Raw genomic sequence first — 144179 nt, forward strand, 5'->3', positions numbered from 1 at the left:
TTAAAGGATAGTTAATTCCCGTCAGTAAAATAGTTTTTCATTGGAAATATAGTCTTTTGTCAATGACATTTAGGCTTGTTAACTTTAGCAGAAACTGTTAGGTTTAATTAAGAGCTTTCAGGTTGATGTGGCAGATCTTGGATTCAAGAAATAAATTCTCTAGTCCTGACTGTGCCACGGATTGTGTGACTTCAGATATGGGTTTAGTTTCCTCTCAAGTCAAATGGGAAGCGTCAGAAGCACTAACATAAAGCCAGAACTAATTCGTTGACTACAACCTGAGACTGCAGGCACGGACGTTCATCCGGCCTCACTTTCACCTCTGGCCCACGCCACACCCTAGGAAGCCCCTTGGCACTAACGCCTGGCTTCAGCCCTCGCGTGAAGCCGTTGGACGTTAACGCCTCCCGCCTCAGTGGGCGGGGGGAAGGCAGCTGCTTCCGGCGGCGAATGGTGAGGCGGCGCTTGGCGCGCCTCACCCACCTCTGCACAGTCCTGACCATGCGCCAGCCACCTGCGCGCTTCGGCCCCTCTCCATCGCCGTTGAGGAGCGACCTAGCCCCAGCGGTGCATGCTGGGAAGCTCCGAAGAGCCTCTGTGGTGCCATGGACTGTTCGAAGTGGGGGAGGGGGTGAGAAACCGAATCATTTATGCTAATCAGTGAGCTCATCCTTTACGGACATTGGCTAGGTTTTTACTCTAGAAGCCAATCACTTCACAATAGGGTGGGCCAGTGGAGATCTCTCACACTTATTGGGTGAGAGCTTGGAGCGGATAGAAGAGTTTAAACTATCCGGGATGATTTCCTCCCCGCCGTGCTGTGCGTGTCCCGGAAGTGACGCACCGCCGTGGCCGGGCGGCCGCCCTACCCCCGCTTCCTTTCACGCTGTCGCCGCCCGTAGGTGGTAGTGGCCACTGTGCCCCGAGAGAGGTGGCGGCGGCCAGTAATGCCGGGGAAACTCCTCTGGGGGGATATTATGGAGCTGGAAGCACCCTTGGAAGAGTCCGAGAGCCAGAGGAAGGAAAAGCAAAAGGTGCGCTGAGGGTGGGCCGCGCCTCCTTATGGGCTGCGCCGGTTTGGGTGGGGAGGGGAATTGTCCCTGATCATGGCCTGTCAGGACCCAGTCCCAGCATCCGAGGGCCTCCCCTCAATCCGCGTAGGCCTTCTGAGATCGCTTGGGGATCATTCCCAGGTCACATTCCGTACCTGGAGGAGGACGGCCCTGGGCTTTGGCCCGGCCTCCACTGGCTCTTCAGCTCTTCCCACTGGCGTCTGAATTCTCCCAAGAGATGGGCAGACTCAAGGTCCCGTCACTGCAGAATTTGTTATTTCTCTTTTCTTCCTAAAGCAGGGAAGCCTGTCATTTGGTGCTTCTGGACTGTCTTAGAAGATGATTAAGAAAAAATGATTGTCTTGAATATGTTCTGCCTCTTTGTCACCCTGTTCTGTTGTGCAAGAATTTTGGGGAAAGTGATCTTAGGTTTAACTAGTTTATAGAGGATTTGAAAAATATTGTAACATCCAGAGTTTCTAGGATTGGGCTGTGGTGGAGATCGTGTTGGTTTTATTATTAATAACCCTTACTATCAGTATTTTCATTCAATCCACAGGTATCTATTGAGCCTAATTTGTACCAGACTCTGCTGAGTACCATGGAGTTTAAACTAATTAAGTATGAGAAATGGTTTCTCCCCTTGGGTTATAAGAGACTTCCCCCCTCCCATCCAAAAAAGAAAACTCTTGAAACAATAGAGAATTGCAAGGTGCTGAAAAATGCACAGGTACTGGAGACGTTTAACCTGGAGAATCCAAAGCTGAGGAGGATAAGGTAGCAGTTTTCAAAGTCTGACGTTGGATGAAGTAAGGTTTATTCCATATAGTTCAGGAAAGCAGAAATACCTCTCCAACTTGTCCTTAAGGTAAACTTGCCATTCCAAGCAACCAGTTTTTCTTTTATTCTGGGTAAATATACAAAACTGAAAATTTACATTTTAGCCATTTTTCAGTGTAGTTCTAGTGGCATTAAATACACTTATATTGTTTTGCAGCCATCATCACCATCCATCTCCACAACTTTTTTCATCTTCAAACTGAAGCTCTGTCCTTTAAACACTAACTCCTCATTCTTTTCTCTTCCCAGCTCTAGCAACCATTATTCTACTTTCTGTGTCTATGAATTGATTGCTATAGGTACCTAGAATCCACTAAAATGGAATCCCCAGTTATTTTAATTTTGGCTCCTGTTGAAACTTCTTTTCCCTTTTGCATCCAGATGCTTGTTGAAGTTTAATTTATATCTTTTCTAACCACCCCAGTAATTTCATTTCCTTTTGAAGTCTTGTTCCAATATTGTCTTTATCTTGCAAGAGGCATTTATTGTACACTTCCTTGTGAAATTCATTTTTCCTCTCTGTATCTTTTCTAAATATTTCCCAAAGATTCTTGAGGAAAATAGCCATATTTTTGTCTAATATTTCATTATATTCTTGTATGTTGGTGACTTTCACATTGTAAGTTCTCCAGAAATACTTGTTGATTGCACTTTATGAAGATAAACTAGAGATTTGAAAATGAATTGGAATACCAACTAATAGAGCATTAGGCTAGTTTTGGTGTTGAGATGAAGATAACCTTGCTTTGGATTACATTGAGATATGAAGATGAGTTATAGGTTCTTAAAACTGGAATGCAGGCAAAGAAGAGTAAGGAAGTGTGTGTTGAAAGTCATGAAAATGGCATAGAAGTGTACATCGACAACAGAGATTTAAGGTGTAGCCACAGAAGTGGGAGAGGAACCAGAAGATGTGACAAAAGTAAGAGAATAAGAAGGGCATACATCATGTCAACTCACAAGGGTGAGGCAGGAGGATCACAAGTTCAAAACCAGCCTCAACAACTTAGGCTGGGGATGTGGCTCAGTGATTAAGTGTCCCTGGGTTCAATCCCAGGTATCCCCCCCCCAAAAAAAAAAAAAAAATCCCTATAGAATATAATGGAAACCAAGGGAATCAAAATTATTATAGAGTTTTGGTCCAATATGAAATAATGTATTCACCTTGGGATGTTGCTGGGTTTAGACTTAGAGGTCTCACTTTGCCTTGTTCCATCATCTCCCTGCAATGAAGGGTCCAAGAGCAATTCAAACTCCAGAGCTGACTCTATAAATAATTTTGTTTTTCAGTAGAACTTAATGGTATGGTGAGATGTGAGTTACTGCAATTAACCAAAGAGCAAGTGACGTAACTGCAAAGCATTTTCACATTTTTATGGATAAGAAAAATTGTATGGTAAAGCACTCTAAAAATTGTATAAGTTTTTCGTGCTGGTGTTTTTGTTATCACTCATCTCTACCATCTAATTTATTTTGAATATCTGACCAAGTAATTCTGGAGAAGTCCTAAATTTCTAAATCATTTCTTATGGTCTGCAAATATTAAAACACTTGCCACCAGTTTGACTTTTTGAAAAAAAAAATTTTTAGTTGTTGATGGACCTTTGTTTTATTTATTTATTTATATGAGGTGCTAAGAATCAAACCCATTGCCTTAACATGCTAGGCGAGCACTCTACCACTGATCTGAAACCCCATCCGCACCAGTTTTAAAACTGAAGGTGCAAGCTGGGCATGGTGGCACATGCCTATCATTCTAGTGGCTCTGCAGGCTGAGGCAGGAGGATTGCAAGTTCAGTCAGCAATTTACCAAGACTCTGTCTCAAAAAAATTAAAAGGACTGGGGATGTCGCTAACTGTTGAGCTTCCCTGGATTCAATTCCTGGTACATAAAAACATACAAACAAAAAATTGAAGGTGCAGAATTGTGCCTTTTTGTTTTGTTCTTTTTTTACATTCTGTTATCTAGATTTTTTTTTTAAACTTCCTGAGTTATTGTTCTTCCATGGAAATATAACAATTGGAATTTTATATCAACATGTTTCTTTGTTTTTCTTTGACCTGTTAATTATTAAAGTTAGGAAGGAAGCATGATGTGAAAAGAGCATAGATTTTCCAAGTCAGGGCTAGATTCAATTTCTAGCACTTCCACCTACAAGAAATCCCACATGTGGATCTTTGGCAAGTACTTAACCTCTAAGACTTCTGTTTCCTCATCTTAAAATGACAAAGGTAATACAGGTTCACTATCCCTTATCCTAAATCCCTGGAACTAGATGTGTTTTAGAATTCAGAATTCTAGGGATCTATAGAAGGAGAACACCCCAGCAGGGTGTGGGGCCTGTAGCATGTAATCAGACACCTTAATATTAAATATGAATAATTGCAAATGATGGGATAAATAAAAACTATAAATAGCCTCACATTAGTTCTATTCAAATATTGCCATCAAATGAGTTCAGAGCAGGTAAGGTTTTGACTCCAAATAAGTTACAAAAACACTTTCGGTTTTCAGAGCTTTATGGATATCGGAATTTCGGATAAGGGATTATGGATCTGTACTTCCCTCATAGGGTTGTTATGAAGATTTAAACAAGATAAGCCGAAAACACATTACACAGTGCTGGGTAGGTACTCAATAAATATTAATTTTTTTGCTCTTGGAGATGTTAGAAGTTTTTATTTGTATTTTAATTTATAATTTTGAGATTGTCATTTGGTTCTGAAGGAGCTATTTTAATTTTGCTAAAATTTTATGTTGTGATTAGAGATGGAATAGAGGCTGAATTCTTGAGAATGCAGGAGTTGGAATGACAATTATAGTTATAGGTAAGGCTTAGAGCTTGAATTACTAAAAACAGTCTGGATTTCTATCATGTAGGTTTTCAATATAACTATTGGCTGAACTTAAGTGGTTGGGAAGTCATGCTGTAACTTCTCTAGAATCCTAAAAGGACACCTGTGACCTTTTTGTCATTGTGTCTTGGTCTACAGAGTGATAGGAGGAAGTCCAGGCACCATCATGACTCAGATGAGAAAACAGAAACAAGAGAAAATGGTGTCACAGATAACCTGGATGATGCTCCCAAGCCCAAAAAAGCTAAAATGAAAGAGAAGTTAAATGGAGACACTGAAGAAGGATTTAATAGACTTTCAGATGAATTTTCTACATCTCATAAGTCAAGGAAGAAAGATCTACCAAATGGAGATATTGGTGAATATGAAAAAAAATCAAAGCGAGTATCATCCTTAGAAAGTTCTACTCATAAATCAAGTGATAATAAACTAGAGGAGGTATGGATACTTTTAATTTTACATTTGACATTATCCTTGAAATACAGACAAATTTGATGTTTTAAATTAAGAAGAATTGATTATATGTTTTTTGCTTAGTACAGACTCTAATCCAAATGAGAGATCTATACAGCTGAAATCTGAACCTTTTTTCCTTTGGCCCTTGTTTCTTTTATTGTATTGTCATTTTTATTGGGTGGAAGTAGAGGAATGCTCAAACTTACACTTTTTCTGTACATTTGGGTTCCTAAACAGTTTTTCCAAATTATTGATAGTCACCTACTTATTTCTTATGGTTCTTTCAGTCCCTGCCAGTACTGGGGCATTGACTTTTGACTTCCTGAAACAAGGTACAGAAGGCCCTTTGACTTTGTGTATTTTGCCTTCTTTTTTCTGCTTTTGAAGCAGTAGCAACTTTAGATGATCTTTATGTCTTACTGTAACTTTCTGTTAAAGTCATTTGCATTTTTAAAACTAGAATTAAACATGAAAATGATCTGAAGAAATCTGTTCTTCTGGCTATTACATTTTGAAGAAGTGTAATAAACATGCTTAAGTATAGAATTTGCATTCTTGAACCTCCTGCTCTTATCAGTACCTGTTAAAGCAGTTATTTTCTTGGGCAGAATTTGTTAAAAAGTGTCTCACAGTTTTCCACTAGGAGTTCAAAAGCTGATCTAGGTGTTATAAATTGTCGAGAAATTATTTAGGTCTTCAGAAAGAAACAATGTTGATATTCTTGCTTTTTAATAATAATTTTTAAATTTGATAATAGCCGGTAATTTAATTTAAATAATAATTTTTTTAAAATCCCTGTTGTGGAGATCAAATGCAGGGGTATGCACTGAGCTTAACTTAACCTAGAGTCCTCAGATATTTTGGGAAAAAGATGTTGACTCCTTGTTTTTACTATATGGTGGGTTTTTTTTTTTATTTATTTTTTATTTACTTATTTTTATGTGGTGCTGAAGATCGAACCCAGGGCCTCATACATGCGAGGCAAGCTCTCTGCCGCTGAGCCCCAGCCCCAGCCCCTATATGGTGTTTTAATTTGAGTATTTGCTATTTGTCCAGAAGCATGTATGTTAATTTAGTAAGGCTCCATAAATCTATATTGGTAGTAGTGGAATGAACAGATTGCTTTTTGTTGTATTGGGGGGTTTTGTTTCTTTGTTTGTTTTAGTTGCAGATGGTCACATTACCTTTATTTCATTTATTTTTATATAGTGCTGAGGATCAAACCCAGTGCCTCACAGTGCTAGGCAAGCACTCTACTATTGAGCTACAACCATAGCCCTTTTTTTTTTTTTTTGGTATGGGGCATTGAACCCAGGAGCGCTTAATCACTGAGCCACATCCCCAGCCCTTTGTATTTTTTATTTTGAGGCAGAGTATTGCTATGTTGCATAGATCCCTGCTAAATTGGTGAGGGTGGCTTTGAACTTGCAATCTTCATGCCTTAGCCTCCTGAGTTGCTGGAATTACAGGTGTGCACCACTGCTTCTGGCTCTATTGTGGTTTTGCTTGAAATCATTTTCTGTATTATAATAGGCTTAACTGTCTATTGTTTCTGTTTTAGATCATAGATTTCAGGAGTTCTGCTTTTAGGAATTTATCCTAAGGAGGTAATTATGAGGTGTCCATAGCTGTTTGAATAAGTACTCTTATCACCGGGATATTATAGATATTGGGGAAAGTTTTAAATATTCTAAATGTCTAGTAGTGTCTGGTAGTAGGCAATTGGTTTAATAAAATATGCTATGTTTACAGAATAGAATGCAGCTATCCCAAAGGGATAGAAAGATAGAAAGTTAGAAAGATAGTTCTTTATCTGGTTCTTAATTTGAAAACTGCTATTGTGAGTGGTTCTGTAACTACTTTCTTTAAACATAAAAATAATTAAGTTTACTGGGTCTTTGTTCTGTATACACATTGGTACACAGAGTTTTTGATAGATGTTAAATGATAATGTTTTGCTCATCTATATTCATGTTAAAGATATTCTTAAGCTTATAGAACTTTTCCCTGAATTAATGACCTAGGGGGAAAAAGTCCTTTTTTTTTTTTTTTTTTTTTTTTAAGTTGTAGTTGGACACAATATCTTTATTTTATTTATTTATTTTTATGTGGTGCTGAGGATTGAACCCAGAGCCACAACCCCAGCTCGGAAAAAGTACTTTTTAAAGCCATAGAACAAATTAACTATTTTTGGAAAAAGTTTTAATTTCTCATTGTGTAATTTCTTCTTTTATCTTAGTATATAGACTTGTATTAATTTTCATAGTTAATATTATCTATAAGTATGATTTAGATTATTAAGTAACTTGTAATATGTTATCAAATGGAAAAATATTTTGATTTATGTAGTAGACATTTCTAAAGGGAACTTTATGGGTTGAATTAAACATTTTAAGATGTTTTACTAGGAAAATGGATTAAGTAAGTTTGCCATCTAAAGGGATACTTTTGAAATGAAAAGAATCTCCTATTTTTTTTTTTTTAATGACTTTATTTATTTTATGTGGTGCTGAGGATTGAACCAAGTGCCTCACAACATGCTAGGCAAACACTTTACCACTGAGCTACAGCCACAGCCTCCCCTCCTATTTTTTAAGTTAATCTGTATAGGTTTTTGCAAGTACTAACTGAAGTTGATTAGGTAGCTTGTTTAGTAAAATGGTAAATAAGTAAAAGTTGAACAAAACTATATTATTTTAAAAAAACTATATTATTTAGAACTTTTATTTCCTTTTGACAGACGCTAACACGAGAACAAAAAGAAGGAGCCTTCTCCAATTTCTCTATTTCTGAAGAAACTATAAAGCTTCTGAAAGGTACTATGAATTTTAATGGATATGCAGCTGGAATCTATGACTGTATTTTATAAAACTCTTGTGCCTTTTTTAACCAAATAGAGAATATAAAAAAGAAATAGCTCTTTTTAAATTGTAGTTTACTTTATCCTTTTCAGTATTGATATGGTTTTTTTTTTTTGATCAGTATCTTTTTAACTTGTTCTTTTTATGACAGTAGAGTATATTTTGATCTATTTATAGAAACATGGAGTATATAGTATTCTAATTGTCATCCCAGTCTTGTAGTTGTTGTGATCTGTTTTTATTCTTAATTGTTATATGTATTTGTCAGAAGTTCAGACTAATTTTGTTATAATTTCTGTTTAGGGTAGGAATAACTGTAAATGGTACTTGGTTGTGTATCTTTAGGCAGACACGGAGAAAGCAGGATTGTTTTTTTCAAATGAATATATTTTTTTCCTAATACTAGTCTTAAAGAAATATTTTGGAAATCTCATTTTACAGGTCGAGGGGTAACATATCTCTTTCCTATTCAAGTTAAGACCTTTGGCCCTGTATATGAAGGAAAAGATTTAATTGCACAAGCTCGGACAGGAACAGGAAAGACATTCTCTTTTGCCATACCCTTGATTGAAAGGCTCCAAAGAAATCAAGAAACAATTAAAAAAAGCCGCTCACCAAAGGTAATGGTTGTAAGAGAGGAAAAGCTCTAAACATTACTTATTGAAAATGGACAGAGAGATTATAGTTGTCTTTTTTTTTTTTTTTTGCTCCTGGTATTAGAGATTTAACCCCAGCCCTCGTGCGTGCTAAGCTCACACTCTTCTGCTGAGCTACACCCCCAGTCCTGAAAGAGCATATTAGTCTTAAATACAAGTACCTTTCAGAGAAAAGAGCCCTGTGGCAAAAGTAGAAATTTGGGTTTTAAAGCAAAAACTTGTTCATTTTCAAATAAAGAAAATTCAAGCAAAGCTAAAATGAAATCATTATTGCATGTGAATGTAATGTATATGGATTCATAGATGTCTTTGATAACTTTGTGTATTATGGAGCTTAAAATCTTACTTTAAGAGTACTTATACATAGTGTATTTAGTGACCTGTTTATCTGTTTTTTCAGTCCTGACTTTTTGCTTTCAAACAATGAATTTTCTAAGAGGTATTCCATTTATTTGGTCATCCAATAACTATTCAATATCATTTATTTTACTGGTTGACTTTTTGTGAAGACTATTATAGGAATGGAACTGCTAGTCCATGTGGTGGCACTTGCCTGTAATCTCAGCTCTTGGGAAGCTGAGGCAAGAGAATCTCAAGTTTGAGGCCACAACTTATCAAGACCCCATCTCAAAATTATAAAAGGATCAGGGATATAATTCAGTGATAGAGTGCTTGGCTAGCATGTGTGGGACCTTGAGTTCAATCCCATTCCAGAAAGGCAAAAAAGTTTCTTTATTATGCGGGTGCTAAAGATCTGTCTTAATTTATGAATAGTAAAATCAACTAATAAAATTTTAGCTTGCCGTTTGACCTTTTAAGAACCTGTGTGTAGGGCTGGGGTTGTGGCTTAATGGCAGAATGCTTGCCTAGCATGTGTGGGTCACTAGGTTCAATTCTCAGCACCACATAAAAACAAATAAATAAAAATAAAACAACTAAAAAAACAGAACCTGTGTTTTTAAGGTTCATGAAAGTGGAGAAGAAAAAAATCAGCATTATAGTTTGAATATGTATGTAACTAAAAGTGGTCACTATAAAGGAATAATGTGATTACAATCACTAAGTAAAGCATAAGTGCCTTAGGTGGTGTAAGTGGTAAAAAGAGGGCCAAGATTATATATAAGAGGCTTAAGAACATCTCTGACAAAGTGACTTTTGAGGAGACTTGACAAAGTAGAGTATAATAAATTGTGATTGGTCTTATGCTATTTGTGTCATCTTTTTTTTTTTTTTTTTAAGGCTAGTGCTAGGGACTGGAACTCAAGGCCTCATGTATGCTAGGTACTCTGTCTTTAATATACTAAAGACTTTAATGTTGAGATTCCTACTTTTAAAAGGGTGGGGTCTTCTAGGTTGCATTTACATGTCTTTACAAAAGTATCTTTTGTTTTTTAAATCTCTCACCCAGGTACTTGTTTTGGCTCCAACAAGGGAACTGGCAAATCAAGTAGCCAAAGACTTTAAAGATATAACTAGGAAACTCAGTGTGGCATGTTTTTATGGTGGAACATCATATCAAAGCCAAAGTGAGTACCTGTACATGATAATTGTGCAAAGATGCATTTGCTAAATGTAAAGGAATAATGTGAAGGCATATATTTGATTTTTACATATTACTGGCATTTTTCTCCTCTCACAGTTAATCATATTCGAAATGGTATTGACATCTTGGTTGGAACTCCTGGTCGTATCAAAGACCATTTGCAGAGCGGCCGTTTGGATCTTTCTAAACTGCGCCATGTTGTGCTTGATGAAGTGGATCAAATGTTAGATTTAGGTTTTGCTGAACAAGTTGAAGATATTATCCACGAATCCTACAAAACTGGTATATCCTAATTCAAAATAACCACGTTAACAATTATTCTTTGATCTTAAAAGCTTATGAATTTTTAATTTTTTAATATATTGTCCCCTGGTATTCTAACAAAACTAAAGTTACTCAGTATCTATTCTCTTCCTGGAAAAAAAAAAAGAACAATAGCATACTTTATTTTCTTAGCTTTCTGTGTCTTCTTTCATGTATTATTTTTTATAGTCATTAGTTAGATTTACTAACTCATTTTACTGATTTCTTTGTTCATTGTTTTTCCTTAAATTCTCACTTTTCTTCTGAGTTGAATTTTCTTGCTATTGTCCCCAGTTTTAAAAGGTGAAAGTTTCAATAGTTGCAATGCAGTCTATATGTTAAAAACTTTCCCTGAGTTTTGAATTTTTCATTATTTCTTTGAAGCCTGTGGTGATTTTTAAAAGTTGGCTACATCATGGGATATTAAGAAAACATTTGAATTCTTTTTGTTTATTTAAGATTCTGAAGACAATCCTCAGACTTTACTTTTTTCTGCAACTTGCCCACAGTGGGTATACAAAGTTGCAAAAAAATACATGAAATCCAGATATGAACAGGTTGACCTTGTTGGAAAAATGACTCAAAAGGCTGCAACTACTGTGGAAGTAAGTGGCTTTCCAGCATGATAGATTTTAGCTTTTAGTTGGTATTTATTTTTGAAAGTTTGTTAAAGCTAAATTCAAATTTTGGGGACCTGTTCAGGCCTAAGCTCTCTTTTCTGCCTTTAGTTAATAAGATACATGAGTATTTTAATAGTCTGAAACTGAGAAGCAGAATAGAATAAATAAGGGAAAAAAGCTTGTGAATAAGAAGTTCTAACAGAAGATCTACAAGCAGCCATAGAGAGTGTATTTAGAATTCATATGACAGAGAATACGATTCATAGAAAGGAATAGTGCTGAGGGATGGTGTTGTGGCTCAGTGGTAGAGCGTTTGCCTCACCTGTGTGGGGCACTGCGTTCAATACTCAGCACCATATAAATAAATAAAGGTATTGTGTCCCTCTACAACTAAAGAAAATAAAATAAAACGAAGAATAGTGCTGAGATAGTTTGTTGAAGATTAGCTGAAGAAAGTTAGATCTTTACCTCATACCCAAAACCCCCCCCAAAAAAAAAATTTAAAAATTGAGCTGTGGTAGAACTTTTTTTTTTCCCTTTTTTCCCCCAATATTGGGGATTTTGTTTTGAGATAGGGTCTTGCTAAGTTGTGCAGGCTGGCCTTGAATTTGCAGTCCTCCTCAGCCTCCCAAGTAGCTGGTATTACAGGCATGTGCCACCACACCCAGCTATATTTCTAAAGGATAAGTAAGGGTATTAAACAAAACAAAAAAAAAAAAAAAAAAAAAGCTAAAAACCTATAGTAATTTTCATACTAAGAAAACAAAAAAAAGGATTATTTTCTTCTTTCTTTCTTGAGCTGGATATTGAACCCAGAGCTTCATGCTCATAAGCATGCTCTCTACTATTGCAACTACACCATATAACTCTAACTCCCTTCTTATTTTTGATTCATTTCAAATTGCAGAAATCAGTATACTTGCCCATAAGTATTTTAGCATGCATATCTTTAACTAGAGCATAATAGTTTCAGTTTTATAAAACTAAGGTAAAATTTACATAACTAAAACTATAAACTTTTTGGGTAAGGATGGGGATACAGTCCTTGGCTTTGTTGCTCAGGCTTGTCTCAAACTTTTAATCCTCTTGCCTTGGCCTCCCAAATAGCTAGGATTATATGCATGTGCCATTGTACTCAATTTAAAACTATAAATATTTAAATGTATAATTCATTGTCATCTAGTACATTTATGATGTACAACTATCACTTCTATGTAGTTCCAAAATATTTTCCTCACACCAAAGGTAACCCCATAACCATTAAATAGTAATTCCGCATTGTTTTCTTTTCCAGTTCCTGGCAACCACCAGTCTTCTTTCTGTCTCTATGGATATGCCTGTTCTGAATATTTTATATAAATGTAATTATACATTATGTGACTTTTTATATTTTGCTTCTTTCCCTTAGCATGTTTTTGAGCTTCCTCCATATAATATTTATAGTTTTTCAGATAAGATTTATGTGTAATGAAATGAGTGTACACTTTGCTTAGTTTTGACAAATTCATACATAAGTAATACAAACCTATTTTTTTTTTTTTTGAGTTTGTGTATGTAAACCAAACATTTATCAAGAAATATTGCCAGGTGCAGTGGTACATGCCAGTAATCTCAGCAATTTGGCAGGCTGAGGTAGGAGATTTGCAAGTTCAAGACCAGCCTCTACAATTTAGCAAGACCCTGTCTCAAGAATAAAAAGGACAGAGGGATGTGGCTCAGTAGTATAGTACCCCAAGGTCCAATCCCTAGTATCAAAACAAAAGGTGTTTTTATCATCTCAAAAATTTCCCTCGTACTCCTTCCTAGTTCCCCCCAATCCAGAGACAATCACTTCTGATTTTTTTTTCTACCATCGATTAGTTTTACCTATTCTAAAACTTCATATAAATGGAATCATACTGCATATACTCTTTCTCTATAGGACTTCATTCACTCAGCATATTATTTAAGATTCATCTATATTTTTGTGTTATTAATAGTTGGTTCCTTTTAATTGCTATATAGTATTTTATTTGAATATACTAAATTTGTGTATCCTTTCACTTATTGATGGCCACTTGTTTGTTTTTAAATGGGGTTGAGGAGAGTCTCTGTCTTAACAGTCTCCCAGGAAGGCCAGTTCTTGACCAGGTAGAAAAAAATATACAAGATAATTTTTTTCCAACAATTTTGTCAAAATAGATATTTCACCTTTTCTTTCCTCAAAGCATTTGGCTATTCAGTGTCATTGGTCTCAGAGGCCAGCAGTTATTGGAGATGTCCTTCAAGTCTATAGTGGTTCAGAAGGGAGGGCTATTATCTTCTGTGAGACCAAGAAGAATGTAACTGAAATGGCAATGAATCCACATATAAAACAGGTAAGTTTTTTAAAACACTTTTTCTAATTGAGCTGATGAGATGAATAACTGAGGAAAAATATTGTCAGTTGGATAGTGGCACATGCCTGTAATCCCAGCAATTTGGGAGGCTGAGATAGGAGGATTTAAAGTTCAAGGCCAGTCTCAGCACTTAGCAAGACCTTCAGCAACTTACTGAGACCTTGTCTTAAAATAAGAATGGCTGGATATGTAACTCAATCTCAAAGTGCCCCTGGGGGGTTCAACCCCCCAGTACCCAAAACAAATATAAATATATTTTGTCCTCTGGACCAAAATTGATAAGTCATTCTCAGAATTGTGACTAATTTAGAAAAAAGTTATATCCAGCCTCTTATAACTTGTTAAGTCTGGACAAAATTTTTTAAAATATTTTTTTAGTTGTCAATGGACCTTAAAATTTATTTATATGTGGTTTTGGGAATCAAACCCAATGCCTCACACATGACAGGTGAGCTCTTTACCACTGAGCCACAACCTCAGCCCCTAGGACAAAAATTTTTTAAGAAATAAATTTTATTGTGTATATTTAAACTTTAACAATATGATGTTAGGAGAGAATTGTGTCAGTTGTTATTAGGAGTATTTTTTAAGGCTTTGTAAATGTGACCTAGAAAATATAAAGGTTGAAACAAAATTAATTTCTGTTGGTAAGAATGGATAACGTTTTAGAGTTGTGTTATAAGAACAAATTACAAATATTTATTGAATGAGTACATTAATATAAATTGTATGTGTTTATCATCCAGCTTTATTATCTTATTTTATCTGAATGCTTGCTCACTTATTTCCTTCTCCAAAATTGTTTTGATGTAAGCTCTAGATATTATTACATTCATAAATATTTGGGTAAATATCTCTTAAAGAAAAGGATTAGCACAGTGAATTGGAAGGATGGCAAGTTCAAGATCCTGTCTCAAAAAATAAATAAATAAAAGGGATGGGGATGTATTTCAGTGGCAAAGCCCACCCTGGTTTCAATCTCCAGTACTGGGTGGGGGGGAAAAAAGTTTAAAAGTCAAATCAAACCAAGCCAAAAAAAAGGCTTGGGGTATAGTTCAGTGGTAGAGCACCTGCCTAGCATGTGGGAGGCCTTGGGTTCATGCACACATACACAAAAACTACCACAACAAAAACAAGCCCCACAATGCTGTTATCATTAACAAAATTAACAGTAATTAATACTTTCAAATGCAAATTGGGTTCAAATTTTCAACTGCCCTGTGAATGCTTCTTTTATTGTTTTCTTGACTCTGGATCCAAATAAGATTCTTACATTATGTGATTTTATTATATCATGTTTAGTATGTCAGTTTCTCCTGTATCTATTCTTCCTTGTAGTTTTTGCTGTTTATGAAACCAAGTTTCTACAAGTCTGGAATACTGCTTCCTTGTGATGTTATTTAACTTGTTTCTCTGTTTTTTATACTTTCTGAAACCTGATTTTTAAATTAGAGCAAAAAATACTTCATAGGTTGTTTACTTCTAGCAGAAGGTGTATGATTTCTAGTTCCTTTTATCTTTGTGATGCTAATATTCATCAATGTGACATTCCTTATATCAGTGTCTCTCTAGTCATTTTTGTTAAGTAGATTCCTGAGAAAGGTCTTATGAAAATGATATTACTTGTTGATAATAGCTTGTTTGTGACTTTATACTTGAGAGTTATTTTGGCTAGTCATAAAATTCTTGGTTAAAATTTTCTTTTCTTGGGGCTAGGGTTGTGGCTCAGCGATAGAGTGCTCGCCTAGCACAGGTGAGGCCCTGGGTTCGATCCTCAGCACCACATAAAATTAATTAAAAATTAATTAAGGATATTGTATCCAACAGCAACTAAAAATAAATATCTTTAAAAGTTTTTTTTTTCTTTAGTATCTTAAATTTCATTGTTTTTGGAATAATACATTGCTATAAAAAGTCAGTTGCCAATCTGACTTTTTAAAAAGTGATTTTCCTTAAAAAATCAGCACTTTCCCTGGGCATAGTGGCACAGGATATAATCCCAGGGGCTCTAGAGGCTGAGGCAGCAGGAGGATCAAAAGTGCAGAGCCAGCCTGAGCAATTTAGTGAGGCCCCAAGGAACTTGATGAGACCTGTTTCAAAAATAAAAAAAATAAAATGGGCTAGGGATATAGCTTATTGGTAAAGTGCCCCTGAGTTTGATTCCCAGTAAACCCTCCCTTTCTCAACTCCCACCCCACCTCACCCCACCCACAAAAAAAATCAGTAGTTTTGCTTGCTCCGTTAGCCAGTTCTTGTGGTTTCAGCCAGCTACTCAGGAGGCTGATGCTGAAGAATTGCTTGACCAGGAATTTGAAGTCAGCCTGAGCAACAACATAGTCATACTGCATCTCAAAAAAGAAAATCAGTTGGCGCTGTGGCATATGCCCATAATCCCAGGGTCTGGGGAGCCCGAGGCAGGAGGATTCCAGTATAAAGCCAGCTTTAGCAAATTAGCGAAGCCCTGAGCAACTTAGTGAGACCCTGTCTCAAAAAATAAAAAGGGCTCAGTTGTTAAGTGCCCCTGGGTTCAGTCACACACACAAACACACACACACACACACCAAAAAAACCCAAAAAATGTAGTTTTAATATATATATTATAACTTTTATCTTTGTGATGCTAACATTCATCAATGTGACATTCCTTTTATATATATATATATTTTTTGTTTTGTTTTGTTTTGTTTTTTAAGGTTTAAGACAGGGTGTAGCTAAGTTGCCAAGCTGGATGTTGCAATCCTCCTGTGGGAATATTATTCTGCTTCCCCTATCTCCATCCCTAATTACTTTCTTCTTTTTTTTTTTTTTTTAGTTGTAGATGGGCACAATGCCTTTATTTATTTATCTTTATGTGGTGTTGAGGATCAAACCCAGGGCTTCACACATGCTAGGCAAGTGCTCTGCCACTGAGCCCCAGCCCCAGCCCCATCCATCCCTAATTAATTTCTATGGGATTTGATTAGGACCTTTACTGTTCATTTTTAGATGAAATATATCTTTCTGAACTTTAAATGGGAAAGCATGGGTTAGAATAGTTTTCTAGATTTGCAGGTTTAGAATTTTTGTTGTTTTTGGTAGTGTTTAAAAATATGGACAAATATCTCAATAAAGTTGTTTAAAAAGAAAAGATCTCTTACTAGGTGTCGTGCACATGCCTATAATCCCAGCAGCTCAGGAGGCTGAGGCAGGAGGATTGCAAATTCAAAGCCAGCCTCAGAAACATTGAGATGTTAAGCAACTCAGACCTTGTCTTTAAATAAGGCTGGGGATGTAGCTGAGTTCAATCGCTAGTTAAGGCGCCCACCCCCAAAAAAAGAGAAAAAGTCTTTCATTATCTGAGCTCCAACTATGTTTTTCCTCAGTTTTATCTGGATCTTTTCTTTGCTCTTGTTATTCTTGTCTTCCTGGGTTTGGATTTTAGGTCCAATACTTTCTCCTTGGTGTGGGACTTCGTTCTGGAAAGGGAGCATTGATTATAGTGTTTGTATATGACTGAACACCAGAGCTGCTGTAGCTCCTACAGACCTTACCGTTGGTGCCTTGGCACTTTCCCATTGTCACCTGCTACGTGTAACAATTTGCTTGAGAATATGCTTTCCAGAGAATGCTGCTTCTTAGGTCACAGAAATCCCCTGCCCCACCCCATACATACAGGTTTTGCCCTATTTTGAAAAATTACTAGAATGTGTTTTCATTTAGTTTTTTGTTTTTGTTATTTTGGTACTGGGGATTGAACTCAGGGGCACTCGACCACTGAGCCACATCCCCAGCCCTCTTTTGTATTTTATTAGAGACAGGTCTCACTGAATTGCTTAGTGCCTCACTTTTGTTGAGCCTGGCTTTGAACTCGTGGTCTTCCTGTCTCAGTCTCCTGAGCTGCTGGGATTACAGACGTGTGTCATTGTGCCTGGAACTAGTTTTGTCATAGATGTTCTCTGTGGATTTTTAATTTTCTTATTCTAGTTGCTTTTTTTTTTTTTTTTTTTTTTGAGCAGGGTGATACTGGGATTTGAACTCAGGGCCACTCAAACACTGAGCCACATCCCCAGCCCTGTTTTGTATTTTATTTAGAGACAGGATTTCACTGAGTTGTTAGCATCTTGCTTTTGCTGAGGCTGGCTTTGAACTTGCCTCAGCCTCCTGCACCACTGGGATTATAGGCATGTACCACTGTGCCTCACCTGCTATTTGTTTTTATTATTATTATTATTATATATGTGTCGTGCTGGGACCTTGAACTCAGGGCATTGTGTATACAAGACAAGCACTCTACCAACTGAGCTATATCCCCAGCCCACTATTTGTTTTTATGTGAGAACTGATGAAATACTATGCTGTTACCATCTTCTACAGTGTTATTTTTACTAATTATATAGCATTGGTTGTCATGTTTAAAACATCTGATATAAACAGATGGATGCTTAATAATGAAAATGTTGAGGTGGTTGATGATATTCCCTGTTATTGCTTTAGGACCTTCAATAGTAACTGTCCTAGAAATCAATGCTTCTGAAGGAGGAATTGCCTTGCTACAAAGACCAGTTCAATACCCCCTCAGTGACAATAATCAATTTCTGTGGTTGGAATATGGAATTTTTCTTCTTCATGATGACTGCTGTTTAGGCAGAAAGTAGTAGCAGCATCTCATTATGAGGAATATTGAGTTTTATGGACAAACTAGAGAGTCTAAATGGTTTATTTTTATTATGTATTACTTATTTTGGGGTATTAAGACTTGAACCCAGGGGCCTGGCATATGCTAGACATGCATGAGCTACCCCTAGCACCTAGTTTCTCTGTTTTTAAATTATAACCTCACTTAATTTTTTTCTATAGGTCAAGTTTTACTTGGTTTTCTCAATAAAATGCCTTGTAAATTCTCAACAAATTCTTTCTCTCTTTTACATACATACAGTCTTTTGGGAAACAGTTTATTTAAAGTTTGGAAACCTGCCGGTGTGGTAGTGCACACCTGTAAACCCAGCTTCTTAGAAGACTAAAGCAAGAGGATCACAAATTTGAGGCTGGCCTGGGCAATTTAGACCCTGTCTCAAAATAAAAATTAGTGCTCACTTTGGTAGCACATATACTAAAATTGGAATGATACAGAGAAGATTAACATGACCCCCTGCACAAGGATGACATGCGAATTCATGAAGTGTGCCACATTTGAAAATGAAAAATAAAGAGTCTGGGGATGTATCTCAGTGGTAGAGTGCCCGGGGGTTCAATCCCCACTGCTACAAAAAGAAAGGAAAAAAAAAAGTTGGAGATCTGAAAATCATCACTGATACCAAGAATGTAATATGTCCTTTTTAGGGCTGATTATCAAGTTAAAAAAAAACCTGTGTTGAGTTTTTTAAAAAGTGAATCTGAAAAATGGACTATGAAAACCTGTCCAACTCATTTAAAGTATGGTAGCTTATATATATAGCTGTTTTCTTTTTTGAAACCGTTTTCTTAATTGATTCCATGATAATGAGTTTTCCTCTTCTGGCTATCTTTCTGTGTTTTTCTGAGATCTTTTTCTGTTCTTGCCCATACCATACCTTCCCCCCCCTCCCCCCGCTTCTTTTCTGTGTTGGGCATAGAACGCAGGGCCTCATATATGCTAGACCAAGTGTTCTACCACTGGGCAGCACTCCCAGTCCTTGTCTTTCAATACTGGCGTTCCTCTCAGTTGTGTAGGGAGTGACAAGGAACAGGTGAAATAGCCCTTATCCAAAATATTTGGGAGGTCATCTTGGTGCTTAAAATTTTTTAGATTTCATAGGGCTGGCAGTTTAGCTTAGAGGTACAGCTGTTGCCTCTCATGCACAAGGCCCCCAGCACCATGAAAAAGAAAGAAGGTGGGGGATGTTTCAGCTAGGTGTGCTGATGTATCTCTCTAACCCCAGCTATTCAGGGAACTAAGGCAGGAGGATGACAAGTTTGAGGACTGCCTTGGCAGCTCTGTAAGACCCTATCTCAAAACTGAAAAACTGAAAAGGACTGGAATGTAACCTAGTAATAAAGTGCTTGCACAGCATGTTGAAACCCTGGGTTCAATCCCTAGTACTACAAAAACAAACAAACTCAGTTTAGATTTCAGAGTATTTTGGATTTCAGATTTCTTTTCCTTTTGTGTGGTATTGGGGATTGAACCCAAGTATTTTACCTCTGAGATACATTGCTAGCCATAATTTTTTTTTAGTTGTATATGGATACAATATCTTTATTTTGTTTATTTATTTTTATGTGGTGCTAAGGATCAAATCCAGTGCCTCACAAGTAGAGCAAGTGCTCTACTGCTGAGCCCCAATCCCATTCCTAGCCCTTTTGAAAACTATTTTGAAACAGAGTCTCCCGTCTCCATAAGTTTCCAAGGCTGCCCTTGAACTTGTGATCTTCTGCCTCAGCCTCCCAAGTTGCTGGGATCACAGGCATGAGCTACTGCCCCCAGGTGTACTTCCGATTTTTTAATTAAGGATATTCAACCTGATAGCATAGACTTCGGAGTCAGATCAAGTTTTAAATCCCAGTGTACTACCTTCTAGTTAGGCAGCTTGAGCAAAGTTACTTCGTATTTCTGTGCCTGTGCTTCCTTTTTTAAAGAAGTGGTATTAAAAATCACTTTTGTTTTGTTTTGTTTTACAGTTTCAACATTTCAATGAAACCATTTATTTGAGAAGTTTAGCACAATAGTTTTGTAGCAAGCAGTCCATAAATGTAGAAATATAGAAGTATAGGTATGTATGCATAGATACATATATCTAATCACTTCTATGACTTCAGTCATTGTGTGTTTGCTTATAATCCCAAATCTTTCTTCAGTTAGATATGGCTCTCCGATACTAGGCCTATATTTATTCTATTGGCCACATAATCCCCAACTCGTTATGACCTAAAACAAATTCATTCTTTTTTACACTCCAATAGCCCCTCAACTGGCTCCATTGTCCCCTATCTTTGAATGATATATCTACCTATAGCCCAAGAGAAACTTATATATTACCCCCTGACTTTTCTTCCTCACCATTTGCAATTCAGTTATCGATGAGTATTTTTGCATACTGTTTCCTATGGTTTATTAGTTTATTTTCTATCCCATTGCAGAAACTCAAAACCTGGGAATCATGAATGTCTTTTTTTCTTTGTACTTCATTTCTATTCTCTATACCAAATCCTCCCAATTTTGTCAAGTAATAGTTTTCAAATTCAGTTACCCTATTTACCTTTCTAGCCTCATCTTATTATCACATTTGCTCCCCATTTTTTGCACTCTCTTCATACATGTTATGCTTCATGTCACCACAGGGCTCTTGAACTTGCAGTCCACCTCACTTAGCAAGTTCCTCTTGTCTTTCACATCTCAGTCCAAATCATCACTTTTCAGGAAATCCTTCCGTGCCCCAAACTAGGTCAGGTTTGGATAAGTGCTTCTTGATTCTTAGACTGATGCTTCATTCTTTACACTTGCTGGATAAATTTATTTCTGTGTCTAATTATTTGTTTCATGTCCTTCTCCCCTACTGGAGTATGAAGACCATAAAGACAGGCAGTCTTACCATGTTCACCGTTTTTTTTGTTGTTTTTTTTTAAAGTGGTGCTGGCGATTGAACTCAGGGCCTCACACATTCGAATACACATACTGGACACTTTACCACTAAGCCATATCCTCAGTCCCCTTGCGTGTTCACCTTTTAAATCCTGATGCCTGATATGTAGTATGTCTCTAAATATTTGTTGAAATTGTTTCACCTTGTCCTTAAGATAAAGTTCATATTCCTTTCCCAGTCTCATCTCTTATCACTTACCCCTTCTTAATCTGTTTCAGTAGTAGTGTACTACAACATTTGTAGTTCCCAGACATACTATTTATGTATGATATTTCTAACCTGAAACTTCCTAGCTTTCTGTTCTTTCATTTACATGACCCCTAGTTCTTTTTTTTTAAAAAATATTATTTAGTTGTTGATGGACTTTTATTTTATTTACTTATTTACATGTGGTGCTGAGAATTAAACCCTGCCTCACACATGCTAGGCAAGTGCTCTACCGCTGAGCTACAACTCCAGCCCCAACTCCTAGTTCTTTATTTATCATTCAGGTCTCAGTTTCAGACCTGTTTCCCACTTAGCAAGTATGAGGCCCTGGGTTCAATCCCCAGTACCTCCAAAATAATAATAGTCAGATTTCCCCTTAGATATTTCTGTAGCATGATGTAAATATATACCTGTCACGGCACATATCATACTGTTAGGTGTTTTTGTTTGTTTGTTTGTTTTGTTTTGTTTTTTTGTTACTGGGGATTGAACTCCAGCACTCAACCACTGAGCCACATCCCCAGCCCTATTTTGTATTTTATTTAGAGATAGGATCTCACTGAGTTGTCCAGTGCCTCGCTTTTGTTGAGGCTGACTTTGAACTTATGATCCTCTTGCCTTGGCCTCCTGAGTCACTGTGATTACAAGCATGCACCACAGTGCCCAGCTATTGTACTGTTTTGAAGATATCTATCAAATTGTGTGTTCTAAACTATTTCTTTATGAATGTTCCAGAAACTAATACAATCTCAGGCACATAGCAGGTACACAGTGAATTCACTCATTATGCAGTAAGTTTAGATACTAAGGCATGTACTGTTGGGGTTAAATCATTATTATGAACTTTTTAATAGTGGCAAGGAATACAAGGTAATTTATTCATAGTACTAGGAAAATTATTTGGAGCACAAATGGAAGATCAACCTAGTTTAAATAGGTTCAACTTTGTTAAAAAATAACAGAAGTGCAATAGTGGTGCACACCTGTAATCCCAGTGACTAGGGAGGCTAAGATGGGAGGATCTCAAGTTCAAAATCAGCATCAGCAACTTTGTGAAGACCTAAGCAACTTGATAAGACTCTGTCTCAAAAAATAAAAAGGGCTGGGGATGTGGCTTAGTGGTTAAACATCTCTGGTTCAATCCCCAGGATGCCATTAAAATAATAATTAATTAATTAATTACAAAAGTACAAATTAAAACAGCATTGGGGATTCCCCCCCCCACCCCCGCAGTACTGGTATTGAAGGAAGCTAGGCAGAGTACTTACTCTAGCTCACCCTTTTGTAAATTTTGAGAAAAGGACTCACTAATTGCCCATGCTGCTCTAGAGCCCAAGATTCTCTTGTTTCAGCCTCTTTAGTAACTGGGATTACAAGTGTGTTCCACCATTAGCTGGCAGAAAGTTATTTTTGCCTATTAGATTAACAAAGGTTATCATTTATAATATATAAGGCAGGTAGGGTACGATGAAATAAACTCTTGCAGTATATAAAAAGTTAATGGGGCACAATTTCTTTTTATAAAAATTAGTAGTTAGTAAGCTGTTCAATGTTCTTCTTCCTCTTATTTTTTTTTTTTAAGAGAGAGAGAGAGAGAAGGAGAGATAGAGAATTTTTTTAATATTTATTTTTTTTAGTTTTCGGCGGACACAACATCTTTGTTTGTATGTGGTGCTGAGGATTGAACCCGGGCTGCACGCATGCCAGGCGAGCGCGCTACCACTTGAGCCACATCCCCAGCCCCTCTTATTATATTTTTATTTACTTTTTTTATGGGTGGTTACTGGGAATTGAATCCAGGTCCTTGGGCATGTGAGGCAAGAACTCTACCAACTCTGAGCTATATCTCTAGACCCTCAATGTTCTTTTTTATTTTTTTATGGTTCTGGGGATTGAACCCAGATGTGCATGCTAGGCATCTGCTTTACCACTGAGCTACATTTCTAGCCCCAAATGTTCATTAATTTTGAACCAGAAATTCAACTTCTAGACATATAATCTTTTGAAATACACATATACAGAGGTATCCAGAAATATAAGTACAAGTTTGTTCACTACAGTGTCATTTCTAAAGGTGAAAATTTGGATAAAACTCAAATGTTCATCAGTGGGATATTGTTAAAGTAAATGCCACTCACTACATCCATATGTAAAAACTGTATTTAAAAAATAGTTTTTAATAATTAAGTAAAGTTGCCTCTATGGATCTGAAAAAAGGTTTATATTATAGTATTAAAATTTTTAAGTAGGTTGCAAAACAGTATATATAAAATATGATTCCTTTTTATACAGAAACACTGTGCCCGTGGTTTAGGCACAGTGGTATATGCCTGTAAATCCCAAGAACTCAGGAGGCTGAAGCAGGAGGACCCCAAGTTTGAGCCTAGCCTGGGCAACTTAGCAAGACTCTATCTCAGATTTTAAAAAGAGAAATTCGTTATTTAAAAGTCTGGGTATGAAGCTCAGTGGTAGAGTACCCCTAGGTTCAATCTCTAGTACTTAAAAAAAAAACCCTAATACCGAAAAATATAAAACTATGTTATCTGTTAGTGTATGTAGATAATATGGGATAATATGTATATGTATTTAAAAAAAAAAAATCTGCTGGCTGCGGATGTAGCTCAGTGGTATAGTGTTTGACTGGCATGAATGAGGACCTGAGTTTAGTCCCCAGCACTGTAAGAAAATAAACAAAAAAACAATGACAGAATGTTAGGAATGAATTATTTCCTTTTTTTTTTTTTTTTGGTACCAGAGATTGAACCCAGTGACATTCAACCACTGAGCCACATCCCCAGCCCTTTATTAAAAATTTGAGACAGAGTTTTGCTAAGTTGCTTAGGGTCTTGCAAAGTTTCTGAGGCTGGTTTTGAACTTGAGATCCTCCTGCTTAGCCTCTTGAGCTGCTGGAATTACAGGCATGTAGCAGTAAATTATTTCTAAGAGGGTGATCTTAGGGACACTTTTATGTTTTAGTTAAATATTTTTATGTTTGATTTTTCAAAAAAAAAAAAACAGCATGCATTGTTACAGTCATTGAGAAAAGGAAATTAAAAGATAAAAAGAGCACTGAGTGAATGATGTTAGGGTGCTATCAGTTGCAAGTATGAACTGTATATGTAATTGTGATTCTTTTTTCAATAGAATGCTCAGTGTTTGCATGGGGACATTGCACAGTCACAAAGAGAAATTACACTAAAAGGCTTCAGAGAAGGTAGTTTCAAAGTTTTGGTGGCAACCAATGTGGCTGCCCGTGGTTTGGACATTCCTGAAGTTGACCTGGTGATTCAAAGTTCTCCTCCACAGGTAGGAAATAGGATTTGGTCTGGGGAAAACAAGAGCAGTTTTATAAATTGCTATCTTATTTACAAGTGTTGCTTGAAATATGAAAAATATGTCCATCATTCTTGCTTTCAGGTGTTTTTTTGTTACTATGGTGTTAAATTGATCCGAATCTGATGGCCTTTTCAGTGATTAACTTCACCTTTTGAATTTGAAATTTGGATCAACAAAATCATATAAAGGAATTATACATATGAGATATATATATATATATATATATATATATATATATATATATATAAAAATTATATGAAGTTTATGTTAAGAACTCTGGAAGAGATGGTTAGAAAGCTTAAAGCCATCTCCTGTATCCCAAAATTCTAGCATATAAATTATTTGGCATGTTGAAAAGCACAACAGGATTGAAATAAAAATTTAATTATTGTTATTTTGATTATTTCATTATTTGGATGTTGGGATGACTGTGGAACTTGTCATAATTTTAAAAAGTGTTTTCCTTTTTTAATTTTCAGGATGTTGAGTCCTATATCCATCGTTCTGGACGCACAGGTAGAGCTGGTCGGACCGGAATTTGCATATGTTTTTATCAACCAAGAGAAAGAGGTCAACTAAGATATGTGGAACAAAAAGCAGTAAGTAAAGTTGAATTATTTCAGGCTTATTATCTAAATGGTGCCTTAGAAAAGGGCTCTTTTTATATTTGTTCTCACAAATAGATCTTTTTAACATTTCTCAGTTTAAGCTGCATTTGGATGTGAAGCATGTGGAGAGCTAAATTTATATCAGCTGCAAGACTGTTTTAATACATAGCTTTTGTTGTGAAGATAGAAGAGCTGCCTTTCACATTTTTCTCTTGAATTTCTCCCTTGTTATTGAAATAAGTGTGTTGCGATTTCATACACCATTACTGAATTATAAATGGGTGACTGTGACATTGTTTTGGTATAATAATTTAAAATTAAAATTATATTTGCCATAATATAATTATGTAATAGCCAGTGTCTATAAAAATTGTACAATTTCTGTATTCCAGATTTTTTTGTAGTATTTCACATTTTCTCCTATTTTATAATATTTTTATATACTATCTCATAAACTTTGTAAAGTGAGATGGGAGTAATAAGGAAAAAAGTTGATTGATTTAAATAATGTTCTTTTTTTTTTCTTTTAATCAGCTTTGTTTTGCAAGTCAAATTCCATAATTGTAACTAAGGGTCAATTCAAAAAATTTTTTTTGAATTGAAAAATTTATAATAGATAATTTATTAGAAAAAGCAGATATTTTTATCCACTAAGACTTGGAAATCTTCCAAGAAATGGAAATTCAACAAACTATATTAGTTTAGGAATTAATTGTAACAAATTCCATTTTTCTTTAATGTAATTCTTTCATTTTCAGGGAATTACTTTTAAACGTGTAGGTGTTCCTTCTACAATGGATTTAGTTAAATCTAAAAGCATGGATGCCATCAGGTATGCTTTCTGACCTTGCTGAATAATTTTTGCTTTTGTATTAGGCTATTCATCTTTAAGCTCTTCTAGTTCAAATATCAGAAAATTTTAATCACCAGTTTTACCAGCAGACATTTAGTTATATTAATATATGAAAACGTTACTCTTTCTTTTCCCATTCATTCTCTCATCTTTTTTTCCCTGTCATGACCAAGAAAATTTACTATTTTTAAACCGTAGGTCTCTGGCTTCTGTTTCTTTTGCTGCTGTTGATTTTTTCCGACCATCAGCTCAGAGACTGATAGAAGAGAAAGGGGCAGTGGATGCATTGGCTGCAGCATTAGCCCACATTTCTGGTGCATCAAGCTTTGAACCACGGTCTTTGATCACCTCTGATAAGGTAGAAGTCTGTGAAATAATTGTATTTGGTTGGGAAAAGGGTAAAATTGAGCTATAGCAGTAATTGCATAATCAATGAGTGTTGCATTTACTCCCTTCAATAAATTGCACTTTCTGTACAGAGAAAACTGTTTTGCTCTATTAGAAATTGACCTCCTATTTTCCTCCACTCCTAAATTTTTTGGGGGGTGTGATGGAGGCAGTATCTGGGATTGAACTCAGGGGCACCCGACCAATGAGCCTCCATCCCCAGTCCTATTTTGTATTTTACTTAGAGACGAGGTCTCAATGAATTGCTTAGTGCCTCGCTTTTGCTGAGGCTGGCTTTGAACTTGTGATCCTCCTTTCTCAGCCTCCCAACCACTGGGATTAAAGGCTTGCACTACCACACTCTGCTAAATTTTTTTTTGACAGCCATCTTCCAGATTTTCAAGCCTACAGAAAAAAAAAATTGAAAGAATATTGCAATAAATAATGACCTAGATTCAATAACTGTCAATATTGTGTTACATTTGCTTTGTTTTTGAATATACATTTTTTTTTTTTTTTTGCTAAACCATTTGGAAGTAAGTTGAAACATTATGACATTATTCCTAAGTATTTCAACTTGCTTCTTCTAATGATAAAGATTCTTGTCTACATGATCACAATATCATAGTCTCACCTACAAAAATGAACTAGGGAATATAGCTCAGTTGGGTAGAGTGCTTGCCTTGCATGCACAAGGCCCTGGGTTCAATCCCCAGCACCACCAAAAAAAAAAAAAGTAATAGTTCTATATTAATCATCTTATATCTAATAAATATGCAGATTTGTTTATTTCAAAAATGTGTATGTGGAGTAAAATATAGGAAATCCTTACTTTGCACAGCACTGTGCAAACTGAAACTTGCATAACAGAATCTATACTTCATTTTGTTGCCATGAAATCATGCAAAATGAGAAACAGATTCTGTGCAGGTGACATCATAACATAGTAGAATACGAAGTAGGGATTCTATGTGGAAGGGTCTGTGTGTATAACACTGACTGACATGGCCCACTGCCAGGTTGGTGTCAGATATCAAAACATATCACATCAATAATCCCAATGGTTTGGGCTGGGGAAGCTGAGAATTGCGAGTTCAAAGCCAGCCTCAGCAACTGCAAGGCACTAAGCAACTCAGTGAGATCCTATCTCTAAATAAAATACAAAATAGGGCTGAGGATGTGGCTCCGTGGTCGAGTGTCCCTGAGTTTCAGTACCTGGTACCAAAACAAACAAACACATAAGAGCCATTGGTAGCTTTAGTGGTTTAAAGATTTATTACTTATCTGGGTATAAGTAAGCAGAATCCCAGTATGCAGAGACTCATCAGTAAAATCTCTCTGATATAAAGACAGAGTGCACATGAATTTGGTCCTGGAACCTTTATAAGACAATAATAGCCTGTTGACAGGATATTAGAATGATAGGGCAGAGTAATTCTGGGCAGCCATCCCTGTGCCAGGAGGAGGGAGAAATGGGGCAGGGCAGATAAATTTGCTTGTGACATTTGGTGTAGCACAAATGAGTGCAGATGGAGCATCTGATGGTTTTCTTGTGGCAGATATTAATAGTTGTGCCAAATGTAATTTTGTTGGAAGTTAACCATATGTCCAATTGTTTCTCCATTTGTGTGTGTGTGTGTGTGTGTGTGAAAAATCAGAATTCTAGTTAAGGTTCTTATGTTATATTTTGGTTGTTGTGTCTTTTTAGTATCTTTTAGTCTAGAACAATTTTCCATCTTTTTTATTTTTCATGACTTTGAATTTGTAAAGAGTTAGGTCAGTTGTCTGTTAGAAGATCTCACTTTCTGGATTTGTCCAAAATTTTTCTTGCATAATTTATTTTTGCCTTTTTCCAGAGTCACATTGCATATGTCAAAGCTTGATTTTATATTCAGGCTAAATGTTTTTTGGCAAGATTATGTTATATGTAATACTGTATACTTCATAGTGAATCATATCAAGAAACATATGTCATATTGCTTTAGTAGTATACTTAGTTTGATTGCTTGTTTGTTGGCAACTGCCATATATTTCCATTTTCAAAGAATGTTTTACTCTCTTAATTAGTAATCTGTGGAGTGATACTTTTAGCTTCAAGCAGATATTTTATCCCAATAACTCACCGAATACTTAAATGTATAATATCTTAAAACAATATTTAAACCATATTGGTTTTGTTTGTAGTACTATGGAGTGAACTCAGGTGTGCTCTAGTTCTGGGCTGCATCCCCATACTGCACTCGACCCTGAGCCACATCCTCAGCCCTATTTTGTATTTTTATTTAGAGACAGGGTCTCAGTTGCTTTGCTGGGGCTGGCTTTGAATTCATGATCCTCCTGTCTCAGCCTCCAGAGTTCCTGGAATTACAGGCATGTGCCACCATACCCAATCCTTTTTATTTTGAGACAATGTCTTACTAACTTGCTGAATCCAACTCAAACTTGACATCTTCCTGTCTCTCAGCCTCCTGAATCTTTGGGATTACAGATGTGTACTACTTCACCTGGCTAACCTATTTAATTTTACTCAAAACATTAACCTACCTCTTCATAATGGCTTCCTCCTTGACTTCATTCATTATCATATCAGAGATTTTTTTTTTTTTTTTTGTGGTGCTAGTGTTTGAACCCAGGGCTTCTACCATTGTGCCATATCCCCAGTCAGAGAGGTCTTTCCCAATCACCCTGATGCATTCTATAATAGCTTGTTCTCCTTTTACATTTCTTTATCTTCTTCATGATGGTCCTTTTGCTGTTCAGTGAAGGTTTACAAAACAAGTAATTTTTGGTTATTTAATTAGTAGTATACTTAATTAGTATAGTACTTCAAAAGTTCAGAGAGATTTTTTTCCTTTTTTTTTATGTTCTTCCACTCCAAGGTAACTTTTTAAAAACTCTTTCAGTGTTTCCTTTAGTTTTCACTACCTTATCATTCTCTGATGCTGTTTTGTTTAATTCTCTTATAAAGCATGATGGTAAGAATTAAATATAGTCTTTACAACACTGCACAGAAAGATGATACTTTCAAAGATCTATAAACATTAGTTTTTTTTATTTATTGATAGACCTTTATTTTATTTATGTATTTATATGGGGTGCTGAGAATCGAACCTAATGCCTCACACATGCCAGGCAAGTGTGCTACCACTGAGCCCCAGCCCCAGCCCCTAAACATTAGTCTTTTAATTTAGTTTCAGAGAAGTTATTTTTTAGCAGCCATGTTATACTGTTGGTTCATAAGAATTGCAGTTAAGTCATAAAGGTCTATAGAGATAGAACTTCATTGTCCTGTGCTGCTACTGATATTTTTCCCAAACATAATATGACTTTTTTTTTTTTTTTCCCTTAAGGGATTTGTGACAATGACTCTGGAAAGCCCTGAAGAAATACAGAATGTCACCTGTGCTTGGAAAGAACTTAACAGAAAGCTGAGTAGTAATGCTGTGTCCCAAATTACAAGAATGTGCCTCCTAAAAGGAAATATGGTAGGCTTTTCTAGATAATCCAAAAGATTTTTTAATCAATGACCACAAGTATTTATAAGCAATGACCTAATGGAATGAATAATTCTGTTTTTCTGAGTGTTGGTTTGTTTCCAGTTGTGAATTTGGGGAATTATATAATTAATTCATTTCTCTAGAGCTATAAGTCATTCTGCGTGGTTTGTCTTTCTGTTCCCTGCCCCGCCCCCACAGTGCAAACCAAGGGGAACAAACCAAGAGTCTTGTGCATGCTCTACCTCTAAGCCACATTTCCAACCCTGGTTTGATTATCTAAAACCCAAGTTATCTAAGCTTCTGCTTTGGTATAAATATCATGTAGTTGTGTGTGTTTATTTTCTAAGAGTAAAATAATTGCAACAGTTAAATAGCTATACAGTTTAGACAACACACAATATTGTCTGTTATAATTAACCTGCTATTTATTTGTTGTTAATTTTAATAGTATGAATTAAATAAGTATTTCAACATTTATTTATATAGCATATAAAACTGTAATCTTTTTTTTTTTTTTTTTTTTTTTGTATGGGGAATTGAACCCAGGGTGCTTTTACACTGATACGTTCCCCAGTCCTTTTGAGTTTTTATTTTGTGACAGGGTTTTGCTAAGTTGCTAAGGCTGGTCTTGAACTTGCAAGCCTCCTGAGTTGCTGGGATTAGAGGTGTGTGCCACTGTGCTCGTAAAACTATAATTTTAGTGACTGTGATTTCTTCTAATGGTTTTGAGAAAAGATGTTATATTTATTTATCTAACATTGCTACGTAGGTAGGCTTATTCTAACATAGAATTTATTAACTAAATTGTTTATTGGAAATAATCATCTTTTTAAAGGTTTACTATTGTTTTTGCTCAACACAGATTTGAAGCAAATAGGAAAAACATACAAACATTAACAAAAAAACGTAGAGGAGAGGTAAAGCAGATCCATAGACCAAACTAGTTATTGAGTATTAAATTAACTTTCAATAACTTTCAACCAGGACTGAAGAGGAAACATCTCTGGCTACATTAGTATCATTATATGATAAATATTCCACCACTTTTTGTTTTGTTTTGTTTGTTTTTGTGGTTCTGGGGATTAGAACTCAGGGCCTTCTGCATGCAAGGCTTGCATTTTACCAACTAAGTTATAGCCCCGCCCAAATTTCTACCTTTTTTGACAGAAGCTTTCTGGCTCTAAATTTTATTTTATTTGAAATTAAAAAATTATGTTTATTTTTGTGATACAAGCTGTCTGCATGCTAGGCAAGCATTCTACCATGTGAGTTATATCTCCACTCCCTACCCCTCCCTCTCTCCCTCCCTCCCTCTTTGTCTCTCTTTTTTGGTACTGGGGATTGAACCCAGATTGTTTTTTTGTTTGTTTGGTTTTGTTTTTTTTAATGAGGTAACTTTTATTTTTATATATATATATATATATATATATATATGTTTATTTTATTTGTTTATTTTTTAAGTGGTGCTCAGGATTGAACCCAGGGCCTCACATGTGCTGGGCAGGTGTTTTACCACTGAGCCACAACCCCAGCCCTTTGAGATGGTCTCTAAATTGCTGAGGCTGGCCTCGAATTTGAGGTCTTTCTACCTCAGCTTCCCTAGACATTGGGATTACTGGTGTGCACCACTGTGCCTTGTCCCTCACTAAATTTTTAAAGAATTTATTAGAAGGATCATTTTATAAGGGGCATGGAATAAAATTATAGTGATTGAAAAAATAATACTAGAGAATATTCTAGAGTCTTTTTTTCTAGAGTCTTATTAGTAGATTCTTTTTTAAAAAATATTATTTTTTTAATATTTATTTTTTAGATGCAGTTGGACACAATATCTTTATTTTATTTATTTATTTTATGTGGTGCTGAGGATCGAACCCAGGGCCTTGCATGTGCTAGATAAGTGCTCTACTGCTGAGCCACAACCCCAGCCCCAGTAGATTCTTATTAGATATTGTATTTAGTTACTTTTCTGATTTAGAAAATACATTAAGCAGATACTCTGGAATACACTTAATATTTTTTATAACAAAGATTATCAGCAAATATTAGTTTATTAGTAAAAATTAACTCATGCCTCTAGATAAAAATATTTTTATTTTGCTTGCTTTTAGGGTGTTTGCTTTGATGTTCCTACAACCGAGTCAGAAAAGTTACAGGTATTTAAAAAATTTATCTCCTTATTTATCTCCTTCTCTAAAAGATTGTTTTGAAAAACATAATTACTCTATCATTATCATGCCTAGTCAGTTAAGAATTCCTTAATATGAAATATCCAGTCTGTCTCAAAATTTTTTTATTATAAATATTTTAATCAAATAAAATTATAGAATTGTCTGAATTCCCATGTTTATGTCATCAGCTTCAGCTATTCATGGCTTGTGTGGTTTTTTGTTTGTTTGTTTGGTACCAGGGATTGAACTCAGGGTCATTTGCCCACTGAGCCACATCCCCAGCCCATTTTTTTCCCCCAGCCCTTTTTTGTATTTTATTTTGAGATAGGATATCACTGAGTTGCTTAGCGCCTTCCTTTTTGCATCCTGCCTCAGCCTCCCAAGCCTCTGGGATTTTAGGCATTCACCACTGTGCCCTGCTCATGGCTAGTTTTGTTTCATCTCTGTTTCTATCCACTTTCCCTGTGTCTTTTAAGGCATTCTATCATTTCAACCATAAATATTTTCATATATTTAAAAAGTATACCCGTAGTATCATATTTAAATCCTCCAAAACAATAATCCCTAAATATTTTGTATTCAGATTTCCCCTATTTTCTCCCCCATTTTTCCTCCTGGTGCTGGGGATTGATCCAAGGGCCTCACACATGCTAGTCAAGTTTCTTCAACTGAGCTACACCACCAGCACTCCAGAAAATTTTTCATTATAAAGTCCATAAAGTTTATATATTGTAATTTGATGTTTTTTATTTCTCTTTCAATTTGTAGGATGTCCTTTCTTTTTCTAAAAAATTTCCTTGTATTTTATATGTTGAAGAAACAGGTCCACTAGAGTCCGACAATTTGTTATATACCTTTGTGTATTTATATAGTCACATATTTTGGATCAAGAATAGGATTAATTATGAAGTCTTTTTTTTTTTATTTTTGGTACCAGGGATTGACTCAGTGACACTCAACCACTGAGCCACATCCCCAGCCCTATTTAGAGACAGGGTCTCACTGAGTTGCTTAGTGCCTCACTGTTGCTGAGGCCAGCTTTGAACTCGTGATCCTCCTGATCCAGCCTCGTGAACCTCTGGGATTACAGGCCTGAGCCACTGTGCCCAGCAATTTTGAAGTCTTTTTAAATATTAGCATTATATCATGGATACATTCTACATCAATTAAATACTCTTTTTTTGTTGGGGGTGGGTATTGGGAATTGAACCCAGGGGGCACTTTACCGCTGAGCTATATTCCTTGCCCCCCTCCACCCATCTTTTTTTTTTTTTTTAAGTTGTAGATGGACACAGTACCTTTTCTATTTGTGTCTATGTGGTGCTGAGGATAGAACCCAGTGCCTCACACATGCCAGGCAAGCACTCTACCACAGAGCTATAACCCCAGTCTTTTTTTATTTTGAGCCAGGGTCTCTTTAAGTTGCTGAGGCTGTCCTCAAATTTGGGATCCTCCTGTCTTGCCCTCCCAGGTCACTGGGATTACAGGAATGTGCCACCATGCCTGGCTACAGTTGCTTATTTTTTATGATGCCCTGGTATGTTGGCTCAACTTTGATCACCAATGTTCTGTTTTCTGAAATTTAGACTATTTCCAATAATTTATTATTATAAATAAAACTGCCTAGAATATTGATATAGGTAATTCTTCCTGCATTGCCATATTTAATCTCTTTAAGATGAATTTTTTAATATGACTGTTGGCCAAAAGGTTTGTGTGTTTTTTTTAATGTTTATTTTTTAGTTGTAGTTAGACATAATACCTTTATTTTTTATTTTTATTGACTTATTTTTATGTTGTGCTGAGGATCAAACTCAGGCTCTTGCACGTGTGAGGCAAATGCTCTACCTCTGAGCCAAAACCCCAGCCCTGGTTTGTGCATTTTTAAGACTGTGCTCATATGTTGCCAAACCTACCAGTGATTTATGTGGGTGTTTTTCTCTTCTTATTCTTATCAACAGGGCATTTTACATTGACTTCCCTTGGCAACTTGTGCTCATAATGAACAATGGTTAAGTTACCAAGATAGGGCTGGGGATGTGGCTCAAGCAGTAGCGCGCTCGCCTGGCATGCGTTCGGCCTGGGTTCGATCCTTAGCACCACATACAAACGAAGATGTTGTGTCTGCCGAAAACTAGAAAAAAAAAAAAAAAAAAAAAAAGTTACCAAGATAACACATTGCACTGCTCTTCTGAGCTGCCTTTTTTTTTTTTTTTTTTTTTTTTTTTTAGGGGAACACTAGGGATTGAACCCAGGGCAAGCATTCTACTACCGAGCACTGTCTCCATACCACTGATTCATGTATCTTGAATTGATTACTCTAGTAAATTGTTTTCAGTAGCTATATTTTTTAGTTCCTGGTTACTGTTGACAGATTTCTAATCCCTGTTATCGGCTGTAGTATATCTTGTTTCTGTCAGTATACCTCTTCAAAATAATGGAATGCTTATTAATGCTCTATTTCTTTGTCCTGAGAAAGCAGAGAGCAGTCTCCTTTAGATCGTGTAAATTGATGAGTTTAAAGTCTTGAAATGGGTCAGAGAGTTCTCCTGAAACTAAAGCTTAGTAACTTTTAGTCATTGAACGTGTTTTCTTTTTCTTTTTTTAAAATATTTATTTATTTGGTGTAGATGGACACAACACAATGCCTTTATTTTTATGTGGTACTGAGGATCAAACCCGGGTCCCGCCTGTGCTAGGCAAGTGAGGCAAGTGCTCTACCGCTGAGCCACAATCCCAGCCCTGAACATGTTTTCATTTTGCTTATTTTTTGGTTTTCATTTTTGTTCCAGACACTTTGGATTTAAGTGATAGATGATCTTTGGCTAACAGATAAAGGACACGCAAAAGTATTCTTTGCTTGCTTATGGTTTCAATTTTGCATTTCTATTAATCCTGTAAATTCCTCTAACAGGCAGAGTGGCATGATTCAGATTGGATACTCTCAGTGCCAGCCAAATTACCTGAAATCGAAGAGTATTATGATGGAAATACATCTTCTAATTCCAGACAAAGGAGTGGCTGGTCAAGTGGCCGGTCTGGCCGGTCAGGTCGATCAGGTGGTCGATCTGGTGGCCGATCAGGTAGACCAACTCGACAGGGAAGTCGGTCAGGAAGTCGACAAGATGGTAGAAGACGAAGTGGGAACAGAAATCGATCAAGAAGCGGGGGCCACAAACGGAGTTTTGACTGAGCATTTGATAGTTAATCTACCAGTGTGAGCTTGCCTATGTCTGCCTAATCATGTACATTATCCACCAAAAATTAGGTCATCATAGTTGAGGTATGTGTCTGCTGTTTGCAAAGAAGTTGGTCGTATTTTTTTAAAAAGTATTTCACAAAAATGGTTGTAAACAAATCTACTTATCCAGTTATAACTTTGAATAAAAAAAACCCTCCTTTTATTGTCTCTTTTCACTATGTGTTAAGAATTTTCTCGGTGTAATCTTTTTAAAATTTCTTCTAAGTCTCAACAGTCAAGTTAACCTTTCTTAAGGTTTACATTTTACAAAATATGGTGTATTTTTATTCAAATCATTCCGTCCATAGATTATATGATAGAAAATAAATCCCTTCTGCATTAAAGGGCTGTATAAACTGATGACGTGGTTAGTTAGGTAAATTTTTTTGAGGTCTAGATACATTTAATTCAAAAGATTGTGAGCAGTGCACACTTAATTTATTCAACAGATAGTTTATTGACTGTCCACTATCCATTGCTGTGCTATTCACTGGGGGATATAGCTTGAATAGGCATAATCAGTATGCTCGTGAAACTCACTCTTTTTTGATACTGGGGATTGAATCTAGGGTCGTTTTACTACTGAGATACACCCCCCCCCCAAACCTTTTTTTTTATTTTTAAAATTTGAGACAAAGTCTCGCTAAGTTGCTTAGGGTCTCATTAAGTTACTGAAGTTGACTTTGTACTTGCAATCTTCCTGCTTCAGCTTCTTCTGAATTTCTGGAATTATAGGAATGCACCCACTGTGTCTGGCTACTTGCTGTCTTAATAGACAATCAGCATTTATGATAGAGATTAATTAAAAGTAAGAAAAGTGTAGATATGAAATGCTGAGGACCTCATTGTATACCTGACCAATTTTAGAAGTCATGAAGGCTCCTAAAAGAAGAAAAGGAGAAGTATCAGTTGATCTGCCATATGTGTGTGTATGGTAGGAAGAAGAGTTTAGAAGGAAGAGAGTTTGCAGATAGAACAGCATATGTAGGAACCTAGAGGGTAAGACTGAGGACTTACAATTAATGCTAGGCAGAAAACAGAAATAAGAGAAAGGATTTAGTTTTTAACAGGGACCATTTGTTATAGATCTGCATTGTTCAAAATTTTTCTTGAACCATTAAAGGGTTTATAGTATGGGATAATATGATTAGATGTATGTTTCAGAAAGACTGTGGCTGCACTGATAATACTGGATTAGAGGGGGCATACTGAAGGCCAAGAAATCTAAAGAGGATCATGGAGTAATCCAAGGTAGAGATGCTCATCTGATAGGTAACTCCTGCCCACCTCTAGGAGTTGAACCCAAGGGCACTCTACCACTGAACTACATCCCCAGGCCCTTTTTTGTTTTGAGATTAATTGCTGAGGCTGGCCTTGCAATGCCTCAGCCTCCCAAGTAGCTGGGATTACAGGCATATGCCACCAAGCCCATCTGAGACGTAATATTTTTAAGAGATGAGACTGAGGTACATGAGAGCTTGTTACTTGCCCAAAATCACACTGCTAGACAACAAGTAGTATAGCAAGAATTTGAACCCAGATAAGTCTAGCTTCAACACCAGTGTTTTTAACCACTGTGTTAGGAGGTAGAATCGTTAGGATTCCGTTATTGATTGGATTGGAAAATGAGAGGCATAAGAATGAAATCAACATTTCACTAAGATAGGAAGAACAAGAAAAGTTAATGGGGAAGAAGTGGGAATATGATAAATTCAGGATTAGATATATTTTAATATTGAGGATGAGATTTGTTAAAGGAAATAAAGCAGTAGGAAATTTAGTTTATAGGTTTGAAGCTTAGGAGATACTTGTTTTGGAGAGATTTGAGAATTAAAAAGAAAAATGTAGTTAGGGTGGTAAATGAGATTATCCAGCGAAAGCATCATAAGGAAAGAAGACTGAGGAAGGAACCCAGAGGTAAATTACCATACTTAATACATGGAAGAAAGGGGAGCCCATTGAGAAGAGATGGTAATAAGACAGCAGAAGGCTCAGGGGTATGAGGCTTTCAAAGGAAATCAGGAGATGAATCTGAACTGACCACTGGACTTAAGAAAAAGGAAATGAGACATTAGGAGCAGCCTTGTTAATAAAGTATTGAGAATAGAAGCCAGCTAGCAGTGAATTCAGTAGGAAATGAGGAATAAGTGGGGACAATAAACGTGCACATCTTTTTCAGAAATTTTAGCTGTGGATTGGTAAGAATAACTTAAAGGTTGGAGGTAGAAGAAAAGACATGAGGTTTGGTGAGGATTTTGTGTGGGTGTTGGTGGTGATGGGACTGGGGAATGTCTGAGTATGTTGAAACACTAATGAAAAGATGGGAAGGGAGGACACTGAAGATTTAGAAGATTGAGTGTGCAGTGGCCCAAGACTGTGATCCTTGTGACTGAAGGCTGAGGTAGAAGAATTGCAAGGGACAGAATCAAGGGCAAAATTATAGAGATTTAAGGGCTAGGGAATCTAGCTTGGTGATAAGAGTACTTGCCTAGCATGTGTGAGGCCACAGGTTCAATTCCATTTGGCAAAAAAAGTTTTGTTTTTGAGAAAATTAGAAATTTTAGCCTTAGATGAAATAAACACATCTCAACATTTGGTCAGCAGAAAAATATTATCATGGATGTGTTTTCATTTCTCCTGAGATTTTGTGTCTCCCACCACCTCTCAGCCTTTCTTTTTCTTTTTTTTAATATTTTTATTTATTTATATGTGGTGCTGAGGATCGAACCCAGGACCTCTCACATGCTAGGCGAGCGCTCTACCACTGAGCCAACAACCCTAGCCCATATCATGGATGTATTTTCAGATGTTAAGGTAAAAAGGGACTGAATTTATAATGGCTACAATTAGAGCAATTTCCTATAGTAGCACCCAGCAGTCTGAATGTAGAAACAGAAATAGGAGATACTTGGTTGACCAAGGACTGGGGTTTTAATCTGTGAAATACCTGAAAGGATGAAAAGGTATATATATATAGAGGGGGGGGGGACTTTGGCAAAGTGATTGGAGTAATAGCCCATGGAGTCTAGACTGCCTGGGGACTGAAGTGGAGATGGGGTTGATAACATAATGTGCCCTGGGTTCAACTACAGCATATGGGGGGTTGCGGGCGGGATGGAGCAATTGGGGAGAAAATAAGTGTAGGATATGGTAGTATGCCTGTTGTGGGAAAAGGTCATTTCACATTCAAGGAATGTGAAGCCAGGTATCATATAGATGGTTTTCCTGGACAATGAAGTCTAGGATGAAGTCAAGTCAGGACTGAGGAGAGAGGAAGATTAAAACAGGTTGCAAACTAGCAATAAATTATGGAGGTTGGTAAACTACCTGAACGAGGAAGAGATATGTGGTAAAATTACCATGTATCTTCAAAAAGACAAAGCTTTTACACAAAGTAAAGGGTAATGCTTTGGAAATGGATTTGAAGAAATGAACACTGATACCAACCAGAGACTTGGAATGTCAGGGAATGAATAATATCTGTTTGACAAAGCTACAGAGGGTATATTTTTCCAGAAGAGCCAGATTTCATTTAAACCAAGAAGGGGAGGACTTACAGTGCTGGACCTATTAATTTGCATGAGTACTAGTACATTCAATCAGATTACTTGTGTGCTTACAATGTCCCAGACAATGTTTTGGGTAAATAAGGAATGTTCGGTCTCTGCCCTGAGGAGCTCAGAATCTAGTGAAGTAGATGGATAAAGACCTAGGGGTCCATGGCAGTGACTAAATGCAAGCTCTGAGCAATGATTCCCAGGCCAGGAACTGGAGAAGGGGTTCAGAGAAAGCTTTTTAGGTGTGGTGATTGAACATGAACAAATGGGGGGATAAAATAAACAAGGAACTGGGAATCTAGGCAAAAGCACAGAATAGCTAATAAGACAACATGGTTGAAAGTGTGAAGGAACTGTATTTTTTTTTTTCTTTCTTGAAATACCAGGGATTGAACTCAAGGCCTTGCACATGCTAGGCAAACACTATTAGAGCTACATCTCCATCGTATAAGTAGCTCTTCTTGTTGGGGTCTTCAATATGAGGAAAGTAGAGGTGAGTATCATATCTTGGAGGGCTTTGTAGGCCTTTTTTTGGATAGCCTTTGAAAAGGTTCCAGGAAAAAGAGTGAAAAAGATAAATAAGTAGGTAAATGCCAGCAAGGTGGATGGACATAAAGGGTTCATCTTATAAAAGTTACCTTCCCATTTGTAGGGGTTCTAACAAGATTAAATAATAGCTTCCTATATCTTCTTGAAGGAAGGAGGAGGTAGGGGAAACTTGTCATCAAATTCTTCACATCGAACAGTATTCAGCCACTTTGCTCTGTATTTTTTTTGGTACCCAGAACCTTTATGGACTTCAGCTTTTGGCCTCCAGTTTGGTACTGTGTACTCTAGTGTGCTCAATTAACAGCTATTTGAACCTGAATCAGTTTATTTCAATCCTCATATTTTTGAATTTGTAAAGGAAACAGCACATTCTGTTTAGCATTAGAATTTGGAATACTGAATTCATAAATAGGTATGAATGTCTGAGAGCCTTCTCTCACATTGTATTTCTTTTGTGTTTTGGCAGTAATGTTTAACAGTAGTTTTTTTCTTTTCTTTTTTAATCCTTACTCCTTTTTTTATTATTAGTAATACATTTCCATTGTTGAAAATCTGAAAAAAAAATAGAGAAGAAATGGAAGAAAATAAAAACCACCCATAATCACATCACTTAGAGATTCGTACTTTTAACATTTTTATTGATTCTTTTGAATTCAGTGTGTGTGTGTGTGTGTATACATATCTTTAAAATAGAAATTCTTCCACAAATATACTGTTTTACGAAAAACAGTATATCATCTGGATCAGAGGAAACTGGCCTAGTAGATTGACATTTGAGAACTTCACATTTCCTGTTGAATATAGATGACACATTTCTTCAACTTTTTAAAACTGAATTTTATGCTGCTGTTTAGTCTCCTTTATGTAATATCTGGCTACCTTTGAACTAAAAAGGACTTTTGCATATTTCCTGGTGGAATTTTGGATTTGTGCCTACATGCAGATACATTACAAAGGAACTTTCATACTTGGTAAGTTTTAACAACATTTTCCATTTGTTCCATTTTGCTTACTTTCTTATCAAACATCTGTTGGTAATAAACCTGTCCCACTACTGTATACGGCGGTATTGAATACAGCAGTTATCAAAAAAGTTTGCTGGTTTCTCAGACACCAAGTTCCTTGAGGCAGGGGCTCAACCTTCACTTTTATATTCCAAATTCTTTGGTACAATGCTGAAATCCCAGCTATGAAATATTTTCTTGTTTCATTGGTTAATTGCATACATGCTTGTTCTCCCTTCTCTCACACCCAATACCAGAATGACTGAAATGTTTTCCTGCCTGGGCATATGGTTATTTCCAATGTCTTTCTGTGCCCACACCCCATTTCCATCTTAATGTTCAATAAACATTTAGTGACAAGACTCTTATGAGCCAGACATTGTTTACAATTTTGAGGTAACAAAGATGAATATAAGGATATCACATTGTCAGTTCAAGCATCATTGCACATTTGCCTAAAATGTGTAAAAAAATTGAGACTGAAACATCAAATACAAGTTTATATAAACATGTTTCTTTTTAAAACTTTCAAGTGCAGTAAAAACTAATCTCATGAAAGAAATAAAACTTAGGGCTGGGGATGTGGCTCAAGCGGTAGCACGCTCGCCTGGCATGCGTGCGGCCTGGGTTCAATCCTCAGCACCACATACAAAGATGTTGTATCCGCCAAAAACTAAAAAATAAATATTAAAATTCTCTCTCTAAAAAAAAAAAAAAACTTAAAGGTATTAACCTGTCATAAATGCAATATTTTGAATTGCCTTTCTAAACGTTTGTTGAGTTTTATTTTGGAACTGGGGATTGAACCCAGAGGAGTTTTATCTCTGAGCTATATCCTCGGTCCTTTTTATTTTTTGAGGCTGCCCTCAAACTTGGGATCCTCTTGTCTCAGTCTTCCTCCTGAGTTGCTAGGATCACAGGAGTGTGTCACTATGCCCATCAATTGTGGGTTTTAAAAGCTCTTTTTTATTGTGCTTTTCATTCATTTTTGTATTTAATTTTCTCAAACTATGAATTTTTTTTTTAAAAATCAAAAGTAGGGGCTGGGGATGTGGCTCAGTGGTAGAGCGCTCTCCCAGCATGGGTGAGGCCTTGGGTTTGATTCTCAGAACCAAATAAAGAAATTTAAAAAGAAATCAAAAGTCCACTTATGGTTTTTTTTTTTTTTTTTTTTACACATTTTCTGTGCATTGTTTTATATCATAGTGGTTTCATTTTGATATATTCATAAAAGTATATAACAGTTTTTCTCTATTTCAATCCATAGTACTATCCCCTTCCCTGTCCTCTTCCTTCTCCCTGATCTCTTTCCTCTATTCTATAGATCTTCCTTCTACCTATTCATTTTTTAATTGGTGTATTGTAATTACATATAAAATAAAATTGGAATGCATTATGGTATATTCATATATGGACATAGCATAATTTGATCAACTTTTTCCCCTAATTCTTCCCCTTTGCCTTTACACTACTGCTCTTTATTTTTATTTATTTTATTTTTTTAGTTTTTGATAGACCTTTATTTTATTTATATGTGGTGCTGAGAATCAAATCCAATGCCTCACACATGTTACGCAAGTGCGCTACCGCTGAGTCCCAGCCCCAGCTCCCTTAATTTCTTTTGTAGTCCTAGATGGACAGAATGCCTTTATTTTATTTTTATGTGGTGCTGAGTGTTGAACCCAGTACCTCACACATGCTAGGCAAGCGCTTTCCCATTGAGCTACAGCTTCCGACCCACTTTTTTTTTCATTTGTACCAGGGATTAAAATCAGGGACACTCAATCACTGAGCCACATCCCCAGCCCCTTTTATATTTTATTTGGAGACAAGGTCCAGCTAAGTTGCGAGGCTGGCTTTGAACTCAGAATCCTCCTGCCTCAGCTTCCCAAGCCCCTAGGATTACAGGTGTTCACCATGTCCAGCATAGACGCCCCTTTTTGTTCCTCATTTCTCTATACAGCTTCCACATGTGAGGGAAAAACATTTGACCCTTGACTTTCTGTGTCCAGCTTATTTCACTTAGTGTGATTTTCTCCGTTTCTATCCATTTACCAGCAAATGACATAATTTCATTCTCTTTTATGGCTGAGTAGAACTTATTCATTCACATATTGATGGGCACTAGGATGATTCCATAACTTCTCTATTGTATATTGTGTTGCTATAAACATTGCTATGTGTATATCACTATAGCATGCTGATTTTAAAATCTTTTGGTAAATACTAAGGAATGTGATAGGTGAGTTATAATAGGTCCATTCCTAGACTTTTTTTTTGTACTGGGGATTGAACCTAGGGGTGACACTGAGTCACATCCATATCTATCTATCTATCTATCTAATCTATCTCATCTATCTATCTGTATCTATCTGTATGTCAGGGTCTCTCAATAGTGAAGGCTGGCCTCCAAGTTGTGATCCCTTCTTGTTTCATCCTCCCAAGTACTTGGATTATGGAGCCTGGCTATGAAGTGGTTTTGTTATTCCCCTTTCATGCCCAAGAAAATCGTGTTCGACTTAATTGTCCAAAATTACAGAGCAAATAATAGCAAAGACAAATTCTCAAAGCCAGATTATATTCAAACACATTTTATTTTTTATTTTTGGTGGTACTAGAAATTAAACCCAGGGCCTGGAGCATCCTAGGCAAATACTCTATCATTTAGCTACACTCCAGCCCTCTAACATATATTTTAAACTACCAAGAGAATCAATCTCCCAATTCATATATATATGAATTGTTGATAAGCCTTTACTTATTTATATGTGGTGCTGAGAATCAAACTCAGTGCCTCACACATACCAGTGCGCTACTGCTGAGACCCTGCCCCAATCTCCCAATTCTTTGATGAATAATTCTTCAGAAAAAGCTTACACCACTGTCAGTGACCATTCAATGGGCCACTTTCTCTTAAGTGCTTTAAGTCAAATTATGCAGAAGCCCCTGTTGGTTTCAAATGGAGAGCTAAGTGGTTTTGGCGCCCCTTTTACTGGTTCCAAGGCTAGGTGAGATGTCTCTGTGTTTCTTTCAAACAACTGACACTTGCCTCTAGAGGACCAGGCCTGGGTGTTGTCTGCTGGTGAATGCTAGCACCTGATACCGTGAATCCCAAAGGGGATGTTAGGTATGAATGACCAGACCGATTTTTTTGTTTGTTTGTTTTGGTACCAGGGATTGGGCGCTTAACCACTGAGCCACACCCCCAGCCCTTTTTAATATTTAGTGACGGGTCTCGCTGAGTTGCTTAAGGGCCTCGCTAAATTGCTGAGGGTGGCTTTGAATTCTCGGTCCTTCTCCCTTAGCCTTCTGAGCTGCAGGGATTACAGGCGTGAGCAACCGCGCTCAGGCCTTTCTTAATTATGGTTCTTATTCAGCGAATTTGGCCGTCATCTCTAAAAGGCGACGAAAATGACGTCACAAGATGAATAGCACAGATTCCTCCGAATATACAGGTGAAGATCCTTGCACACATTAGCTATCTAACAGCACTCGAGAGGCGCCACTCAAAGGAATTAGCAGTGGGCATTTACCAGGTGGGGCTGGCGAGAATCGGGCCAGTGTTCGAATGAGAATACAAAGCTAACCTTTGTGGTTCCCTCCAGTTCTATTCCTCTGCGAAGTCTTTCTAATTAGTCCATGCACCACAAACAATCAACTCACTAGGTCCCAGGAAGCCGGTACTTGAATCCACCACGTGGACCCCAGACTTCCTTATGCTCTGCGCTTCCGCCGGAAACGCTTTGCTATAGGAAGTGACGGAAGCTGGCTGGCCCAAGGGGGCTGTACTTTCCCTTCCTTTGCACGCGGTTGAAGAGACCGGTAGGCCTGGACGACTTTTGCTGAATGATGCCGGGGAAACTCCGTAGCGACTCCGGTTTGGAATCAGACATGGCCATGGAAAAGTTGGAGACCCGGCGAAAGCAAAACGTGAAGGTGATACCGAGGGGCCTGGGGCAAGGCAGAACCAGGGGCCGGGCAACGAGAGCAGCGGGGCCGGCAGTACGGGAGACATGCCGGGCTGAGAGCGTGTTGCACGCGGCGAGGACCGGCATGTCCAGGTGCCGGGCCTGGAGCTGGGCAGGCGGGAGTCCAACAGTGGCCCTTTCTCTGACCAGTGGACGCATTGTCCTCCGGACGGAGTCTGCTCTGTAGCTCCGACCTCTTCTCTCATCTTTTACGCGGCAGCAAGCCCAGGGAGCTTTGGCAGAGAGGCCGGATTGAGCTGGAGAGAGGATCACTGTCCCTCCGGGTCCCGGGGAATTGGGAGTTCCGCACACCATGCACGAAGTTGAAGGTCCACTTTAGGCCCCACGTTGTGGGCTCAGACTTAACTCCAGGTTGAGCGTGCGCGAAGGGAATTATAAATAAGTTTGGAGACTGAAGCTTTAGACGAAGGAGCTCTTAAATCCGTCCGCGCAGCACACGTGGACTGCATAAGCAGTGACATTTTCCTTACTTGTTTTACTACAATAAGGGAAGTACAGTTTGCTCCTCGGTAAGCAGCTCAGAAGATGAGGTAATCCAATCTTAGTATTTATTGACAAGATCGTCTGTGGAAATGTAGAGAGAGTGTGCGAACTGACCACCCTATTTCTTACATAGGCCGGCAGTGGCTGTAGTTAAAATAGCCCTGGTAGTCTTCTGGTTCTTGCCTGTTGCTTAATAAGACTGAAGAGTAAGACTGAAGGTTGTGATTTAACTTGTGACCGAGTCTGTTCTGAAAGTCAGTGGAAACAAGATTGTTCCTGAATTTGTGTTGTACACGCCTTGGAATTTACTTTCTTTGCTGTTTCTGGGTCTGATAGGTGGCTCTTAAAACAGCACTATTTTGGCCTGGTAGGAAGCCCAAGGAACATCAAATTTGTTGTCCACAGTGAGGAGGTAGTGGCTTTCATTTACTCATTCTGCATCAGTAAGTGTGTTCAACTGTGGAATGGATGCTTCCTCATCAAGAGAGACATAAGCAGGGCTGGGCATGTGGCTCAATGGAGAGTTCCATCTCCAGTACCAAGATCTACTTCAGATCACTTAGGAAAATTCTGATTTATGATTTGGCCAATAGGAATTGCATAGTTACTAGAAGATACTCTTGACTTTTCAAGCTAATAAAACTGTTTTTATATATTTATCTTCATATAGGTAAGAAGTGGTATTAAAAAGCATACTGGGTCTGGGGTTGTGGCCCAGAGGTAGAGCGCTAGCCTACCCTGTGTGAGGCACTGGGTTCGATCCTCAGCATCACATAAAAATAAAATGAATAAATTAAAGGTATAAAAAAAATAAATAAAGATATTGTGTTCACCTGTAACTAAAAAATATTTTTTAAAAAAGCCTACTGATTTCTACCTTACGACAATAGGAATAACAAATGATGAAATGCCCCAAAATTATGTTCTTCATAATTGTGATCTTAAAGTGATCCAGAATTGATATGTCATAGTTGAATGATATGTCATAAATGTCATAAATGATGTTTTGTTTTGTATATGTGTTTTCTTTATCAATTTTTTAGAAAGATAGAAAAGAGCAGCCGAAGTCTAATAAGACTGAAGAATGTGCAGAAGGAAAAGAAGAAACTCTTACCCCCAAAACCAAAAAAGTTAAAAACAAACCAGGGCCTTCTGAAGCTGAAACAAATTCTCCTAAATCCAAAAAGGCAAAAAAGCAAGAGGAGCCTATTCAAGATGACATTATTTCTCCTAAAACCAAAAGTGCAAAAAAGAAAAAGGAAAAGGAGCTTCTTGAAAAGGAAGTTGTCTCTCCTAAAACCAAAAAAGTAATAAAAAATGAGGAACCTTCTGAAGAAGATGTAGATGCTCCTAAACCCAAGAAAATGAAGAAAGAGAAGGAAGTAAATGGAGATATTGGAGAGAAAAGTCCCAAACTAAAGAATGGATTCTCTCATTCTGAACCTGACTCCAATGAAGCTGCCAGTGAAGAAAGTAACAGTGAAATAGAGCAGGTAAAGTTGCATAGGTAGAATGTATCTTTCAATGTTTCAGAAATAGATAATGCTACACATACATATCCTATTTTTTAATGTTATTATATTTCTCGTATATTTATTTATTTAATTTTATGGGTTGCTGGGGATTGAACCCAGTGCCTCACACATGCTAGGCAAGCACTCTACCATTGAGCTACAACCACAGCTCTGCACATGCTGTTTTGATAGTAGAAGGACATTTTTTATCTCAGCAATCCTTGGAGGTATCTTGAGTTGCAGGGTGAGAATTCATCTTAAAAATTACAGTGTTGAGGATCCGGGATATAGCTTAATCGGTAGAGGGCTTGCCTCACATGCAGAAGGCCATGGGTTCAATCCCAGCGCCACACACACAAAAAAAATCTTAAATAAATCTTTTTGTTTAAGCCATTAAGTAATTTTGAGTTGAATAGGATTAAATGTCCTTTTGGAACTCAGTTCTTTCACCCTTCAGAAACTTAGTCATGAAAGAAAACTTGTGGGCTGGTCATGTGGCTCAGTAGTAGAGTGTTTGTCTAACATGCCCAAGGCCCTGGATTTAATCCCCAGCATCACAGAAAAATCCTAACATGTTTTCTGTTTGCCATAGGTTATGATCACAATTGACATTTTTCCATAATTATAAGGGGAAAAATTTTAGGAAATGGATAAATTTATCTGAGGAGGGGAGCTTCCTAGAATTTTAGCATTCATTCATTCAGTTAACACTGAATACTTTTCAGATACAGAGGCAACCTGTTGTTAAATTTTGATGTTTCCTTATGGTACAATGTATTTAGGATTGTACCTTATGCAGTCTTGAATCCTGCTCTTTCTACTTTATATAAGAATTTTTCCTTATTTTTAAATATTTAATGTTTAATGGCTACATAACCTCTTGCAAATGTTTATAAATTTATTTAATATCTATTTATTTATTTGTGATGCTGAGGATTGAACCCAAGGCCTCGCACACGCTAGGCAAACACTCTACCACTGAGCCACAACCCCAATCCCCTTAAAAAGTTGTTTTTGAAGAGATTCTTTTGTTTCTTTCTCAGAAGAGTTCTGTATTAACTTTTATGTGAGTTATGATTTCTTTCTGTGGTCCTTGACAGGAAATACCTGTGGAACAAAAAGAAGGCGCTTTTTCTAATTTTCCCATATCTGAAGAGACTATTAAACTTCTCAAAGGTAATGTTCTCGGAAATATTACATATTGTCAGAACATATTATTCAGAAGCACTACATTTTTGTTGGATGAACCAGAATGTGATCTTATTTTTGGACAATATAGGCAATCAGATAATGAAGTAGACCAGTATATTCATAGTAGGACTATGGTAGTGATAGTCTTGGCTACCTCTAATAAGTGGTTAAAATTTACCCTTTACTCAGAAGTATAATGGCTGATACTGCTGATTAATGCCATGTTCAGTTTTCCTTTTCATCTTCTGCTTGAGGTATCTCTAGGTTAATACCAGATTGATTCAGAATTTATCTTAACATTCTGCCTATGAATTGCTGGGTAGTCTTAGATGCTCCACAAAGTGTTTTCTGAATCAGTTGCAGCACAATCTGGATTGCAAAGTGTTTGATTTTTTTTAGGCTCACAAGATTGTCTGACAAGTGACTTGCTCTCTTAATATATTAAATATTTATTATAATTTGATGCATTAAATGTTTGCAAATATTTTCCAGATTCTTCATTATCAGAATATATTTGAGCCTGACTTTGTAGTTGTTGACCAAAAGGTAAAATTCATTAATTCTGTAGGACTAGAAATATTGATTAAGTTTCAGTCTTTGGTTATCCTGGTATTTTAAGAATTATATTGTCAGCATTAGAAGTATAGCTCAGTAACAGATTGCATGTTTAGAAGGCAAAAGGCCCTGGGTTTAAACCCCACCCTGCCAAAAAGAAAAAAAAAAAGCCGTGTTGGCTAATGTGGTTTATTTGTTCATAGCCCGTGGAGTGACCTTCCTGTTTCCTATACAAGCAAAGACGTTTCACCATGTCTATAGTGGGAAGGACTTAATTGCACAGGCGCGGACAGGAACTGGGAAGACATTCTCCTTTGCCATCCCTCTGATTGAGAAACTTCAGAGTGAGCTGCAAGATAGGAAAAGAGGCCGTCCCCCTCAGGTAATTCTTAAGTGGACCTCAGGCTCCAAGACAGCGCAGGACGAATCTCTCTGGGCATGCTTTACATATCCAACTATTTTTATTGGATTCGCCTTAAAGCCAACCATTGTGTTTACTATTAATCTTTATCTGAAGGTAAATCAGGCTGATTCTTTTTAAGATTATTGTTCATAAACCCTTTATATTTAAGATTTATACTCTGTCCTATGATTGTGATCACCAGTAACATTAATGTTCATTATACTCCTTTTACTTATTTATTTAAAAATTTTTTTTTTTTTTTTAGTTATACATGGCACAGTATCTTTATTTTGTTTTTTATTTTAATGTGGTGCTGAGGATCGAACCCAGTGCCTCACATATGCAAGGCAAGCGCTCTGTCACTGAGCCACTACCCCAGCTCATCATCATACTCCTTTTAAACTATAGATTGTGCCTGGAGTTCACACATTTGGTTAAGTGTCTTTGACATCTGACGGATAAAGTATTTTTAGTAGAAGAACTTCACTACAGGTTCTTCTGTGCCAGACTGCTTGAGTTTAAATAATCTAGATTCTGCCTCTAACTACACTTTTGGTTTCAGTTAAGTAATTTATACTCTGGTGTCTACTTCAAAAGGCTATTATGAGAATGAGATCAGAATAACGTAAAGTACTTAGTAGAACGTAAGTCACAGGAAAAGCAAAAGTATCAGCTAATGGTATCATCATCATCATCATCATCCTCAGTATAGCTTCTTCTTCATATCATTATTTTCCTAGATTGCTGTTTTATGAAACTTCCTACAGTTCCTTCCTGGAGAATTTGGATATCCACTTCTTTTTTTATTTATTTTTGGTACAAGAGATTGACCCAGGGGCACTTAATCACCAAGTCATATCCCTAGCCCTTATTATTTTTTATTTTGACACAGAGTCTCACAAAGTTGCTTAGGGCTTTGCTAAGTTTCTGAGGCTGGCTCTGAAACTTGCGATTCTCCTGCTTTAGCATCCTGCGTTGCTGGGATTACAGGTGGGTGTCACCACACCCAGCTTCTATTTCTCTTCTGACTGGTGATCACAAACTTCGAAGTATATTTGGAACCATAGTTATGTATATATATATATATTTTTTTTTTTGGTACCAGGGGCATTTAACCACTAAACCACTTCCAACCCTTTTTTGTATTTTAGAGACAGGGTCTCACTGAGTTGCTTAAGGCCTCACTAAATTGCTGAGACTGGCATTGAACTCATGGTCCTCCTGTCTTTTTTAAAATATTATTATTATTATTATTATTTTTAAATATTTATTTGTAGATGAACACAGTATCTTTATTTATTTTTATGTTCTGAGGATTGAACCTAGTGCCTCCACATGCTAGACAAGCACTTTACCACTGAGCTACAGCCCCAGCCCCGATCCTCCTGACTTTCCCTCCCAAGCTGTTGGGATTATAGGCATGTGCCACCACACCCAGCTCCATAGTTAGAATTTTTATAATATATTGGAAAACACATAATAGATGTTTTTAAACTATATCAAAAATTCAATAGTAAGTTGACCTTTCAGTTGGATTCCCAAGTGATAAAAAATAATACACATTACTTTGAAATAAATGAGGTCTTTTTCTTTCAGGTTCTGGTTCTTGCACCTACAAGGGAGTTGGCAAGTCAAGTAAGCAGAGACTTCAGTAACATCACAAAAAAGCTTTCAGTGGCCTGTTTTTATGGTGGAACTCCCTATGGAGGTCAAAGTAAGTAAATTCAAAAGCAGGAGAAGGAATTTGTCATTCATTATTTTTGATGCCATGATGGGATTCCTTTTGACTTTCATATCTGTCTTCTCTCCCTGGTCTAGTCATTTTATGGTGTTTGTCTTTTGCCATTTTTGTTTAAAGATGGTCAAAAACATGTTTCTGAGTAATGATGGGTAAATTCTATATATGGTTCTTAGGACTTTTGCATTACCTACCAATATTTACATAAGGATTACAAAGGTAAAATGTTGAGGGCTGGGGATATAGCTCAGTTGGTAGTGTGCTTGCCTTATATGCCCGAGGCCCTGGGTTTGATCCCCAGCACCACAAAAAATAAGTAAATAAAAACTAAAAGTAACTTGTTGAAATCAAGAGGACAGAATCAGTAGGGTCCTAGAAATTAGAAAGTCAAAATTTGAAGTCATTCTATTTTCTATCAGTTCTGCATCCTTCTTGTTTGTTTTCTTTCCTGTAGGGGGGCTGACTTTTTAGGGACCCCAGGGCCTAATAGCTCCTGCTTTAGCAGTTCATCACTTCCCAGTTACGACCTTGCAGCTTGAATATGTAGTGTATATATGAGGGGATTTAAGGCATTAAAAAAATCTCAGTATTGGCACACAAAGCTTCTGATTATTTCTTTCCAACTTTAGTAGAATGAATGTAAACCTTGGCATCAGAAAGTCATTTGAATCTAGACTCTGCTCAGTGAGTAGTTTTGTGACTTTATGCTCAAGTTGCTTAATTTTTTAATGCTTTACTTTCCTTATCTATAAAATAGGTTAATAAACCTACCTTTCAGGGATATTATGAGGATTAAGTTGTATAAAATGTGTAAAGTGCCTAGTATGATCCCTAAACTATACTGGAAACTTGAGAAGGAGAGTGGGATCTGGGGTGCTTGCCTAGTTCTTTGCCCTTATGGTGGGGGGACCTCATCCCAGTTACAAGAAATGCTTTAATTTCCCTAGATGTTTCTGTACACTATGAGAATGTTTGAAATTCTACTGTTTTGTCCTCCCTATACCTTTTTACCTTGTAGAAAGTTCTTAGTTAAGATTCTTATCTCCACTCTATGTAACCTTGACACTTTCTGCTAGCCGAGCAAGCCATTCTTTCCTGGTGCACTTTCCAATTGTATAATTTAATATAATGGACTGTCACTTCTTACATGCTTTTCCCTGCTGGATCAGAAGCACCTTGAGTGTCTCTATAGCTGCCTAATCAGTATTTGTAGCATATTACTTTGTACTATTTAATCAGTATTTTTTAAATGGAAATGCATTTAAATGGTACCCCAGAATGATAAAAGGATTTTCTTTAAAAATACAGCCAATCTTTTCTTTGGTGTTCTTTATAGTTGAAAAAATGCGGAATGGGATTGATATCCTGGTTGGGACGCCAGGTCGTATCAAAGACCACCTACAGAATGGCAAGCTAGATCTCTCCAAACTTAAACATGTTGTCCTGGATGAAGTTGACCAGATGTTGGATATGGGTTTTGCTGATCAAGTAGAAGAGATTTTATGTGTGGCATACAAGAAAGGTAAACCCCAGAGTTGAAGAACTAATAAAAAGGACCTGAGGAAGGGTGGTGATGATGTAATCTTCTAAGAGATAAATGAAATTTTAGGGAATTTCAAGGGGATTTATTTTATTTGGGAAAATGAGCAGTTTATAAATAATCATGATTTATCACATAATTGCAATGAGGGAAAGTTAAAAGAAAAATTATATATTTTATCAATTCTGTGTACTTTGCTTTTGGTGTATTCCAGGTATTCTGTGTGTTATTGTGTGTATGTGTGCAAGTGCCAGTTGTAATCTTATTCTTATGTATTAAAACTCAGCATAACAGCCACCTGCATGGGAACACATGCCTATAATTCCTGCTACTCAGTAACCTGAGGCAGGAAGATTGCAAGTTCAAAGCCAGCCTCAGCAACTTAGCAAGCCCCTAAGCAATTTAGTGAGACCCTGTGTCAAAATATAAAAAAGGCTGGGGATATAGCTAGCTCAGTGGTATAGAGTGTGTTCCATTCCCTCTACTGGAAAAGGAAAAAAAAAAAATTCTTAGAATCACTTCTACAGATTTTCTTGGACCTCAATATCTGAAATTAGTTCTTCAGGATAGATTTCCAAAAGTAGAATTATTGCCTTAAAAGTTATTAATAGTTCATGCTTTTCAATATACATTGCCGAATTATTCTTCAAGAAGATTCTGCCAGCTTTATACCACTATTCGAAATGTGTGTGAATGCAGTGATACTCTTAAGGGAAACAAAAAATAATAGGTGATCTCAAGAAACGAATAAATGTGAATTCAAAATTGATAAAATATTAAGCAAATATCAAGGAGTATATAAATGTGTATAGAATCTCTTGCAGTTTTTGAACAGCTTGTTTAGATAATCTGTTGGTTACTAGTCTTTTTTAGTTGATAAATTTCACTATATTAGAAAAATTTGTTTCATGATTCTTAAAGGCCAATGATCAGAAAAACAGAATACATTTAAAGTGCTTTAATTGTTTCAAAGAGCCTTTACATAAATTATTCCAGTAGCATTTCTTTGCGTGTTGGAAATCTTTTTTTATATTGTGTCTTTACTGCATGGCTAGCCTCAAATAATTTCTGATGAATGCATGGAAGTATTAGGTGAGGTAAAATACTGTGTAGGCTTGTTTGGATTTTTCATAATGACTTTTTTTTCCCCCCCCCAAAGATTCTGAAGACAATCCCCAAACATTGCTTTTTTCTGCAACATGCCCTCATTGGGTATTTAATGTTGCTAAGAAATACATGAAATCTACATATGAACAGGTGGACCTGATTGGTAAAAAGACTCAGAAAACAGCAATAACTGTGGAGGTAAATGATTGATTTAGTTGCCGGAATTGGTATAAAATTGTCTGTAATTTGTTTCTTTTCTGATAATATTAGGACTGCCAAATATAGTTTCTTTCCAGGTAAATGTCAAATCTATGTGAAAAGTTAAGTAAAGATATATTTCTACTTGTGTTGCATATGGTTTTCTGTATTCTCTAAATTTCATCATCTTGTAGACTAATTTCAGAATCACTTGGACCCTAAAGTGTCTGAATTATGTAAACAAAGAAATTACACTTAGAATTTAAATACTAGAGGGCAACAGAGAATACGGATGTTTTATTCTAAAGCTGTTTTCATCTTAGGGTCCGGTACCTAGATGAATTCATTTCATCTAGGAACATAGTAGTGTAGTAACTGACTATGGATTGTATTTTAAAACAGATGAAAAAACAAAACATACAGAAACTTTAAAAAATTCTCAATTACTTGGCTTCCTGTAGGAATCTGTGTAATTGCTTTTTTTTCCCCTTTATTTTCACTTAAGTAAGAAAACAGAAGCCAGGTGCTCTCTGGAGAGAATGGAGAGGCACAGGGGAACAGACCATGTTGCTCTTAATTTTAGTGGTTTGGTTACTTTTTTTTTTCCTTAGCAGTGGTGGCAGTAATCTGCCTGGTTAGGCTTAAGCCCTTGTTCCAGTACCAAGACATTAGACCTTGGTATTGAGCATGACATTTGAGGTTCCAGCAAGGCCTTCTAAATAGATTTTTTTTTCTTCCTCTCTTAAATAGCATCTAGCTATCAAGTGCCACTGGACTCAGAGGGCAGCAGTTATTGGAGATGTGATCCGAGTGTATAGTGGTCATCAAGGGCGTACTATCATCTTCTGTGAAACCAAGAAAGAAGCCCAGGAGCTGTCACAGAATGCATCTATAAAGCAGGTTAGTCCCTCTCATGCCTGCAAAGCTAGAGTCATCAACAAGTCTTCACTTTGGGCATATCTACTCTTAGTCTGTTCATTTATCTAATGACTTCCAAGTTTATTTTAGGTCAGAAGTAAGAGGATACTTTTCTCAAGAATGGTCAGGTTATCTATCCATCCATGTTAGAGCTTATCTAATGTTATCAGTCTCATCAAACAGAGAGGATAGGATGACTCAGGTAAACCTAAAACTACTCTGACAAAAATAGGTGTGATCTCTCTGGTTTGGTGTTCCTAACCCTGATGTGTATATTTAAATATAGTCGACAGAGGATTTGAAAATAATTTGGAGGTTCCTCCATGTAAGAAGATATATGTTTTCCCCTTTATTATATTTTCAGCAGGAGTATTATTAAAATATTAGCTTTTATAAACCTAGTTGAGGATGTATTAGTGGAGCTAGTTTTCTTAAGCCAGTTTATTTCTTCTGCAGGATGCCCAGTCATTGCATGGAGACATTCCACAGAAGCAAAGGGAAATCACCTTGAAGGGTTTTAGAAATGGTGATTTTGGAGTTTTGGTAGCCACCAATGTTGCTGCACGTGGGTTAGATATCCCTGAGGTTGATTTGGTTGTACAAAGCTCTCCACCAAAGGTATGTATTTTATACATAGGTTTTGTCACTTGCATGTGCTTATAATAATTAATCTTTTCAGTGCTAGGATGCTGTGGTGAGTTTAAAAATAAAGCCTGTTATTTGAAACTCTTTTCTGTAGAATTGACTTCTGAGTGGAAGAACAGTCAGTGGGCAGAGGTTGGAATGATAATTTTCTGGTTAGACGGGAATTCTGAGAGACTTCATGGAGGTAGTACAGTTTTGAACAGGATCTTGAAATTGGTAGAAGATTTAGATGGGGTAGTTGTGGAATACATAAATGCATGAGCTTGAAGAGGACTAAAGAGAAAAGTCCTGGAGGGAGACACCAACCTCTGTGTTAGAACTATTGAGGTTTGTGAGTTATAGAACCTTTTGTTTATGTGTTGTGGATAGTGCTTATGTAAGTAAAAGTCAGTCTAAAATCTGTTCCACTCACCTCCATTGCTTTCCCTCAAATTGTCAAATGTCTCTTAATTAAAGTTTGCTTAAACTGATGGAAAAACAAAACAAAACCCCGATTACTATGAATTTACTACTTCTTAAAGGAAATCCCTTAAGTGTGACATAAATCTTGTTTCATGAACCTGTAGACTTGTGCTGTGCAGTATGGTAGCCACTAGTCATGCATCTGTTAAACATTTGAAATGCAACTAGTATGGATTTGTATATGTTGTAAGTGTAAAATACACACTGGACTTTAAAAAACTTTTATTAAAATTTGAAGGCTTATGAAAAAGGATATAAACTATCTTGTTAATTTGTACATAGATAATATATTGAAATAAGACTTGGATATATTAAATTAAATATTTTAAGTTAAATATTCTATTTTACTTTAGTTGTGGTACTTAAAAACTGGAAATACACATATGCCTCTTGGAAAAAGCACTGTTTTACACAGGGTTTTTAAGTGTCTCAGGTGTTTGGTTTGAAGTGCTAAGGGACCTCCTCCCTTATGCCCCAGGCACACCATACTTGCTAGCCCTTGTTGTAGAGACATAGTATTCTCAGGTGTTTGTTTTTTTGTTGTTGTTGTTGTGTTACTTGTGTGTTTTACTTCAATAGGATGTAGAGTCCTACATTCACCGTTCTGGGCGGACGGGTAGAGCTGGAAGGACAGGAGTTTGCATCTGCTTCTATCAACACAAGGAAGAATATCAATTAGCACAAGTGGAGCAAAAAGCGGTAAAGCTATTTTCCTAGCTTTCATCTAGTAGATAACATTGTTAATCTTTTGACTTCAATTTTAATTTCAAATTATTATTTTTCTTCTAGCATATTTTTCTTCTAGCATATGACTCTTACTGAAAGCTTGTTAAGTATATGTTTTACGTTGTCCTACAAAGTCCATTTTGAAATAATTTTGTATTTGAAAGCAGGAGTTTCTGGCTGGTGATGTGGCTCAAGCGGTAACATGCTCGCCTGGCATGCGCCGAGCACTGGGTTCAGTCCTCAGTACCATATAAAATAAAATAAAGACGTGTGTCCACCAAAAACTGAAAAAATAAATATTAAAAAATTCTTTTCTCTCTTCTCTCTCTTTCTCTCTTAAAAAAAAAAAAAAAAGCAGGAGTTTCCTTTTTATGTTTGAAAAGCATTTTTTGGATTATTAACATTAGAAATATTTGATCAGGTATAGGAATTGCTTGAAAACAAAAGAATTGACGTGGCTATTGTCAAAAGGATAAAGGGAGAGGAGAGGCTAATTTCCTTATAGAATTTTATTTTATTTATATGTTTGAGGGTGGGCAAGGCAAACCCTTACAACTGGCAGAAGGGGATGCTATGGAATCTGGCTAGCAAGGTCATCTGGGTGGACAGTCCACTTGCTTATATCTTGAGCCTAATGCAACGTTTCCCTTCACTCTAATTGAAGGTAGAATTTTAATAATGTATATAGAACTTTCTCCTCCAGGAGATGAAGCTTAACTTCTTTTCTCCTTGAGTGGACTACACTTCATGACTGAGTAGTAAATGACTTACAAAGAATAGAGTATGTGTCAGGCACCAGTGCACTCTTCTGTAATCCCAGTGACTTGGCAGGCTGGAGCAGGAGAGTCACAGTTTGGAGGTCATCCTCTACAGTGTAGTGAGAATGTAGCTCAGTGGTAAAGTGTCCCTGGGTTCCATCTCTAGTACCAAAAGAAAAACATAATGGAGGAAGTTGAAGACTTTTTGTCTGTGTACTTGGAATTGAACATGGAAGTGCTCTATCACTAAGCTACATCCCCAGCTTTTTTTAAATTTTAAGACAGGGTCTTACTAAGTTAGTAAAGCTGGCCTCAAATTTGGCATTTCTCTTACTTCAGCCTCATAGTAGTTGAGATTATAGGCATGCCACCTCCATGTCCAACTTTAGGAGTTGGACTTTTACAATGGAGAATCTGGCAAACATTACCTAAGCAGGGAATCTCAAATTGAGGGCTATTCTATAAAAGAACTTTTTTTTTTTTTAAGAGAGAGAGAGAGAGAGAATTCCAATATTTTTTAGTTTTCGGCGGACACAACATCTTTGTTTGTATGTGGTGCTGAGGATCAAACCCGGGCCGCACGCATGCCAGGCGAGCGCGCTACCGCTTGAGCCACATCCCCAGCCCCTATAAAAGAACTCTTTAAAGCTGTTAAGGTCATGGAAAACCAGGAAAGATAGGCATGGAATAAAGTCTAGGATTCAGTTAATAGTAATTTTATCAATGTTGGTTTCTTAGTTCTTAAAAATGTGCCATAGTAACATGAAATGTTAACAATGGTAGGAATTTGGTGGGTGGTATACAAGAACTTTGTACTGCCTTTGTAACTTTTTTTTTTTAATATCAGTTGTTAATAGACCTTTATTTTATTTATATGTGGTGCTGAGAATTGAACCTGGTGCCTCACACATGCTAGGCAAGCTCTCTACCACTGAGCCACAAAACCAGTCACCCTTTGTAACTTTTTTTTGTTTTCTATTTAATACTTTGATTTGGTAGGTATAAAAAATTATGGAGCTACTTAATAATGGAAACAAGTGATGACCATGGTATGTTAAACTATGGATTGTTTTCTTACAGGGAATTAAATTTAAACGAATAGGTGTTCCTTCTGCAACAGAAATAATAAAAGCTTCCAGCAAAGATGCCATCAGGTATGTTCCCTACCCTCACTGTGGACTGTGTAGTGTTTGTTGTGTGTATTGAATATGAATGCCTTTGTGTAGTACCTCTGGGATTTGGCCTTTTAAATTTTGTTTTTTTATTTGTTTTTATTTTCTGTCGTTCTGAATATTAACACACACACACACACACACACAGAGTACTGGGGATTAAACCCAGGGGTACCCACTGACATACATTCCCCAACTCTTATTTTTAAGACAGGGTCTCACGAAGTTTTCCAGGCTGGCCTTGAACTTGCAGTACTCTTGGCTCAGCCTCCCAGATCACTGTGATTATAGGCATGTGTCATCATGCCCAACTTTTATCCATTATTTTAACAAATTTCATAACCTTATTTAAGGAATGATAACTGAGATGTGTGTAGGTGCTTCATGTCCAGTTACTGATTAGATTTGATCACAGTTTATATTCTAGATCTTCATTAATTACTATCCCATTTGGTAGAATAAAAACTTTTTTTTGGTGGAGGTGGTAGGAATTGAACCTAGGACCTCACACTTGCAAGGCAAGTGCTGTACTGCTGAGCTAAATTATCAGCCCTGAAAACTGATTATTTCTTTAGGTTCTAGTAAATATCTAGATAGTAAGGATTGGGTAAACTAACAGTGTTTGGAGATGTTACTGGCATTGAAAACAAAGAGTGTATTTATATGAGATTGTTCTACAAACTGAAGGATATTTAACTGTTTAGAATTCCTGACTGTTTCTCCTGTGCATCATATGCATGGGGTAAGTAGGGTTGGCATTATGAAAACCATTTTCCTTTTCCTCCTAAGGTGAGATACGATTCAGGTAGAATCTATCCCCTCTTGTCAACTGTTCTTCAAAGCAAAATCTGATAGGCAGTTCCACTACTCTCTTAATGTGAAATATCCTGTCATCATTAAGGTTCGCAGGAAACTATTTCACGCCTTCATCCTCATTTATTTTATTATCTAAATTAACTTCAGTAGTTGCTAAGAAACTACTGAGGTTGAGAATCAATCTGGGAGTACTCTCTGCAGTTGCTATTATACATGTGTGAAATACTTGTCTTAAAAATAGGCAGGGGAAGGGTTGGGGTTTTGGCTCAGTGGTAGAGTGCTCACCTAGCATGTATGAGGCACTGGGTTCGATCCTCAGCACCACATAAAAATAAAATAAAGATATTGTGCCAACCTAAAACTGAAAGAAAAAAAGTTAGGGGAGAACCAGGCTTGGTGATGCAGGCCCATAATCCCAGCGATTTGGGAGGCTGAGGCAGAGGATGGTGAGTTTAAAGCCAATCTCAGCAACTTAGTGGGGCACTTAGCAATTCAGAAAGACCCTGTCTCTAAGAAAATGTATTTTTTTAGAAGGGCTGGGTATATTGTTCAGTGGTCAAGCACCCCTGGGTTCTATCCCTGGTACAAAAAAAGAAAAAAAAAAAGGAAGGGGGACTAGATCCAATGTGTCCTTCATGACTTAACCCAGAAAGCAGTTTGACTCTAAAGTCGAAATGACAAGCTGAAAGGCTGGGCACAGAGTACTCAGTGGTGTGTCTCTTGCCTAGCATGCAAGAGGTCCTGGGTTCAAATCCGTAGCATCATGAAAAGGAAGAGCCCACAACAAAATGATGAGTAGCTATACTATTGCAGCATCAGACTGGTGGCTGGGTGGTATTCAAATATGGTATAATAGTGCTTCCGGATTCAATAAACTGAAGTTAATTTAGATAATAAAATAAATGAGGATGAACGTATAAAATGATTTCCTGCAGACCTTAATGGTGACAGGATATTTCACATTAAGAAAGTAGTGGAACTGACCATCATATTTTGCTTTAAAGAACAGTTGATAAGAGGGGATAGATTCTACCTGAACCATACCCAAAAGAGATTATTTGGGGCAGAGGTGAGGGGAGGAAAGAATGGGCAGAGAAATAATTGTATAGTTGAAATCTATATATGCAGTTGTCTGATAGCTTGGGAACGTTCAGCAAATGAAAAGATTTTAACTCAATATTTTTCAAAATTATTTTAGCTTCATCAATTTAAACCTGATTTGGGTACAGGCAGGTGCTACACTACACACCTACAATCTCAGCACCTCAGAAAGTTGGGGCAGAAGGATTGAAAGTTTTGAGGCAAGCCTCAGAAACTGAAAATTTATAAATTTTTATAAAAAAGAGCTGGGGCTGTAGCTCAGTGGTAACATGCCCCTTGGTTCAGTCCTCAGTTCCAAAAAAAAAAAAAGAAGAAAGAAATGAATAAGTAAACCTGATTTGGGGCATTATTTTTCTTTTCCCTTAGAATGTAAATAGCTATATATTTTCTGATTATAAAAATAATGTTTATTGGGGGAAAAGAAATCACATTATTTATCATCATTTTTAATGGCAATATGGCATTTTATTGTATAAACATTTTTCTTATCTGTATATATGAGTAGACCATACTGATGCACATTTTCAAATTCTTTATACTTTGAGCATATTGTCAATCACACCATGCTGTTACTTGTAACTTCTAACAAATGTACTCTCAATCAAATCACAGGCTTTTAGACTCTGTCCCTCCTACTGCCATTAACCACTTCAAGGAGTCAGCCCAGAAGCTGATAGAGGAGAAGGGAGCCGTGGAGGCTTTAGCAGCAGCTCTGGCACATATTTCAGGTGCCACATCAGTAGATCAACGCTCCTTGATCAATTCAGAAGCGGTATTTCTGATACCTTGTATTTGGGGTTTTAGTAGGATTTGAAAGGGTTCATTTAAACTTGCCAGTTTTTGCTGTCTTGTAAAAGTAGGAAACTACTAACTGCATTTTACCTTTTTCTAATTGAAAATGTACATTCAAGTCCATAGAGACAAAATAAATTAATGTTTGTCAGTGGTTGGGTGGAGGGAGAAATGGCAAAGACTGCTAATAGGGATGAGTTTCTTTTTCTTTTTAGGGTGATGAAATGTTCTAGAATTGTAAATAGTGGAGATGGTTGCAAACTTTCAATTTACTAAACAACCCACTGCATTTTATACTTAAAATGTGAATTTTGTGGTATACGAATAGTATCTTAATTCTTTTAATTCCTTATGAGCCAAACATATACACATAAATACAATATAATTTAGCCAGGATATCTAGAAAATTTTTAGAAAGTTTTTATGCTTTTACTTTCCTTTTATAAGTTGAAGTTTTAAAATTTTTATTAAATATAGTTTCATGTGTGAGAAATAATATGAGGTCCCCTATACACTGCCCAGTTTCCCCCAGTGGTTATATTTTAGAAAACTATGTTACCACAATAAAGATGTTGACATGATTTAATCAATCAATCTTATTAAGAGACTGATTCTGGTCTCTCCAGGGGCAGTGTATGCTTTTTTTAGAGGGAACTTTCAGAAATACTTTAGAATATAAGAGTAAGTGTTTATGATGTAGATTTGTTTTTTGAGACTTTTAATTTTGTTCCCCTTTCTTCCATAAGGGTTTTGTGACCATGATCTTGAGGTGCTCAATTGAAATGCCGAATATTAGTTATGCTTGGAAAGAACTAAAAGAGCAACTGGGCGAGGATATTGATTCCAAAGTGAAGGGAATGGTCTTTCTGAAAGGAAAGCTGGTAAGGCTGGGCCCTTTCTCAGACTTCACTTTGGTTCAGTAGCTGAATGTGGGCAGTAAAACAGAATGATGTCTTCTTGGTGTTCTGTGGGGAGGCTGCCTTTATTTTTTCACTCTGTGTCTGCACTGACCCCTGTAATTGGGAGGCTCTTAGTTACTGACAACTAACTACCCATGTCTATGTTTCCAGCCCAAACCATTCTGTACACCATGCAAGCCAAAAAGATCAAATTACTGCACTGATAACTTCACATGGCTTAATTAAGTAACTAATTCAGCATATTTCCTTTTTTGGTGGTAGTGGGGATGGGATTCAATTTACATGCAATGCAAGCACTCTATAACACTGAGCTAAGCCAGCCTACCCTCCCCCGCCCCCCCTTTTTGTTTAATCTTTTTTTGAGACAATGTCTCACTAAATTACTGAGGCTGGCTTCTAATTTGCAATCTTCCTATCTCAATCTCCTGAGAAGCTGGGATTACAGGCATGCACCAACATGCCTAGCTTTAGTTCATGTTCTTGAATTCAGGTTCAAAATTTGAATTTTTGCTGGGTACAGTGGTGCACACCTATAGCCTCAGCAACTTTGTGAGGCCCTTACCAACCTAGTGAAATTCTGTCTCAAAATAAAAAAATAATAAGGGATAGGGATGTGGCTCAGTGGTTAAGTGCCCCTTAGCCAATCCCTGGCGCAATAAATAAATAAATAAATAATTCTTGCCTGCCAAACCTAGAAAACTTCATTTTTCCTTTGTGGGAAAATGGGTGAAAGGCACAGATCTATTATGAAAATAGTTTTAACTGGAATCCTGAAGAGCCTCAGGTTTCCAAAGGTGCACTGCTGGTGAAAGAAATCATATTTACCCCAAAGGTATGTGGAGTTGCTTGAGGTAAACAGTGTGATCAAACAGGCAGTGAGCTGTCTTCAGGTAAAGGTAAACCTGCCCTGGTTACCAGTTTCAGCTCCATCTCATCATCCCCAACACCCTTTACTCTGGCTGTGCCAAGTACACTGTGCTGTCTTCATTCATGAGTGAAGACTGAGCCCCTACTTTTCCAGTATTTTATTCTCCTCAGTGTCCCTTAAATTTCCCTGTAAAGCTTTGCTGTCCTTACCAGGCAGAGTTAGAGGCATCGTTATCTGTACTTCAGAGTTCTTAGGACATAATATTTATTTCTGTAATTTTTGCCTTGCTGTAATTTGCTTTCTGACTGAAATCCTCAAGAGCACTGTGATCTACACAGTGGTAAAAATATGCATTTTAATCATCTGTACCCCATTGAATGATATTGTACTCTAAACGCTAAGTAAGTATGTGAATGGAGAGTCCCATGATTGGCAGAATCCATCAGTACCTAATGATACTCGTGTTAGCATTGGGCGAACTTCTGGGCAAAAGGGGTGCTTCTGATAAAATCCTGTAGTTAAAAGATAATAGGGAGAGGAGTGGCTGTCTGTTACAGGGTAGTTTTTGACAGGCTGGTGGGTAACTTCCCTTGGAGAGGAGGGCACTTACCATCAAAGATCTTATCCTACAGCATTAACTTTTTCATCCTCTTTCACAGGTGGCTGAATTATGAAAAACTAGAAAATTAAGTTTTTGTTGTTGTTATTTGTTTTGTTTTGTTTCTTGCTCTTAGTTTGGTCGTTTTAAATAGCTGGCAGTGCTTTTCTAATGGAAGGCAGTAAAGTGTAATGGTTTTTAAGCCCTACACACCATATTTTAAATACCTGCCCCACTTAAATTGTTGTGGGGCTTTACACAAGTCAATCAGACTCTCCAATTTTGTTTCTTCAGCTATAAAATATAGCTAGTAGCCTTTCTGTACCATCCCGCAAGGTCCAACTTAACTCTTTACTTAAAAAAAGAAAAGAGAAAAAAGTAGTTGAGAGGTACTCAAGGATTAAGCACAGTGTGATAGCCAATAATATATCTACAGTCAAGAAGTTCCAAATTGTTTTGAGTCTTTCTTAACTGTTCCTTGGCTTTCTGTTTTTGTGTTTTGGGTAGCTGTAGTGTATTGGCTTTAGACTAAAGTTCATTTAAAATTAATATCTGAAAGCTGGTATATGCCTGGGAGGCTGAGGCAGGAGAATCATGAGTTCAAAGGTCAGCCTCACCCTTTTTCTAAATAAATACATAAAACTGGGTGAGTTTTATTATTATTTTCTTTGCAATACTTGTATTTATGGTATCACTTAGTGTGTATTAATTATATTAACTTATATTTTCTTTGATTTCTAGGGTGTTTGTTTTGATGTCCCTACTGCAGCAGTCACAGAAATACAGGTATTTTCTCTTGGACTTTTTGTTTTTACAGTACTGGAGGTTGAACCCAGGGCTTTTTACACATGCTCAGCAAGTGCTCCAACACTGAACTATACCTTCCCCCCTTTCTCCTGGACATTTTAAAGTTAATATACATAAGCTGGGAAGTGTTCATTGTGAAAATACAGAATGATAGGGTGGCGGACACGACAGCTCTGGTCTCTGATCAAAAGACAGTTGAGAATTACATTTTGGTACTTTTTTCTCCTGTTCTTTTTATTCTCACATTTGTTGTTGAGCCTGCCTTTTTTCCTTTCTAGAGTTATAGTGATGTCCAGGCCCTCCCCACCCATGTTATACATGTTTTCATACACATTTTAACTTGAGAGATGGATTTGTAAATGTGCATTTGTTTCATTACCCCTGACAGCTAGAGACCAAGTAGAGGTGAAATGAAAAAATGATGGAGTGAGGAGGCTCCAAGTGAAAATTATTTTCTAGTGGTATCTGGGCTATGAGAGTCAGTATTTGGAACAATGGCCTTTTAACACTTATGTTATCAACCTAGTTGTTTGTTGGAGAAATGACAACAATGTTGTTTTTTTCATGCCTTTTAAACCATTTGAATAAAAATCAAAGGTGAAAACAGAACTTTCTCTCAACAGGAGAAATGGCATGATTCACGCCGCTGGCAGCTCACTGTGGCCACTGAGCAACCTGAGCTGGAAGGACCACGGGAAGGATATCGAAGCTTTAGGGGTCAGCGAGAAGGCAGCCGTGGTTTCAGAGGACAGCGGGATGGAAAAAGAAGCTTCAGGGGACAGCGGGGAGGAAGTAGAAACTTCAGAGGAGGATCAGGAGGTGGAAACAAAAGCAACAGATCACAAAACAAAGGCCAGAAACGGAGTTTTAGTAAAGCATTTGGTCAGTGATTAGAAGTAGAGGATTTGTGTGGCAGAAACAGGACTATGGCACCATGGAACTGAGTGGTATTTTTCACACAGAATCAAAGGCAGGTTGTTTCCTTTTGACCACTTGGCCAGTCCATATCCCCAGAAGAAAGACAGGCTTAATCTAAATAATTTCATCTGATCATTATCATTTCTAACTTTATTGCTTTTATCGGGTTTTTCTTTTGAAAAGTAATGAATTGATTACATTGTTATTCTGATATATTCTCTGTAGATATAAGATAGAATCAAGCATGTATGTCTATACTTGTAAGTTGATCTTCTTGTGTTTGTGTGCTGGGGATTGAACCCAGGGCCTCCCACATGCTAAGCATGTGCCCTGTCACTAAGCTACTTAATAGTAGCTTAATAGTGTGCTCTTAATAGTATGCTCTTAATTGTATGCTTCCCTAAAGTAAATATTTACGGGAATATAACAATCTGTGAAGGACCACATTAGCCTTTAAAAGTCAAAAGCTTTGTTTTGTAATTGGTATCTTCAGCCTCCTGCCAGGTACTTATTTGTGTGGTCCTCTAATTTGCCTTCTGAGAATTTATACTGAGCAATGTTTTGAAATGAGTTTCAAACTTAGCTAGGTTGTGATAGTTTATGCCTGTGTATATGGTCTAGATTTGAAGGATGAAATAACATTCAATATAGATTACCCATGGTCATGTGCATTTTTAAACGCTTTTAGCTTCTCACTGTAAGGTGAGTCATGCTTCAGTAAGTTCTTCACAGATAATATATATATAGAGAGAGAGAGAAATACATTTTGATAGAAAGCCTGTGTCTTTAAGGAATTCCAAATGTATAAGATGGCTCTGTAGCTTTCTTTGTAAATAAGGAGGCTAGATAAATAGTGTTTGAATGATTGTACTCCACTTCTTCCTATTGGAAGATCAACATTATTAAGAAGGAATTAAGGGAATAGGGAACACAGGTTTGTGTAGAGTATGTGCAAAAAAACTCTCACTGAAAATATTCTTTACATGTAAGAAGGAACATTAATAAGTGAAAAGCAAAGAGTACAAGTGAAGATGCATGATAAAACATTATTTTAATGATTGATGTGTATTTCAAGAGGTTTACTTTTAATGGGCAAACTGGGGTTTGGGGGGAGAATGGTCTGCTGTAGTTTCTCAATAGCCTAGATTTTAAAGCCACAGAGTAGGACCTGTTTCTGTAAAACCAATTCTCTCTTAAATGCTTTCATTGATTTAGAGACTTCCTTTAAGACAAACTGAATGGTTATTTAAGTTGTTTCTCTGTGGGAACTGAATACTTACTGTAGCTCCTGTCAGATAACTATACCTGAGGACTTCAGTGTTTGTTGGAAACATTCTACACAGCATAGGCACTCCAGAGTGGCATTGTCCTCTTGCCTTAATTTCTAGAAATTGTCTTTGATCTGTTTTTTCCTCTAATTGCCTCTCACTTGATCAACTAGCAAAAAGGGGCTCTGATAGCCAATTTAGCTCCTGATCATTGAAAACATCCTTTTTCTGTTTGAGCTTCAGTTTTATCCTTAAGTCTGGGACCAGGTATTTCTTGCTGTTTGAGAATTCTCTTGGCCTTTTATTCTTTTATCCATTTGTCAATTTTATCACTTTGTTTTTATTCCTCATGGATTCCCATCAAGCCACAGGGAATTAGGAGAAGGTATTTGATGACAATCCACATGTGCCTTTGGGTTATAATTTATTAGATTCTGGTTTTGTTCAGATACTTGGACATGCTTTAGTAAAAACTAAAACATCGAACAATATGGATAGGAATGGATAACCTCCTCAGGCAGTTTTGAAGAATATAGTAACTGTGCATGATGGGAGTACACACCTATAACCCCAGCTGTTCTGGAGGCTAAGTCAGGAGGATCACAAGTTTGAGGCCAGCCTGGACAAATGATGATATTTTGTCTCAATGAAATTTTGAAAGGGGCTGGATGTGGTAGAGCACTTGCCTACCATGTGTGAGACCTTGGGTTTGATCCCAAGTACTAAAAAGATTTGGTAGCTAACCTTTAGGAAAGATAGCTAAACCTTTTTTATGTGGATTATGGATTAGCCTAAATTAGAAAAATGATCAGGCATAATGAAGAGTGAAAAGGAAGAGTAATAGGAATTTCACTTTATACAACTTAATTTTAAGAAAAACATGGCTCTTTCAATAAACGAAGCTAACATTTCTTTTGGATTCCAGAATTCAAACCATATTTATAAGTGTATAATTGAGCTGTTATTTGGTTTAAATGGACTTTTTGGGCTAGCCTGGGAAATGTTACCATTTTTACTGTTTTCTACAGAGAAAATATTTTCAGAGTTATGTGTTAAATAATTCAACGGACTTAAAAATTACAACCCATTTTTGTGTTGGAGTTCTGTGCAGTGCTTCCTCTGCAGTTGTACATAAAATGTTTTTACTGTAAATGAGTTAATATAACATGTTACTTTATGCCATAATAAAAAAAGATATTAGTACTTTATGGTTTTGGTGGCTTTTTGTTTTCTAAAATGAAAGTAGCCCAAAATCATATTATAAAAATAATAAAAGTTGACCATAAAAATCTAAGAATAAAAACAAAGTCAAGAGTCACACCATGTCTGATATTTTGGTGAGCAATATTACGTATATTCATTTATAAAATTAGAGTCATCCAGTTTTGTGACTCATCTGGAATTGTTTCCCTGCCCCCCCCAACGTTCTGTACACACCTTTCTGTAAACACAGATCTACAATGTTTCTTAGTGTTTTGCACAGAGGATTGAACTTCAGTACTTTACCACTTAGCTATTCCCCCAAGTTCCCTGCCTTTTTTTTTTTTTTTTTTTTTAAATAAAGATTGAGATGGTCTCACTGAATTGCTGAGGCTGTCCTCAAACTTGGGCTCCTCCTACCTTAGTCTCTCAAGTAGCAGGGATTATAGGTGTGTGCTACCATTCCCCACTCCAGTGATATTTTTGATACCGTGTTTTCTCAAATAGATAAGCCACTATACATTTAACTCAGACTGGCTAACCACATCGGTATTTCCTCATTTTTCACTATCTTAGGCAACTCTACAGTTATATCCTACTTTATATCTGTATATTTGTCTGTTATTTTAGGATATGTTTTCTAAAAGAATTGCAGAGTGAAAGTGAATGTACTTGAGTTTTTGGTGTAAATTGCTCTCCAAATTAGTACCAATTTACATTTCAATCAATGTCTGTGAGAACCTGTTTCCCTGCACCACTGCACAATTAGATTTTATCTTTTTCAGTTTGCTAGGCACCAAGTAAAATTGCATTGTTTTATTTGCATTCTTTAATTGAGGAATAACATCTCATAATGGCTATTTATGTTATTTTTATTCATTATACATTTGTCAGTTTTTAAATTGGGAGCTGTCTTTTGTTGATAAGAGTTCTTTATTAGTTATTAGCGTGTAACATTTTCCAAATTCATTTGTATTTCCACTGAAGTGTTTTTTTGACATGGATATATTTTTATGCAAATGTAACCCGACTTTTATTGTTTTTATTATCAAGGAAATGCCTAAATAAATTCTCAAGTTTCACTTGCTCGTAATTGACTTAAAAATAACTAATTTTGGAGGTCATGCAAGCTGTATAATACATTATTATTCTTTCACTAGCTTTGCTGTAGGTATTACCTTTGATGTGATAATGGTTGTCTGGGGTATTTTTCAGGGTCTCTTGCTGAAAGTACTTGGGCTTGCAGATAATCTGGTTTGGGGTGACAGGAAAGGAATGAAAATTCTTAGCATTTCTGTCTTCATATTGTGTCTGTCTGCACTGTAGCCTTAACCTTTGAGTCAGATTCTACACACTTTTTTTTTTTAATACTGTGGGTTTTATTTTTTATTTTTTTTATTTTTATTTTTTAAAATATTTTATTTACATTTTGGTTTTCGGCAGACAAAACATCTTTGTATATGGTGCTGAGGATTGAACCCGGGCCGCACCCATGCCAGAAGAGCGCGCTACTGCTAACATGTTTGTTTTTTTTTTAATTATTTTTTTTTAGTTTTAGGTGGACACAATATCTTTATTTTTATATTTATATGGTGCTGAAGATCAAACCCAGTGCCTCATGCATGCTAGGCAAGCGCTCTACCACTGAGCCACAACCCCAGCTCCAAGAAACATGTTTATATAAACTTGTATTTGATGTTTCAGTCTCAATTTTTTTACACATTTTAGGCAAATGTGCAATGATGCTTGAACTCACAGTGTGATATCCTTATATTCATCTTTGTTACCTCAAAATTGTAAACAATGCCTGGCTACACACTTCTGCATGTGGACATGTTGATCACTTTAAAAAAAGTTCTGTCCAAAACCATAATACAATGTTAACCTAGACTTCCATAGTGTCTCCCCGCATCCTTAAGACACCTACCAGCTGCCATGACATCAACCATGAAAAGAAGTGTCAACTTTCGCTGCCTATATCCAAAAGACATAAATATTTCCTCCCCTATATTACCCTTTCTTTCTCCCATGTTGGTCCTATTCTTATATTCCCTCTGGAGTGGAGATGCTTATTTGTGAGTATGGGTTCTTACTTCTCCATTCTTTGGACATTGAATGAAGCCTTTCTCCTGAACACTTGTCTCTCAGACACTGGGTTTTCTGTGGCATTGGCTTCTGAACCTGGGTTCAGATTATGTCTTTAATTCATGCTAGTTTATGAGGATCAAATAGGGATATTGCCGCAGTCTGGCTGGGCACAAAATAACCGAGCCGCCACAAAGCCTTGTAGGTTCAAACAGCAACTCTTTATTCCCGAACTCTCACCGCACTATACACGCACTTTCCAAGAACACACTCCCTCCACCAGGCTCCTGCGTGCCAATTGTCAGGGAACCCCGGGAGAACTTAATGGGAACTTTAAAGTAGTGGTCGCCCTAATTAGGGCAGCAGGATCCGCCCTAATCTCCCGGAGCCGCCCTAATCCCAGAGCAGGGTCACCTTTCAACCATTCCCTCTAGCAAAATGCCAGGCATCATTCTGACTAAACTGTGGCTCTCAACAGGATATAGCTTTATTCATTTGTCTTCCCAAATTACTACTACTAATTATACAATTTTACAAAATTTTAGTTATAGATGGACACAATACCTTTTTTATGTGGTGCGACAGATCAAACCCAGTGCCTTATGTATGGTAGGCACTCTACCACTGAGCTACAACCCAGCCTTCCTAACTGAACTGTTTTTTTTGTGTGTGGGGTGCGGTGGGAGGGTACTGGGGTTTGAACTCACGGGCACTCAACCACGGAGCTACATCCCCAGATCTTTTTTGTATTTTATTTAGAGATAGGGTCTCACTGAGTTTCTTAGTACCTTGCTATTATTGAGGCTGGCTTTGAACTCATGATCCTCCTGCCTCAGCCTCCCAAACTGCTGGGATTACAGGCGTGCATCACCATGCCTGGCTTGAACTTTTTTTTTTTTTTATTTTTAGCTGTAGTTGGATACAATACCTTCATTTTATCTATCTTTATGTAGTGCCCAGGATTGAACCCAGGGCCTTGCACATGCCAAGCAAGTACTGTACCACTGAGCCACAACCCTAGTCCCTTAATTGGTTTTTGAAATATTGTCTTTGCTGTATAATTTACAAGTTTTTTCACATCAGTTTTTAAATATTTATTTCCATTGGAATTGCATAGAATTCACAAAATGCATCAAAGTTCTCCAAGAACATATTATTGCTTATAATTTTTATATATTGTATTTTATTTTCAGTTTGAAGTAATTTTAGACTACAAAAATGTTGCAAAAAATAGCTGGATGTGGCCTGAGGTTGTGGCTCAGTGGTAGAGTGCTCGCCTGGCATGCGTGAGGCATTGGGTTCAATCCTCAGCACCACATAAAAATAAAATAAGGATATTTTGTCCACCTAAAAAACTAAAAAATAAATATTAAAAAAATAGCTAGATGTGGTAGTGTGAAAAACCAGCCTCTATCTCAGAGCAAAGCCTGTCCAAGGAAGGGACATGACCTTTGTCCTTGAAAAGACCCACAGAGCACTCCTAGGCACATTCCCACCTGCTAAGTTATTTATCTACAAATAACAGGAAAGATTTGCTGCGCCAGGTGTCCCTGACTCAGTCAGGTTAGGTGGAGACCCATAGTAACCTCCTAGCAGCCACCAATCAGCATGAGACAGGGAAATACCTGGGATGCCAGATGACCCTCCCAGTAGTTTATGGTGGTTGATAATGTGTTGGGAAACCATGTAGTTCAGCAGGAACACCCCTTTGGGCTTAAACCAATCAGTTCAAATGAATCCCCCTCTTGTAGTAACCAATCACCCCTCCCCAACTTGTTCCCACCAGTGAATGTGCTAATCATGTTTTAGAGGTATTTGATTTTCCCCGCGGTGTGTGATGATTTGCTATGATGTACGTGAAGTCCCTGCCTTCTCCAAAGAATGTATAAAACTGCTGCAAACCCTGGGCTCGGGGCCTCTCAGCGTCACCAGTTGCTGTGTGTGTGTGCGCGCTTGGAGGACGGAGTTAGCTCGCAATAAACACCTCTTTGCTGCTTACATCGATCTTGGGTCTCTGGTGGTCTTTGGGGGTCCCGAATTTGAGCATAATAGTCCCAATCTGTCGGTGGGCCTTTTTACCCTTGTCTTTATTATATCTTGACACTCTTGAAATGTTGAAGTGTCAATAACTGTTGCAGACACTAAAAGGTAATGGGTGAAAGAAAGTTCATGAAGAAACAGGATATTTGCATAGTCTCAAAATATCTCCTCAAACTAGGCTAGGTGATGCATGCCAGTAATCCCAGACACTGAAGCAGGAAGATGGCAAGTTTGAGGTCAGCCTGGGCAATTTAGGTAGATCCTGCCTCCCCCCCGCCAAAAAAAAGGGTATTCTTCAGTGCTAGAATACTCCTAGGTTCAATCCCCAACACTAAAATATAAATAAATGCAAACCTTCATAAACCTGCGGATTTTCAACTTTTTTTTTTTTTTCATTTTTGGTACTGGGGATTGAACCCAGGGGTGCTTTACTACTGAGCTTCATTCCTCACTAGTTTGCCCAGGTTGGCCTCGAACTTGTGATCCTCCTGCCTCCCTCCCAAGTCACCAGGATCACAGACGTGCGTGTGCCAAAGCGCCTGGCCACTTCTAGAGGTTTTATAAAAGAAATTTTTATCCACTAATGTTCAAAGGTTCCTGCCTTTCAACTTATATCAGTTAATGTGAATAGACAGCCGAAATGTTTCGTTAAAGTAAGACGATATTAAACATTTCATATGCACTGTACGTACATCTTCATAAAGTGAAGCAAGAGAATTCACACTGCAGGGGGTGGGGTAATCCTCATAGGCAACTTTATCTCCACGACGACGGTTACTGTGTTGGCCAAATCGCCTTCCCATTGGTCAGAGCCACATATTGCGCTTCCCTTGAAGAACTTCATTGGTTACCATTCCCCAGATGCCGGACTTTCCGGGGGCCGTAAGTGAAGTGTCGCAAAGCATAAAGAAGGCGGGAGTCCCAACTCCAAGCCCTGAGCGATCCCAGGCTGAGGAGGCCGCTATGGCGAGCGTTCCGCGTGTCGAAATTCGTGAGAAATTCCAGGCGGCTCTGGCCCTGTCGCGGGTGGAACTGCATAAAAACCCGGAGAAAGAGCCATACAAGTCGAAATACAGCGCCCGAGCACTGCTGGAAGAGGTCAAGGCGCTGCTCGGCCCAGCGCCTGAGGACGAGGATGAGCGGCCTCAGGCCGAGGACGGCTTGGGCGAGGGTGACCACGCCCTGGGGCTGCCCACGGAGGTCGTGGAGGCCGAGGGGCCCGTCGCCCAGCGGGCGGTGAGGCTGGCGGTGATCGAGTTCCACCTGGGGGTGAACCACATCGACACGGAGGAGCTGTCGGCGGGGGAGGAGCATCTGGTGAAGTGCCTGAGACTGCTGCGCAGGTACCGGCTCTCGCACGACTGCATCTCGCTGTACATCCAGGCGCAGGTGAGAGCAAGCGAGCGAGCGATCCGGGCCACCGCTGTGCTGCCAGCACTGGCCCCGCGGGGACCGCAAAAGGCGAGGGGGCGGAGGAGCTCCCGCGGTGGCCATGACCGAGGGAGGGCAGGGGGCTTTAGATGCCGTTTCCCCCCATGTTTTTGAAGCTTTGGGATGAGTCCCAGATAGGAGCTTTTTGACCTTCAAAAAAGTCTTAAGGATTTATTGCATTGTATCTAGATCTCCCACCGTCGGCATCCAAACTCCTCTCCACCCCCATCGTCCACTCATCATGCATTTGCTACTTAATTGTGGGCAAAGCCTCGGTTTCTAAAACCCCTTCATTGTAATGCGCTTTTTTTTTAAACTCTCGAGTTTTTGTTTTTGTTCAACTAAGAAAAAATCCGAATTAACTTATTATTTATTTATTTATTTTAAATTGTGGTACTAGGGATTGAATTCAGGAGCTTTTATCACTGAGCTACATCCCCAGTTCGCCTTCCCTTATTTATCTATTTATTTATTTATTAATTTTTAATTTTGAGGCAAGGACTCACCAGGTTGTTGAGACTTAACTTTGAACTTGCTATTCTCCTGCCTCAGCGCCCCACGTCGCTAGGATTACAGGTGTATACACCACCATTCCTGGCTCCAAAGTAATTTAAATCTTAAACTCTTCTCTCCAGGCACCATGCACACACCTGTAATCCCAGCGACTCTGGCGGCTGTTGCAGGAGAATCCCAAATTCAAAGCCAGCCTCTGTAATTTAGGCCCTAAGTAACTTAGTAAGACCTTATCTCAAAATAAAAAATAAAAAAGGCTGAGGATGTGGTTCAGTGGTTAAGCACCTCTGGGTTCACCCCCTGTACCAAAATCATCATCATATCATCATCATCATCATCATCATATTTGTTCTAATTAGTTATACATGATAGCAGAATGCATTTTGATTCATTGTACACAAATGTAACAAACTTTTCGTTTTTCTGGTTTTACATGATGTAGAGTCACACCACATGTGCAGGCATACATGTACCTAGGGTAATGATGTCCATCTCATTCCACCATTGTTCCTGCCCCCATGCCCCCTTCCCTTCCCTCTCTCCCCTTTTCCAAATCAGAGTTTCTCCATTCTCCCTACTCCGCCTCCCCTTCTCCCCCATTATGGATCAGCATCCACATATCAAAGAGAACATTCGGCTTTTAGTTTTTTGGGATTGGCTTACTTTGCTTAGCATTATATTCTCCATTTCCATCCATTTACCTGCAAATGCCATAATTTTATTAAAAATATGGAATGCTTCACGAATTTGTGTGTCATCCTTGCGCAGTGGCCATGTTAATCTTCTCTGTATCATTTCAATATGTACTGCTGAAGGGAGCACCAGAGTGCTCTTAATTCAAAACAAGGGCTGGGGATGTGGCTCAAGCGGTAGCTCGCTCGCCTGGCATGCGTGCGGCCCGGGTTCGATCCTCAGCACCACATACAAAGATGTGTCTGCCAATAACTAAAAAATAAATACTAAAAAAAATCTCTCTCTCTCTCCCTCTCTCTCTCTCTCTCTCTCTTTAAAAAAAAAAAAAATTCAAAACAAAATGTCAACTGGTAGTGGTAGTTTGATGCCTATAATCCCAGCTGCTCTGGAGACTGAGGCAGGAAGAGTTCAAAGCCAGCCTCAGCAAAAGCGAGGCCCTAAGCAACTCAGTGAGACCCTGTCTCTAAGTAAAATACAAAATAGGGCTGGATAATGTGACTCAGCAGTCAAGTGCCCCTGAGTTCAATCCCAGGTACCCCACTGCTGTCGGTTTTTCCTTACCATGTTCTCCAAGGAATTCCTACTCATTCTTCAGAATAGATCTCAAGAATCACCTCATTTTAATAACTTTCTTTGGACCATTTTTGTCCAAACTTATCTATATCTCATTTATTTGGTGCATGGTTTATTAAGAAATAAATCTGAGCCAGGCATGGTGGCTTGTATCTGTAATCCCAGTGACTCAGGAGGCTGAGGCAGGAATATTGCAAGTTCAAAACCAGCCTCAGCAGTTTAATGAGGCCCTAAGCAACTTTGGAGACTCTGTCTCAAAATAAATAAAACAAAAATAAAAAGGGCTGGGGGAAGATTCAGTGGTTAAACATCCCTGGATTCAATTCCCAGTACTATCCACCCACCCCGATAAAAAGAAGTAACTGCAGAGTGCTGTGATGCAGGCCTGTAATCCCAAAGACTTGGGAAGCTGAGGCAGGAGTATCACAGCAAGTTTGAGGCCAGCTTCAGCAATTAGCAAGATAAATTAAAAAGGACTGGTATGTTGCTTAGTAGGAAAGCATTCTTGGGTTCAATCCAATCTCCAATACCAAAAAAAAAAAAAAGTAAATCGAACAGTTTTTACATTCTGCATTGGGAACATAACACTTTTAAAATATGAATATAGGGCTGAGGATGTAGTTTAATTCGGTGGCAGAGCCAGTCTCTAGCGTGCATTAAGCCCTGGGTTCTGTCCCAAGCATCACCAAAATAAGTAAAAATGAAATAAAATATAAATATGTTTAAACTAGTCACACATGCAAGGTATCAGGTACTTTGCATAGACTTGCAAACCATTCATCCAGTAGTTATAGTTCATAATATTTGTGATCCAGGAAACATTTACCACAATTGCTCATATGGTAAGTAGGATTTAAGAAAAATATCAAAGTTTAGAAAGAAGTTGTATAAGTTATATTTTATTATAGCCCAGTAAAATTAAAAGCCATATGATAACAAGGAATCCACTCTTTTTGTTCACTATTTATAGCCCAGTACATGACATATAGTAGGCATATTCTAAATAATATTTGAATGGATGAATGATCTAATGAAATTCACAAAACATTGAATTCAAACAAAACCTGTTATTTGAATTTTCCTCTAACCATATAACCTAAAACCTTAATAAACGTTTAAAACTTGCTTCAATATTTCAAACAAAGAATTAGAATTAGGAATCTTCCCTAATGTAGTATCATTAGTATATACTGTATTTTCTTTTACTTTTTTATTTATTAGCAGTACTGGGGGTTGAACCCAGGACTTCACACATGCTAGGTACGAGCTCTACCACATCCTATCTCTTTTTATTTTTATTCTGAAACAGAAACTCATTAAGTTACCCCTACTGGCCTTGAACTTGGGATTTTCCTGCCTCAACTTTCCAAGGAGCTGGTATTACAGGAATAGCTGATATTACAGGTGTGTACCACCTACCAGCTATATATTATTGATTTTAAGATGCACACATTTCTGATATCTGAATTTGGAGTGCATTTTATGACTGATCAGTTTTATAATTATTAGTATTTTCTTGGTATATAAAATAATTGTGCGTCTTAAAATTGTAACATTTTACATTTCAGTGAAATACAGAAGAGTCATCCTTTGATATCTAGCTGTAAAGAATTGGTTGTAGGATCCCTGCTGATATTCTTAAGGATTATCTTAAGACTTTGGCTTAAAAATTCCACATCACTATTTCAAAGTAATTTTGGACCAGCACATGCCTGTAATACCAACTCCTTGGGAAGCTGAAGCAGAGAATTGCAAATTTGAGACCATCTTTAGCAGTTTAGCAAGACCCTGTCTCAAAATAAAAAATAAAAAGGACTAGGGATGTAACGATGTAGTTCGGTGGGAGAGTGCCTCTGCGTTCAATCCCTAATGGCTGCCCACCTCCTTAAAAATAAAATTTTTTAAATATAATTTGAGACATGTATGTAAACACATGTGAACATGAATATTCATTACAGCATTGTCAATTATTAATAAAGGAAATAATATAAATATGAGTGAGCATGTGATTGATTAAATTCTGTTACATCTAAACAAATACTATGAAATCATTAAAAAATAGTGATTTATATTTGTCAAAAAAAAATTGACAGTTTGGTATGTGCTACAATCCCAACTACTTGGGAGATCCCGTCTCAAAAAAAAAGTCACTATCAAGGTAAAGGGAGGAAACTATAAGCACATTTAGAATCTATATATAGACTGATTCAATTTTTGCGTAAGATTATATTCACATACATATACATATATAATAAGTCTGTATAATATATACATAATATATATATATATAAACACATATAGGAAAAGGTTGATAAGTATAGGTTCACGGGAATTGATGATATCTTCTCGGGAATGAACTACAGAACCTGAACCCACATTAGATAATCAAAAAAAGATTATTCCTGGGCTGGAGTTGTAGCTTAGTGGTAGAGTTCTTGCCTAGCATGGTGAGGCACTGGGTTCAATTCTCAGCACCACATAAAAAAAATAAAGACATTATGTCCATCTGCTGCTAAACAATATTTAAAAAAAAAAAAAAAAGACTATTTCTGCCGGGGCGCAGTGGTACACGCCTGTGATCCCAGCAGTTTGGGAGAGTGAGACAGGAGAATTGCGAGTTCAAAGCCAACCTCAGCAACTATGAGGCACTAAGCTACTCAGTGAGACCGTGTCTCTAAATAAACTAAAAATAAGGCTGGGGATATGGCTCAGTGGTTGAGTGCCCCTGAGTTCAGTCCCTGGTACCAAAAAAAAAAAAAGTCTATTCCTTTCTACCTTCACTGGGTTCTGGGAGCCCTAGGAACAATTATTCTGTCATATTCCTTCTGATCTTTGCTGTTACCAACGTCAAGATGGTAATGCTATCAACTAAACTTCCTATGAAATTAGTGGGTCACTCACCCTACTCCAAAATTTACACATGTATGGTACAAGAAATATTTTTCTTTGTTGTTCATAGCTGCATTGTGGTGCAACTGGTATACAATAAACTGCACTTTGTGTGTGTGTGTGTGTGTGTGTGTGTGGTGCTAGAAATTGAACCCAGGGCTTTGTGCATGCCAGGCAAGCACTTTACCAACTGAGCTATATCCCCAGCCCCTGAACTGCACATTTTTAAGTGTACAGTTTGATGAGTTTTGACCTATGTATGTACCTGTGAAATCGTTAGTGCAGTCAAGGTAATGAACATATATAGTACAACTAAGTTTCCTTCTGTTCCTGTGTAACACAAGGAGAGACCACTCTCCTTGCCCTTCACCCCAAATTTTCTAGAAAATTTTTAAATGGAACCATATATACTCTGGTTTTGGTCTAATTGTTTTGTTTTGTTCAGATTTTTTTCCACTCAGTATCATACTGTTTCATTTTTTTATCTACTGAGATGACCATTTTCCCCCCTTTTAGTCTGTTAGTGTGGTAAATTACATTTAATAAATTAAATTACATTTCTGGGATAAACTCTATTTGGCCAGAATGTGTACTGATATGTACTGTTATACTCAATTTGCTAAAATTTTGTTTAAAATTTTTGCATTTATGTTTATGAAGGATATCAGTGTAGTTTTCTTAATATAATTTCGATTTAATATGAGATGAGAAAGTGTTGTTTTGTTTTTTTGTTTTTGTTTTTGTTTTTTTTTAGTGTTCTACCTTTTCCCCTATGTTGTTTAGTATGAGGGCAAGAATATCATGTGTGAAAGATGCAGAACCTTCTGGTGTAGTTTTTCTTTTCTTTTTTCTTTTTTTTTTTTTTTGTGTAGTTTTTCTATCCTTAGACTTATATTGAATTTTAAAAGTAATTTACAGCTGGGTGTGGTGATTCATGCCTATAATCCCAGCAGATTCTAGGCCAGCCTCAGCAATTTAGTGAGATCTACAGCAATTTAGCAAGATCCTGTCTCAAAATAAAAAGGGGTAGGGATGTAGCTCAGTGGTAAACACCCTTGGGTTCAATCCCAAGTGGTAGAGCACCATGCTTCACATGCACAAGCCCTTTAGGGTCAATCCTCAGCACACTCCTCTCCCCAAATGGACATAAAATGTCGATAATGGACTGAATGTGGTGTGCATGCCTATATTCCCAGCTACTCAGGAGGCTGAAGCAGGAGGACAGCATGTTCAAGGCTAGCCTGGGCAATGTAGACCCTGTATGAAAATAAATAAAAAGGGCTGAGCTGGCAGAATTTTTGCCTAGCATGTGCATGGGGGCGGGGGGAGAAAAGTTGAATTTGACTATATTAGTAAAAAATAAATTTGTTATTTTTTTTCTCTATTCAAATTCATAGGCTCTTTCTTCTCTTCATGGATTCCTTGGAGGTCCATAGGCCCAAGGTTAAGAATTTCTGCATTAGAAACTATTTCTTTATCCTGTTCCCTCCCCTAGAGAAATAACAAAGATGGAAGAAACAGCCTCAGAAATACCTTGTGTCTAAAGGACTGTCCCAGGGGATGGGAGTCAGTCTAACCTAATTGTCTAAAGAGAGCTTTGTCTTCAGTATTCAGTTCTCATCATGTAAACAGTCCAGGTTTGCTTTGTAGAGCCTAATTAAAGAGGAATCATGTAGCAGGAAATGAAGAAAATGATTTAAAATGTTATTTAGGATAGAATCCTAAATCCAATCAACTCCTTAGCTTTTATGGTAGGAAAAGTAAGTTGGTGAAATTAAAATCAAAAAGCCATCAATATTGATAGGGTACAATTACAGAACATAATTTTTTATTTATTTTTGAATTTTTAATATTTATTTTTCAGTATTTGGCAGGCACAACATCTTTGTCTGTATGTGGTGCTGAGGATTGAACCCGGGCCGCATGCATGCCAGGAGAGCGCGCCACCGCTTGAGCCACATCTCCAGCCCCTAATTTTTTTATTATTGTTCAAAACATTACATAGCTCTTGATATATCGTATTTCATACCAAACATAATTTTTTAAGAACTCTCTGGAAACACAAAATGCTGTATTGTTTGAAATAGTAAACGTTAGAAATCTGACTTAACTGGTGAGAAAAAGCATATAGCATCTTCAGAATTTTTTTTTTCCCCTATACTGGGAATTAGAGACTGGGTCTCACTGAGTTGCTTAGCACCTCACTTTTGCTGAGGTTGGCTTTGAACTCATGATCCTCCTGCCTCAGCATCCCAAGCCACTGGGGTTACAGGTATATTTTTTATTTTGAGGCAGGGTCTCACTGAGTTTCTGAGGCTGTCCTTGAACTTGTAATTCTCCTGGCTCAGCTTACTGAGTAGTTGGGATTATAGATGTGTACCATTGTGCCCAGCAAGAATGTTTAAATAAATAAAATATTTAAGTGATCTCTGCAGGAAGTTGTAGTATTTTGAGGTTTTATTTTATTTTTTGTTGGTTTTTTTTTTTTTTTTCCTTTGAAAGTATTGTATATTTCTGGTTCATCTTTGTTTTTGTAGTACTTGGGGATTGAATTCAGGGCCTCACATGTGCTAGGTGAGTGTTCTACCACTATCTAAGGGATCTTGGCACAGCTTAGCTAAGTATTCCTCATCACATTGTTGACCTGCCAGGGCCCACTTGAAGACACTTAATAGGGGGAGGGTCTACTTCCAACTATTTATATGGTTGTTGGCAGAATTTAATTCCTCACTGGCTTTTTGTCTGAATGCTTTAGACTGTGACCTTTCTCAATCCTTTCCATATGCATTTCTTTTTCTTTTTTTGGTGGTACTAGAGATTGAACCCGGACACTGTACACTGAGCTACATCCCCAAATGTTGGGATTTTTTTTATGAGTATTTTTTTCTATTAACAACTTTATTTTATAACTTTATTTATATTTTTATAACTTTATTTTTATTTATTTTTTTATGTGGTGCTGAGGATCAAACCTAGTACCTCCCCTGTGCTAGGGAAGCACTCTACCACTGAGCTACAACCCCAACCCCTCTTGTTTTTTTTTTAAGTGGGGGTCTCATTAAGTTGCCATGGCTGGCCTTGCACATGTAATCTTCTTCTTCCACCTCCCAAGTAGCTTGGCCTTCCTGAAAGAGAGCAAGCAAGAAAAACACAAGATGGATGTCACAATACTTCAAAGCCTAGTCTTAGAAATAACTTTCCATCATTTCTGTTATATTCTATTCATCAGAAATAAGTCACTAAATCCAGTCCAAACTCAAGGAGAAGAGATTACACAAGGGCATGAATATGAATACTAGGAGGCAGTGGTCATTGGGTGTCCATCTTAAACAGTTGTCCTCTACACTACATATGGTTGATAGTATTATGAGTAACTAATCCATTGTTAATCAAAATCCAGTACTATTTGATTGGTTAATATTGAAACTATGTAATTACTTTAATTGGAAGTCTCATCATTGTTTGTTTTTCTTTTCTGTATTTTCCAGAATAACTTGGGTATTTTGTGGTCTGAAAGAGAAGAAATTGAAACTGCACAGGCTTACCTGGAATCATCAGAAGCACTATATAATCAATATATGAAAGAGGTATGTTACATGTCATAGTTTTTTAAGTTTTGATTGAAACTGGCTAAAAATTGATATGAAAATTCCTCATTCAAAATATTGGTGTGACTTTTTAGTGTATCCAGGAACTTCTTCATAAAGCTGTCTGAGAATCCATCTAATAGCTGAAACATGAGAGTCTTGGGGATTTCAAAACTAATCCTTGGTTAGTCGGGCTTGGTGCATGCATACGTCCTAGCTACTGAGTCAGGAAGTTGGCAAATTCAAGGTCAGCATCAGCAAATTAGGGAGACCCCCTTTCAAAATAAAGAATAAGAAAGGGCTGGGGATTTAGCTCAGTGGTAAAATGCCCCTGGGTTCAATCCTCAGTACCACAAAATCAATCAATCAATCCTTAGATAGAATATAATGGCAAAATACAATTATACAGGAAATATTCTAGTATTATCCTAAATACTATTTGGATATTTTTGTATTTTTAATCTAAAAATTCTATTTGTTTCCACTGCAAATAGCTGTGCTTAAAGAAAAGCAAACAAGAACTACTTGAGCCAAATATCTGCAATTTTTGAGGTAGTGATTCTTAATGGTTAGCATGCATCTGGAAGGCTTATTAAAACTCAGCAAGTTGAGCTGCCAGAAGTTTGGGGATGGGGCCTGAGAATTTTCTTTTTCCAGTGATTGACCCCAGGGCCATGTGCTCTACCACTGAGCTGTATCCCCAACCTAAGAATTTGCATTTTTAATCAGGTCCTCTATGATACTTATACTGCAAGTCCTGTGCTTTGAGACACTGCTTCAGAATGTTATTTTTTCCAATATTTCCTTTCTTTTTTAATCTATGAAATCTTTCTGAAATGCAGTATATGAAAACTATTTAATAAGCAGTTCAAAGTTGGGAATGGTGATGTGTGTCTGTAATTGTAGCTAACTTGGGAGGCTGAGGCAGGATTTCTTGAGCCCGGGAGTTCAAGACTAGCTTGGGAAACTTAATAAGATCCCCAACTTAAAAAAAAAAAAAAAAAAAAAAAGGCAGGTTAGAAAGGACCCTTCACCCAATCTATTGCAGATTCCTTCCTTCCTCCCCATCATGGTAGTACAAATAGATGCTATAGAACTTCTAGGACTCTGGGGAACTTAGGTTGAAAACTCACACTTGAGGAGCTCACAGCCCTGCAAAGGTGAGAAACCACTGTTTCCTTAATAAACTTTTTAATATAAGAAATTACTAGGCACAATATTTTCTGTCGCTTGCTCTTCATTAGTAATGTGCTTTAAAAATCCATTAATGGACTGGAGTTGTGGCTCAGTGGTAGAGTGCTTGCCTGGCATGTATGAGGCCCTGGATTCGATCCTCAGCACTGCTTATAAAGAAATAAAATAAAAGATCCATTGACAACTAAAGTAAAAATTTTTAAAAATCCATTAGTAAAAAGTTCTTGTTTCATTGAAGAATGTACCACTTAAAAGACTAAACATGCTTAGGTTGTAATTCAGTGGTAGATTGCTTGCCTAGCATATACAAAGCTCTGGGTTCAAACCCCAATAGGTAAAAAAAATTTTACAAAAATGTGTTTGCTAAATTCAGCCATCAGAATGCTTGACTACCGAAGGGTATAAAAGTTTCTGATAACCTAAGTTAGTAAAATTATAGTTAGTAGACACATAGCTTCCATTTAAGAACTTATGTGTGTGTGAGCCAGATGTGGTGGCATACACCTATAATCCCAGTGATTGAGGAGACTGAGGCAGGAGGCTTGCAAGTTCAAAACCAGCCTCAGCAACTTAGTGAGAATCTGTCTCAAAATTAAAAATAAAAAGGGCTAGGGTTGTGGCTCAGTGGTAAAGCACCTCTGGGTTCAATCTCTGGTACCCAAACAAAAAACAAAAATATGTATGTGCATGCGTGTGCACTACTGGGAATTAAGCCTGGGGTTGCTCTACCACTGAACTATATTCCCAGTTTTCCTATTTTTTATTGTGAGGCTGTCCTCAAACTTGGGACCCTTCTCCCTAGGCTCTCAAGTCATTAGGATTACAGGGATATGCCAATATTCCTAAGAAATTTTATGTACAGAAATTCTAATAGATTAATTATAGTCTTCAATAAACTTTTGCCTTCTAAAAGTTGGCAGTCTCTTTTTTTAATTAAAATACATTTTAGTTAATTTTGTTTTAAGGTTATTTGTGGCATTCCTTTAAATAACCAGAGATATTTTGAGGTTTCTCACAGTTATGAATCACTACCTTTTCAAGTTCACCACAAGGTTGCTAAATTCATGGTAAATTTTTATTTTCATTTTATTTGACTCGTCATAAGCCTTTGGCAGAGTTGACCAGTCTTCCTTGAAACACTTTTTGTACTTGGTTTCTAAGAGCATACTTGCCCATTTTTCTTTTAGATCTTTAATGTTTCTTCATTTCCTCAACCTTGAACACCAGAGTACCCAAAGTTCAGTCCTTGGACTTCCCTCCTTTTTCCATGTACATTCATTACAAATATTTTCTGCTGATGAATCATAAATTTTGTTTATCTCCAGCTTTACCTATCTGATTTTATACTCTGCTAATATGCTTTCTTTATTATATTTATATTTTTTCTCTTTGAGATGGGGTCTTGCTGTGTTGCCCAGGCTGACCTAGAATTCAAATTCGAGATCCTCCTGTTTCCCAAGTAACTGGGATTACAGGTGTGCGCACCTACATACCAAGCTGACATTTGCATTTTTTGTGGAGTAGGCATTTCTAAGACTACTATTTGAAAGTAGTTTTTTAATAATCTGATTCCCACCACTACCTATTTTCTCTTGCTACAGACACCAATTTCTTTCAGTTGTTGAAACCTAAAAACTTTGGAGACTTCTCTTTTTCTCATGCTCTATCCAATTGATCATCAAATCTTACTGATTCACTTTTTTCTTTCATTGTTTGTTTGTTTGTTTGTTTGGGGTACTGGGAATTGAACCCAGAACAACTGGGTTACCACTGAGCTACATCTGCAGCCCTTTTTATTTATTTTTTAAATTTTGAGACAGGGTCTCACTAAGTTGCTTAGGGCCTCACTAAATTGCTGAGGCTGTCATTGAACTTGCTATCCTCCTGCCTCAGCTTACTGAGTCACTGGAATTACAGGTGTGCACCACTGTGCCTGGGTTCCTTTCATGTTTTAATCTCACATTCTCATACCTGAAATAGTGTATAATATAAGGATACCAAGCACCTATAGTATTTTGTTTACAACTAGTTAAAGTCCCAGTACCAAAAATGCAAAAAACAAACAAAAAAATAGTGTTAATGTGGAAGCATAACATATAGCAAAACTCTATCTTTGGTTATACTCCTATTTGAGTTGAAAAGTGACTGAGTTGACTGTTCGTGTTACATACGAAGTGTGAGCCATATTGGTGAAGTAGACACATAAAGTAACACATTGATTAATTCCCTTCATCTGGATGGGGAGGAGCTATTAAATAGCCCTCAGAACTGTTGAGGGGATTTCTGAACTACTTATCAGTTGTATCTGCCTTGGCCTTGCTTCCTATCTTGGTTTTTATTTTCCTGAGTTCAAGGAGCCCAAGCTGTGATGCTTCTAGTGTTTATGTCAAAGTTTAAGATCTCATATTTTATGGAAAGGATTGCAGCTTTGGAGTTTAATGAATTCAGTTAAAAGCAAGGATGGGGTCCTTAGGGTGTAGCTCAGTGGTAGAGTGACATGTTTAGCCTGTGTGAGGCTTGGGGATCAGTTCCCAGCACCATAAGCAAAACAAAACAAGGATGAACTTGTAAATAGGAGTGCCTTCATAGAATGAGGCAGAGGTTAGGAGCTCTGCTTTTACGGAATACTTAAGATCATATTGTAAATGATTTATAAATATTAACTTAATCCTGAAGACACCCTTATGAGGTAGGTACTGATTTTCATTTGTTTGTTTTGAGATACTGGGGATTGAAACCAGAGACTTTGCCACTGAACCACACCCCTTTTAATTTTATTACTTTTATTTTTTATGTTTTTTATTTAATTTATTTAAAAATATTTATTAGAACATAACAGCTATATAAAATAGTGTGGTTTATTTTGACATTTTCATAAATGCATATAGTACAGTTTGCTTCATAAGAATATGGAACACTTCAGAATTTGTGTGTCATCCTTGCACAGAGAACATGCTACTTTTCTTATATCATTCCAGGTTTCAGTATATGTGCTGCTGAAATGAGCACCCTTTTCATTTGTTATTTTGAGACAGGGTCTCACTAAATTGCTGAGACGGGCCTTGAGCTCATAATCCTTCTCCTTAGCCTTCCTTATCACTATGATTACAGGCATGTGCTACCATGCCCAGTTTATGTAGGTTTTTTTTTTTTAATTTAAAAAATTTTATTTTTGCAAATGGCAATTATTATGTTTTTTAAAGTGCTTTTTTACTAGATAAAAATTAAGATTTAAAATACTTAAATAACCTATACATCTTAAGCCTACGGGTGGTAGCACCTTCCTATAATCCCACTATTTGGAGGCTTAAATGGGAAGATTGTTGAGCCCAGGTGTTTGGGTCAGCCTGGCAACATAGCTATATCATGACTCAAAAAAGAAGGAGAAAAAATGAAAGAAAAGAAAAAGAAATACATCTCTAAAAAGCAAATTGGATTTATTTCATATTTTTAGTTTTACTGCAGTAGCAATTGAAATTTTTTCCAAGCAGGAGCTGTTAGGCAATCTTTTATTTGTTTGACTCTTGGATACTGTGGTTAAGAAAATGATTTCATGGGTAACATGAAAATGAACTAATAAAAAATGAGGTGTAAGGTGTGTTGAGCTTTTGCAGGGAGGTTGTAGATTGAATTCAGGGTCTCTTGCATGCCAGGCAAGCACTACCACTGAGCTACACCCCCAACCCTTTTTAATTTTATTTTGAGACAGGTTTCCACTGAGTTGCTTAGGTTGGCCTCAAATTTGTGTTCTTCCTAACTCAGCCTCATAAATAACTGGAATTACAGGCATAGGTTAGCTACCATGCTGCCTATGTTGAGCTTTTAGAAATGAATATTTCCATTTCCTCCAGAAGAGGGCGGTAGGTGTTTAAAATGTTTAAAATTTGACTGAGCTTTCCTTCTTTAATGTTGTTCATAGATTGGGAGTCCTCCTCTTGATCCTACAGAACATTTTCTTCCTGAAGAAGAAAAACTTACTGAACAAGAGAGATCAAAAAGGTTAGTAAATTTAGAAATCGCAGATATTTCCACATAGAGTGACTATTCAAAAAAAGCACAATGTTTGCTACTTGAGGCATTTATCAAGGTTGCAGAGTGTGGATTCTGATGTGAATAAAACTTCCATTTGCCACTTACAAGTTATGTGTAACATAACTTTGATCTAGTTCAAATCTGAGACTCAGTTTCCTCAACTGTCAAGTAGATACAAGAATGAAACATAACTCAAAGTGTTGGTGAAAGGATCAAGATAAATATATATGAAATTTACTAAATAAACCATAAGCCATTATGAGAATATTAATCTTTTTTTCACAGATTTGAGAAGGTTTATACTCATAATCTATATTACCTGGCTCAAGTCTACCAGCATATGGAAATGTTTGAGAAGGCTGCTCATTATTGCCACAGCACACTAAAACGCCAGCTTGAGCATAATGCCTACCATCCTATGGAGTGGGCTATTAATGCTGCTACTTTATCACAATTTTATATTAATAAGGTAAGCTTGATAGTTATCTAACAGACTAATAGTGAGCATAAATGTAAAACCAATAGTACACATCTTTCAAAAACAGTTAGCTTGCATTTTATGTATTTATTTGTGGTACTGGGGATCAAACCCAGGGCCTTGTACATGGTAGGCAGGAATGCTACCCCTGAGCCACATCCCTAGCCCAGGTAGCTTACAGTTTATGATGTAAAATTGGACAGAAAAATACAGTCCTCTTTGCTAGTGTATTAAAATACTGTAGCTTTTGTTGCATGAATTTTTTTTGAGTCTTATAAAATAATGAGTTTTATCATTGTCTTTCATGTTGCTAGCCCCCAAAATATGAGTTATCTAAGACCAATTTTTTATATAGGAATTCTATTTCAATTCACTTTAGTGATATGTTACCTTAAATTGCAGATTTTATCTTGTTATAGATATAACTTTATCTTTATGTAATGGTAATCTTATAACTATGAGAATTTGTCTGAGGAAGTTGACTGTTAAATGTGGGCTTTGATAAAAGCATGTGATACATTTCGGTTATTTTTTAGAATTAACTCCTCTATAATAATATCTCTGCTGAGTTCCAGAGTTCCACGTTTTCTGACACACCTCTGGACTATTACCCAGGGACAAATTTAGACTTCTTAGTTGTTTTTCAGAATTGCTCACAACCATGTTGATGTACTCTTAATGGACCCTTTTCTTTTTTAGTCCTTAAATTTCTAATGCTAAAACACTTTTAAACCACCTTTCCCAAACAGATTTTTATTCATCCTCAATAAAATATTTTAGTAAAAATTACTTTTATTTGTATTTCTGATTCACAAGGCTCTCTGAAATTTGGTAATTCTCTGCTTATCAGAGTTCCTTCTGTTCATTTCTTTGGTTACCTGCTACCTTACCCTGGGGCCTTTATCCTTCTTAAGCTTTTTGTTAGTGTTGGTTCTGAAAATGCGCCCTATGTTTAAAGTATTGTCCCACAGAATTTCATTCAGAAAAACTATTAGCAGGAGAGAAAGGGCTGTGGTGACTGCAGCATCGCTTCTAGGACTTTGGTCTAAGATCAAGTGTGTAAGTAACGCTACTGCATATATATCAGAGCATTCAGCTAAACCTAATTCTCATGAATCCATCTCATTGTGGACATCATCAAAAAGTGCCTCTGCTTGTGGGTCCTTTTGATATAGCTATTGAAGGCCCCTTGTTTGTTTTATTTAGCAACTTTAAAATTCTCACTATGATTTTAATTAATACTTAAAACTCCATGCATATTGATAGTTCTAAGATATCTGGATATGAATGTAAAGTATGATTGAAGAATTTGAAGTTGCTAAGCATTACTTACGTGGAGCATGCAGTAATTTTCATGAGCACTTCTTTCACCCCACACTTTTGTTTCTTACCAAAGTGTTCTGTAAGTTTTTGTTACAACCAAGTTATATTTTAAAAAGAGGATTTGAACCATGTTTTAAAATGCAGTTGTCATTTGTGTCATTATCATCTTCACCCAGTTCCAGTGATGAGTATTTGCTCTTCGGTGAGTCCCTACCTGGCAGGTGCTAAAGTCCCACATTTACCAGCCATCTGGAAGGCACAGGGCATTCACTGATCCTGGCAGTGGTTGCTTACAGGGAGCCAGTCTGGACGAAGCCGAAGTGATAATGATGGCTATAGAGGGGTAGTAGAGGGACAATTAAAGTTTCTTTATGTAAAAATTGTAACCTTTTGGCTTTCAAGATTTGACACCAACATTTTGATGTACGGATGTTGCTGGGCTAATATTATACATGCTGCCCAACTGTTCCCAAGTTATCTTCTGAGTTCACCATAATGGAGAGATGAATTTAATGCTGAGGTTTTAAAGTCACAGCTAACCATTAAATGTCTTTCATATTTACAAATATGAAGTACACGCTCTATTTAATGATGGTGGCCTCCAACTAAGAGTTGGACTGTATTAACTTTGTATTTCTTCTGGGTGAGCTTGTGACTTACATGACAAATGCACTGTTTACATTAACAACAAAATCTTTTTTAAATGTTTGAGAAGATTTTCATGCCCATATTTGAATTATGAACTCTTTTAAGTGTTAAAGAGTTATTAGTAAAGCATTTCTCAACAGTTTATTTGTCAAAATCTATTGACTTTAAAACTTGATGGGAAGCTTCATTGTCTGTAAATTCCAAAGATTTTAGGAGACAGGAATCGCTTTCTATCAGAATATCTCCTTTTTCCTTTGGATTATAGGGTGTAAAGGGATCTCTAAATCTAATAAAAATTAAATCTTTAGTTCTCTGACAGATGGTCAATGTTCTAAGAATTTATTGTACCTGGAACTTTGGCTTTTTAGACTGAACCAAAAGGTCTTGCTGAGGTAGTTTGAGTCTAGGATGATAGCTATCCCTATATATGTACTGGTTATGTGAGGAGAGCTAGTTTTTAAGCTGCAGTTATCTTTCAGCCAGTTTGGGTTTTTATTAAAGAGTTTGGGACAGTGCTACTTTATCTCTGAGGTAACTATTTACTTGATAATACTATAATATATTTTCATACTTCTTAACAATTATACTGGACCTCCTCAGTGGTGGATTTAACCTGATAGTATAGTTTTTCCCATGTTAATAAACTTTTGCAAGTATCAGTTGCAAATGAAACTATACAATAGTTATATTTGTTCTTATTTATTTTCCCAACAGCTCTGCTTTATGGAGGCCAGGCACTGTTTATCAGCTGCTAATGTTATTTTTGGTCAAATTGGAAAGATTCCAGCCACAGAAGACAGTAAGTTTATGTGTGCATGTTTTATTATAGCTTCTTAAAAATTATTATTTTGAAATTATTTTAAACTTTAAAAACAACTACCATGTACTGCCTCTCCTAAATTCACTAATTTTAATATTGTTGTCCCATTTTCCTTTTCTCTCTGAAACACGTGAAGAAGATCACCTGCATTAAATTCCTTTATCCCTTTAAAATACTTCATTGTGTATTTCCTAAGAACATCTTTTTGCATAATCATGGAACAGTTAGCAAATTCAGGAACTGTAACATTGATAGTTTGTTTATCTATAATGTTCATTTCTATTTCATCAGTTGATCAGTTGTCTCCATAATATTCTTTTTTTTTTGGTACTCGGGATCAAACCTAGCGGCATTTAACTACTAGCCACGTCCCCAGCTCTTTTTTTTTTTTTTTTTTTTTTTTTTTTGGTGGTGTTAGAGATTGAACCCAGGGTCTTGTACATGTGAGGCAAGCACTCTATCAACTGAGCTATATCCCAGCCACGCCCAGCTCTTTTTTATATTTTATTCTGAGACACTGTCTTGCCAAGTTGCTTGGGGCCTTGCTAAGTTGCTGAAGTTGGCTTTGAACTCATGAATTCAGCCTCCTGAGCCACTGGGATTACAGATGTGTGCCACCACATTCAGCTAGCCTTTGAATTTATCACATCATATTTTTTAAGAATATAAACCAATTTCATAGAATTTCCATTAATTGTGGTTTGTCTGAGGTTTCCTTACGTCAAGATCAAGATTACATTTTTGGTAGGAATACTACACAAATAAATGATGTGTTTTCATATCTGTCTTTCTAATTATAGAGTTTTATATAACCTCTAAAAAAAAAATCAGTTGCTGGATGTGATGGCACACGCCTGTAACCCACAAGTTGGGAAGCTGAGCCAGGAGAATCCCAAGTTCAAGGGCAGCCTCAGCAATTTAGCAAGACTCTAAGCAACTTAGCAAGACCCTGTGTCAAAATAAGAAACCAAAGGGGCTGGGGATGTAACTCAGCGGTAAAGCACCTCTGGGTTTGATCCCCAGTACCAAAAAAAAATTTTTTTTTTAATTTAAAAAATCACTACTGTGTTTTTGAGTCATTTAACAGGTTTTGCAATAAATTCACCATTTTGTTTATCCTCTGATTTTGTAATTTGACATTTAACAGTCTCTACCTAAAAGGTTTTAGATTTTGAAATATCATTTTTAGTTCTGGATGGACACAATACCTTTATTTTATTTTTATGTGGTGCTAAGGATCAAACCCAGTGCCTCACGCATGCTAGTTGAGTGCTCTACCACTTGAGCCACAACCCAGCCCTACAAGTGAGTATTTTTATTGTGGATTAGAAGAATATAGAGGCTCTGAAGAGTTAAAGAAATGCAAATTATCAAATTAATAGTTGATTTTCCCTTTATGTACTACTATTTTGGATTAATTATAGATTAGTAGAAGTTTAAAAAGCACTTGTCTCAAAAGAAAAATTAGTAACAGCTAAACCACCATTGAGGTATCATTTGTTTTTAATATAGAAAGCTTTGAGGGCTGCAGATGGAGCTCAGTGGTAGAGCATGTGCTTAGCACACACAAAGCCCTTGGCTCCATCCCCAGTGCCCCCAGCCCTCCCTGCTAAAGAAAAAGAAAAGAAAGAAGAAAGATTGGGGGGGAAAAAAAAAGGCAGTGTCCAATATTTTCAAAATGCTTTCTGTGAGCCTTCTCAAATATTTGGTTAGAATATTTGTTGAAAATAATTTGCTAGTATTTGTTAAGAACATTTAAAATTGTGTAAAATCTTTGACCTAATAAATTCCATTTTAAGAATTCGTCCTAAGGAAGTAATCCAAAATCCAGATTTATGCAAATAGATTTTCATGTTTAAATCAGAAATAGTGAAGAACTAGAAACAATTCCCTATATTAGAATAGTTAAAATATAAAATATTCATTTAATTGTATAGAATATGTACTTTAAAATGAAGCTATGGGATTGATAATGATATGGATAAACTTTTATTAGTATAATGTATGAATAAAAAGTTATGTTCAAAATCCATTGTACAAGCTGGGTGTGGTGGCATGCCTATAATCCTGATGACTCAGTAGGCTGGGGAAAGAGGGTTGCAAGTTAAAGTCCAGCCTCAGCAACTTAGGCCCTAAGCAAGTTAGCAAGTCCCTGTCTCAAAATAAAAAATAAAACAAAGGACTGGGATTATAGTTTATTGGTAAAGTGCCCCTTGGTTCCATCCCAAGTGTCAAAAAAAAGAAAATCCAATATGTATTGTTTCCTTAATTTTCATTTGTACATAAAATGTAAGAAAGAATTAGAAAAGTGCAAAAAAATAGCAGTAAGTACCCTCCGGTGGTGGGATTTGGGGTGGGATTTCTTTTTCCCCCTGCTTCAGTGAAAATCTGATACATTTATAGTCAGAAAAAAAAATGATATAAAAAAGAATACAGGGTGCTAGAGTTGTGGCTCAGCGGTAGAGCGCTCACCTAGCATGTGTGAGGCACTGGGTTTGATCCTCAGCACCACATAAAGTAAAAAACAAAGACATTGTGTCCACTTATAACTATAAATAAATAAATAAATGTTAAAAAAAAAAAAAGAATATGGGTGCTAGGGATATAGCTCACTTGATAGAGTGCTTGCTTCACATGCACAAGGCCATGGGTTCAATCCCCAGCACCAAAAAAAAAGAAGAAGAAGAAAAGAATACACAATGAAAATTATAATTTTGACTATTAACTTAGACAAATCTTGTGTGTAATTTTAGCTCCTGAAACTGAAGGAGATGTGCCAGAGCTTTACCATCAAAGAAAAGGGGAAATAGCAAGATGCTGGATCAAATATTGTTTGACTCTCATGCAGAATGCCCAACTTTCCATGCAGGTAATCCAGAAGTTGCCTTTTCTTTCTAAAATGAGTAGGATGTAAGTAAAAGCTCACAGTGAGGACTGTACTCATTGGGCTCACTGTGTGTTTTTTTATGGAAGGCACGTAGAATGCTCAGTATTTATTTCTTGTTATTATTATTCATCATTCAAGGCCTATCTTAAATACCTCTTCTTTCATGCAGACTTGCCTTTTCAGATTTATGGTTAAATATATTTATGAATATAAATATTCATTAGAATATAAGCTCCTCGGAGCAGTAGAATCTGCATCATATTTGTATTATATTATTGCCTTCAGGCACAATAGGTTCTCAAAAGTAATTATTGATTGGGCTAGAGTTGTGGCTCAGTGGTGGAGTGCTTGCCTTGCCCAAGTGAGACACTGTGTTCAATCTTAAGCACCATGTAAAAGTAAATAAATAAAGATATTGTGTTCATCATTAAAAATAATATTTTTTAAAAAGTAATTATTGAATGAATAATTCTTTTTGTCTTACAGATGTTCTCTCCCTTTTTTAAACTTCATAGAATTTTTTTGCCCCTTCCTAAGTCAATTTTGTTTTGTGTTATCCCTAGTTGTTTTAAGTATCTAATTGTTTTGTAGTATCTTATTCCTTTATTTTATCTCTGTTGTTTGTTTGGTTTGATTTGGTTTTATTTTGGTACTGTTTGAGACTCTCTCTCAAAATAAAGTAAAAAGGCTAGGCACGATGGCACATGCCTATAATCCTAGTGACTCAGGAGGATCCAGAGAGTTCAAAGCCAGTCTCAGCAGCTTAGCAAGGCCCTAAGCAGCTCAGTGAGACCCTGTCACTAATAAAATAAAAAAGGGCTAGGGATGTGGCTCAGTGGTTAAGTGTCCTTGGGTTCAATCCCTGGTACTAAAAAAATAAATAAATAAATAAATAAAGTGAAAAGGGCTGGGGATATAACTCCTTGGCAAAGTGCCTATGGGTTCAACCCCGAGTATCCTAGTTCCTAACCACTAAAGAGGAAAATGAAATGAATTATTTGGATGCAGTCTGTTCAGTAGATACACAGACTTTACTGGGGGAATTATTGTGCTTTTGTTTTTCTCTGTGTATATTAAACTATACTTTTTAATAGTAAATAATACAAAACTTTGTGAAACTACTGAACAAAAGAAAACTAAACTAATAAACCTGGAATATCTCAGAAACATCAATCTTGAAAAAATGAGATTATTTTAAAGGAAGAAGGTAAAGATAAGGTATATTAGGGAGAGAGGAGATATAGGGAGAACAGCTGTGGGCTTTTACCTTTTTTAGAGAAAGAGCTGTCAGCTTTCTTCTGGTCAGGTGAGGAAGACTGTGGAAAAGGATGATTGTAAGGTCTATTAGAGCACGAGTGGGCTAATGAAAGCAGACAGCTCAGAGAATATGGGAACAGATAAGATTTAGAGGCTAATGACCTATACTTAAAGTAATAATGTCAAGTGAAATACACTACGGCTGAAACTTTTTAACTTTTATCCTTCACTGAGTTGCTGTTTCTAGCCTGGGAACTAGAACTTTATATTTGGTTAGTTTAAACTCAAATATTTGCCTCACTACTAAATTACTCACATTTTCCTTAATCAACATTTTTGTTTATTTACCTTCAGCTTCATCCTTTGATCATCTGATTGTTTATCTGAAAATCATTTCCTCCATTTTAAGCTTTAAACATGCACAATTTTTTTCAGTTAGGCATTTATTTATGCCAACTTGCTGCCAGTTATTGTCCAAGGTTCAAGGGATGTTATAATGAACAAAAATAGACACGGTTCCATAAAAGAGAGAAACATACCATGAGAGGGCACAACAGGAAGAAATACCAATCCAAGCAACCTCCAGGCATGAGTAGGAAATACCAGCCTGGAGAAAGGAAAAAGCACATTCCTGGGAGCTGAAACGCGTGTTTAAAAATTCTATGGCAGGGCTGGGGTTTTGGCTCAGTGGTAGAGTGCTCGCCTAGCATGAATGAGGCACTGGGTTTGATCCTCAACACCACATAAATGTAAAATAAAGATATTGTATCCACCTAAAACTGAAAAAAAAAAATTAATTAAAAAAAATTCTATGGTATAATGGAGATTGGCATCCAAAGGGATGCAGCAGAAGCCAAGTAAATTTGGAGCAAAGCAAGAGAAAGTATAATACAGGACAAAGTGGGTTAGAAAGGGACTGAAGCTAGCAGGCCTCGAAGGATTGATGTCTTTACAGCAAGAGCATCGAAGCTTTGTCAGGTGTTTGGAAAAATCAGTAGACAATGTCAAGTTCTAACTTTCAATTTTATTGGTTAGGAAGAACTTAACCTCTCCTCCCTCCTTCCCTACCTCTCTTCTGTCCTTCCTTCCTCCTTCCCTCCCTTCCTTTCTTTCATCAAACTCAGGGCTTTGTACATTCTAGGCAACTGCATTACTACTGAGCTACACCCCAAGCCCCAGCATACTTAAATCTTTTTGTGGTCGTTATTCCCCTTCACAGATGACTTTGTGAAGGTAGATTTAACTGTGTCTTCACTTTAGTATTTTTAGAGCATTTCTCTGTAATATATTTCACTAAATAACTTATAGCATAAATATATCAGTAATCTTCTTGGTATCCCTGTGAAAGATTTTTAGGATATTGATTACAGTCTTATTACAATGTTAAAAAATAAATATAGGGGTTGGGGGTGTGTCTCAGTGGTAGAGCACTGGCCTAGCTTATGTAAGGCCCTGGATTCAATGCCAGCACTACAAAACAAAATAATAATAATAATAATAATATACTAATGGATTACAGGTGTATGATATTTCACAATGTTCAAAGTACTTAAATTTGCAGCATTAATCTTGTTTGAAGCATAACTGTATATAAGTTTTAAGTTCCCTGGAGAGGATAAGGAACATGTAAGTGGTTCTCTTTGCAACTTTTTTCACATTTTTTAATTTTTAATATAGTTGGAAGACTATATTAAACAATATCTAAAATTATAATACCTGTGTGCTGGTAAGATAGCTCAGGGGTAGGATGGTTGCTTAGCATGACCAAGGCCCTGAGTTCTGTCCCCAGTATTGAAAACAAAAAAAAAAAACATTATACTTCCCTTAGCCAGGCTGAGAAGTAAAAGAGTTTTCTTTACTCTTTAAGTTTTATTTGACAATTGGAGATAAGTGACCTACTTAACCATAAACTATCTTTTTCTTTCAGGACAATATAGGAGAGCTTGATCTTGACAAACAGTCTGAACTTAGAGCTTTAAGGAAAAAAGAACTAGATGAGGAAGAGAACATTAGGAAAAAAGCTGTGCAGTTTGGAACCGGGGAACTGTGTGATGCCATCTCTGCAGTAGAAGAGAAAGTGAGATATTTGAGACCTTTAGATTTTGAAGAAGCCAGGGAACTTTTCTTGTTGGGTCAGCACTATGTCTTTGAGGCAAAAGAGTTCTTCCAGTTTGATGGGTATGTCACTGACCATATTGAAGTTGTCCAAGACCACAGTTCTCTGTTCAAGGTGCTTGCATTCTTTGAAACTGACATGGAGAGGCGGTGCAAGATGCATAAACGCAGAATAGCAATGCTAGAGCCCTTGATTGTAGATCTGAATCCACAGTATTATCTGTTGGTAAACAGACAGATTCAGTTTGAAATTGCACATGCATACTATGATATGATGGATTTGAAGGTTGCCATTGCTGACAAGCTAAGAGATCCTGATTCACACATTGTAAAAAAAATAAATAATCTTAATAAGTCAGCATTGAAGTACTACCAGCTCTTCTTAGACTCCCTGAGAGACCCAAATAAAGTATTTCCTGAGCATATAGGGGAGGATGTTCTTCGCCCTGCCATGTTAGCTAAGTTTCGAGTTGCTCGTCTCTATGGCAAAATCATCACTACAGATCCCAAGAAAGAGCTAGAAAATTTGGCAACATCATTGGAACATTACACATTTATTGTTGATTACTGTGAAAGGCACCCTGAGGCTGCCCAAGAAATAGAAGTTGAACTAGAACTTAGTAAAGAAATGGTTAGTCTTCTCCCAACAAAAATGGAGAGATTCAGAACTAAGATGGCCCTGACTTAATCCTGTTGTTAAAGAAAGGAAATGTGCAATATCAAAATGATTCTTCCTGTAGTCAAACAGGCCCAATTCCATTGTGATGTTTACCTCCAGAGCCAGATGAATGCAGTTTGAGCATGAGATTCATTCATATCACCTGAGTCTTTGTTAGGACCTGAAGTAGCATAAGTTAATAATTTATGCCTAATTATGTAAATTGCATTGTTAAAGTGACATGTCATTTGTATTTTAGATTGCCTGTTTTTTATTTAAGTATAAACATTTCCTGCCTCAGTTTCTAAATGTAGATTTTTTGTTGACTAGTACTGGATAGATTTCCTTATAAGGAGGACTGCTTGGTAATGTACCTGGGAGACAAGTCTGTTACTGTATTAAGTTTGAAAAAGTAATTTCTTGTAGTAAAAATTCTTACTAAAATGTTTTCTTTCCTAAATTCTCAATGAAATCTTTCCCTTTTGGAAATACTAAAAATTAAGTTACACTGGGCACAGTGGCACGCACACCTGCAACTTGGGAGGCTGAGGCTGGAGGATCTAAAATTCAAGTTCAGTCTCAGCAATTTAGACCCTATCTCAAAAAATAAAAAGGACTGCAGCTAAAGTCCAATGGTAAAGCACCCCTGGGTTCAGTCCCCAGTAGCAAAAAAATAATAATAACCCTAAGTTATATTGTTATAAAGTGTTATAAAATGGCTTATTTGTCTCAATTATTGGGGGGGAAAGACCTTGGAAGTATAATAAATGAACTTATTTCAACTAATAAAGGCTTCCATTTCCTTTTTTATTTTCTTTTTAAAAAGATGATTTTATTTTTGTCACCTCAAATATATTAGCTTATTTAAAGCCAAAGAATATTTCTCCAAAAATATTACACAGTTAGAAAACACTAAATACCATTCATTTAATGAATGTTTATTGAGCTTGTACTATGTGCCAAAAAATCTTACAGGCTATAGTTTCTCATCAGAGGATCCTGCTGTGTTTATAAATCTTTAAGCTCTGTTGAAAAATATATATATATCATTATTAATATGTTAGTCATTTTAAGAAATACAGAATTGAAATGGCATCCCAGTTTACCTTGGTTGTAAAATTTAATATGGAGAATACCTCTATATGTTGACTTGCCTATTAATTTGCTTCTGAAAGCTTAGGACTAGGTCAGCACAAAGATTCCATAACACATACATACACACACACACATACTCACACACACAAACACACTCCTGGGCACAGTGGCACATGACTGGAATCACAGCAACTCGGAGATTGAGATAGAGGAACCAAAAGTTTAAGGCCAGCTTTGACAACTTAGACCCTCAGCAACTTACTGGGGATTGGGATTGTAGCTGTCTCAAAATAAAAAATAAAAAGGGCTGGGGATGTAGCTGGGTGGGAAACCACCCCTGAGCTCAGTCCCCAGTACCAAAAAAAGAAAAGATACTTGGTGGAATTCACTACATGGGCCTGGACTTTTATCTGTGGAGAAATTTTTCATGAAAAAATTGATTTTTTTTTTTTTTCTTTTTGATGAGGATTAAGCCTAGGGACAGGATGTCATTACAGAAAAGCACTGTCCAGTTGATATATAATGCCAGTCATGAGTTGCATTTCAGATGTTCTGGCCATCCAGGGTGATGTAATCCAGAGGCTGAAGCATGAGGCAGCCTGGGCAACTTGGTGAGACTCTCAAAATAAAAAAAAAGGACTGGGGAGTAGTTCAATAATGAAGTGTCCCTGGGTTCAATACCCACCACCCCTCCCCCCAAAAAAATCCATATATACATATATAACATACACAAACATGCATATATGTATGTTTACATACATGATAATTACCTTATTTTTCCTTTGAGATCAATTTGCCAGGAAAAAAAAATTTTGGAGTATAACAGCAATGTATAATTCACTAAATATTTAATATTTATTAAAATCCATTATTGGGCTGGGGATGTGGCTCAAGCTGTAGCATGCTCGCCTGGCATGCGTGCGGCCCGGGTTCGATCCTCAGCACCACATACAAAGATGTTGTGTCCGCCAAAAACTAAAAAATAAATATTAAACTTCTCTCTCTCTCTCTCTCTCTCTCTCTCTCTCTCTCTCTCTTTAAAAAAAATTAATAAAAATATTTATTTAAAAGATAAATGAGGTCCTGCTCTCATGGAGCAAGTATGCAGAATAACTTCAGGTAAGTGCTATTAAGCAAGGAAAACCAAGTGATATGGTAGACATTTTGGGGAAGGGTGCTGTTTTAGCCATGGTGATCTAGAAAGGCCTTTGAGAAGGCAGAATATGACACTGAGTTGAGAAATAATGGGGTGAATAAGCAGCCTTATAATTTTGGGCAGAGCATTCCAGGACGTGCAAGGCTAGAACAAGGTTTGGAAAGAATTTGGTGTTTTTATTTATTTATAATTTTATTTGTGGTACGAGGGAATTGAATCCAGGGGTACTTTACTACCGGGCTATAGCTCCAGGACTTTTTCTTTATTTTGAGACAGGGTTGTTAAGTTGTTGAAGGCCTCATTAAATTGCTGAGGCTCACCTTGAACTTGTGATCACAAGCTGTTTTTAAATTTCTGCACTAAAATGATTTTCCCAAAAGCTGAGATAGGTGCACACTACCACACCCAACTTAAAATTCCAAGTCTTTTGTTTTTTGTGGGGGTGCTGGGTTTGAACCCTGGGACTCTTAACCCTAACCCTAACCCTCACTCCTTTTCATCTATTTTTAGTTTAATTTTTTGTGGTGTTGGGAATTTAATCCAGACCTGCTTGGAATTTTAAAGAAAACTAAACTATTCTGGCTTTTAAGGGGCAAACCAGAGAATCAGGAAGACAAACTAGGTTTTATTAAGATTAATTCAGCTGGGTGCAGTGGCGCGCACTTGTAATCACAGTAGCTCAGGAAGCTGAGGAAGGACTGTTGCAGATTCAAGGCCAGCCTCAGCAACTTAGTGAGGGCCTACACAGCTCAGTGAGACTGTATCTCAAGATTAAAAGGGATGGGGATATGGCTCAGTGATTAAGCACCTTTGGTGCAATCCTCAGTACCAAAATAAATAAATAGGATTAATCCAACCAAGAGTCAAAAGTGGTTTGCACTAGGGTGAGAAAGTAGGTATAGAAGGGGATAAAATCAATGTAGAATCTTGGAAGTGGAAAAACGATATGCTAAAGGGTTAAATGCAGAGCATGAGAGGAAAATAATCAAGAACCATATTAAGTTGAAGTCTGCAGGCAAAGCATGTTTCTATGGGGAACCTGAATTAAAATCAAGAGTTCTATTTAGGTCATGTTTGTTTAGGGTGTTAAGCTTGAGATGAAACAATTGTTATTTAATAACATCCTTTCATCAGACCTCAAAAGGGAATCAAGGAGGATCAAGAAGAAGCAAAAACAGGAGGGAGGTTTCTTGAAGACAGTGATGGGCACTGCACCTCAGCTACCTTCATCTCCTCAACTGTCTTCAGAACTTATTCTAGAACAACGTCTCTTGTTATGAACCTTTCTTGATATAGCTACTTTCCTACTAACCTTATTCAATTTCATTTATGTATTTATTCCTTTATATAACAACTCCTTATTGAACTCTTTCTGTGTGCTAAGCTTTGAGAATATGATCACTAAGACAGAGTCTTAAATCTTAATTTTTCTTGCTGATGCTCTTGTTCAACTTGATTTCAAAAGATAACATTCAAGTATAACAGGCAGTGATCTTAAAACCAGTCTTTATTCCAGTAGCCATCACATACTCTGCTATTTGTCATTTGCTGTCTGTAATGACTTTTCATATTTTTAAGACTTTATCTTGAGGTTGGGGTTGTGGCTCAGTGGTAGAGCGCTCACCTAGCACATGTGAGGCCCTGGGTTTGATCCTTATCACCACATATAAATAAATAAATAAATAAATAAATAAAGGTATTGTGTCTAACTACAACTAAAACCTAAATATTTTTTGAAAGAAGACTTTGTCTTTATCAGTAGAAAATCTCACTGTCTGCTCTCTAGTCCTGCCCTCTGTTCACATAGCCTGTTCCCTAAACACTGCTTGCCTGATCATGGCTCCCGAAAGAGGCGCCTTCTGAGATTTTGCTGCCTTTCAAGATGAGTACTTCTCAAGCGTTTCGGTCCTAAGGCTCCTTTGCACTAACGTGATAGAAAGACACCAAAGAGCTTTTGTTTATGTGGGTTATATATTTCTCTATGTACCCTATTTGGAATTTAAATTGAATTTTAACAATTAATGATAAAATGATAATAAACCCACTACATTTAAACATGACCTTTAATGAAAATCATTATTTTCCAAAACAAAACAAAACAAGAAACAGTGGTGAGTGGTATATTTTGTATTTTGGCTTAACAGCATGACTCTCATAACTTTTGATTTAACATATCATGTAGCCTTTGGAAAATTCCATAGTACCTTTGTAAGAGAATGAGAGTGAAAAAGGTAATATCTTTTTATCATGAAAATAATAAAATAATTCCATGAGACTCTTCTCCCCATGGTTGCCCCAAGGTTCCCTGAAACACACTTTGAGAACTGTTAAGTAGACTATTTCATGTCAGGAATGGCAGAGCGAATGATGTTGAAAATTGGCTTAGGGAACTAATGTGACAACAGAGGCTGAATCTTCCTATTTCTTAGTACATATTGGCTTTGGTTGAGTCTGAAGTCATGGCAATATTACATTTTTAATCATTATTTTGCCATAGAATATATTGGATTTCTTGGCAGTGCTGGATTCTTTAACAAAAACTGCTTTATTGCCTGAACTCTGCCGAAAACTATGTGTTTCAATGTTGTTGTTTGTTACTGTGAAGTTGCTGAAATGTAATTAGGGACCCTCTCTCACTTAAACGATTGGCTCATGATTTTGTGTGAAGTTTGCAAAATCTTACATGAAATACTTTTGCTCAGAACACTTACTTCTAAGTGTTGGCAACATGGTAGAGTTTGGGCCAGAGTTACTGACTATCAGAGCCACAAATTTACTTCAAATAACCTTTTGTTCCTCTTTCCATCACCCCATAAACCAATTATCAAGACAAAGACTGAGCTAATGAAATGCTTCTTTGCCATGAACTTTTTTGCAATATCCTGCTAAATTTAGACAATTAATAGCTAAAGGCATTCTTCATTTGTTTACTACATCCACTCCTTCATTCACTTACTCAATAATATATATTGAATGCCTATTACCAGAAGACTGCATATTACCTGTCAATCCTCTAATTGCCTGGGGAAAATGCTGAAATTTATATATAAATCTGAAGATCTTCCACATGGCATATTTGTAATATCCTAGTTATTAAGAACAGATTATGGCTAGGTGTGGAGGCCCAGACCTGTAATCCTAGCAACTAAGGCAGGAAGATCGCAAATTTGAGGCCAGCCTCAACAATTTAGCAAGTCTCTAAGCAACTTAGTGAAACCTTGTCTCAAAATAAATAAAAATAAATAAATAAAAAGGGCTGGAATGTGACTCAGTGGTTAAGCGCCACTGAGTTCAATCCCTGGCACCAAAAATGAACGTGCAGTTCAGTGGTAGAGTGTGTGCCTATGAGTGGAGGAGAGACTTTCCTTTTTAGAATTCCTTGAGGAAAGTAGTTGAAATCTCCTAAAACTCAGCAGGGATTTCTGGGTTATCTCTATCTTGCTCATCTCTATTCAGATCCCATCTGAACCCATTCTGTCAGTTTCTCCCTGAATCATGTGACAGGAAGGGCTTCATAAGGACATGCATTTTTTGCCAGGCATGGTGGCACACACCATTTGGTAATCCACTTGTAATCCCAGTGACCAGGAAAGCTGAGGCAGGAGGGTTATAAATTCAAGGCCTGCCTCAGCAACTTAGTGAGGCCCTAAGCAACTTAGCAAGACCCTGTATCAAATTAAAAAACAATAAAGACTGGGGATATGGCTCTGGGGATATGGCTCAGTGATAAAGCACCCCTGGGTTCAATCCCCAGTGCCAAAAAAAAAAAAAAAAAGAAAGAAAGAAAGAATGTCTTTTACAAAATTAAGTTTCGGTTCTATCAAGTTAGTTTGAATAGACGGTGAGAAGAGATAGCTACATCTCAGGTAAACTTGCTGACAAGCCATTAAGCCAAAGAGAAGCAATAATAAGGGAATATTAAGAAAAAAAAACAAAAACAAATTGTCCAAACTAATTATAATACCAATGTAGAGATATATATTTTTTTAAAAGTTTGCCCATTTTGTTTTTTAAGTGGCTGTTGCACTGTTTCTAACTTATGCCATAGTCACCTTCAATGACTATCTGTTATTTGATTATCATTATCAGTTACAAATCATGAGTTATAAAGTCAGAAAAATATGGTATGGCCATAATGATACTTTCTAACAGAATGTTATAAAATTAAATTGCTGGTTCTAGCAGTATGTGGCATTGGCTGTATATATGGATACGTTCATATTGTAATACCAGTAAACAAATGGGCCTTTTGGTCATTTTGAAAGCCAGAGAAATGTAATAATCTCTTTGAGAAAAATTAATTGGAACCCATTATATCCATTTCTTTTCTTTCTTTTTTAAATTGATTTGTGTGTGTGTGTGTGTGTGTGTGTGTGTGTGTGTTTAACTAGGATTTAACCCAACTAAGCTACAGCCCCAGCCCTTTTTACTTGGGTCTCTCAAAGTTGTTAAGACTGGCCTCAAATTTATAATTCTCCTACCGCAGCCTCCCAAGTCCTTGGGATTACAGGTATGTGTCACCTGTTGTTTTTATTATTACTTTTGATCATGATGATTGGATGGGGTTTTTTTGTTCATTTGTTTTGTTTTGTTTTCAGTGGTAGGGATGGAATCCAGGTCCTTGGGCTTCATGTGGCCTACCACTGAGCTGCACCCCCAACCCCCTATTATTAGTTTTCGAAATAAAAAACTTAGGGTGGGGAAAAAAATTTCAGAAAAACAACCAGGAACCATGTGTCAAGGAGAAATCCCAGAAAATTTACAGCTCTCATAAATTCTCCCTCGCGGAACCCGTAGACTCCAACCCGACATTTGAAGCCCGTGGTCTCGTTCTCAGGAAGGTCATGACCCACTATTCATTTTTTGAATCTATAGGAAATGACAAAAAGGCCGTACATATATTCTACGTGAATGGGGGGTTCAAAATACAGTTCATAAACCTGAGGACATGCTGGGTGACAGCGAACTGCTGAATGTGATGGGATCAGCAGAGCCACACACCAGTTCTATCAGCACAGAGCTCTTTCCCCACTTCCTTCTGAATTATCACCCTCATTTTTTCTCCACTGGTTATCTTAATCACTTTGTCTTTCCTGTTACCACCCTAAGTCAGGTTTTGTTATCAGAAGATTCATCACCCTCTGTAATTGGATGTAATCTTAGTTATATAGATGAATTTTACACTCTTTTTTTAATGCTTATTTTTTAGTTTTAGATGGACACAATATCTTTATTTTTCATTTATGTGGTGCTGAGGATCAAACCCAGCACCCCACGCATGCTAGGTGAGCACCCTACCACTGAGCCCCAGCCCCAGCTTGAATTTTACACTCTCAATGCTCACCCAAAGGCTTGAATACTAAGAAAATGGTACAATCATGTGAAAAAATTCAATGATAAAAAACAAATAATCTGTCCACTCTGTAGGTGGCACTATATTAAGAACACATTGCCCTTTTGCATTTAGGAATTTTGCACTCTGCTTAATAATTAATCCTTTATCTGTTTTTTTTTCTTCCCTTTCTTTCTTTCTGTATGCAGAAGCCATAAAATCTAATTACATTCTACTTATACATAAAAGATTCCCAAGCTTTTCAGGGGAAAAAAAATAGTTTAGTTTTCATTCATTGAGGATGAGCCAGAGTGTACCAACTTGTAAAAAAGTTGTCATTCAAGTTGGAATATTGAGGAACCAGCAGTGTTGCCCCTACTTGGCAGCTTGTGGTCCCCTAAAGGAGGTGGCGGGAAGCTTGTATGTGGTCGACTTTATCATCACCATGGTCACTACAAGTTTTCATAATTGAGGACAGCAAAAGTGACTAAGATGTCAGTGGATCCAGTGACTATGGGGCCTAGTTCTTTGGCTTCACACCATAAACTTGCATGTTCAGGATCTACGTTGCATTTCAAGACTGCCTGTTTGAAATGATGCAGGCTCTTGAACAGATTATTCTGAAGAAACTGGAGGGAATCCCAGGCTGTGAGATGAGCCCAGTCCAGCCAGATTTGTAAATGCACAGAGAAGTTTCTTTGCTTCATCAAAGAACATTTTCATAACCTTTTTGGTAAAACGGAACAGTTGTTTTCACAGTTTGATTGTGTGTATTCCCCCAAATATCTTGCTTCCTAAAGATAAATGTCAGTAGGTGCATTATTATAATGAAGAAGAATCCCAGCTTCTCCAGAAAGAAATTGAAAAGTTACAGGAGAAGTATAAGACAAAATTAAGTACTAAGCAGGCCCTTCTCACAGAATTAGAAGGGCAAAAAATTGTTCAAGCCAAACTCAAATTAGACCTGGACTTAGTTGAAAATGTTGAGCTTGAAAATGCTGAGAGAGATCATAGGACTAGTAATTTTAGGGGAAGTTTGAGGTCCCTGGTCCAGACTCTAGGAAACTTCAGAACATTAGAGACAATGTGGAAAAGGATAGCAAAAGACTGAAAATATCTTAATTTCTCAATAGTTAAAAGCAAAGAGCCCGGGCTGGGGCTGTAGCTCAGTGGTAGAGGCCCTCGTTTGATCCTCAGCACCACATAAAAATAAATAAATAAATGAAATAAAGGTATTGTATCCATCTACAGCTAAAAATATTAATAAAAAATTAAAAACAAACAAACAATTGGGCTGGGGTATACCTCAGTGGCAAAGTGCTTACCTCAAATATGAGAACCCCTAGTTTAGATCGCCAGTTCCAAAAAAGAAAAGTCAAACGGGCACGGTGGCACTCACCTGAAATCCCAGCAGGAGGATCCGTGAGTTCAAAGCCAGCCTCAGCAATGAAGAGGCACTAAGCAACTCAGTGAGACCCTGTCTCTAAAAAAAACTACAAAATAGGGCTGGGGATGAGGCTCAGTGTTTGAATGCCCCTGAGTTCAATCTCCGGTACTCACCGCCCCAAAAATTAAAAAACCCACAAAGAACCTTTAAAGAAATGGGTTTTGTTTACTTTCTTAAGTTCCCCATCTGTTTCCCATCTTTTTTGGTTCACTCTTCTGAAGTATCTTTGTACTACCTTGAACAAGTTTGTGAAGCATCTGTTCATTAGAGACTTCTACTTAGTGGAAAAGAATTCTTTTTTTTTTCCCCCAATATTTATTTAGTTTTAGGTGGACACAGTATCTTCATTTCACATTTATGTGGTGCTGAGAATCCAACCTAGTGCCTCACGCACGCTAGGCAAGAGCGCTACCGCTTGAGCCACATCCCCAGCCTTGGAAAGGGATTCTTGACTCAGTAATGGCTCATTTGGGGGCATGATTAAAGAAGCGAAGCTACACCCCAAAATATTTTTTAAAGTTGTACCTGGATTATGAGTCCTTTGTTATCCTGATCCTTTGGGTTTATTCTTTGGATGATACCAGATGAGAAAAGGGTTCAATGTGCGGCATCTTTAGTAACCCGTCATCCCGCGGTGCCAGCAGAGACTGCTTGCTCTTGCGCAGTAACTTTCCTTTACCTGCAGACGTTTACAACGGATTAAAAAAGCAAGTGGCAAAAAAGACATCTTTGATCTTTGGTGAAGAAGAAGTTTTTTGTTTTGTTTTGCTTTTCCAAAATTTTTTCTATGAGCAAGGCCCTGGTGATATTAAGCCATTGACTACCTTAAAGTCCCGCAGAAGGTGACCTTGGACAAAAAGGAAGCAGATCCCAGTGGAATAGAAAAGGAAGCATTTGACATAACCAACAATGAGGTTGACATTTACTCAACATTTTACACCAACATTTTTCATAGTAAAGTTAGTTTGGAATTTGTCTTATGCCCAACATTTTTTTTAATATTTATTTTTTAGTTATAGGTGAACACAGTAACTTTATTTTATTTTATGTGGTGCTGAGGATTGAACCCAGTGCCTCACCCATGCCAGGCGAGCGCTCTGCCTCTGAGCCACAACCCCAGCCCTTATACCTGCATTTAATTAACTTGTTTAGTCACAGTGATCTGAGGGTACTAAGCATCAAATTTTATATTTCTCCCCTTCCTTCAAGATCACCTGAGGGAAGGGGAGAAATGTTATAATGGTTGATCTTAAGGTATTACTTGATTTTTATGTCTTTCCTAAAGAACAGGATTTGTGGTTTCTTCTTCTTGTATATATAGAAGGAGTTACTTATTTGCAACTAAGTCGGGCATGGTGGCAATCACCTGTAATCCCAGTGACTCTGGAGGGATTTCAAGTTCAAAGCCAGCCTCAGCAACTTAGCGAGGCCCTAAGCAACTCATTGAAATTCTTTCTCTAAGTAAAATATAAAAAGAAGGTGGGGATGTGGCTCAGTGGTTAAGGGCCTCTGGGTTCAATTCCTGGTGCAAAAAAAAAAAAAATATATATATATATATATATATATATATGTGTGTGTGTGTGTGTGTGTGTGTGTGTGTACACAACTAAATATTCATAGGTTTTGAAAACTTGAGATCATTATCAAGTCTTATTTCTAGTCCTGTACATTAAGCTTATATGTTCTTTTTTTTTTTTTTAATTTATTTTTTAGTTTTCGGCAGACACAACATCTTTGTTTGTATGTGGTGCTGAGGATTGAACCTGGGCCGCACGCATGCCAGGCGAGCACGCTACCACTTGAGCCACATCCCCAGCCCAAGTTTAAATGTTCTTAAAAAAAAAAAAACAGCTAAGTCATTCCACAGGCCTTCTTTTTGCCACTTCTTCTTCTTTTTCTTTTTTTAAACATGGACACAATATCTTTATTTTGTTCATCTATTTTTTTTAATGTGGTGCTGAGGATATATTTTATATAAATTTTATATATATATATATTAGTAATAGATGAACACAATACCTTTATTTATTTGTTTATTTATTTTTATGTGGTGCTGAGGTTCAAACCCAGGGCCTCACATGTGCTAGGCAAGGGCTCTACCACTGAGCTACAGCCCCAACCCTCTTTTGCCTTCTTAATTAAAAAATATCGATCTTATTGCCAGAGGTGGTGGAGTGCGCCTATAATCCAAGCAACTCTGCAGGCTGAGGTAGGAGGATTACAAGTTGCCTCAGTAACTTAGACCCTCAATAATTTAGCAAGACCCTGTCTCAAATTTTTAAAAAGTTAAAAAAAAAAAGAAGAAGAAGAAGAAGAAGAAGAAGAAGAAGAAGAAGAAGAAGGGCTAGAGATGTAGCTTAGTGGTAACGCACCCCGGGTTCAATCCCCAGTACCCCACCACCCCCATATATATATGTCGGGAGCTCCCAGGATGAACCCCTTTAAGTCGAGCAGGGGGCTCTGACCAATTACACTTCCTAGTGACTTGGGCGTGGTCCCAGATGGATAGCAAGGCGTGGCTACGGTGCGTGGATCGCCCTCGAAATTGAGTTATACTCACCTGTTCCTTTGTGATCCTACCCCTTTGCCCTTTTTAGGATGGAACGTTCCATGGAAGCTCCCCTTGTGTGTCCCCTATATAAGAATAAAGAATCCCAGTGGCTCACTCTCTTTCCACAGACCCTTAAGGTCACAGACCCGTCTCCGGATTATTGAAAAGGTACTTCTGTGTGGTTGGGTGCTTTCTTTGTCGTTTTCTTTAGTTATTGGAATAGTCAGATTTTGTGAACCCAGCATTAGGTCACCTTCGAGGCTAATTGGCAATACATATATATCTTATCATGTGAATTCCACTGGGCATGTATACTAAAAATAGAGAGTACATGTGGAATGTTCTGACTTGAAATATGGTTATACATTTTATTTTATTTTACTGATTTATTTTTGTGATACTGGGGATTGAACTAAGGGGTGCTTTACCACTGAACTACATCCCCATTCCCTTTTAGTATTTTTATTTCAAGATGGCCTCACTAAATTGCTTAGGGCTTTGCTAAATTGCTGAGGCTGGCCTTGAACTTTCAATCCTCCTGTCTCAGCCTCCAGAGTTGTTGGGATTACAGTTGTGCACTACTCTTCATGGCTGGCTATGATGCTTGTGTGTGTGTGTGTGTGTGTGTGTGTGTGTGTGTAGTGCTAGGGATCAAACCCAGGTCCTTGCCCATGCCAGGGCAAGGTGATTAGAGAATCAAGCAGTCACCCTCCAGAGCACCTGAAAATAAGGTCACTTGAGAGGCCTGGATGACTCCTGTTCAACAGAGATGGTGTAAACTGCCTCAGACAGAGAAAGCAAACAGCTTTACATATGAGCCCCCAACTCAAGTACTTATTGCTAATGAAACTGCTTCAACATGGGCAATTCTGTTCCAGGCTTGGCAGCAGGGATTCGTTTATGTAATTACTTAAAGACAACTAATGATGACTGAATAATGGGAATAATCATGTTTAAGACCATATTTTTAGCAATAGGTTTTATTAGCACAAGCAATAAGGTATTATTTCCTAGAGTCAAGTCCCAGGACTGAATGTATCAGAATTATTTAGATATACATCCTTAAATGCAGATTTCCCGTCTCTCGCCCAGACCTAATAAGAAACTCTGGGGATGGGGATCTTAAAATCTGCATTTTAACAGAACCCTACACGATTTTTTTTTGTTGGGGGAGAGTACTTGGGATTGAACTCAGGGACACTCATTCACTGAGCCACATCCCCAGCCCTTTTGTCTATTTTATTTAGAGACAGGGTCTCACTGAGTTGCTCAGGGCCTCACAAATTGTGGAGGTTGGCTTTGAACTTTTGATCCTCCTGCTTCAGCCTCCCAGCCTCTGAGATAACAGCCATGCACCACCAAGCCTGACCCGTGTGATTCTTAGACACCTCTCAATGCTAGAATCCCTGCTCTTGGAGTTAAGAAGCTAGAGGCTGAGTGTATTGGGGCACTTTTATAGGAACAGGCATCCTGAACCAAAAAGTTATTCTGTGCCTTTGGTTCTCAAGGGGACCCCAGCCTGGAGACAGAGGGACAGAATGAACTTTCCTGGGAGCGTCAGTTCTCCCTTTTCTGGTGCTCCTTCTCTTCTTCCTGGGAGGAGCATTCTGCAGGGCTCCCACCTGGCGCTGAGTTTGGTAACCACAGCTCCCAGCACCCCTGCGGAGGTCTCCTGGGTGAAAGCAGGCACTCTCTAATAACTCCTGGGGAACACTGGAGATTGCCTCAAGGGAGGCAGGGAAAGGGAAAGAGGTCATTTGCTTAAGAACACAGAATAAGCAAGCAGCAATTCTTCCGGGATTTGAATGGAAATACCCAAACAGCTGCCCATGGTGTGGGATCAGCTACTTACTCGCAAGATAAGTCAGGACCATTTCTCCGAACCTTTGGAGTAGAACAGATACCCCGGAATCCCCCAACTTCCACATCTCAAGAGGGCTACATTCTGATGACCTCTGGCTAACATGAAAACAGAGTCCCCGCAATCTTTTCTCCAGTAGCAGACAGAGCCTCTGGTCCCTGGGGAAATCCCAAGTGGAGCTGGGAACAGTGGCACATGCCTGTCATCCCAGCAGCTTGGGAGGCTGAAGCGGAAGGATCTTGAGTTCAAAGCCAGCCTCAACAAAAGCAAGGCACTAAGCAACTCAGTGAGACCCTGTCTCTAAATAAAATACAAAGTAGGGCTGGGGATGGGGCTCAGAGGTTGAGTGCCCCTGAGTGCAATCCCTGGTACCGGGAAAAAAAAAAGATAAGGGATGTGCTGCAGTAAAGCACCCCTGGATTTGGTTCTCAGTACCAAAAAAAAAAAAAAAAAAAAGGGAAAAAAGTTATTTTATTCTAAATAATACTAATTATCAATTTAAGAAATACCCTTGATAAAAAAATAGTTTCAATGAGTTTAAAATGAAAAGTAACAGTCCCTAGTGGTATCTTTCCCTACTCCTCTCAACCTCTCCCAGGAAGGAACCTGTTTAACTGTCTTCTAGTGGTTGCCCAGATATGATGTAATAATGTTCTCAAATCACTATTTTTTTGACTTATTAATGTGAAACATTATCTGTGACTGAGGATGTAGGTCAGTGGTGGAGTGCTTGCTTCACATACACAAGGCCCTAGTTTTAATCCTCGGTACCACAGAAGAAAGAAAGAAAAAACGAAACTTTTGAGATAAAGGATATAGTTCATGTCCAGATCTCCCACTTCTCCTCCCTTTTCTCACTAGATATTCCAGTACAGTTTAACACTTTTTCTGGGAGAGAGGGTACCGGGGATTGAACTCAGGGGCACTCGACCACTGAGCCACATCCCCAGTCCTATTTTGTATTTTATTTAGAAATCAGGTCTCTCTGAGGTGTTAGGGCCTTGCTTTTGCTGAGGCTGGCTTTGAACTCATGATCCTCCTTCCTCAGCCTCCTGAGCTGCTGGGATTACAAGCGTGCGCCACCATGCCCGACTCTAGTTTAACACTTTTTGATTAAAGTAGATATATTTTATATGTCGTGTGTGTATGTGTGTGATTCCATTTCTTTTCTTTCTTTTTCTTTTTTTTTTCTTTTTTTTGGTAGGGGGGATTGAACCCAGGGCCTTTGTGCATGTGAGGCAAGCACTCTACCAATTGAGTTATACCCCCAGCCAGTGCTTGACCATCCATGAAAATAAGGATAAAAGTACCCCTACCCTTCCCTTTCCTTTTAACTCTTTTCTGTGCTGGGTGGTGCACATACCTGTAATCTCAGTGGTTCAGGAGGCTGAGGTAGGAGGATCAAGAGTTCAAAGCCAGCCTGAGTAATTTAGTGAGGCCCTAAGCAACTTAGTGAGACCTGTCTCAAAAAAAAAAAAAAAAAAAAAAATTCTTTATCAACCTTGCAAATCATCTGTATTTTCATTTACACATTGTCAGGGGTTGATAATTATGTGTTCTATAACATAGTCATAATTAAGTTCTGCTATCTCTGCCTATAAGGGAGATTCTAAGTTATCAATAAACAGTAGCTACATTATAATGACTGTACAAATATTGCCCACTGCAGAATCAATTAAAATGTGCTGACTGTATTGCTTTCCTGTACAAACTCATGTTCTTCCTGGAGTTCCCACTGTCTTTCTTTTTGCTTCAGTGTTTGCTCTTGAAATAGTCTGACTGTCAGGCTGACCATCACCATCACCATCATCTCCCGGAAGACCTCCCTCCAGGACCCTTCCTTCTTCTGGTCTGGACTGATTGTTCTCTGGGCCTATGTTCAGCTCTAACCCTGGGACTTCCTGTCGCTGTTCTTCTAGAGTGTAACCATTATTTCTTTGATCCTATATCTCTTTTTCTTGATTCAGTAAAAATCTAATTCGTCAGGTGTGGTGCTGCACACCTGTATACAATCCATCTACTCCAGAGACTGGGGCAGGAGGGTTGCAAGTTTGAGGTCAGCCTAGGCAATTTAGTGAGACCCTGCCCTAAAAAATAAAAAGTGCTGTGGATGTAGCTCAGTGGTAAAGTGGAGAGGACTTGCCTACATGTGCAAGGCCCTGGGTTCAACCCAAGTACTGAAAAAAAAAAATAAGCCTGAAAATATTATGTGCTTGTTGTAATGCTTCAAGTCCAGGGATATATGAAAATCTCCCCTCTTCTTCTCTAACTTGCACCCCTGAGGTAACCAATGTTAGTGGCGTGGCCAGTGCTCTTCCTATCATACACATATACATTCAAACATATAAACACGTATATAAACTCTTTTTTTGTTATTCTTTTAAAAAAATGGACTCAAACAATACATCTCACTCTGCAACTTACTTCCCCACTGAGTAATTCAGCACAAACCTTTCTCTAGCTCAATACAGATGGATGGAATTTTTAAGTAAGTTGCTTAGATTCCCTAGGTTGGCTACAGCTTATTTACTCAACTATTTCCTATGATGAACATTCAGTTATTATCAGTTTTTATGTCATTTCAGACAGTGCGTGAAGGCCATGGACCCAAGGGCAGCAGACTACATGTCCTCATACTTCTTCCCTCAAACTTTTTTTTTTTTTTGATGGGGTGCCCACATGGTAGGCAAGCACTCTGCTATGGAGATCATCCCCACCCTCTGCTATCAGACTAAGAATGGACATTTTTAAAGTTAGTATTTTAACAAAGTCATCTTTTCTTTTTTTTTTTTTTTTGGTACCAGGGACTGAACTCAGGGGCACTCAACCACTGAGCCCCATCCCCAGCCCTACTTTGTATTTTATTTAGAGACAGGGTCTCACTGAGTTGCTTAGGGCCTTGCTTTTGCTGAGGCTGGCTTTGAACTCATGATCCTCCTGTCTCAGCCTCCCAAGCCACTGGGATGACAGACACTTGGCGATTCTTTCTTAATTTTAAATTTTATTTCAGGTATTTTAGGGCAGTGTCAATAGCTGGAAACTATTAGACAATGGCAATCTGGGAACCTGTGCAGACTTTGGAAAGTAAATCTTTTATTTTTTCTCCCCCCTCCCCCACCCCGAGTGATGGGGATGGAACCCAGGATCTCACACATGCTAGATGAGTGCTCCACTACTGAACTACATCCACAGTCATTTTAAATTTTTTTATATAAACAGGGTCTTGCTAAGTTTCCTAGGTTGGCCTGGAAGTTTTTATTGTCCTTCCTGCTTCTCCCCGTGGTTGGGATTACCACCTGGACTGTTAATTCTTAGACAATTTTTTATTCTCACAGGTGGTTTTGCTACAACTATCCTTTTTTTGATCGAACCTTGTCGTGTCACATGAACTCTCTGTTGAAGGCCTTTTTGCAAGACTTTCTTGGATGGCTGCATCAAATGACCCCGATCCTTCCTTCAGGTTGTCCAAAAGGTCACTGGTAGAATCCAGGCTCTCTTCGGAGGGCGCATTAGCATCACTGCCCTTAGGGTGGCGCTCAAGAGCGACTCCAGCTCATCAGGAACCAGAGGAGGGCAGAGGCTGGGTTTGCTTCCAGGCGGCCCTGGTGGGACACGTGGGCCTCTGACTTGAAGGATGGCTCAGCTGCCATTGACACATGCGTGGGACTACAGAGGTTTGGGTCCCCTTCAAGCTCCCCGGCCAGAGCCCCACATAGACCTGACCCATCTTGCTAAGTTTCCTAGGGCCTCCCTAAGTTGCTGAGACTGGCCTCCACCTTGCCATCCTCCTGCCTTGTCTCCTGAGTCACTGGGGTCACAGACTTTCACCACCCGGCTCTGCCCTGCAACAGCTCCATGAAGCACCTATCAAGAGGCCCGGCCCAAACTAGTAGGTCACTGCGCCTAAACTAGTAGGTGACTGTGTTGGTTAGCCAGCTTGGCTAGGCTATGGTGCCAGGTTTGGGGCAAACATCGTTCTGGATGTTTCTGTGAAGGTATTTTGGGAAAGAGATTAATTTAAAAATCTGCTTTGAGTAAAGCAGATTATGTTCCATAATGCTGTGGCCCTTGTCCAATAAGTTGAAAGCCTGACAAGAAAAGACACCCCTCTGCATAGGAAGGCGTCTTGTCTCCAGACTGTTGCTTTTGAACTCAGGACTGCAGTTTTAACTCCTGCTAGAATTCGCAGCCTCTCAGGCTGCCCTGAAAATTTCAGACTTGCCAGCCCCACCATGTCATAAGCCATTTCCTTAAAATTAAAGTCATCCATCACTTAAAGATGGAGATAGATTCTGAGAAACCTGTTAGGTGATTTCTTTTTATTTTGGTGGGGGGACAGGGATACTGGGAATTGAACCAAGGGGTGCTCTTCTACTGAACCACATATCCAGCTCTTTTTAAAAACTTTTATTTTGAGATAGGGTCTCACTCAGTTGCCAAGGTTGGCCTTGAATTTGCAATCCTCCTGCCTCAGCCTACCTAGCCACTGGTATTACAGGTGAGTGCCACCACACCAGGTTAGTTAGGTGATTTTGCCACTGTGCTGACATCATAGAGTGAACTTACCAAGACCTAAATGGTATAGGTCCATCACTTCACCTGGCCTCTTGATGCAATCAGGAGACACAGTAAACACGAGCTGTAGGAGGCTGTCACATGGCATATTGTTGGTTTTTTAAAAATACTTTTATTTTTTATATGTGGCGCTGGGGATTGAATCCAGAGCCTTGTGCATGCTAGAGAAGAGCTCTACCACTCATCTACAGTCCCAGCTCCCTTCATTTATTTTTTTTTAATATTTTTTTTTAGTTGTAGTTACCATTATTTATTTTTATGTGGTGCTGAGGATCAAACCCAGGGCCCTGCAGCGCTAGTTGAAGGCTCCACCGCTGAGCCACAACCCCAGACCTCCCTCTTTTCTTTTTTAAGTACAAGGGGTACACTAAAATACCAGTAAGAAGCATAACATAGTAAATAAATAAACCAGCAACATAGTTGTTCGTTCTGTTTACCAGGTGTTACGCACTGCGCGTGATTGTGTGTGTTGTCCTCTACAGGATTGTCAGCACAGTAGGTTTGTTGACACCAGCAACACCAAAACACATGTGAGTAGTGCATGTGCTCTGATGGTATGACAGCCGTGACATCATTAGGTGACAGAAAATTTTCAACTCCAGCCAGGTGTGGTGGCACACATCTGTATTCCCAGTTCCTTGGGAGGCTGAGGCAGGAAGGTGACAAGTACAAAGCCAGCCTCAGCAACTCCGGGAGGCCCTAAGCAACTCAGTGAACCCCTGTCTCTAAATAAAATATAAAAAAGGATGGGGATGTGGCTCAGTGGTTGAGCATCCCTAGGTTCAATCCTCAGTACCAAAGAGAAAAAAGAAAAAAGAAAAATTTTAACTCCATTATGATCTTATAAGACCAGTGTCATCTGTGTGGTCCATTTTTTTTTTTTTTTTTTTTTTGGTACCAGGGATTGAACTTATGGGCTCTCAACCACTGAGCCACATCCCCAGCCCTATTTTGTATTTTACTTAGAGACGGGGTCTCACTGAATTGCTTAGGGCCTCGCTAAGTGGCTGAGGCTGGCTTTGAACTCTCAATCCTCCTGTCTCAGCCTGTGGAGCCGCTGGGATTACAGGTGTGCATCACCATACCTGGCTGTGTAGTCCATTTTTGACCCAAATGTTGTGGTATATGACTATAGGGTGTATGTGTGTGTGTAAATGTGTGTGTGTGTGTGTGTGTGTGTGTGTGTATTCTGTTTCTCTGGAGCACCCCAACTAATGCCTGAGATGGAATATAATGGAACATGATGACCCCACTCCGCAGCCACCTTCCATCTCTGATAGTGCTTGTGTTGGACTGCAGGGGTAATCCAGGGCTGGACCAAGCAAAGCATGAGAGAATGACAGGGCCTCTCCTGCTGAGGAGCAGTCGGGGCAGCACCTGAGCCCTGCTGTTTGTAATCAGTAATGGCTTTCCCTGAAGCAGAAACAGTCTTTCAGCCATTGAAGTGTAAACGGTCTGCTTTGGCCCCTTGAATCTTCTTCCATGCCCCCATGCAGACCTGTTTTCATTTTGTTATTTCTGTCTATAAAAGTAGCCAGGTTTCTTTTCTTTTTCTTTTCATTGAAATTTGGACAACACCACTGATGTGAGCAGTGTCATACTGGGAAAGCGGTTGCCCCTGGGAACCTTGTGTCGGTGTGTCCACATGAGGTGTGGGATCAGGACGCGTCTGTGTGGCTTTGTGTCTCCCTTCCTTCGTCTGCAGTGTCAGTGCTGATAGTGAAGCACTGTGAACCTACTTATTCCCTTCTGAATTCAACACATGCAGGCAGGACCTGTGCCAGGCACCATCCTGGGACCTGGCGACCAAACAGAGGACAAGGCCCAGCCATTGCCCTCAGGGAATGTGGGTCTGAGAGGACGCAGGAGCATTAGACTTGGGATCCTGGGCTCTCTGCTATATATTACCTGTTGATCACTACGACCAAGGGACCGCAAACCTGGTAATATCCTGCACTGAAATAAAACTCATGTGGCTTTTTTCGGAGCAGGCCAGCAGGAAGTGAGCTCTCCATCCACCAGCTCCAGGGCCCCTGTGTGAAGCGCTCCCGGGCACCTTCACTTTCTGCCCCCAACGTGTGGTTTGATGGATGTGGTGCCCCAAAGCCAAAGTTTCAGCACCATCTAGATTGAGCCTGAGTCCCCGCCACATGGTCCCCCAGCTGGGATTCTGGCCTCATGACTTAACCCCTCAGCTTCCCTTTCCTCATCTATAAAGTGAATGTTGGCAAGAATAGTTCTGTACTTCCATTTGTGGGGCTCTTGGGGAATTTAGTGAGAAGACACGCAACACAGAGGCTTGCGTAAGTGCTGAGTAAATGTCAACCTCTGTCACATTTTCACTGCTTATCTTTTATCAAGTACTCAAGGGTAAGATCATTTCCCCCTTCTCCTCCTTCCTCCCTCCTTCCAAATAGAACTTAAGGCAAATTCTAGCAGGTTAATATGAAAAATAGAGGAAAAACAAAGGTATAAAACATAAAATGGAGCCAACCAAGAGACTCATATAGAAATAGAACTTCCTGGTACCAAATGAGAAAAGGGAAACAGGACTGATTACACCATTCAGGACGGTTGTCCATGAAATAAAACAAGCTAACGGCTCTGAAGACACACATCCAGGAAGGATTTTTTTTTTTTTCTGCTTTTTATGTTTCCTTCTTGACCTTATGATTTCATTTCATTGAAGGGAAGACCACCCTTGGGAAAGTCTTTCTGAATATGATGAAGATCCTGAGCCTGGCAGAGGCCCATCCCTCCCAGTCTCCAGCTGATCCAGTGAAGACCTAGTTCCTGGCTTAGAGAACTAACCTTGCCATAGGACTGTTTCTGAAACCAAAAAGCGTCACACTCAGATAACAAACAAGATGTGCGGCACTGTGGTTAGGCCGTTTTGTAGCAACACTTGTTTCCTCTGTTTTGCAATTTCAAGTTCAATGGGACTTGACCAAAGCACTAGATGTGCAGGCCCAGCGCTCAGGATGATCTTAGTTACGTCTGAGCCCTGAGCTGATGTGAATTTACACTTCCACTCCTTGGTGCAGCTTATCCACCCCGGCCATCAGCAGAGCTTTCTTGAGATTTCTTCAGTGCAAAGCCAGGCACAGGGCCTTGCCTGGGAACCCAGGCTTCCAGCTTCCCATAGTGGGGGCCCAGGAAGAGGTGCAGGTAACCCAGCCTGCGCTATTTTGGAGGAGGAACCCTGCAAACCCAGGGGGTTGGAGAGGCATGGAAACTCCACAGAGGAAGTGGGACTTTAAGGACAAGAGAGGCAGGGACGTGGGACAAGAGGCCACCATGATGATGAAGACTCAGGCTGGCAGGGCCCAGTGCTGTTCTGGGCACCAGGAGGAGCCAGGCCTGCTTGGAGTGGAAGTCCCCAGAAGAAGAAGGGGGAAGATGTGGGTGTCACTGTGTCCTTGGAGGCCAGCTGCTCCCTGCCTGCCACCCATCAACTCCTGGCACAGGGAATCGGGGAAATCCATGCTTGTTTCTTGTCCCCCCACACCAAGGGGATCTTTGGGAATAATCCAATATGGGACTTTCTGAAACTATTTGTTACTCAGAAACTGATGGACTTTAAAAAAAAATATGTCATCTTGCCAGGCTTAGTGGTGCACACACATGATCCAGGGACTTGGGAGGCTGGGGCAAGAGAACCACAAATTCCAGGCCAGCCTCAGCAACTTAGTGAGGCCCTGTCTCAAGATTAAAAAAATAAGGCTGGTGGTGTGGCTCAGTGGTAGTGGTGTGGCTCAGTGGTGTGGCTCAGTGCCAGGTCCAACCCTGGCACATGGGTTGAACCCTCAGCGCCAGAAAAAAAAATTAATAAATAAAATGAAAGTATTGTGTCGTCCTACAACTAAAAAAAAAAAGGGGGGCTGGGGATGTGGCTCAAGGTTCGATCCTCAGCACCAAATACAAACAAAGATGTTGTGTCCGCCGAAAACTAAAAAATAAATATTAAAAAATTCTCTCTCTCTCTCTTTCCCACTCTCTCTTTAAAAAAAAAAAATCTCTCTCTCTCTTTAAAAACAAAAAACAACTTTTAAAATAAATAAATAAATAAAAAGAGCTGGGGATGTAGATCGGTGGTAGAGCATCCCTGGGTTCACTCCCCAGTACCCCCCACCCACACCATCATCATCATCATCAAGGTTTCTTAGTAGCTGAGGTCAACCTTCACATTTCTGTCTAGTGCAAATCGCAGCGTCCCGGCCTCTGGCTTTGTGCAACATTAAATGCCTAGGTTTGCTTTTAATGCAAGTGGAACTGGACAGTGATCTTTTCTAGGAATCATGACAGAACCCGGGTTGCGGGAAGATCCTTTTTCATCCTTTGAGGAAAATGACTGTAGTCATCTTTATTTTGTCATCTTCGAAAGAATTCAAGGAAGAACCTTGATCCCAAATATGGCAGTCTCTGACACATTTGGTCACTGTTAAAACCACAAAAATACCCTTCCCTATTATATGGAAGAGACTGGAAGGAGATTCTGGGGTCACCAGGGGAGGGCGCGTCCCCGGGGCTGGTGTTTGCAGCGCCCTTACAGCTGTGAATGATTTCATCTCCTATTATCACCATTCCGTGTGAAAGAAATAAAGACCCAACAGGTGACAGAAAACTTGCCCAGGATTGCAACTTGAAAGATTCAGGAGTCTGGCATCGAACTTCAGGTGACTGCAGGTGGGACCTGGTGGTGCTCTCCTATAGTTCCAGCTGCTTGGGACGCTGAAGCAGGACTGCACATTGGAGGCCAGTCTGGGCAATTTAGCAAGACCCTGTCTCAAAATAGAATTTTAAAGAAAGGGGGCTGGGGATGTGGCTCAAGGGGTAGCTTGCATACCTAGCATGCATGAGACACTGGGTTCGATTCTCAGCACCACATAAAAGTAAAATACAGATATTGTGCCCATCTTAAAAACAAACAGACAAAAGAAACTAAAAAATAATATTAAAAAATAATAATTTAAAAGAAAGGGCTGGGAAGGTAGCTCAGTGATGGAGCGCTGGCCCGGCCTGCAGGAGGCCCTGGGCTCAACCCCCAGAACCACACACACAAATTCAGGGGACAGCAAAGCTCAGCCATGCCCTCTCCTCTAGGAAAAGAAAAACAAACCAAAATCACAAACAGAATCACCAGGAGAGCTGGATCCCAGCCTAGGATTCCTGGGTTCCCCGAGGATTCTGAAGACCAGCCAGAGTTGGGGACCTCATGGCAAAGAAACTTCCTGTAGGTCGGGGGGGGGGGGGGGGGATGGGGCGGAGCAGGAGGGAGGGGTTCCTCCTGGGAGCAGCAGGGTGGACACGCCCACACAGCAGATGGCTGGCCCCTGCTGAGTCAGATCGGGGAGAGCCGAGAGGAAATGGCGTCCTTTCTGGGGACACTTCTGTGAGAACAGTGGAGCACAGAATGTGTCACTCTTGTAGGTGCGAGAAGCCGTGGAAACTGCTGCTTGCTGACTTCAGTTCCCCTTCCACCCCCGCCCCGCGGCTGACGTCACAGGAACCAGCTGTCCTCCAGGGCTGGGGGCAGGGGCCGAGGGGACCTGAGCCTCCAAGGCAACTGGGATCCCCTGAGTCGGGAACCCCCCTTCTCTGACCACAGACTCACTCGTGCACTGCACAATGAAGACTCAGTCTTCGGCCTATAAATCATACCCATGGCAGGGCTCTTAACATTTTAGGACCAGGCTCCTTTGAAAATCTAAAAAAAAAAATTAATAAATAAAGGCTGGGCGCCCTGGCATTTGCCTGAAATCTCAGCAACGTGGGAGACTGAGGCAGGAGGATCATGAGTTCAAAGCCAGCCTCAGCAATGATGAGGCACTAAGCAACTCAGTGAGACCCTGTCTCTAAACAAAAAACAAAATAGGTTTGGGGATGTGGCTCGGTGGTTGAGTGCCCCTGAGCTCAATCCCCGGTACAAAAAAAGAAAAAAAAAAATAAGAAAATTAAAAAATAAAATAAAACTAATAAAAGTCATTCTCTGTCCCCTGAGGAAAAAGCACACCCTAGCTAACAACATCAGGGAAGTTCATGGGCTTCTCAAAACTCATTCATCAAGTGACCCATGAGCTCACATTAAGCCCATGTTAAGTACCCAATCTGGGCGCCTCTATTTCTGCACCAGCCCATATGTCTATCTCTATAGACACATGAAGCCTGGAGCACTTGAAATGTGGCTGGGCTGAACTAAGTGGTGCTGTGAGTGCAAAGTGGATTTGAAATTTTGGTATAAAAGAGGAATGAAACTGAGGCATGAGGGTGTGAGCCTGTATCGCAGCTACTCAGGAGGCTGTGGCAGGAGGATTGTACATTTGAGGCCAACCTTGATAATTTAGGAAGACCCTGTCTCAAAATAAAAAAAAATTAAAAAAGGTCTGAGTATATAGCTCAGTGGTAGAGCACTTTCCCTAGTATGGGTGAGATCCTGGGTTTGATCCCCAGCACAGTAAAAAAAAAAAAAAAAAAAAAAAAATCATATATCTATATCTAAAATACATATACATATATATTTGTATATATTAAATATATAGGTATGGCATGCATCACAGCACCTGATTTCTTTTAACTTTTTAAAAATGTGGCTGGGGGCTGGGGATATAGCTCAGTTGGTAGAGTGCTTGCCTTGCATGCACAAGGCCCTGGGTTCAATCCCCAGCACCACATACACACCCATATACACAAAATGTGGCTGGAAGTCTCGGGTTGTGGCTCAGTGGTACAGCAATTGCCTAATTAATACGTGTGAGGCACTGGGTTTGATTCTCAGCACCGCATGCAAATAAATAAATAAGACAAAGGTCCATCAACAACTAATAAAAAATATATATTTTAATGTGGCTGGAAGGCTGGGGCTATAGCTCAGTGGTAGAGTGCCCACCTCGCATGTGTGAGGCACTGAGTTCGATCCTCAGCACAACATAAAAATAAATAAAAATATTGTGTCCATCGACAACTAAAAAATTTTTTTTTAAATGTGGCTGGAACTTTTTAAATTTTTATTTATTTTTTTATACTGAGGATTGAATTCAGGGTTATTTAACCATTGAACCACATCTCCAGTCCTTTATATTTTTTATTTGGAAACAGGGTCTCACTAAGTTGCTTAGGGCCTCTAAGTTGCTGAGACAGGCCTTGAATTTGTAATCCTCCTGCCTCAGCCTCCTAGGTTGCTGGGATGACAGGCGTGGGCCATCGTGCCTGGGTGACTAGAGCATTTGAAATGCAGCCTGTGACTGGCATCATATATCAGCTGGACAGTCTTGCTCTGTGATCCTGTCTTACTGGCAGGGACTGGAAGCCCTTTCCCTTTGGTTCCCCGGGTGCACTTCCTCTTTCTGGAAGATGTGGTTGTGAGAATGGGTGGGGAAATCTCTGTATGCACCAGCTGTCAGTCATGGTCTCCCAGCCAGATGGAAAGTCCCTCCAGAGCAAGTGTGTGTCCAATGCTCTGGATCCCTCCAGAAATAGATAGGCACCCAGGAAACAGAGTGATCCATCTTTGGCCACTTATGAGACTAAAGTTCTGGCATCATTGATGTCTTAGTTTCCTAGAGCTGTCCCAACAATGCACCACAAAATAGATGACTTGGAGAAATTAATTTTCTTACTGTTCTGGAGGCCAGAAGTCCACGATCACACAGTTTTGCAGGGCTGTGTGTGCTCTTCCCCACACCTAGCTTCTGGTGGTTGCTGACAACCCTCCACGTTCCTTGCCTTGCAGATGTGTGCCCAGTCTCTGTCCCCAAGGCACGTGGCATTCTCCTTTGGTCTCACATCCTCTTCTCTCTCTGTTCAAATTTCCCTCTTCTCATAGACACCGGCCGTTGGATTGGGGCCCCTACAAATCCAGTATTACTTCATTTTAACTAAGTTCGTTATATTGCAAAACAACAACACAAACACACTATTTCCAAATAAAGTCACATCCTGGGATTGCAGGGGACATGGATTTCGGGAGACGCTGTACAGTTCCCTACAACTGGTGCATATCTTTTGTGAGAAAGATATTTCCAAGAATTTGTTTAGTGATTGGGAAATTTTCTCCTCAAAAAAGGAGCAGAACAGAGTGCGTAGCATATGCCCGGTGCTGGTCTAGATTCTAGGGACACAATAACATGTGTCCCTGGCATGGCACAGTCTTTGCCCCCACGAAGGCCATTCTGGTGAGGGAAGCGGACTGTGGATAGGTCTGCTGGGTTGTGGGGCAGGATGTGGGGACAGAGGAACAGGGTGATAGAGTGGTGAGTAGTAGAAGGGAGGAGTACCCTGAGATGAGACTGAGAATTCACGACAGTGAATGCAGAAGGATCCGGGACAGAGATGAGAGCAAGTGCAAGCCCCCAAAGTGGAAATGAGCCTGATGAGTTTGAAGAGCTCTGGAAGAAGCCAGGTTCCTGGGGGCACACCTGTAATCCCAGCAGCTCAGGAGGCTGAGGCAGGAGAATCACAAGTTCAAAGCCAGCCTCAGCAACTTATCGAGGTGCTAAGGAACTCAGTGAGACCTTGCCGCTAGATAAAATGCAAAAAGGGGCTGGGATGGGGCTCAGTGGTTAAGTGCCCCCAGGTTAGATCCCCAGTAAGCCACCCCGCCACTGCTCCCCCCAAAAAAAGAATGGAAGTGGGTCTTTTCTCTGCTACTGGCTCTTGAAGCTCAAGGTCCTACCAACCCTGTCCCCATTCTTGTTTCCAGCAAGGATGAGACTTTTCACCCTGCCTCTCCAGGGTTTGATATTGGCTTCTGCTTTCCTCAGGAACGAGGCGGGGAGGCCCCCGGCTCCTGCCCCTTGGTAACAGGAGTGTAGCTCTCCACCCAGCTCACTCCACCACTGCCTTGAGACTTCACTCCGATGTAACCTTCTGCAGGAGCTCCCCTGACCTCCTTCTTTGAGAAGAGGCTCCTCCACTCCTAAATGCTTGTTCTTTTTTTTTTTTTTTTGGTGGTACTGGGAACTGAACCCAGGGGTACTTAACCACAGAGCCACATCCCCAGCCCTTTTTTATTTTTTATTTTGAGTCAAGTTCTCCCTAAGTTGCTCAGGGCCTCACTAAGTTGCTGATGTTGGCCTTGAACCTGTGATCCTCCTCCTCAGCCTCCTGAGCTGCTGGGATTACAATAGTGCACCACCATATCTAGCTGCCTGTCCATTTTACCTTGTTTATTTCCTCCAGTAGCACATTGTACAGTTTCCTTAAGTATCCCATGCTTCTTCATTTCTCCTCAACCACCCTCCCCGTCCTACCAAATTGTAAGGTCCATGGGGCAGAGATCTTGCTTCACGTTCACTGACACAGCCCATGCACTTAGAAACGTGCCTGGCACATTGTACATACTCAAAATTATTATTATTATTATTAATTTATTTTTTGTGGACTGAAATGAATAAGCCAGTGCATGGGTCGTGGAGAATCCTGGAAGGTCAAACTGGAAGAGCTCAGGATCACTCCCGGCACCATCCCTTCCGAGGAACTGAGATGCGGGGAGCAGAAAGGAATTCTCCAGAGAGGCAGCGAGTGCAGCTGGACACAGAGCCCGGTTAGTGACACCTACTTGCACAACTCCAGGGGTGCTGCTCTCTCAGATCGCCGAGTGAGGGGTGCTGGGGTGAGGCTCAGAAGAGGGCGAACACCACTGCACAGGGTGACGGCTTGGAGGGCGCAACCCCAAAACAGCACCAGCAGCTGGGGCCCAGGAGGAGAGGAGTGGAACATGGCCTGGTGCGGTCCCTGTACTGAGCTCGAGGCCTGGCTCACATGGGCACCCAGTGGGTGAAGCTTCTGTGAGTGGGCAGCAATGCCCAGGCCCAGGCCCTGGAGCAGACTTAGTGGGGCTGAAGCACCCGTTCTTTAAGCCAGGGGCTTCCCCTCTTGACTGTTCCTCTAGCTCTGGCCCTTCTCTCTGGCTGAGTGGTAGGATCTAAAGCCCCTGGGGAATTTTAAAACACACTGTATTGTGGGGCCCCCCCGATCCTAGTGGCCAAGAGTGGGCCCAGGCATCGCTCCACCAGGTGATTCTAATGTGAACCAGGTGTGAGAACCGCTGTGCTAGAAGTTGTTCCAGGACTGTGGAAGGACCCAGGATCAGGATTCTTAATCACGTAGTTCTGCAGATAGAATTCAAAGGAATCAGCCATCCACGCCTGTAATCCTAGGGACTCAGGAGGCTGAAACAGGAGGATTGCAAGAGCAAGTTCAGCCTCAGCAACTTAGTGAGATCCTGTCTCAAAATTTTTAAAAATAATAAATAAAGAGGGCCAAGGATGCAGCTCAGTGGTAAAGTGCCCCTAGGTTAGATCCCCAGCACCAAAACAATGGCGAGGAATCCATGAATTCAAATGGGAATAAGTTAAAGTTACACCTTAATTTTCACCTCCAACTGAAATCGAGCATTTTCTTCCACTGTGAATGACAGCTGATGACTTTGTCACTCAAAAAAAAAAAAAAAATCACAGATATTTCCGCATCACTTCATGGTTATTGTGGGCATCTTGAAATATCACTTAAGCTCATCCCTACTTCAAAATTAAAGTAATTAGGCTGGGAGTATAGACCAGTGGTAGGGTGTGTGCTTAGCATGCACAAGGCCTTGGGTTCAATCCCCAGCAACAAAAGAAAACAAAAACTTAAGATAATCATTATACTTGCTCCTAGATTTTGTTATTTAATGCATTAATAAAGATGCACATATATTACTATATCACCACTTAATAATGTAGTTACTGGTGTTCATATTCAATATCAGTTTTGATTGAAATCTTATGGGTTTCTTTAAACGTCTTAGTATTTTTTTTTCTCTTGTTTTGAAGAAATGGGTCTTGCTAGGTTGCCCAGCTGACCCTAAACTTCTGGGTTCAGGTGATCCTCCTGCCTCAATTTCCCAGGTAGCTAAGACTGATTATAGGCTTGGGCCACCCTGCCGGGCTTTGTATCTTTTACGTCTTTTTATTTTTATATTTTGTAGTACTACTGGTGACTGAACTGGACCTTATACATGCTAGGCAGGTGCTCTACACTGACCACACCCCTAGCCATTTTTTACTTTTTATTTTAAGACAGTCTCACTAAACTGCAGAGGGCCTCACTAAATTGCCAAGGCTGACCTCAGACTTGCTATCCTCCTGCCTCATCCTCCCCAGTTCCTAGGACTGATTAGGGATGTGGCTGGGTGGTAGAGTGTGTGCTTAGCATGTGCACATCCCCAGCACCAAACAATCCCCTCAGAAACTATTCTGAGAAGTGGTCCAGAGGCTTCCCCAAGGGGTCCTGGCTAGTCAAGGTAAAATTCTCCGGGAGGAGAACTCTTCTCCCCCCACCCCTCCTCCCCCCGCCAGGAGGCAAAGTGGGATGTGGTAGAAAGGGTGACCTCTCTTGCCCTGTGTGGCCTGTAGGCAGAGGTCACACCTATATGGTTAGGACTGTCTGTCCTCCCCCTGGGGGTGGTGGGCACCCCTCATTGAGTCTCCTTCTCATTTCTTAGAGGAAGTGCCCCTTGACCTGCTGTGACAGCCCTGGAGGAGGCCCAGCTGGGGTTTTCCTTTCTGACACACTGACCCTGGGTAGGTCCCCAAACAGTGAGGAAAGCAGAGCTTGGCCTGGGGAGCCCTGTGGTCTATGAGCCTCAGCTGGGCACTTGTCCACCGCGGGCTCTTTGCTGCCGCACATCATCTGTCTTCTTATTAGCAGTATCTGGGCTGGAGGAAAGACCAGGGACACCCAAGCATTCCCACCAGCTCTCCTTTGGAACCTTTTAGAACCTTCCTTTAGTTCAGCAGATGCCTGGCCTGTGCAGACACAGGGCTCCAAGCTGACCCAGACAGGTCCCGCTTCAGGGAGCTGCTTTGGGAGAGGGCATCAGGGTGAAGAACTGAGAGCGGAGGATGACAACCTCTCAGAGCCTGCCAGGGGGCTGTGCCGCTTTGCAGCACAGGTCAGAAACAGAAGGGTCCTTTCCAAGGCCACTACCCTACCCACGCCCCTTCCTATGCCTCGGTGGGGCTAAGACTGCTTAGTCAGAACAGGAGCAGAGGCCAGGGACAGGCGGGGACAGTCTGTGCTGAGCTGCTTGGCTCCTGCTGAGAAATCACCACTTCCAAGCATCCCAGCACAGGGATCCCTCCGGGCACAGGGGCACACATCTGTAGTCCCAGTGGCTCTGGAGGTTGAGGCATGAGGATGGAGAGGCCAGCCTCAGCAAAAGTGAGGTGGTAAGAAACTCAGTGAAACCCTGTCTCTAAATATTTTAAACAGTGCTGGGGCTGTGGCTCAGTGGTTAAGCCCTCCTGGGTTCAGTCCCCAGTATGTATGTATGTGTATGTATGTATGTATATGTATGTATGTGTATGTATGTATGCATGTGTATGTATGTGTGCGTATGTATGTGTATGTATGTGTGTGTATGTATGTGTGTATGTATGTGTATGTATGTGCATGTATGCATGTGTATGTATGTGTATGTATGTGTATGTATGCGTGTGTATGTATGTGTATGTGTGTATGTGTATGTACGTGTATGTATGTATGTGTATGTACGTGTGTGTATGTATGTATGTGTATGTGTATGTATGTGTGTATGTATGCGTGTGTATGTATGTATGTGTATTATGTGTATGTATGCATATGTACGCGTGTGTATGCATGTGTATGTATGTGTATGTTTGTGTATGTATGTGTATGTTTGTGTATGTATGTGTATGTATGTATGTGTATGTATGTATGTGTGTGTATGTGTGTGTATGTATGTGTATGTATGTATATGTATATGTATGTGTGTATGCATGTGCATGTATGTGTATGTATGTGTATGTATGTGTATGTATGTGTGTATGTATGTGTGTATGTATGTGTGTATGTGTGTGTATGTATGTGCATGTATGTGTGTATGTATGTGCGTGTATGTGCGTGTATGTATGTGTATGTATGTATGTGTATGTATGTGTGTGTATGTATGTGTGTGTATGTATGTGCATGTATGTGTGTATGTATGTGCATGTATGTGTGTATGTATGTGCGTGTATGTGCGTGTATGTATGTGTATGTATGTGTATGTATGTATGTGTATGTATGTGTATGTATGTGTATGTATGTATGTGTATGTATGTGTATGTATGTGTATGTATGTGCATGTATGTGTATGTATGTATGTGTATGTGTGTATGTGTATATATATAAAAGCCTGCGGCCCTCTTCCCTCTCGGATTTCAGCAGGGATGAACACCCTGGGGCACCGGATTTGGTTCTTGTCAAAACCCTGAACCTTCCTCTGCTCAAGGCGTTGGGTCTTGGATAGAAGAGTGGCCCAGCTCACAAGGGGTCCTTTGGGTCCACCCCAGCCTTCCCCAGTGGACAGACACATTGTGGTGCATGTTCCTTGGTGACCCGTTGCTGAGAGGTGGTGGTGTCACAAGCAGGGAAAGTGACCCTCATCCCAGCAGTCAAAAGCAAGGTTTTGTCAAAGCAAAAATAACGGTCTTGTGTGGCAGGTCCTGGGTGTCTGAGTGGATGTTTGAGCCTCAAAAGCAAGGTCCCTGAGCTTACTTAAAACTGTGTGAAGTGGGCTTGGTAGTGCACTCCTGCAATCCTGACAACTCTGGAGGCTGAGGCAGGAGGACTGCAAGTTTAAGGCCAGCTTCAGCAACTTGGTGAGACCCTGTCTCAAAATAAAAAATAAAAAGGGCTGGGGCTGTGGTTCAGTGGTAAAGGGACCCTGGGATCAATCTCTGGTACCAAAACAACAATAAACTGCACACACAGGTACAGCGGTTCCACTCCAAAGGGTGGAAAACCCCCTTTGAGGTGGAGGAAGAAGCAAAGCTAGAGAGGTGAAAAGAAGTCCCCATCTTCTATTGATGGCCTTCCCAGCAGAGCCAGGACCCAGGTCTCTGGTGGCTTGTCTGCCTCTTTCCCCTCTCCTTCAGGGTCTCCTCTGGAGAGGAGGAAGTGGGATATGCAGGGGTAGCCCACACTTCCTGTCCTGCTGGGGAGACTAACTGGTGGAAATAAACACAGGTTACCATGGGTCAAACGGTAGCAGAAGCCTGGCTCCTCCCGCTCTCATCTTTCTGCTGACTTTCTATTTTTGGGGTGCTGGGGATGAAACCAGGGCCTTGTACACACTGTGCTCTACCGCTGGGCCACACCCCCTGCAATCCTCTGACTTCTTGATTTTTTTTTCCATGCTGATGATTTGAACCCAGGACCTTGGGCGTACTAGGTCCCACTGAGCTACATCCCCGTGTCCACCCCTGAGTTCATGACTCCAGTGCCAGACCAACAGACTTTCTCCCGAGGCCTAACAGAGCCCTGCTCCTCCTGGGGAAGTTGGAGTCTTCAGGCCTCTTCTGTATCTAAGGCCATCCTCCTCGAGCAAAGAAAGTGTCTGGATTTTAAAAAGAACCAAACCACAGTGACCCCAGAGCGTCCGTCTTGCTGAAATCTGAAAGGAGAGTGGGCCAGAGGCTTTGCGCTGGGTGGCCTGGGTGTGGTGCCTTCTCAGTCTGAGCCAAGCGCAGCCCAGGACAGTCCAGTCCCCTCCCAGGACCCCTGTCCGCTTTAGCAGAGAGGCTCAGGGAACACAGGGAATTCACTGGAAATCCGTGGAGAGTGGTTTACAATCCCCAAACATCCTCCACCTCCAAGTAAGGGGGAATGTTCCTGTGGGCTGAGTCCCCCCGTCAGAGTGGGGCTGACCCCACCCCCAAAGGTTCAAGAGTGACTCAGGCCAGGGCTGCAGCGGAGGCCCTGGATTTTTCTGAATCAGAGCTCATTTCACGTTTGCTAGTACCCTTCTATGATTGACTCAGAAAATCTGTCATTGAGGTCTGGACAAAGTCCTGGGGTATCTTTATAGGCAGGCCTGGGTGGTGTGCTTGGGAGTTTGTGTGTGGCTGAGGGATTTCTGTCCTGTCTTCCCCCTCTGGGCCCTCACTGGTTCCTGAGAAATATCTGTGGCCCCATTCTGTCCCCTTGTCCTCTCATTGTCCAATGTTAGCCACCACCAAAGGGAAGCTGGCTCTTTCTTCCTGCCTTCAAACAATGTTTCATTTCATGATCAGATTTTACCCACTTGGGCCAAAATACAGACTGACTAGTGAAGAATTTGTTCTCTGAAGTTCCCTTCAGTCTTTAGCCTCCCACCCTTGCCCCTGCCCTTGATCTTATTTGCATAATTAGTTTTCCCAGTTTCAGAAGGAGTTTCCTAAGTGAAAGTCAGTTTCAGCTCCACCCCTAACAAAATGGGTGAGATTGCCCTGAGTCGGGGCTCCTAGGTGGGGCTCCTTCTGCACAAAATTCCCCTGGTTTAGTAGTGCCTCTGAAATACAAACCACAGAAGAAGCAGGGCCCCCCTTTTCAACACCCAGAAAACTCAGGGACAGTAATCCTCTCTGCCACTTGAAATTGCTGCAGAAAAAAAGTATATATACATACACACTCAACTTTTTTTTTTTTTTGAATGGAAAGTTTATTTGTTCAGTACACCAAATAGGATGCAAACACTGTCATGACAAATATACAGAAATATGCAGATCAACATAAAACAGTAATTTAGTTTAAATGAAGGGAAATCTCTATAATGTTATGACAACATACTCCCAAGAAGACTTCTTTGTTAAGTTAATTATACATTTCAATAAAATAAAGGGTAATGGATTAAGTGGAAGTCAGCTTGTGAAATTTTTCACAAAAAATAAAATTCCAACTCTTATTAATCCATGCCAGTTAAACACTAAAACTAAAATTTCCAAGTAAGCACAGAGAAGATGTGGTTAGTTACCTTTTTTGCTTGAATAGTCCAGAGGAAAATGGTTACTACAAATACAGCAGGCATACTGTTAGACTGAACAATCTAGAACATGGTGTACTAAATTTCAGCCTCAAATTGTGCTAAATGCTCATCATTAGTATGGCACATTTTGGTCCATGATGTGGTTTAATGCCAAAGACAGGTCACAATTTGTTATAGAAACACAGATTACTGTTGCTTTTTCTGTTTGTTTTTAAATATATATGTGTATATATATACATGTGTGTGTATTTTTTTTTTAAAGCCAGGTATACTTCCTGGTTTTCCCAGGAGGAATTTACAGGAAGTAGTCTGGGGTGCCCCAGGTAACATGAGGCTCTCCACAACGAGGTGCTGGGTCAAACTGAAGAAAAGAATATTTTAAAGTGTCATCTAGTTCCATGATAGCAGTCTGGTTCCCACAACGGTAACAGTAATTGGGTGCACTGAAAATGGTAACCACATTCCCATCATGGCACCAATTATATCCTTCCATTACAAGCTGGTGAGCACGTGAAACCAGTGTGAGACCATTGGCATGGTTAAATGTTTCAGAAATGTCTTGTCCAAATGTGTAGCCAGCACCACGTGTGAAATACCCCAGCAACCACGATCATCTGGATCTGACCATAACAGATCACACATTGGGCCCTCACGTGGAACTTCTTGTAAAGGATCCAGGGCTCTTATATGATCCAGTGTATCTATGGATGGAGAGAGGCCACCATGGAGGCAGAATATCTGACCATCTACTAAAGCTGTAAGTGGAAGATAATCAAATAGATCTGTAAAATATTTCCAAACATTGGCATTTCCATACTTTCATAGACATTCATCATAAAAGCCATACACTTGGGTAATTTGTCGGCTTTCATGATTTCCTCTCAATATTGTAATGCGTTCTGGATAACGCACCTTTGATGCTACAAGAAGAGTCACAGTCTCCACAGAATAATAACCTGTCTACATAGTCACCCATGAATAGAAAGTTTGTATCTGGTGATTTTCCACCAATTCTAAAGAGTTCCATAAGGTCATGGAATTGGCCATGTACATCTCCACAGACAGTAACAGGGGACACCGAACTTCTTGCACATTGGACTCTTTCGTTAGAATTTCCTTAGCTCGCCAGCTCTCAGCTGGAGACGGGAGAGGTGGACGGCGGCCGCTAGCCCAGGGCCTGGCCCAAGCCCAGCGGGAGGCTCCAGGCACGAAGACTCCAGGAGACCCCCGCCCGCCCTGCCCCGTTGGACGATATAACTACCCGCCGCCTCCTCCCTCAATCTCTCCTCTCCTGGATCTCTCGGCCCTTCTCTCTCCCACACTCAACTTTTTAATCTAAAAGATCTATCTTTTATCTAGATTTTTGCTCATCACAGTAGAAAAAAATCTGACATCTTCTTTTAATACAAATAAGCAATTGATCCTTAATGATGTTCACTTAAAGAAAAAAAAAACCCTTTAAATGTAAGCAAGCACTGGGCATGGTGATATACTCCTGCAATCCCAGCAGTTTGGGAGGCTGAAGCAGGAGGATTGTAAATTCAAGGCCAGCCTTAGAAATTTAAGGAAGACCTAAGCAACTTGTTTTTTTTTTTTTTCCTCCTCAGAATGGGGATTAATTCCAGGGATACTTTACCCCTGAGCTACATCCTCAGACCTTTTTATTTGTTTTTAAAAGTTTGAGACAAAGTCTTGCTAAATTGTGATCCCGAGGCTGGCCTCCAACTTGTGATCCTGGGCTACAGGCGTGCACCACTACGCCTCGCTTCCTTGTGAAGATTAAATGTGTGATGTATGCCACAAAAGTGATGTGTGGTCACTTTTGCAGGGCATCACTGAGTAGCAGGAATTTTTAAAATATCTGCTGTCATAGGTCTCCAATAATGCATGAAAACTCAGAATTTCTTACGAACAGAGGGTGGCTTAGAATGTAGTCTTTCTTGGACTCGGGTTGATGACAAGGCATACAACCTGGGAATTACACAACCTTAACCCATAAGATTTCTTTTTAATTCACTGGATACAGTTAAATAAATACTTTTCCCATGTGGTAAAAACAGCAAGATAAGCATCCACCAAATTAGGAAAGGAAAAACACCGAAGACCAAGTTCCATTCCATTCAACCCAATGTTCACGATAGTGATCAGAGGACACTCCAGGAGGAGAACTCCTTTTCCTTTTGACCTTGTGTACTTCCTGCACCTCCCCAGCTCTGCAGGGCTATCCACCATGCACCAGCACATTCTACGGGTCAGTGCTCCTACCCACACTTCACAGATGACAGAAAGAGGCTCAGATTGTCCCAGGCCAGGCGGCTCCAGGGAGCAAGAGCAGGGGTGGCGGCCCCAGTCTTTCTGGCTCCAGAGCCTGTGGGTGTTCAGCCTACCCCCCCAACTCTATGGCTTGACTTCTTTTTCTTGTTAAAATGTTGTAGCAGTACAGGAGTGAAAAAGCCTGGCTCCAAGGAGCTCACAATCTAGTTAAGGAGAAAAGACAAATATATAAAGAATGTTTCCTTCTCTGGGCAACGAGGAGTCCTGCATTCAGAGATTCTAACTGGAGCATCAAACCAGATGCAGGTTGTTGGAAGAGAGCTGCTGTGGGAATCCCTGCTAGTGTCACAGACAGTGGAAGTAGAGGGCACCGTGACTTATGCCCTCCAACCTTGGGTAAGGAGTAGACAGTGTAATCGCAACCTCAGTAGCTACCATGGTGTGAACCTTACTAGTAGTTAGCTTTAAGTGTTTTGCAGAGTTTTGGACTTGAATTCACCTTATCACTCTGTGTCCATCTACAAAGAAAAAAAAAAAAAGAAAAGAAAGAAGGAAAGAAAAAGAAATGGAGAGGTAGGGAGGTTGGGAAAAGTGGCTGGGTCTCCCAGCTCATAAAAGGGGAGTGGGGATTTGAACCTGGGAGGGCAGACTCCAAGCTGCAGGTGCTTAATCTCTATACAAAAGACAGGGTAAATTAGCATAGGCTTTCTTAGACCTCATCTCGGTTTACAGTTTTTCCCTTGTAAGCTGACTCCAGGAGGGCAGGAACTGGGGCTGTTTGTTCTCAGGCAACTTCAGCACCTAGGCTCACACACCAGTCACTAGTTTTGCACGATGGATATAATGCAAGGAGAGAAGCAGAGGACTCCTTTTCTGGGCCACCCCCAGCCCCTGGGTGAACCGTGCCAGAGCCAGGGAGTCTCAGTTTATGACCTTGCTTCTCTCCCTCTCCCAACCCACCAGTTTTCCTATCAGCAAAAAGAGGAGGATAACAGAAGTGGAGGTGAGGTTTTAGAAAACAGTCTAGCAGTTACTCAAAAAGTTAAATAGAGAGCTACCAAAATGACCCAGCAGTTTCACTCCTGGACATATACCCAATAGAACTGAAAATGCAGTTTATGTCTACATAAAACTTGTGCAAGAATGTTCAAAGCAGCATTATACATAATAACCCCAAAGTGGAAACAACTCAAATGTCTGTCAACAAATAAATGGGTAAATAAAATGTGGTCTATCAGCCAGGCATGGTGATGCATGTCTGTAATTCTAGCGGTTTAGGAGGCTGAGGCAGGAGGATCATTAGTTCAAAGCCAGCCTTAGCAACTTAGTGAGACCCTAAGCAACTCAGCAAGATCCTGTCTCTAAATAAAATTTAAAAAAAGAAAGAAAGAAAGGAAAAGGGCTGGGGATATGATTAGTAGATAAGCACCCCTGAGTTCACTTCCTGGTACCAAAAAAAAAAAAAAAAAAGAAGAAGAAGTACAAATGTTGTCTATCCACACAGTGGAACACTTGGCCATGGAAAGCAATGAAGTGCTGGAACAGATGGACCCATTCTTACAAGGGTAAACTCAAACACATACGCTAAGAAGTAAACACACAGCCCATAGAGTGCATGCTTCCATATATATATGAGATGTTCAGAACACACAAGCCCACAGAGGTGAAAATAGATTAGTGGCTGAAAGGAGCTACGGGTTCCCCTGGCTCCTACACTGCCCCCTCCCATTCTGGGGCTTGAGTCCTGGGGGTGCTTGCCACTGAGCTATATCCCCAGTCCTTTAAATTTTCTTTTTCTTTTGAGACAGGATCTCACTAAATTGGCAAGACTGGCCTCAAACTTGCAGTTGTGTGCCACTGTACCTGGCTCAGGATTTCCTTTCGGAGCTATGAAAATGTTCTGGATTAGACAGAGGTGGTAGTTATAAATATACCAAAAACCACTTAGGGGCTGGGATGGAGTTCAAAGGTAGAGCACTTGCTTAGCATGCAGGAGGCCCTGGATTTAATCTGCAGCAATTTAATAATAATAAAGCCAGGTGTGGTGGTGTATACCTATAATCCCAGCAACCCAGGAAGTAAGGTCCCCCCTGGGCAATTTAGCAAGACTCTGTGTCTCAAAACAAGACCAAAAAGGTCTAGGGATGTAGGTCGAGGTACAGCACCCCTGAATTTAATCCCCAGTACCACAAAAAATAAATAGAAACCACTTAGTTAGAACCTGCACCTGGTCCATGCCTGTAATCCCTGATTTCAATTCCTGGTACCCGCCCCCCAAAATAAATAAACAAGTAAAAACAATATACCAAGTTTAGTTGATTTTGGTCAACTACTTAACTTACATAATTGAATTTGGGGTTCTGGGCACAGCCTCACAAATCACTTCTTCCCCTCTGATCTATTTCAGGTGATGATGCCTAATCAAAGGGAAGAAGGTGGGAGGAGGGGGGAGGCCAGAGCTGGGGCTCAAGGGCTCAAGCTCTGCAGGCTTTCTACGCAGGGAAAGTGACAAGGACGTGGGCTGGGGGCCAGCCAGCCCTACACCCGTTCAGCCTGACCCCCCAGGGCTCTCATTGCCCTCGCCCCCATCTCCTCTGCTCCCACATCTCCTGTCTGAACTGCTGCAGCCTCGTCTTGGCTTCATTCATTCCAAAAATATTTGCTGAGCCCCTTACAAGTTTTGGGACACTATTTGGGGTACGGGGGATCAGCCCTCGAACAAAACAGACCCGAAGCCTCCAGGAGCTGACATTCCAGGAGGCAGTCATTACACAAATGAATATGCAAATTATGTGACTGTTAGAAACAAGTGAATGAAGCCCAGGAGGGAGTGCTGGGGGAGGGGTCGCAATTTCGAGTTCGGTGGTGGGGAAGGAGGCCTGTGCGGAGGGTCTCCTTTGAGTCCAGGCAGAGACAGGTGGCAGCTGAGGGAAAGGCGTTCTAGTCAGCGAGGTCTCAAGGTAAGAGTGGCCTGGAGTGGTCCTGCTGGTGAGCAGCACGGGGCCAGTGCGCTGGGGGAAGGCGGAGAACAATGAGGCTACAGAGGACAGGGACTGCCAGGATCCACTGGGGTGGCACAGGCATCCATTCTTTCTGCAAGATCCTCCGGTGGCTTCCAGCGCCTTCTGGGCTACAAGGAAAGTTCCCCATAGAGCCGCCCCTCCTGCCTCTCAGACCCAGTCCTCCCATTTCCCCGTCTCTTTGCCAAGCTCTTTCCCACCTCAGTACTTTCTTCTTCTTTTCTTTTCTTTCTCTTTCTTTCTTTCTTTTTTTTTTTCCTGTTCCCTACCAGGAAAGCCCCCTCCCGTCTTCTCCTGACTGGCTTGTTTTTGTCATTCGGGGCTGATCTTAAAGATCGCCTTGTCTAGTCCACCCTGTGACCACTATCCCATTACCAGATTTAGCCTCTTCATTTGTGAATGTCTACATGATCTTATTCATTTCCGAGTGAGCAGTCGCTGAGCTCCTCCACGAGGTCCCAGGCGTCCTCCAGCTCCTTCGCCTTGGCCGATTGCACGAGGACTTGTCTGGGTTCGATATCGTGGGTTGCATCTGATTAAAGGGGCGACTTCTGGGCATCAGCGTAGGCGTAGGCCTTCCAGAGGGGCTTACGACCGCCCTATCCAGGGAAGACCGACTGTATCTGGGCTTTGAGAAGCATTCTTTCCTCTATCTCTCTCCAGGATATCGCTTTGTGCCGTCCATGCGCTCGTCCTTTTGGGCACGTGTGCAAGCACGTGTGCGTGCTTGCTTGCGCACGAACTTTGCTTTTCGTTCTTTCTTTCTTCTTCTTCTTCTTCTTTTTTTTTTTTTTTTCCTGTACTGAGGTTTGAACCCAGGGGCACTCTACCACTGAGCCACATTCCCAGCCCCCACTTCCCCCCCTCCCTTTTTTTTTTTGTTTTTAATTTTGAGACTGGGTCTTGGTTAAGTTGCTTAGGGTCTCCCTGCGTGGCGGAGGCTGGCCTGGAACTTGGATCTCCTGCCTCCGCCCCCTGCGTCCCCGGGATTACAGACTGACCCGAGCCACTGCCCCTGGCTACGTGCGCTTCCTGCCATACTTGATATCAGGGCTGCGGGACAGCCGGGGAGGGGATTTTGGAGTCACAATCTCTGGGATTTGTGAAGCTTTAGGGACCGTCTGGTCAATTACGTTTGCAGGTTTCATGTTACAGATGGGGAAATGGAGGCCAAGACTAGGGCAGGAACTCTCCGTGAGAATTGGTGGTAGATTCCAGCTGGGTGCGGTAGCAGTCGGGAATCCCAGTGGCTCGGTCAGTGAGGCTCTGTCTCTAAATAAAATACAGAGTAGGCTGGAGATGTGGCTCAGTGTCTAGTGCTCCTGAGTTCGATCCCCGGTTGCCCCCGCACCCTGCCCCCCCCCCCAAAAAAAAAAAGGAATCGGTGGTAGATTCCTGGTAAAAGTCATCAGATGGGGAAGTTTAACTCTGGAGGTTCATTCAAACCGTTAAAATTACATGAATAATTTTATGGTTACAGTCAGTTTTCTGAGAAAAGATTTCATCAGTCTTTTGTTTATTTCTATAGTACTAGAGATCAGCCTAAGGATCTTGGGCACATGAGACAAGCGTTCTACTTCTAAGCTACACTCTGGAACCCTCATCAGTGTCTTTTTTTTTTTTTTGTACTGGGTATTGAACTACATCCCTGGCTCTATTATTTATTTTTTGATGCTGGTGCTGGACACATTCCCAAACCTTTTTTTTTTTTTTAATATTTATTTTTTTAGTTTTAGGTGGACACAATATCTTTATTTTATTTTTATGTGGTGCTGAGAATCGAACCACATAACCCAGTGCCTCACGTATGCTAGGTGAGCACACTACCACTTGAGCCACATCCCAGCCCCATCCCCAAATCTTTTTAATATTTTATTTAGAAACAGGGTTTGGCTGAGCTGCTCGGGCCTCACTAAATTGCTGAGGCTGCTTTTAACTTGTGATCCTCCTGCCTCAGCCTCCTGAGCTGCTGGGATTCACAGACATGGACCCCCCCCCTTTTTTTTTTATATTTTGAGACAGGGTCTCACTATTTTGCTGAGGCTGACCTTGAACTTGCCATCCTCCTGCCTCAGCTTCCAGAGTCACTAGGATTGTGTGTGCTACTGTGCCCCGCTCCATCAATATCTTTTTTTAAAAAAATATTTTTAGCTGTAGATGGAACAAATGCCTTTATTTTATTTGTTTTATGTGGTGCTGACAATCGAACCTAGTGCCTCACGCATGCTAGGCAAGTGCTTTACCACTGATCCACAACTAGCACCAGCCGGTGGTGCTGAGGATTGAACCCAGGGCCTTGGACATGCAAGGCAAGCACTCTACCCACTAAGCTATATCCCCAGCCCCTCCATCAATATCTTAATGGTGGATTTGTAATGTCTTTAGGGGCTGAGAACACTTTGAAGGGATGTGGGCTCCTTTGAAAAGTGTGATTGCATTTCATGGGGTGTCATGTTACTGTCCTTTCCCTAGAACCTAGGGTGCCAAGCTTATAGCAGATATTTAAATATGTCTATTGATCTTGGCATAAGGCTGTAATCTCAGTTACTTGGGAGGCTGATCAGAGGATGAGGCCAGCCTGGGCAACATAGCAAAACTTTGTCTCAAAATAAAATAAAGTAAATAAATAAATAAAAAGGGCTGAGGATGTAGCTCAGTGGTAGAGAAGCCCTGGATTTGATCCCGAATGCCACAGAAAAGAAAACAATACAAAAACCAGACCTGTCTAGTGAGTGAATGAGAAAAAAAAAATGAAGAGATGAATGCATTAATAAATGAAACCATCTCCTGCATTTATTTCCATTTTTCTCTCTTTCTCTCTCTTTTTTTCCTTTTGTTCTGGGGACTGAGCCCAGGGCCTAGCACATGCCTCGCAGGTGCTCTGCTACTGACCTACATCCCCAGTGCTCTTTATACAAGTCACTGATTCAAGAAGTTTACCCTAACCCATAAAGGACTGGGGATCTTGGATCTGTTGCGTGACAGTTCTCCTCTCCAGGATGATCTATATCTTCTGGGTTGGCCAGACCTTGAGGAGCAATATCTGAGCCCCTTTGTTGGAGATTGCCAGCTGATCTGAAGATGATCCTATTGTATGTAAAAGGCTTTAAAGCGCTGCCTGACTTTCCGAGAGGTGTTGAGAAACCCGACCTCTTTCTCTGGAAGGGTTGGACCTCTAGCAAACCTAGTCGCTCCTCAGCTTCTGTCTTGGCAGCACAGCCCAGAAGGGACAGGCATAGGGGCCAGTGAGAGGTGAGTGGCTGGGAATTTGAACTTTTCTGGCTTTTCTGGTCATGATGTAGTGATTCTTGTGGGAGAGGGGTGCTTTGGTTTGGGACATAATATGGTTCATTTCTTACTTTTTTTTTTTTAGTTGTAGATAGACACAATACCTTTATTTTGTTTATTTTTTTTTATGTGGTGCTGAGGATCGAACCCAGTGCCTCACACATGTTACACGAGCGCTCTACCACTGAGCCACAATCCCAGCCCCACTTTTTTTTTTTTGTGTGTGTGTGTGTGTGGTGCTAGGGATAGAACCCAGGGCCTTGTGCATGCCAGGCAAGCTCTCTACCTACCTTGAGCTATATCCCCATCCCCAAGGTCCATTTCTTTAAAAAAAATAATAATAATCAGGCAGGTCTTTGTGTTTTATTTAATTTTTTGGTACCAGGGATTGAACTCAGGGCACTCAACCACTGAGCCACATCCCCAGCCCCATTTTATATTTTATTGAGAGACAGGGTCTCACTGACTTGATTAGCGCCTTGCTTTATCATATAGCCCCATATCCTATTCACTTGTACTTGGTGACATGCCTGGGAGAAGGCAATGTCCCTTGTATCATTAGTGCCTCACTTTTGTTGAGGCTGGCTGGCTTTGAACTCTCCATCCTCCTGTCTCAGTCTCCCCGAGCCACTGGGATTACAGGCATGTACCGCCATTCCCGGCTGGTCTTTGTGTTTTAGAACTCAGTCACTTCGGCCCAGAAATACTCAGACTAAGGATCTGGGAAACAAATGGAGAAAGGAAAAGAGTTGGACCCAAGGCTGGGTAGGCTGAGAGGTCCTGGTTTGAGGGGACTGGAAGGGTCACTCTCTTTCACTATCACCTTCTCCATTCTGAGGAGACCTTGGTTATGACTTTCATTAGTGCTCTGAAACCTTCCCGTATTATCTACCAATGGTTGTGAGAAAAAAGCACCAGGCTTGGAGTCTGGAAGCCTGGATCTTGGCTTGGCTGCTCTGGGGCTGAAGAACCAGCGCCTTGAAGACAGAGCTGAATTGAAGCTTGGCTCTCCCCTTGCCTAGTTGCTCCATTGTTGGAGTCTCAGCTTCCTCACCAAAAGAGGGAGACCCTGATCCCCTTAGAGCCCCACCATCCTATTCACTTGTACTTGGTGACATGCCTGGGAGAAGGCAGTGTCCTTGTCCCATTGGATTGCCCAGAGGGCAGCAGATGCCCTTAATTGCTTTGGATTAGGCAAGGACTTTCCCTTTATGTTGAGACCTCCTGGCATGGGGCCTACCTGGTGCTTAGGAAAGTGAAGTGCTAACCGCACTCCCCTCTGGGCATTCCTGCCTCGTTTTCTCCTCTTTTCTCAGGTTGTCCTTCACACACTGCATAAGGATACTGTTTATTGAGGTGTTCTAGACAAGGAAGGTGAGAAGGAGTTTATGCGAGCCACACCTTTTAATTACTGCTGCAGGTTCCCAGTTACCTCTCATGATTCAGGGGCCCAGGCCAAGCTGGTGGCACAGCAGGAAGTTTCATGTCTCATGATGGGATTCCACAAATGCAATTGGTCCATACATGCAGATGGTTCGGAATTTAGCAAAATTAGCAACTAACAGACAGCTACAGAAATCCCTGTCACTTAAGGAATGGGCTATCCACTGCCAGCTGCAAGAGAGAGGTTGCAATTGAGGTGGAATGATGCCGTCAGCCCTTTCTTATCCCCTGCTACTTCAAAGAAACCTTGTACCTAGGTGCACTGGGTTCACTGGTGCATGCCTGTAATTAATCCCAGCTACTTGGGAGGCTGAGGGGAGAGGATTGCAAATTCGAGGCCAGCCCAAGCAACTTAGTGAGTCCTTGTCTCAAAAAATGGCTGGGGACTTGGTTCAATTCACACTACTACAATCAATCAATCAATCAATCATTTTTCTAGAAGTTCTTGATGTGATGTGCATCAAGTTTGAGAATAAGAAGCCAGAGTGAGGGGGGCGCTCCCACAGACCACCAAGGACCTACTCCTACTCCCACTTCTTTTTTTTTTTTTTTGGTACCAGGGATTGAACCCAGGGTCACTTTACCACTGAGCCCTCTTATTTATTTATTTTTCCTTTTCCTTTTTTTTTTTTTTTTTTTTTGAGGCAGGATTGTGCTAAGTTACTTGGGGCCTCCTTCATTAAGTTGCTGAGGTTGGTCTCAAATTTGTAATCCTCCTGCCTCAGCCTCCTGAATTGCTGGAATTACAGGCACGTGCCACTGCACCCAGCTCTCCCACTCCCTTCATGGGATATTGTGCCGCCTTCCTCAAGGCACAGTGCTCTCAGAAGCTCAGTTTCCGACTGACCTGAGGAGGAACCTGGGCCCAAATCTTGGCATTAGCCAAGAATCATCAGGGAACTTATGAAAAAGAATGCAGAGGGCTGGGCGTGTCGCTCAGGGATAGAGCTCTTTCTTAACATGTGTGAGGCCATGGATTGGATCCTCTGCACTGGGGCTGGGTGGGGTGGGGAAAGAAGAATGCAGATTACTAGGGCCTAATTTAAGAGGTCTGACTTCATCCTGGGCCTTGTTTCTTCTTCTTCTTCTTTTTTTTTTTTTTTTTGGTACCAGGAATTGAACCCAGGGGCACCTAACTACTAAGCCACAACCCCAGCCCTATTTTCTATTTTATTTAGAGACAGGGTCTCACTGAGTTGCTTAGGGCCTCCCTAAGTTGCTGAGGCTGGCTTTGAACTCATGATCCTCCTATCTCAGCCTTCCAAGCTGCTTGGATTACAGGTGTGTGCCACTGCACCTGGCTGATCTTGTTTATTCTGTCCCCAAAGTTCCTTAATTAACGTTGCCAGAGAGCATCTGAACCACTGGAAGGCATTTGTCTATTACAACAGCAGTTGTGGGCTCCACCCCAAGAGTTTTAGACTCTACACCTGGGCTGGGATCTGAGAACCTTTATTTTCTAATAAATTCCCGGATGATGTCAATGAGGCTAGTCTGGCCCATACTGGAACAAACTGCAGCAGAGGAGTTCACCGTTACCTGGATAGCAGACTTGCTTGGCAGCTCTATAACTCAATGCACAGGAGACATCAATTAAATCAGAATCTCGGGTGGAACCAGGTCTCAGGATTTTTTTCCCCGATATTTCATTATGAAAATGTTTCTATATATAGCAAACTGGAAAGTATTCTAAGGCAGCTATGTATCTGTCACCTAGATTCTACGGTTGACATTGGGCTACTGTTGTTTTGTCAAACATTCCTCTGCCCATTACCCTGTCACGCTTGTCATTCTCCGGTCATCAGGATTTCTTTTTCTTTCTTTTTTCTTTTTTGGTACAGGGAATTGAATCCAGGGGTGCTTTATCACTGAGCTACATCCCCATCCCTGTTTGTTTTCTTTGAGACAGGGTCTTGCTTAGTTGCTTAGAGCCTCGCTAAATTACTGAGGTTGGCCTCTAACTTGTAATCTTACCCCCTCAGCCTTCCAAACCACTGGGATTATAAGCATGTGCCACTGTGCCTGGCAGGATGTCTTTTCTTTTTTCTTTCTTTCTTTCTTTCTTTTTTTTTTTAGTACCAGGGATTGAACTCAGGGGCACTTGACCACTGAGCCACATTCCCAGCTCTATTCTGTATTTTATTTAGAGACAGGATCTCACTGATTGCTTAGTGCCTCGCCCTTGCTGAGATTCTCCTGCCTCAGCCTCCCGAGCTACTGGGATTACAGGTATGTGCCACCATGCCTGACCTGGCAGGATTTCTTAAAGCCCTGAGTTCCCCAATATTCAGCCAAGCTTGAGAACCAGAAGCTGTAGTTTCTGATTGTGGTCTGGGGTTTTCTGTAGATGCCCTCCCTATCTCCTATGCTTTGTCAAAAAGGAAAACCTGCACTTACTTATTCAGTACGTAAGAGCACCACTGGGGATCCCCTTCCCTTGAGCTGAGACAAGTGGGAGATTTTGTCTTCTGGAATGTTTTGCTTTTGCTTTTTGCTGTTGCAGATCAAACCTAGGTCCTTGCACAGGCTGAGCACGCGTTTGGCCACTGAGCTATACCCCCAGCCCTTGGAATGTTTTCAAGTCAGAGAACTTCAGACCCAGGATAAAGTGTACTTAGCCTATGACTCTCTGTGGTGTTTTGCCATCACTGGTGCCTGACGGGAGCTGGGTGTGATTTATCCTGCATCCCCTATCTAATAAAGATGAGATAGAGCCCCCTATTAACTGATTCTAGGACACTGACCACGCTGTGACTGGGCTCTGTGTCCTGACCCCAGAGCTCAAGGCCTCCCAGGGTTAAGTCCACTGCCTTTCACAATACTATGTGATCCCTGTGAGGGAAATGCCCACGGCCTGCAGAGCCCTGGAGATAGCCTTTGGAGCCAGTTCTGGAGATAAAGAATGCAGGGGTCTGGAGGTGTGGAAGCCTCCAGAAGGACAAATCTGACCCATAGCCATTTCTCCCTGTGCTGTTGGGTGCACAGCTGGTCCCGTGGGCCTTGGAGTAGAGAGGAAGAGGCAGAACCCACAAGCACACATAAATTTGCCCTAGGCTGTCTGAGTTTCTAGCGGGCCACCTCTGGTTTTTCTTCCATATCCTATTTTGGCAGCTGGAGTGAGGAGAGGGAGGGATCAGAGAACTGACTTTTATAGAGACAATCTTGGTGGGTGGAGTGGGTATGTGTGTTCTTGTTTCTACTTCAGAGGAAACTGGAAAAAATGTTTAATGAGAAATGATAAGCCATGAGTGTCATTTAGGGTTTCTTTCCCACCCTGTTTGGATCGTGAGATAGAGAGGAGAAAGAAAGTTCCTGAGAGAGGCCAGTCCTTGCAGTGACCTCCTATGCTGGGCGCAGGTCTGCATTTGCAATTCCTTTGGGCAGAAAGGAGTCTGGGATTTCCTAGTAGAGTTAGAGTTTTTTCTGAAATAAAGATGGGCTTTCCCTCGGAGCCAAGGAGATCACAAGAGTTGCCATTTAGAAATACGATCTAGGGCTGGGCACAGTGGCTCACAACCTGTAATCCCAGTAGCTCAGGAGGCTGAGGCAGGAGGATCCCAAGTTCAAAGCCAGCCTCAACAAAAGTGGGGTGCTAAGCAACTCAGTGAGACCCTGTCTCCAAATAAAACACAAAATAGGGCTGGGGATGTGGTTCAGTGGTCCAATTCCCTGAATTCAATCCCCCATACAAAAAAAAAAGAAAAAGAATTTTATGATCTTGGTTGGTCTGGGTGTAGTGCCATATGCCTGTAACCCCAGTGATTCAGGAGGCTGAGGTGGGAGGTCACAAATGCAAGGTCAGCTTGAGCAACTTAGCAAGACCCTGTCTCAAAATAAAAAATAAAGCCATGTTCGGTGCGGCACTCC

General features: G+C 39.4%; 3 protein-coding genes, 2 non-coding genes and 3 pseudogenes across 8 annotated transcripts; 5 read left to right on the forward strand and 3 right to left on the reverse strand.

Moving 5' to 3' along the window:
* The first annotated feature begins 859 nt into the window (after positions 1–859).
* Ddx50 (DExD-box helicase 50) lies at positions 860–35642 on the forward strand. 4 transcript variants are annotated; one of them, XM_076834604.1, is made up of 16 exons: positions 860–1034; positions 4466–4519; positions 4887–5186; positions 7945–8020; positions 8507–8685; positions 10130–10247; positions 10361–10546; positions 11027–11172; positions 13395–13544; positions 24515–24676; positions 25186–25305; positions 26073–26146; positions 26366–26525; positions 29905–30039; positions 32163–32207; positions 35137–35642. In XM_076834604.1, exons 1-16 carry the CDS (start codon positions 948–950, stop codon positions 35413–35415), a joined length of 2271 nt encoding a protein of 756 aa, XP_076690719.1. In that variant the 5' UTR covers positions 860–947; the 3' UTR covers positions 35416–35642. The 4 variants fall into 4 exon arrangements, with proteins under 4 accessions (XP_076690719.1, XP_076690721.1, XP_076690720.1 ...); XM_076834607.1 differs by having other exon boundaries at positions 945–1034; positions 4408–4519; XM_076834606.1 differs by lacking the exon at positions 13395–13544.
* LOC143381686 (U6 spliceosomal RNA) lies at positions 18631–18738 on the forward strand. Its single transcript, XR_013088859.1, has one exon. It is a non-coding gene; the product is annotated as a U6 spliceosomal RNA (small nuclear RNA).
* Positions 35643–44363: 8721 nt separating the features above from the next.
* Positions 44364–67268, forward strand: Ddx21 (DExD-box helicase 21). The gene is made up of 15 exons (XM_076834326.1): positions 44364–44509; positions 46089–46538; positions 47660–47735; positions 48509–48687; positions 50305–50422; positions 51783–51968; positions 53146–53291; positions 54042–54191; positions 54666–54827; positions 55896–56015; positions 57881–57954; positions 60502–60661; positions 61428–61562; positions 63809–63853; positions 64498–67268. The coding sequence occupies exons 1-15, from the start codon at positions 44420–44422 to the stop codon at positions 64762–64764; spliced, it is 2358 nt and encodes a 785-aa protein (XP_076690441.1). The 5' UTR covers positions 44364–44419; the 3' UTR covers positions 64765–67268.
* Positions 67269–72295: 5027 nt separating this feature from the next.
* On the forward strand, positions 72296–97232 carry Kifbp (kinesin family binding protein). Its single transcript, XM_076834462.1, has 7 exons — positions 72296–72774; positions 80973–81071; positions 86185–86264; positions 86583–86766; positions 89461–89545; positions 92320–92435; positions 95638–97232. The coding sequence occupies exons 1-7, from the start codon at positions 72349–72351 to the stop codon at positions 96511–96513; spliced, it is 1866 nt and encodes a 621-aa protein (XP_076690577.1). The 5' UTR covers positions 72296–72348; the 3' UTR covers positions 96514–97232.
* Positions 74053–74149, reverse strand: LOC143381693 (U6 spliceosomal RNA; annotated as a pseudogene).
* LOC143381714 (U6 spliceosomal RNA) lies at positions 85169–85274 on the reverse strand. Its single transcript, XR_013088880.1, has one exon. It is a non-coding gene; the product is annotated as a U6 spliceosomal RNA (small nuclear RNA).
* A 7326-nt stretch (positions 97233–104558) lies between the features above and the next one.
* Positions 104559–105188, forward strand: LOC143381613 (protein MIS12 homolog; annotated as a pseudogene).
* Positions 105189–130570: 25382 nt separating this feature from the next.
* On the reverse strand, positions 130571–131329 carry LOC143381264 (serine/threonine-protein phosphatase 2A catalytic subunit beta isoform pseudogene; annotated as a pseudogene).
* Positions 131330–144179: the final 12850 nt, after the last annotated feature.

Source organism: Callospermophilus lateralis, chromosome 15 (genome assembly GCF_048772815.1).
Source record: "Callospermophilus lateralis isolate mCalLat2 chromosome 15, mCalLat2.hap1, whole genome shotgun sequence".
NCBI classification, from domain to species: domain Eukaryota; kingdom Metazoa; phylum Chordata; class Mammalia; order Rodentia; family Sciuridae; genus Callospermophilus; species Callospermophilus lateralis.

What these genes read in the sequence shown, in the direction of transcription:
- Ddx50 (XM_076834604.1), top strand. Translation starts at nt 948, where the DNA reads ATGCCGGGGAAACTCCTCTGGGGGGATATTATGGAGCTGGAAGCACCC. An exon ending in AACATCATATCAAAGCCAAA is followed by an intron (nt 10,248 to 10,360) that starts GTGAGTACCTGT and finishes CTCCTCTCACAG; the next exon opens with TTAATCATATTCGAAATGGT. An exon ending in AGGCTGCAACTACTGTGGAA is followed by an intron (nt 11,173 to 13,394) that starts GTAAGTGGCTTT and finishes CTTTCCTCAAAG; the next exon opens with CATTTGGCTATTCAGTGTCA.
- Ddx21 (XM_076834326.1), top strand. Translation starts at nt 44,420, where the DNA reads ATGATGCCGGGGAAACTCCGTAGCGACTCCGGTTTGGAATCAGACATG. An exon ending in GACTATTAAACTTCTCAAAG is followed by an intron (nt 47,736 to 48,508) that starts GTAATGTTCTCG and finishes ATTTGTTCATAG; the next exon opens with CCCGTGGAGTGACCTTCCTG. An exon ending in AACTCCCTATGGAGGTCAAA is followed by an intron (nt 50,423 to 51,782) that starts GTAAGTAAATTC and finishes TGTTCTTTATAG; the next exon opens with TTGAAAAAATGCGGAATGGG.
- Kifbp (XM_076834462.1), top strand. Translation starts at nt 72,349, where the DNA reads ATGGCGAGCGTTCCGCGTGTCGAAATTCGTGAGAAATTCCAGGCGGCT. An exon ending in ATAATCAATATATGAAAGAG is followed by an intron (nt 81,072 to 86,184) that starts GTATGTTACATG and finishes TGTTGTTCATAG; the next exon opens with ATTGGGAGTCCTCCTCTTGA. An exon ending in CACAATTTTATATTAATAAG is followed by an intron (nt 86,767 to 89,460) that starts GTAAGCTTGATA and finishes TTTTCCCAACAG; the next exon opens with CTCTGCTTTATGGAGGCCAG.